This window comes from Pecten maximus, chromosome 9 (assembly GCF_902652985.1).
Source record: "Pecten maximus chromosome 9, xPecMax1.1, whole genome shotgun sequence".
Lineage (NCBI taxonomy): Eukaryota > Metazoa > Mollusca > Bivalvia > Pectinida > Pectinidae > Pecten > Pecten maximus.
Window position 1 is genome coordinate 40137268 of NC_047023.1, and position 144179 is coordinate 40281446.

At 35.6% G+C, this 144179-nt stretch overlaps 2 protein-coding genes across 3 annotated transcripts in view; one reads left to right on the top strand and one right to left on the bottom strand.

Annotated features, from left to right (window-relative positions):
• Positions 1-22603: 22603 nt before the first annotated feature.
• Positions 22604-105898, top strand: LOC117334556 (neuronal acetylcholine receptor subunit alpha-9-like). 2 transcript variants are annotated; one of them, XM_033894239.1, is made up of 7 exons: positions 22604-22890; positions 77132-77270; positions 93877-94040; positions 94784-94828; positions 95955-96064; positions 98366-98901; positions 101291-105898. In XM_033894239.1, exons 2-7 carry the CDS (start codon positions 77201-77203, stop codon positions 101851-101853), a joined length of 1488 nt encoding a protein of 495 aa, XP_033750130.1. In that variant the 5' UTR covers positions 22604-22890; positions 77132-77200; the 3' UTR covers positions 101854-105898. The 2 variants fall into 2 exon arrangements, with proteins under 2 accessions (XP_033750130.1, XP_033750129.1); XM_033894238.1 differs by lacking the exon at positions 22604-22890 and adding an exon at positions 48011-48268.
• Positions 105899-121158: 15260 nt separating this feature from the next.
• LOC117334013 (ficolin-3-like) overlaps positions 121159-144179 on the bottom strand; it is a 175673-nt gene continuing 152652 nt past the window's right edge. The window contains exons 4-5 of the mRNA XM_033893432.1: positions 123481-123645; positions 121159-122377 (exon numbers count right to left, since the gene is read on the bottom strand). Coding sequence (XP_033749323.1) covers positions 122133-122377; positions 123481-123645 — 410 coding nt within the window. The 3' untranslated portion in view covers positions 121159-122132. The remainder of the gene's footprint in view (positions 122378-123480; positions 123646-144179) is intronic.

Here is a 144179-nt window from a genome sequence, read left to right on the forward strand (position 1 = left end):
TAATAACTGATTTTCGTGGTTTTATTCTGATCTTGATTAAGTTGTTTTGCCGATTTTATTAGTTGTAATAAAAGTTATATACACAATACTTTACATTGGTTTGATGTCGGACTTGCATGCCTTAATCGTCCCCACTTGTGGTAGATCAAAGCCATGCTGTTATAAGATGTTCCACTTGTGGCCTACATATCTATAACAACACATTGGTTTGATTATAGTCTTCTGAATCGATGGAATCTTATTTATTATATTATTGTACACGTATTGTGCAGCCCCAGTGTTCTTTTTCACATAAGATCTGTATAACCTGATAAAGATTTAGGTGATACTACTACAAACAGCTGTGGCTTAATCATAAATATATAGATCAAATTATCATGAATCACCATGACAACGAATAATTACATTTCATTGTGTAATAAAACTTCCATCAGATTGTATTGACTACATTATATAGAATATTCATTTTGTTTCTGTTTTTGAGCACAGGTGTCGTATGATCGTTGTTGGTACATAGGTACGAGGATGAGATCCAGGGCTCGTCTTGGTAGTAAATTATTAACAATGTTGTTTTCTTATTTCTTCAAAGGTTTTGTTAACATTTTGTTTTCGCAGTTGCGAATTCTTTATTCTCCTACGAGAGCAGCGGAACCCAAATTGTTCGATCGACGAGTCCTGTTATAGCACAGATTAACAACCTGCTGAAGGCGTTACATTTAAGTTTGATTTCTCAAAGGAATTGGAAGATGATTAACATATTATTGTCACTGCATCCAAAGTTCCGAAATATATCTAAATAGATATCTTCTTACCAGGCGATATTTGAGGTGCAGAAAGTTCAGAAATAGATCAATATCTTATATTCTAAATAAAATGCATCTAAGTAGGTTGGCGAATCAAGTTAGTTTGTTATAAAGAATGTTAATAAAATTTCACGTTCACGTGAGTCATGTAAACGTTGTGATTGTGTTCACTTACTTCATCCTGAGCAGTCATTGAGTTTTACACTCAACAAAAAACATTTCGGTCATCGTGAAAGGCGATGCCTATTTATTTAACGGGTTTTTCGTCCGCTACTACGACCTTGTGGCCTTTCAGCTGACGAGTCGGCGATGCCATAACGTTATTCTTTTTAAATTTGGAACGTGGGGATATTGCATTTTTTGTGACGTCATTCTAAATCAAAGATTCACAATGATAATAAAGCTAAATCATATCTAAGGTGTACTGTGAAACAACAACATACAAATAAATGGAATTTCGTTGCAGTCATATATATATATAAGTCATACATAATGTGCGATTAAGTCCATATTCATGTTCGGATCCGAATAATATTATGATTTTTTTCTTATCAGTTTACTCTTTAAAATATAGTATACGATATCTTGAAATGCGAACCTATGATACAAGCATGAAATATGATAATTTAATGTTATTAGACATGTGCTCGGAATGTTCAGGTCTAAACCGAGTTGATTGTCCAATGCAATTAAATCTAAATGATTCCAAATATGGCCCTAATAATACTCAATCATACAGATAATTGCCTCGTTCGGCAAACTGCTATTATATAGTTATCTTGAATTAAAAACTATTCAGCTAATGATCTTCACTGTTTATGTAGCATTTGTAGTTACGGGGAATTTAGTAGTTATCATACGGAGCAATAAACAGTTCATACAAACCAATAAGCCATCACTTATTGCAGCCAAAATATTGATATAGTTCGGGGATACACATACACAAATACAAAAACGATAATGCTGTTTACTAGAGAGACATGGCGATTCCTTCCTGATGCAATCATTCAATTTGCTGCCGTTTTATATTCTACCATTCCAAAGCGACATAAAACGACAAGTCCGACAAAAAGTACATTTCGCAACTTTATTTTAAACAAAACAACACATATACTGTTTTACTAATTTTGTCTACAGCTATTCTCGACCTTAAATCTCAAGGGCCGCTTGAGGCGTGTTGGCCTATCTCTCCAAATCAACAGACAGCCGTGTAAAAGGACAGGAAAATACGAAAACCAGGCCAGAACTCTAGTCCGGTGAAAACGGACACTCAAACCGTTTGAGCAATCTAGCCGTCGACATTCACGCCAGTTCAGTCCTACTGCAATTGCGTTAGTATAGTTCGACTCTGGTGCCATTTAATGTGGAAGAATTGAACACTGGTTATATATAGAATTATCCCGGTAGGACAGCTGGCTCTGGAATAACGGATGAACTTTAACATTCAAACTGCATCATTTAAAAATAGACTATCTACCATCTAAAAAAAACTTTCATAACGGAATATGCTATACATCAACTGATTAACGGACCGGTGTCTCGCTTTGAAATGTCAAAAGAACATACACATACTTTGTTGTCGCCTCAATAAATATAAGCAGTAATTGCTGAGTCACGTGAAATGACACCCAAATTTCTACTTCTGATACAACTCGAGAAAATACTTCGTCACTTCGGGGTTGGCAAAGTGCCAATGGAAATGTATTAGTATCTCTAAACGAAGTATTGTCCGTGCTCTGAAGCCCACGTGCTGTGTGTGACTGTTGTTTAACATTATGGTATCGTCCATCATTTGGTATCTACCCAGACATGCCGTATAATGGTATATTATGGATCGCAAAAGCATTGTACATTTTAAACAAAATGTAAACATTAAAACGTTAGGGTCAATCTGTGGATTATACCAAACGAAGAGTGATACAGTAATAGATATAGTAAATGGCGAATGAATGATTTAAGATTACACCACACGGCTGTTTCGTCTTTCTGGGGTTCCTTGGATGGGAAGAGAAGTCAAAATAAGCTAACGCAAATGTAAACAGAATTAAAGGGGCGATCCACTAATCCCACACTTCAATCAATTACACACTTTCGTTATTGGTATTGGATAATATGAAAAGAGCGTAAGACACGTGTGTATGCTATCGACGATTGTCACGATTCAAAGGAACAACTTACCTATCGCTTCCTGTGTGCTCAAAACATCCTTGGTTATTAGAATAGCAAAATCACGTTGTTATCTGTGATATATAAAGGCAAAATGGTATCAATACATTTCTAATTTAAAGACTTGATAGAAAGGTTTCTTCGGCGTAAAACGTATCTTGGATATTAATATTCTGATGAAACAAGCTGTAAATTTGATAAATATATCGAATGCATTCATCACCCTAATTCTGACAAATGTATAGTTCTCTTTTTTTAAATAATCAATACAATACATTGTACGTACGTTATAGTTTACATATTGAGCATCAATCAAAGAGAAATTGAACGCAGCGTTACAATTTAGGACGTCAAGATAAAGTTATCAAACAGTCAATTTTAATTACCATTAATGTATGTTACAGTTAGTAAAACAAAATTTCGTTAGTCATTTCTTATCACATGCGATGATGCATGAGGCTATTGATGAAACATGGGTTGTAAAGGAAAATCCAACAAGACAAGGTCTCGAGAGATGCAGTTGATGAACACACAAGGAAGTTCTATGGTCAACACCATGACCTCATTTAGACTTTTCCTTGTCCGATATGAATTATGACGTGTCCAATGCTTTGTTGACAAGTCTAGTCGATCCATTGTCACCACCCGGATTCCTATTTTCAGAATGTAACTTAACGCGGATTTCACCTAGGTTTCCATAGTGGGTGTCTTCGATAAAAGAGAAGACGCTTACCCACCAAAAACGTCTGGTCAAATTATTGTACGTTTCCAAGAGTCTCAATGCAAATATATGTCCATGTTTAGTTTTTATCGATTTTGAGTTCATATATTACGATTTTGTTTTGATGGCCTTATAATCTGTTTCTTTTTACAAGGCTAAAATAGTCCTAACCCAACCAAGTTCGTGTTTCTAGTCAGACTCTACACCATGCCTCGAATCTGCATTTAAAATTAAAGTTTGTTCCTACCGTTATATTATTGCCAACTGATCAATCTTCTTACCTAACTTAAAACATATTCCCTCCCTACAGCTGTCGAACACTCCATTTAACGTAGCCACGTGTAGATGCTATACTTTAGTTACAAATGTACAATGTTCATGTTTTATTTTATCAACATTTTGAAGGTCATTTATGTTTGTTTTAGTTTTCTATTTGACACTTACCCAAATAATCAGTTGTATCTAGCATGTGCATGTATTTTGCAGACCAATGCACACGTTTATTCTCCGTAAAGCAACAGCCGCACACGTGTAAACTGGTATTAACCTCCCCTGAGATACTGTGTAACTAGTTGAATTTAGTTAGTACATGTATCATGTATCAGGGCCTGAATCAAATTAACGTTGTTTAGAAATTATTTCCTATATCAACGCTGTTATGAAATCTTACCGAGAAAGTTTATAATGTTTCTAATAATAGATTAGATAATTTCGTAAAACATTCAAAGTATTTTGAAAAATGCACTTCTACTTATTCATTTGATCAGCATTTGCTTGTTTGACACCAAGTCATAAAGAGGAAACATTTATTTATGACAAAAGGAAGAACATTCTCGACAAAACTAGTTCTAAGTCTAAATCGGAGGAAAATAAATTATATCATATTACATATTGTATTAAAAATTAAATGAAAATGCTAGCATGTATTGATCACCAGAAACTATGGCAGTGTAAAACTATTTGAGTGTTCAGGCAGTTATACAAAACAAACAATTCAAGGAGAGTTGCACATTCAAATTTTGAAACAAAGTTGTAAAGACAAATACTCTACATTAACAAATACTCGATTCACAACCATTGGAGACAAGCACATTTTCACCAGCACATCGTCATTAACAGACTCTCTTGTACTCTCCTCCGTCAGCTTCTCAAGTGATGTTGTACATAACTATAGCGGCCTTTAAAACCAGGAAGTCGCCCTGTTCGTCATAGAGTTAATTCGTTATTGTCAGTTGTGCAGTCTGTTCCATCTCTGTAAATTATTTGTTCAGAAGACATTATAAAATCTCCCTTCAATGCTATTGAGAATAGGTTGAACCTAGAAACTGAAACTACATCATACAGATGTTTCGTCCTTTTGTAACTCATTAAGTAACAAGAATAAGTGTTGACACCTTGGAGGCGACTAGGGTATTCAAAATAGGTGGAAAGAAGGAGGAATAGGCCCGTAGTTTAATATATTTTATTTTAACACAGGATTATTCTTTACCTTGTCACTATTCAAATGCATTAACACGTATAGGTTACTTGAGAAACTGTCTTTTGACTAATGTATTGTACAGACAGGGTTTCCTACCATATTGTATCAAATTGTATTACGAATTAATAATAAAACATTTAGTAAACGGAAATATATATATATATATTGATATATATCTTATAAATAAATATCTATACATGTGTCCATTGGTGAGGTCTGTAGTTTCCATTATCCCAATCAGGTTTTCACAAAACAAAACATCATCTTATTTTAAGGTGAATGGCACCGAAAACAGGCATCTTTAAACAATAACAGGTCGGTGTCGATATTTAATTTCGTTCATATAGCGCACTTTGATCGATTTGAAGTTCTTACCGTGATTTGTTTGTGTATTTTGTTTTGCCGTGTTTCCACATGATGTTCATTTTTATAACGTACATGTACATATATACACATTAATATTGCCACGGGATTATTGCCATGTTAACATGCACTTTAAGCTAGTAGCAGATTCACTGACTGTTTATCATCAAGTCATGCAGTCAAAATATATGTTATCTTATGGGGACAATATGACGTCATTCCATATCAGAAACGAATATCAGGGTAAACTATCACTAGATTAGACTTTATTACCGAAATAATACATCTACCCCATCAAGGAGATGAGGGAAGTTGTTTTACATACATAAATAACATCACTTATCATATCATCCCGGTCGAGTAGGTTAGCAAATGATAACATTTACACATATGTCACTGATGGATAAAGACAGACTTTCTACCTACAGGATTCTTACGGGGTTTATTTTCTGTGGGAGAGGAAGGTTGTCTGAGGTTCGCGGCGGGAGACATTGATGTAGAAACCATTTGCTTTTTTCAGATTGATCGAATGCCTATACACATATGAAACTTGTGATAAGCTTGTCAATAAATTTGTTGTATATATATTATTTGACGGATCATTCTTTCCGAGATGTCATGGAACTATCTATTAACAGTGTTATCTTAATTTGTTGATGTTATTTTCTTATAAAAAGCCACATATCAACATACAAGGATGCATTCGTGATACCTCACATGCGTAGGAATATATCAAATCGAATTGCAAGACATACCTAAGATATCACCAGATAGAATATTGCCAAAACGTGTCAAGCCTAGCATGAACCAAACCATTCCACGTGCTAATCTAATACCACATTCTTATGGAACGTCTTTTCACGGATACCTGTCTGCATGAAGAGGTTTTTTAAATTATTTCTGTGTGGTATTTTGTACTTTAACGAAAAACTAAAAAAGAGTCAGTGCGAGACACCTTAACATTGTTTTTTTTACATAACAAAATGATTGATAAAGAGCGTTGTGAGCATAACCACATAGGTATAGAGTTAGTAATAGTAATACAATGTTAACGTTTTATTTTCGCGAATTTGTATATTTTTATCCCTCAATTAATAATAAAAAACTTTCTATTGTAAAATTTGGTGTAGAAGTAACCTCTGTTATTGAAACCGAGTAACTACGTTCAAACCAAGTCTTGTCACAAATCTGGAATGAAGTTACTTAAGTTGCTGCCAGTGTACGAGGAACAGAATATGCAAATGTCCTCAACTCGTATGGAAGTCCTCAGTCAAAAATGATCATACATTGTACACTGTCATATCTATGGGAGCTTAAAGTATTCATTTTATGTTATCAAATATTTATATTTACGCAACGATTAATTGTTTTTATAACATATGTTACACATTTCTCAGCTTTCAAGAATTATATTTGCTCTGTTTGGTTTCAATTTATGTAAGGTGGGACCGGTAAATGGTGGAATAGTGAGACGGTTATATTGTATTAGTTATACATATCATACATAGACATATTGGTGTTGAAGATATGCTTTCTACCATATGGGATCTTGTCATGTGTAGGTCCCTTCAACAGATACTTTTGTTTGGCTGAGGTGCGAATTGCTCCAACAAACTAATAAATAACCTTTACAGAAGTACATTGCATAACCATACAGACGTCTACCAATACACGTTACTTTGAACCCATACCTTTATCATGGAGAGTATTGGAGAGAGCAAAATAACAATATGGCAGGAGTGACTCCCCTTGATGGACAAATGTAGTTTTGTTTTAATCTGCGTATTTACGTGATCAAGCCTATATATCGCTAAATTTAATCATTTTAGAAAGAATAGTATTTGTGATAATTAAAATCAGATATCGATTTGTCAAAGATCTTTCATTGCAGGTCATACCATGTGTATTCTTCTAGAAGTTTAAATAATATAAATCACAACGAAATCAGTGTCACGTGACTGATATCTTTAGGGACATCTTATCCTTCAGTGCAGACAATCAATATCAGAAGTATGTTAGCTTTGATTGAGGGAGAGACAGAATCTTCACACACAGGACCGGAACATCGACTGGGGATGCAAATACACTAGTTAAGTTCATATGGACGTGCGACACGATCTAGGATGGCTGCAGACTCGAATAAGCTCGGCCAGCCTCGAGGGGTCTGTAACGACTACGCTTTGTATATGATCTTACAGCACTCAGTCGATACAGGAACATGTTTTCTTGTAGGTAGGGTAATGTATTTATGTCATAACGAGAAGCTTTTTTCATAATACCAAAATATCTACCATTTTATCTGACCATGCAATTATGAAAAATTCTACACCTAAATATATACACTAGCATATCACTGCATTGATGTATATTGCAAATGACTTTCAAACGAAGAGACAACTGACAATCAACAAACTCATAGTTTAAGATTGAAATCGAATCCATTACAATATAATTGATCATAGTTGTAGTCGCAATTGGATAACGCCTTCTCATTGGATATACAGAGTACCCCGAACTTCTGTCAAAATAAAAGTGAAATCAAAGACTTCATATGTCTTTGACTTGTTATATTTAAGGTGAGGTTGTAATATGACTTAAACAATAGCAGCAGGTAAAACGCCGTATTAACACAACAGACTTACATGGAGACACTTGGAAAGGTACAAGGACAGTAAGCCCATGCGTTCCTGTAGGAGAAGTGTCGGATATAACAATAGACTTTATAACCTGTCTAGAGATGACCCCAGAAACCACACAGTAGTATGTTGATTAAGGAAAATATTTACAAGATTTGCATATGAAATCTCTCTCAAATGAATACTTTGACATAATTTTAACAGTGGTTTTGGGGAAATGGTGTGAATATTTCTCTTTAATAGCATATCGTGTCTTAATGTCAGTTTCCATCTAACACCATGTAATTTAACCCATCGGTATAGCAATGATTCATTATAACGATGGCGAGTTACGTAATCTCGTTGCTATATTCAGGTGATAATTTGAAAAGTTGATATTGCTTTATCGTCTGAATAATAACCTGTTTTTCATACCTAAAGTATCTTTTATATACATCAAAGTAGACATATAGGAATTAGGAAATATCCCAAATTCAGTTGCGATGTACTTGTTGTTCCCTTTCTCCGTCACACCGGTTGGAGCGTCAGCCAGGAGTGCCCTGGGGTTGGGTTTTGCCCTTCCTACATGTCAACATTTGCAGATTAATTAACTCCAGAATCAATGGTATGATGAAGTGGTTTGGACTCATTGGGGAGGAAGGCGATCGTTAATTGATAGGCGCGAACGAAAGAGACGACAGTACGGAAATGTGAAATAACAAATCGATTGCCAATGATACCAAATGCTTGGGTAAACATTTTTATTTCAAAAATACTATGTATTTGATCATACGAACTATCGATTTCGGTGGTTAGGGCATTGAGTGGATACTCTCTATTTTTTTTAAATGATATTGTCATCACAAATTCACCTACGGGTTTTTCACGGTAGATAGTGATTTGCATATCATTTTCAAGAATAATGCAGTTCTTAGTTTACTGTGAATAATGAGAAAGCTAGTAAATCCCAACGAGATGACAAAAAAATTTAAAACAGCATCGGCCACATCTACTATGAGAATGTAGATACAATTACAATGGAAAAGTGAGAAGAGCAGGTACGTCAGAGCAGTAGAAATGAGCAACAAAAGGTCGTGTGAACGATAGGAACGAGGGTAAAGGGGTACACACCGTGGCAGCTCTAATTCACATTGAAGACATTATATGACATCCTTCAAACTAAAACTAAAAAATTAAATTTACTGACATGGAGCCTGACAAAAGAAGTCAAATTTGAATTCTACCAGGGATCGGGGCATCTTCGCTAGCCAAGGCTTCTGATCACGTTACACTCCACGAACCCTTAGCAGATATAGTCGTGTTCAAACCGTCGCGCCCTGGAATCCCAGGGCATCCCATCATATCGCGTTTTACTTTCAGGCTTGGTTTCGAAGTAAACAAAAATTGCGGCGCCCAGTACAAGGCTACCTTGATGACTATGTCATGACATTTTACCTAAATACAAGATGTACATGTACAATATTTTTGGAAAAAAAATTCGAGTGTTCGATCAATTGATGGAAGTTATTGACCACATATCTTATCAAAATGACACAAACCTCAATGTCTGTTTGATAACATCATTGAAGAAGTACATCGGTAATTCTCGTTTTGATTGGTCATACGTTAAGGGTGGTAATTTTGAATCTCGCTAGAGGGCCAGAACTGACGACTATATTTGCCAAGGGTTCGTGTAGTGTAATGTAATCAGAAGCCTTGGCGAGCTAAGATGGGGACAATAGAACACATACAGTCCCTCTGGAAGGTGGCCCTTTAACAGGACAAATATCGCACAGCACCGCATCATATCGGACAGTAGCATATATGTTGAAGAGAACTAAAGGACAAGAATAAGAGACAAAACCAGACAGGAAAAACTGGTATTTTTGGAGAAGCCAATCGCTCGACCTGAGAAGACACATTCTTCTTAAACCCAACGCTACATAAAGATATGCCACTGTAGAGCTTGCTGTACCATGGGGACCAGAACACAAGAGATCCACGAAAGGCAGACAGCGAAGAATGCAGACATGTGAGAACAGTGCACGGATTAAGAATACAGGACAATAAAAATTGGAGCCAGAGTATCTTCATAGAGGTCGTAATGGAAATTGTTAGGATTCATCGGTATCCAGCGAAGAGTTAGTCACCAGGTAATCAACAACAGGTATCCAGCAGAAGAGTTAGTCACCAGGCAATCAATAACAGGTATCCAGCAGAAGAGTTAGTCACCAGGCAATCAACAACAGGTATCCAGCAGACGAGTTAGTCACCAGGCAATCAATAACAGGTATCCAGCAGAAGAGTTAGTCACCAGGCAATCAACAACAGGTATCCAGCAGACGAGTTAGTCACCAGGCAATCAACAACAGGTATCCAGCAGACGACTTAGTCACCAGGCAATCAACAACAGGTATCCAGCAGAGTTAGTCACCAGGCAATCAACAACAGGTATCCAGCAGAAGAGTTAGTCACCAGGCAATCAACAACAGGTATCCAGCAGAAGAGTTAGTCACCAGGCAATCAACAACAGGTATCCAGCAGAAGAGTTAGTCACCAGGCAATCAACAACAGGTATCCAGCAGAAGAGTTAGTCACCAGGCAATCAATAACAGGTATCCAGCAGAAGAGTTAGTCACCAGGCAATCAACAACAGGTATCCAGCAGACGAGTTAGTCACCAGGCAATCAACAACAGGTATCCAGCAGAAGAGTTAGTCACCAGGCAATCAACAACAGGTATCCAGCAGAAGAGTTAGTCACCAGGCAATCAACAACAGGTATCCAGAGAAGGGTTAGTCACCAGGCAATCAACAACAGGTATCCAGCAGAAGAGTTAGTCACCAGGCAATCAACAACAGGTATCCAGCAGAAGAGTTAGTCACCAGGCAATCAACAACAGGTATCCAGCAGAAGAGTTAGTCACCAGGCAATCAACAACAGGTATCCAGCAGAAGAGTTAGTCACCAGGCAATCAACAACAGGTATCCAGCAGAAGAGAAGGCGTCCTGTCGATTATGGATGAGATGCAACAGCAGTAGCTTGAAGGCAGAGTATTGAGGGCACTGATCAACTCTTGTTGACTCACTATTTCGATGACGTTCCCGGTATAGGGATGAAACATCAATCGACGGATGGACTCTCGGTTGATGTGACCCAGCATTATAACATCACCGCTGTTTGCAGATTACGGGTTTTGTTTTCTTAACATGAGAAGTCGAACAAAAGTGATGACAACGTAACTGTTCTGAATAACAACAAGCATAAATCATGTCAAACTATATCACATAACTTTTAAGGGTATCATGTTGAATATAACTAACTTCTGGCCGATCAGTAAAGATAAGGGCATCGCGCGTGAGTTTTAAGTGTAAATCAGGTTAGTATTGATAAGGGAATCGCGCGTGAGTTTTAAGTGTAAATCAGGTTAGTATTGATATGTGAGATGAATAAAAAAAAAATCAAATACTATATTGATCGTTTCTATATAGACCCCAAAAAATATATCCCTTTCAATTGGGAAAGCAAACAAGTTCCACCCCTTAAACATGTTTTATGGAGAGAACTTTAATATAGGCTTAAGCCTGATGTTCAATCCAATTGATTTCCAATAAAATACGTTGAAATGAAAATGAAATGTACAAGAATAAATAAATAAAAGAGAAACATAGCGTACCATTCATGTGCCTGAATATTATTTCATAATAGCATATTATTACATTAAATACAGATGTATTATTGGATTCCAACAAATCAGAAATATAATGTCATTTTAACGTTTTTGTGTTGACATGTGATTCCTTTGTTACATCAAATACTTCAAGGGCTCATCGTATTCCCATAGATCAAGAGTTATTTGCAGTGTCCCCAGCGAGAAACAGATTTGCATTTCCCATATCTACAACATTTAGGTCAATGTTAGAATGATAGCTTAACGAGTGTACATTATCGACACCTCATCCCCAACATGCCAAGGCCAGAGAGGGTCAGAGTCGCATTTTTCACTGAACATTATTCCATTAGCGGCGTAACACAATTTCTTCTTTTGCATCATTTACCAGATAAATTCATTGACATATTCCATTGATATCGTCACGACAGGACCGAAAAGAGACACGGTTTCTTAGCTAGACGATCATGACATACTTCCTGGTCTGTGAGCTCTAAACCTATAGCAATACACACTATAGCGAAGAACGGAACGGACTGACAGTGCCCTTTATTTAATCAGGAAGTCCTGTAACGAAACGGAAGTTAAATATTTGAGATAAATAATTATCGTGGACCATAGTGACCCAGCAACAATAAGCGAATAATAGTTTTCATTGTTTGTGTTTAACTAATTTTGCAATAACCTTGAGTTCAGAAATGCCAAATTAAATGACAATAATGGAAAATGTATATTATATTATATACCAAAGAGATTACTTATGATTGATCTTATATCATAAATAGAAAACAGGTCGTTCTTGCAGCTGTGCTGTTAACCTATATGAGTGGACCTTGTGAAACATAAATGTCTTCAATCATTGTTACCTTTACACGTGTTATCTCCCTCTATAACTCACCACTAGCTAAACACGTATTTCTTAGAAAAATGTTAATCGCAAAGGCTCATATACTTTTGTGGAGCGTTAATACATTGTGGAGAGTATATTCTAAAGTAGAAGTCAATGAAATAAATGAAATTAATTTGCATAGTCCCCTATGACCTGTATGTCTAAAACAAGTAGTTTTAATTGATCAACCACATGCATGATATTGGTAACAATGGAGTAATGAAGCCCGTTATGGGAATAAGACAAGCTATTGAAACAAGACTGTTGCTGAAAGGGCTCTCTATATTTATTGGCAATGTCTGCAAAATACACAAGCTTGAAGACATATATTTTCTTTAAAAACAAATGTTGTGACAAATGAATACATTAATGTGCAAATTAAGAATAAAACAAATTATCAGCTGTTTGTTTTACTTGAATTTTTCAGTGAAGTAAGCGGCAGAAACTATGTAAGTTGAAACGAAAAATAAAATAAGTGAATAGGGCAATACAAATATGAATACTATGAGAGGGAGATGTAGTTGCCACATAATTGGGTAAATCAATAAATTGAAATTTAATTCAAATAAAGGTGATATCTTCTTTGTTTTTGCAGTTTATCTTTCTGAACCTCTGCAATTAATCGTAAGTATTTAAAGGCAACATTCTTGGGGGAAATCTTGTTGCTTAACTAGCTGCCGAGAAAAAGGAATCCTAGCAGATAGAAATTGCTGCCATTGCTCTTCTTTTTTCCCCTGTGATGCAGTCAAACACAAATACTGTTTAAAAGATAATACAACCTGATTATTTCGTATAACTCACTTTGTTCATCAGTGGTCTTCCGTTTTGTAAGATAATGCTACTACTGTTGTTTTCCTGTCCTTCTTTAATAACAGAGAATGGTTAGTGACAATGCTATTGCAATGGCCGCTTCCATGTTATCATTGAGATATTTGAAAATTAAATAAGAGACCCGACCCCTATGTTAACCTCGCCTTATACTAAAGAAGTACAAGAAAACTACCATGCCCTTATAATTCGCTTTATATTTGTGTCTACAATAGTGAGGTCATTACGACAAGAACCATTGAATCCAGTGCATTCTTTTAGTGTGTGTAGTCTCCGGGGATACATAGCGATTCATGTATTTATCATCATAATTAAACCCAGACCCATGGTACCAAATTTTTGGTAATATCTTCAAACAAAAGAACATGTAGGCACTCTAAGAAAATAAGCGGGTGAAGTTTTTCATCGACTAAGTATGAAATTGTCAGTGGTATTATTAAAACACAAATGCTTTGGCAGCACATGGATAGGAAAACAATACCGTTGTTAAGTCAGTCCTTGTAATAAACCCTTCCAGGAGACAAGTTCTCCCGTTTTTAAATACAGTTACACCAAGTCAATCCAACATCAGATTGTCGGAATAAACAAGTTCAATATTTCATATTGTCTTTTTGCTATATTGCTTTGATTAAATTGCTATTACTTCATATTACATATACAGAAAATTATATATAATCCACCTGATTGCTATAGAATGTCTGTGTTTTCATAAATATAGATGAATACAAGATTAGCATTAAATTTATTCTAAGGAAAAGGATCGCAAAATCATTATGCAGATCAATTTGACATTAAACTGCATATTGTTGAAGCTTTTCCTTTTTTGTCATTTGTACATACAGTAAATATGATATTTGTTAACATTTCATTTCGACTTTTTTCAGTGTTATAAATATATTACAAACAGTTTCTGTTTTGCATTTATTGTAAAAACAATGTTCAGACCATGAGTAATTGTTTGAAAATGTAAAAACAAAATTAAATATAAAACCATAAATGAAGTTTACAATGCACCAATTATTGCTTTCAGAATAGAGTCTGGTTTTAACTCACACTAAGTACCAGGAATGATGCGATTTTAATTGCTATGCACTTTATCTTAAAATTTTTTACCTTTCACCGTTCATCCATAACAAAATAACATTTATTTTAATAAATTGATTGACAACAGATGCAGTATGTGAAGAACTTTGAAACACAGTTTATGTTGCCATCTTCAGAAGTCGCCCTTAGTTGTGTGATCTTCAGAGGTCGCCGTTAATGTTGCCATGCTTCAGAGTTCGAACTTTATGTTGTTGTGTTTTAGATGTCGCCCTTGAAGTTGCCATGCCTCAGATGTCGCCATTAATGTTGCCATGCCTCAGATGTCGCCATTAATGTTGCCATGCCTCAGATGTCGCCATTAATGTTGCCATGCCTCAGATGTCGCCATTAATGTTGCCATGCCTCAGATGTCGCCATTAATGTTGCCATGCCTCAGATGTCGCCATTAATGTTGCCATGCCTCAGATGTCGCCATTAATGTTGCCATGCCTCAGATGTCGCCATTAATGTTGACATGCCTCAGATGTCGCCATTAATGTTGCCATGCCTCAGATGTCGCCATTAATGTTGCCATGCCTCAGATGTCGCCATTAATGTTGCCATGCCTCAGATGTCGCCATTAATGTTGCCATGCCTCAGATGTCGCCATTAATGTTGACATGCCTCAGATGTCGCCATTAATGTTGCCATGCCTCAGATGTCGCCATTAATGTTGCCATGCCTCAGATGTCGCCATTAATGTTGACATGCCTCAGATGTCGCCATTAATGTTGACATGCTTTAGAGGTCGCCCTTTATGTTGCTATATTTCATAGAATAAGACTTATGGTTATGCCTGTATATGTTGTTTAGATATGTCTATATATATATATATCACTGTGGATAAGACTAATGGTTAGACCCGTATATGTTGTTACCCTGCCGCATCCTCTTATGTCCATCAATGAGTTAAAAATACGGTATCATTGAAGGTTTGAGCTTTCCATCTTTCAATGAACTAAATAGAGTATTGCTTTGTTGATATCCGTTGTCTTCAATTTCTCTACTTTTTACGTAGTAGTATGATAGATTGTAGTCTAAAATAAATATCTTCTGATACTGCTATTGAGTTGCAACGTTATCTTTTAATTCGATATGGTCATTATGAAATAACACTTCTCAAATGATGATTTTTTTTCAGTAGCCGGGGGCATATTAGTAACGCTAGAAGATATGTATTGGTTGCTATCAAACCATGCAATATACATTTCATGATGTCTCCATGATGACAAAAAAAAGTTGAAACGTTGATAACTTAACGATACCCTCGGGATAAATATCATCAATATCGTAATAAATAAAGATTGATCTGTAGCTTGTTAATATGTGTGCGAGCTGGAATATATGGGAACTGACGTGAAATCTTTATAGATGTACTTTAATTAAGTCTATGTAAATTTCTGTTCAGAATAGTTTCCAATTAAAATCATCCAAAGAATAACACTGCATGAGAATTATCATCAAAATTATTCATTGTCAGACAATTTTTGTAATTCAAACCTGAATTATCTCTTAGGATAAGTGTACTGTGTGTTCAGTGGAACATCTTAAGTAGCATGACACTTTATACACGCACTTCTAAAGTGCAGGTTAATGCAGTTTGAAAATCGATATTTACAACAATATATACGTGTACATATAGCTCTACTTAATTCTTAATTCGTCATTTTAACAAGAATAGATTAAGTTTTTGGTACAATGGAAAAAATTGAGATGTATTCGAAGCAAGATTTCTTCACCACATACAAATAGTCGGATCAGCAACATTATAAACCGAAATTATTCTAGAAAAAAGCATGTTTTAAGAGATATAAGCGAAACTGTCCTTATATAATAGGTTAACAGCACTGATCGTTCTCTCTACTGAATATATCAACCAGGGCATAAATAGTAGTTGCAGAATATCGCGGTATATAAAAAGGTGGTTGGTAACATAATATTCGGGGATAATACGACCAGGTGTGACGGAGGGGTGAGCTAGCGGCTTCTGCTTTCAACTAAACACCACCTAGGTAGCTCAGGTTACAATATGACGCTCTGTGTTAATTTGAGTTTTTTTCAGATGTTTTCTATAAGCACACTTCGACAATAACGAACTTTTTGACTTTTGGTTTAGATAGCAAAGTCACAATTTTATTTCTAAAAACGATGTTATATTGACATGGTATTGCCATAATTAACAAACACAAAACGTACGATATAACTAGGTAGATTTGTCCATGTTGTTTAACAAATAAAACATCCTTTTACTAAGAACATTTTCTGTGTAATTTACGTATATAAACACTGTAATTGCAACATATAAGGTGTAAAGTATGTACCCGTTATCTGGTGTAAACCGCTGGGGAATCCTGTAGGTAAGTAAAAATCGTTACGTTTACGACTTGCAAACGCAATGATGGTCACACCAACATCTGGCACGTCAAATAGAACAGTACCGAAATGATATATATCATCACTGTATGTTTGACATTTTCAGACTTGGTTGGCTTGTACTAATGCGAGTTGTAGTAGATTATGGGTAGAACGGAGTAGTCCCGCTGGTGTACTCTTGGACGACAGCTAACGTTCAAAGTGCGCGTATAACTAACGGTTCATGAAATAAAAGGCTGTATGTATCTTACGTAACAAAAGCCTTCAGTGATATTCATCTGAGAACAGCTCCGTTTAAATTACTTCTCCGTGATATGAAAAAGTCGTTAACAATGGAAAATGATACCCGCTTTCATTAGCGTTACAGTAATTCCATCACAGCCTGGCAGTTAATGAGAAAAGCTTAAATCTTTTAGACCCGACAAATTTGATATTTATAGTGTAAGCACAAATTTGTCTTCCAAATGCGTTTTCTGTACACCAGTACATAAAGCATAATTTGTTTCAATCACAAAATTTGAATGCATTTGGTATATTGCGTATTTCGTTTCGTTTAATGAAATGCGGGACCGTTTGGGATTTTAGCTCCGTTTTGCACTTAACGACGTACGGTATTCCTATCGCGGGTGTTGTGATATACATGGGGGATGTAACGGTTGTAAAGCGTCAGTAAGATCAGTTTGGTGGAGTAATTATGTTGTTACCTGGTGTAGTATTGTGTTGTTACTTGGTGTATTATTGTGTTGTTACCATGTGTAGTATTGTGTTGTTACCTGGTGTAGTACTGTGTTGTTACCAGCTGGTGTAGTATTGTGTTGTTACCTGGTGTAGTACTGTGTTGTTACCTGGTGTAGTACTGTGTTGTTACCTGGTGTAGTATTGTGTTGTTACCTGGTGTAGTATTGTGTTGTTACCATGTGTAGTACTGTGTTGTTACCTGGTGTAGTATTGTGTTGTTACCTGGGGTAGTACTGTGTTGTTACCTGGTGTAGTATTGTGTTGTTACCTGGTGTAGTACTGTGTTGTTACCTTGTGTGGTACTGTGTTGTTACCTGGTGTGGTACTGTGTTGTTACCTGGTGTAGTATTGTGTTGTTACCTGGTGTAGTATTGTGTTGTTACCTGGTGTAGTATTGTGTTGTTACCTGGTGTAGTATTGTGTTGTTACCTGGTGTAGTACTGTGTTGTTACCTGGTGTAGTACTGCGTTGTTACCTGGTGTAGTATTGTGTTGTTACCTGGTGTAGTATTGTGTTGTTACCTGGTGTAGTACTGTGTTGTTACCTGGTGTAGTATTGTGTTGTTACCTGGTGTAGTATTGTGTTGTTACCTGGTGTAATATTGTGTTGTTACCTGGTGTAGTATTGTGTTGTTACCTGGTGTAGTATTGTGTTGTTACCTGGTGTAGTACTGTGTTGTTACCTGGTGTAGTATTATGTTGTTACATGGTGTAGTATTGTGTTGTTACCTGGTGTAGTATTGTGTTGTTACCTGGTGTAGTATTGTGTTGTTACCTGGTGTAGTATTGTGTTGTTACCTGGTCTAGTACTGTATTGTTACCTGGTGTTGTACTGTGTTGTTACCTGGTGTAGTATTATGTTGTTACCTGGTGTAGTATTGTGCTGTTACCTGGTGTAGTACTGTGTTGTTACCTGGTCTAGTACTGTATTGTTACCTGGTGTATTATTGTGTTGTTACCTTGTGTAGTACTGTGTTGTTACCTGGTGTTATATTGTGTTGTTACCTGGTGTAGTATTGTGTTGTTACCTGCTGTGGTATTGTGTTATTACCTCGTGTGGTACTGTGTTGTTACCTGGTGTGTACTCCTTTGTGGTTACCTGTTGTAACAGCAGTGATCCATTATCTGCATAGAAAGGTTTAACATTTAGGTATATACATAATGATATGATAGCAACACTAGGGAAATATGCCCCTTCATATGCTACAGTGAAAATGTGGATGGCGAAATTCAAGCGCTGCCGACAGAGCCTTGAAGATGACCCCCGTCCTGGAAGGTGTGTCAATATTGCAACCCCAGAAATGTTCAATATAGTTCATGGTATTGCTATGACTGACAGACGTGTCACAGAAAGATACATGTATATAGCAAGTAGAATTGGCATTTCACAGGAAAGAGTACATTTCATTCTGACCGAGGATCTTGCAATGAGACCAGTTGATCAGAAGCAAACCATGCATGCGCCCATTAACGCGTGCTAATCGTTACCCTTTTGGGGAAGTGGGTGACTTTCTGAACGGCCAAGAAAAGCAGTTCCATAAAAGTGGCATTGATGCCCTTAAACACCGCTGGCAAAAGTGTATAGTTACTGAAGTTACAAAGTTCAAATCCTTCAATATGAGGCTCACAACATATCAAACAGCCCTCGTATGTGGTAGTTTATATATGGTCGTGTATGTTAGTATATATATGGTAGTGTATAGTAGTGTATATATGGTAGTTTATGTTAGTGTATGGAAGTGTATGTATGGTAGTATATGGTAGGGTATCGTAGTGTATCCTTGTGTTTAGTAGATAATACGTATAACATTCTGTATTGTTTCTGTGACAATACTGGAACAGGAAATAATTTAATTATTATTATTTATTGGACGTTTTATCGGAAGTTGAATCAACACGATATCAATATAGCCCACGCAAACCAGCGCAATTTTGAGCTCTTGAGAACAGCTTCGCACAAGTTGTACGTGTCTCCAATTGTTATATAGCCTATTCCTCACTCCTTAAAAGCAATTCGCCATTAAGGTGACGACAACATTCTGATGGACAATATATCGGGCCTTGACCGCCAGTAAACGCGAGATGTTACACTACCCGGTTGTTGAAGGCCCTTGGTACCTTACCTTGTCTAGACCTGATCAGCGGCAGCACTTAGACACTCAACCCCAGTAACATCTAGTGTAGCCATCCTGTTACCGTAGTACAGCCAATACTGCTAGTCTCCTGAGGCGTGTGCACTAACGCATTCTTTTTTCAATGACACATGTGTGTCTTTTCCTTTGTGGCCTAAATTTTTAAAATATGTGACAATTACCCCAATTGCACAGGAAACACAGTCAACTAGGCAGCCTTGATTTGTAACACGGCAATAAAGATAAAAGCAGATGTGTTTAACTCCATGGTTGAAGAATTACGGATTTGTCTGATAGTTAACGCAATTTGATTACGTCATGGAGGTCAACGTGATTACTTGAGTCAAGGTTAAACTGAAAACCAGATTCGCTGCCGGCTTCATTGCAAAAAAAATACTAAAAAAATAGACAATTCAAAATATAAAAGAAAAATCTAAAAATATTAGGGTACAAAATTACACAAATGATACATGTTAAAAGTAAAGTGTTAAGCACTGCTAAAAAATGTATAATGCATCACATGATGTTCAAAGGCTTGTGTCTATGTAGGTCAAAGTGATTTTACATAGAATATCATTCACGGTTTATCTCCTAATCCCTAAAACATTGACATAGAGTTAACATTCTCTTTATGGTTTTCTGGTAAAGATGGAACTTTAGATCCCGCTATCTCGAAATGTCTGCTTATTGACTTCCATGAGGCTTACAATACGGAGAACAGCATCAACAGTGATACCAAAAGTGAACACTTATTGTTTATATCTACATGTATCGACACTGGGCCTAGTTTTATTCCCCTGTTATAGGTACCGGGCTGTAGATTTTGTTGTTGTTATAGTTTCACTACCCTGACTAATACAGCACAATGTATCGGATCCACACGGGGCTCAATATTGGTAAAGTTGCTGAGGCTAATTTTACAGTTATCATTTATTGTTAATTATGTCGCAGTCTCAGATAATAATTTGTTACAATGTACAACTATCATATAGAATGATGATGCCATTTTAAAAGAGAAATATCTTAACTATCTAATCTGATTGACGTATAGGGTTTACTTTCCTTGCCTTTCTAATTTGATTGACGTATAAGGATAACTGTCCTTGCCTATCCTATCTGATTGACGTATAGGGTTTAGTTTGCTTGCCTTCATACTATCATACTAAGGTTGGTTTCTACTGGTTTGCAGTCTGGATTTTCAGGCCATTTTCACCTTACATCATTACCGAGTCCCAGAAGACCGAATAAAATTTATGATGTCGTCTGATACATATTTCGGTAATGACCTTCCAAACTAAGGCCACTCAGGGGAGCAGAAAAATGTCTTCTATAGACAGGTTGGTCTTTACAGATTAGCATATAGGTGCAATAAAAAGTTGAATGCTCGGAAACCAGGACATGCGGTCCTGTAGACGGGTTCTGGTTAGACAACAGAGAAACCAGGACACGCGGTCCTGTAGACGGGTTCTGGTTAGACATCAGAGAGAAATCAGAATACGTGGTCCTGTAGACGGGTTCTGGTTAGACAACAGAGAGAAACCAGAAAACGTGGTCCTGTAGACGGGTTCTGGTTAGACAACAGAGAAACCAGGACACGCGGTCCTGTAGACGGGTTCTGGTTAGACAACATAAAAACCAGGACACGCGGTCCTATAGAAGAGGTCTTGGTAGACAGGAGAAGTTTAGGGCACGTTCCACACTATCACCTAATTCATTTTCAAATCTTTTGAGCAGCTCAATGCACCCAAGGTATGCTTTGAATATGTCAATGTGAAAACTATTCCGAAATAAAATTTCTTAAATTAAATAGGAAACCACGATTTCATGTTTATTTCCAGCTCCTTCAGAATGCCCGCATATGCCAAAAAACGTGTTTCATGGATTAAAGTTTGCAGATGGCCCGACCGGCACATCACCCGCGGTTTTTAAGTATATCATGCATTGCAATTGACCTAGTTCACTATATACTATATGTTTATAAACATCAGTGTTACAGAGTGCATCACTGCCTCCGGTAGGGGTCGAACTCTGGACCTCTGGCTTACTTGTCGTATACTCAACCGATAGGGCTAAGGAGAATATCTTTAGTGTAGGCGAGCGGTTTATTTCGGCAAGTATTTACCAGGGCTACGTAAGACTATATACCCCTTTCAACAAATCACTTAATATAACATATATACCTACAGGGCTAACGTAGGTACACTGAGTATTTCGACCTTCCATATTGGATCTGGCTTCATCAACGTTCTTTATCTTAAGAAAATTACTTAATTCTAAGTTGTCAAAAGGAAAGCATTATTTGGTTTAAGAAAATCTTAGTTAAAGTACTGTCCTTGAGTTGTATAATGATTCCCTTTAGAACGTTAAGAGATCACATTGAGTTTAGGGACATTGATACAATCCCTGCATGATTCATGCCACACTAACCCGTACATGTACCGACCTTTATCGTATTCCAAAACTCGTATTGAAATCATTTAACATCACCACTTTACATTTTTCAGATTGTCGAAAGGATGGTGGTATTATGTTTACTTCCCGGCGTCACCCATCACCAGATCACATGCTACAACAACTATATGTACTGGAGTTTTGTCCCTAACGAGATAACTTCAACAACTGTGTATGCTGATCTTTAAGAGAACTAATTGCACACTAGCTATGCTACAGTGGCTGCTAACTAGACATTGTGAGGCGGAATAGTAGCCGCTTTACACGGTTTTCGGTCAGTTATCAATATCACTGCTTGCAGTAGATTTGATCTCAACAACAGTAGTTGTTGTATACAAAACGCCAATACCGTTATGTGCCGGAAGGTCGATTCTAAGTCATGACTCGGATAACTATTCTATAGTCCGAAGTTGTGAATTATCGCACTGAAGCTGCCTTGAAAAGTCGAGATATGCGTTGCTGTTAGTTATATTGTTACGACTGAGTTTGACTGTATTATGCTCAGTTTGTGTTATTTGTTATTTTGATACAGCTGCTTATAGTTGGCTTTTGTTCTGGATATGAACCACGATTGCTGAAGGTAAGTGTTGAACATTTTAAAACATTTCTAAAATAAATAACAATTTCCATCATCAAATCATACTGCAGACAGTACATGTTATCAAAATGATCACTCAACATATATTTGTCTAAAATCATTTCATTTTATATAATCACATAAACATTTATGCTGCTGTAACGTAACATAGAAAACGAACAAACTTTTTTTTAAATGTATCACGTGATCATGTAATTAAATGTGTTATCAAGGTGCTTACATACAACTTCAATAGACATTTTAATGATAAACATCTGATGTTTTACTTTCAATGTCGGTAATCTACTGCTGGCTATGTAAACAAAAGCAGCGCAGATGTAAACAATCTTATTTTCATTTATAATATCTGTAAACATTACAGAGGAACGTGAGGTACTGTATCGGATACCTTTTAAAGAAAATCGTAAAATCAATAACTTAAAACATGCTTTTCCATTTAATTGCATGAAATGTTTTAATTAATTTAACAGATTCACGTGATAGTGATGCTAAATATTTCTCAGCTAATTTCACGTGCATTATCTCCCGCTGTGCAAATGTGAAATCGCATTAAAAACCAATATTTTTATATTGATTTTAAACAATTCAAATTTAAATTCAAGTGGTAACATTGTACATGTAGAAGTCTAACTGACGGAAATTGCTTTCCTGTCACCGTCAATCAATTGAACCATCTACTCGGCTTTGGAGTCAAGGAATCAAGAAAATCGTTCTTAATATTCAAGCTGCTTTATATGTTGTAAATAACGATTACTTCACGCGTTTATACCAAACGATATTATTTCAATATATAGAGCCCTCTTTTGCTTGTAAATATCAAATCTTAAAATCATTCGTAGAAAATGTTTTCCCGTCCTTTTTTGTTATCACACTTTTTTTTTATTATTTCTGTACTCTTGGTATGACTTGACACTTATAGGTAGTATGTAGTATGTGTAGAGATATGGCGTGTAGATAAGTAGTGTAACACGCGAGTCTGGGTTCGAGTTATCCCGGGTTTGTCCATATGTTCTTCGGTGCTGGGGACCTGATAAACAAGAGAACTATGCTATACACGTGTAGATAACAGGTTTGGAATGTTATCATTGTTTTATATACAAACAATTGCCTTAATATAGCTATTGACCCCAAGGTCATGGATTATATTGACGTCAAAACGCTTCATGATATTTTCCCTTGACGGAACTTAAACTCTGGTGTATACATGTTTGATGTATAGTAGTATCTTACATATAATCATATACGAATCCCTATTTTGTGGATAATGTGTTATATCTGTTAATAAACTCTCATTGAGAACGAGGTTTCATTTTGATTTGACCTATATTACATGTTTTGTAGTATTTGGTAGTATGTCTCAAGGAAAGATAGGAATATCAAAGATAAACAAGGAACTGTATTTAAATCAACCCTTTCTTGTGAAAAAATTGTACATCTACCTATGTAATATCATGTCATAATGAATTACTGCATGGGGTTTAAATTGTGATATCACAACTTTGACAATACAATGACGTCATCGTCATGAAGGTGTCCTCGCGAAAAATCCCATGGTAGTCAAAGACGATGCTTTCAGACATTGACAAAACGTCTTTCTTGATATATAAAAGAGACTTTAAATGCACGTCTTTGATTCCTACCAAAGTTGTAATAACTTTTGGAAAAAATACGTTCTGTAAATTATTATTCGAAAATATGTTAATGTATAATTATCTTTTTTCTTTGTGCACATTTGATAGATTTATTATTATTTTTCAAACTGGCATATGAGCATATCTGCACAAAATAATGACTGGCTGGTATAGGCATATCTACATTTGGTAAAGTGCATTCATTCATAATTGATTTCAAGACGGCCAAACCTTGCACTGAGACTATTAGACTGCAATATTAAATCTGGTTTCTAATGTCCTTGAGGTATTGTTCCTTGCTAAATTAGGAAAATCTAAGTGTCCTGGTGACGTGTTAACAGTGGAAGCATTTAAGTTAATTATAGTCATTTAAATATAGTTAACACAACAAGACTAATTAGCATATGGCTAAAAAGGGAAACATTGCATGATCTGGTAGATATCAATTAGCGACTTCTCTGCGTATACATCTTCCCTGAAAATCAATTTGCTCTACGAGATACAACAATGATGAATATGACAGTTCATTCTAACCATTTCCGTGTCTTCTTTTTCTTTGTATATTGATATACAGTTTATACGATGTAATAGCTGGACACATAAAATTTACACAATCCTTAATAAACTGCTCCAAACGTAGCCAGGTATTGACGATTATCATGATATATTATTAATGTTGTAATTTTATTCTTTAAAGCACTAAAAAGATTATATCCTGTCAATAGAATAATTTATATACATTTTGGTAAATGCATGCGAACATATTTCAACATATACCCGAAGGTTTTTTTCTTACAATGTTATTGTTGTCGAAAGTGAACTATTCATAAATAATTTAAAATGACATTTTTCATTTATTTGCGTAATAATAACTTATTAAAGAAAAAAATGCCGCACTTAAAGTCATAAGAAAAATAGAGACTGGTTCCTATTATAAAGCAAGCAAGGGTGCAGTAACCTGTGGATAGCAGAGCTGTTTAGTACATTATAATTTTCTTTAAGCCATGAGACCAGACGTTCAAGGTTGTGACCTTTTCGGATTTTTACCTTAATTCACCAATGTTGCCGTGGTAACTATCCGTTAATCAAGAGACGATACATAGGCAGTAATCTAGCCACGTAGTTTAGTCTTTTTTCGTTAGGGTCAATGATTGTACATTTCTAAGTTCCAAAAGGTTTCTGAGTAAACCGTTTCATTTATTCGTACAATGCTTTCGTGCTGAGATGTGTTTCCAGTCGAAAAGTTCAAACCAAAATACTTCTAAAGATATATGGCCACATTAGCTTTCCTAATGATACATTTGTACGTAAATGTTCAGTTACCTGGGGGGAGTAGAGTTCGTATCTTCTGACCTTGCTGATAGAAAGAGGTAGACATAAGGAGTAGCTGTCGGAACATAAAAATGACAGGTCATCATCACTGAACTGAAAGGCAATCTTTGGGAAAAGGGCCTACTGAAGCAACAAAGAAACCAGGATGTGTGGATAAAAATATCTTACTCAAAACATGCAAAACCAAATAAACACTTTTACCTAGGAAAAATCTGTTAGAAGATATTATAACAGCAGGCATTCTAGAAGGATAAGCGTCTCATCGATAATTTCGAAATGAGAACGCATTTATGACACCGAATTTGTACATTTGTGCATGCATTAATACAACCAGATCTACAAATGTAACCCATAACAAATAAGATATTTACCATACACCAAAAAGTATAGTTTAGTACACTCAAAAACACATGAGACATCATACACTCATTAAACATAAAAAAAGGAACAAACTTGTATTTTAAAACCATTCTGAATATCATCTATAACCGCAAAAGTTCAGATGAATCATGGACACTGGTGGATGTTGTGGCGTGTTAAAAGAAGTCAGGTCGTTTAGTTTCAAGGCAGAAGAGCCTTTCTAGTGTATTCGTATATAGATAATTGCTATAATTAGGTCATGCTGTTAATTAATAATTACCTGTTTTATAGAGAAGTGGGTGGGGCCTGTATCTGGCTAGTAGTATAGCGTGGTGAATGCTTACCACCGTTAAATGAATAGAAGCAACGTTCAAAGTGTTGTTGAAACTAGAACACACACTCAAACTCTATCACAAGTATCATCAAAGTCAGCAACTCGCTAACCTGTTTGTTGAACTGAAACACTAACTAGATAGGGTGATAGATGAACCTGTATATACATGTATGTACAGTGTTATATGTATCCGATTTATACAGGTTTCAGGGTCATTAATTACGTAGTTTGTTATTCTTTTACGTCCTTACGTATGTAATTCCTATTGATATCATATAGTTATATGGATGGACGGGTTCACATTTGCATTTGTATGTGTGTATGTGTTCCGCCTAATCAGAAAATAGAAAAAATAGCCAAAGAGTATAACGCATGTCGTTACTTTCCATATTTGTAATAATTGCGAACCGCACAGTAAAGATGATATAAGTTATTGTGACATTTCCCATTTCAGCTTAAAGGACACCTTAAAGCAAGGACGATATAAAACAGCCTCTGATTTTTAAAAGTTCCATTTAAACCAATCTTCATTATGTATAGCCCTCTTTTATGATAGATAAGATGTATCTCTCTGATTTGAAGGCTGCGCGCTATTGCTTTTTGCTTTATCGGGCCACAAACGCTTTGGACACTCCATTTAACAAAGCGTTTAGGAGAATCACTTGATCTAAAACCTGCTTCCCATATGTCGTTACAAATCAATACTAGAAGCAAGATAGACCCTGTGGGGGAAATGTGGACCTTGGTTTTCACTTTTATTTAACAGACCTACTCGATGGCCTTGCCTTGGCGTCTATGTTAAGTCCAGAAGATTTTTATGTTTATACATGTCGAACCGCTTTATTGCTATTTATACTAGAAATGTTTCAGAAACAAATGAATTGACATATAATTAAATAGATGTAAACCAAACTAAAAACCCCATTTTGCGCGATTTTCATGTTCTAACTACTACGAGTTATGCAAGTTATGTTTTCCAAAAGACTAGATATTTTCATTTTCTGGATTTGTTTGTCGCTGAACTCCATCATATTTGATAAGTGATATCTTCGGAAAGCACACTGCTTCAGATCAATGGTAATGGAATCCAGACCTGGACAAATTTGCAACATGCTATATTTATATACAGTAATATACCTCCTCTATGTTATTGAATTTCAAGAATTGCTGCATGCAGCCTAAACGTCTTCCTAATATGCTTTTATTTGTTTTAACGGGATATTTTTGGACAACAGAAATAGAAATATTACATTTTACAACCGCCTTTTTAAGATATCTATGCGACCTCTGACGGATTTCTGAAATACATCTTCCATTATTAATGATCATACTCTATAATGTTTAATATGTACTTGGAGTCTGTTCAATTTGGCTACTACTAGCAAGATTGACTTAACGTTAGTTTCTTACCTTCAATCTTAGCGTCACTAATGTGCTATAGAAAGACATAACAGATATATAACTACATGTATATAGTTGAAGGCGCTCTTTATGTGTGAGATGTTGTACACTACTGTTGGGGACTAGATTGTCTCCTTTGTCTTCTTTGGTTATTATATTGTCATGCAGATGTATAACTAGTAGGTCGTAGGGAAGGAACATGGTCTAATGTTACAAAAGACACATTCTATCACCCTCTATCAATGAACACATCCCAAATAATGAATATCCTCATCTTTCTTATTTTGGGCCTATATAAATATCACTTTTTGTGATTTGACCAATCAGAACACTGCTTACAAACGACAATGCGGAAAATAAAGATTTGAAGTTATATGACGTTATAATGTAAGATAGAATACATAACGTCACAATTTTGCGTACATTTGGACATTGATTTGACCAATCAGAACACTGCTTACAAACGACAATGCGGAAAATATAGATTTGAAGTTATATGACGTTATAATGTAAGATAGAATACATAACGTCACGATTTTGCGTACAGTTGTGAGCTGTTGACAAGGGACCGCAATTAATTCTGGGAGAGATTGAGCTGCCTCGGTATATTTTGCTATGAAATGTAATAAACAGAATATCTAACAGTATCTACAGTAATACCAAGTATATTTCACTCGTGCTGCTAATATTTTCCAAAAATACCAAAATATTAGCCACACTTTTAGATATCCTTCTCTATACCCAAATCCCCCACCATATCATGGCGGGGGTAAAAATTACCAATTGGAAATAAGACGCTGAATGCCCAATCTGCTGCTGCAGAGGATTCGTTATTGGCAGCTGATTCGTTATTCGTTATTTAAATCCAAACGTCAAAATGTCAATTAAAAGAAATATCATTTGAACATAAAAAAACTGAATCCCCAATCCGCTGCTGGCAGCGGACTCGTTACTGTATTCGAATCCCCAATCCCCTGCTGGCAGCGGACTCGATATTCGAATCCCCAATCACAATTTATAAGAAAATACTTATATGTAACTGAATCCCCAATCCATTGCTGCAGCGGATTCGTTATTCGAATCCCCAATAACGAATAACGAATCCGCTGCTAACTTCAGTCCGATTAAGACTTTTCGGTGATGAAATACTGATAAGATTAACAGCTCGCCGCGAAACGCCAAAGCATATCTTTAAACTTAAATTTGCGATGACATTTCATTTCTGCAGCATTAGCATTCTAGCAGTTGGCTTCTCATTTATCCCAGATCGAGACAGGTGACGTCAAATGAGTAGTTCGTGTCGTTATCACAAACTGATCTCAATCTTTAATATCAGTTTCCTTGTATTTGATTGTTTATGGAGGCACCCTCCAGACATAATGGAGAGTGTCCTATATAGTGCAGTAGATACATGCTGTAATGTTTTGCTTTCGCGAGCTAGTGATACCAGTTTGGTTTGGTTTGTTTTTGTTTAACGTCCTATTAACAGCCATGGTCATTTAAGGACGTGCCAGGTTTTGGAGGTGGAGGAAAGCCGGAGCACCCGGGTCAGTACCTGGCAACTGCCCCACGTAGGTTTCGAACTCGCAACCCAGTGGTGGAGGGCTAGTGTTAAAGTGTCGATATCAGTTGAATAGGAAAATACATATATACCTACAAGCCAACGTCATACACGTGGAACAGATAATTTAGCCTTTTGATTAGCAACATAAAGTTTATCTTATTTTACTTTTTAACTCTCCGCTTTGCCATACTAATTTTATCATTGAGGTATCGTAATTGTTCATGCAGATATGTTGGTTGTTTATTATGATATACGAAATAAAACATACGGTCAATGTTGAAGTAATAACTTAATGTTTTTATGACTTTAACCGTCTGTTCGTCCATTATTCTGAGTTGTTTACCCTCGTCATTGATTCTCCTTGAAGAGTTGTACAAAAGACAAACCATTATTTGGATCCATACCTCTAAGGTTTATGTAATAACTCGATTAGGTCGCATTAAGCCCCACGTTGTGGGCGTTGATCACTACGTTTTCGTCCTATGGTTCATGTTACAACTGTACTTGTGTACAATGATCAACACATTTGGGACCTATTTGTATTCCGATTTTTATTTTTACTTAAGTTTCGATATCGGGTGTATGATAAGCGATAAATGTATGCCTGTATACACCATGTGATTTGGGTTTAATGCGGGTTATCCTTCTATTTCACATGTATACAGTGTAACATATATATCTTAATTTTCGGTCAAAATGACTCAAGCGGAAAAAGACAGCCTAAAATATAAGATTTCAAGATTTGTATTGACTCACTCAGACACACAAGAATGTGTTACGTAAAACCATCTGTGACAAACAAAAGAAATAAGCATGAAAGATGGATACATACAGTGCATAATACAAGTAACTACACGTGTACATATATGTACATGTACTATTTTCAAATTAACAACATCAATTTCCTTCGAAATAACGCTAGACTGTTCATAATTTGGACATTGCTAATATTCAGCAGACGTTCCAATTTAAAATAGTTGCATTATTTCAGAAAGTAGTGAGTCACATATGTTTTCTTATGTCAGTAATTTCTTTATTTTGACATTGCAACAAATAGTGAAATCCGTCCCCGATACCACTAAAACATAAATTACACAGCCTTTCTTCTCTTACAATACCATGCCTTCGTCCAGTTTCAATGGGAAATTTAATGATTCTATTCTGATCTGATAACTTTGTTTAATAACTCTCAACTGTAATCTGCTTTTTAAATTTGGAATAAAACTGACCTTTTGAAGAAAGTTTCAAAATCTGCAAACTATTTTGTATAAAGGTGTCACATAGACGTTGTCTGATTTCATGCTGATAAAAACTTGCATTCATGTATAATTCATTGACAAAATGTATATAATAACATTATATTAAACTGACACTTTGAAAACGTACAGCAGGGAAATATCAGCATGGAGGAAGAATATGAAGTGTTGAAATTTTAAAGGCAATCATGTATTGGTATACATTATACTCATCGGTTTCCTTAAACCTATAAAATAACTAATACATACAAAAGATCAGCCAGCATTACACTACCTATTCCATACTTGATCTCATATTGTTGGTAAAACGGTTATAAAGTTGGGTTATACTAATACATCGCAAAAACAACAAAAATCATATATCATTGGGCATTGCTTAAGCAATGTTATCCTCTCCTGTTTTTTCGTTTTAGGCACTAGTCCGTTTAGCAGACTTTCCCTTGACAGTCATTTTACGCAGCATGCCATCCGCGAAACGACAGTGAGATACAGGCGGTAAATTATTTACGGATTGCTGGTGAACAGATTGATAAGCAGTAAGCAATATATATATATATATATATATATGCATTCCAAATTGTCGACAAGGCGGATCTGCAGAAATATTGACCGGAGTTTCTGGTTCATCTAAATCTGCATGACGCTTGACTTTAATAATAATATATCATACTTATCGACGGTCGTATGATATATACAATGCGCATCTGTGTTATGAAAATGGATGGAGTCGACTCTGACTGCGGCATATCCTGTTAGATCATGCCTGGAGATTTGTATTGCCGTCTCGTAAACGTTTGCAAACATACGAGTCCCTGTAGTTAGTTAAAAGCGTCAACACTGACCAGATGTGCATTTTTATTGTTGCACTCTGCGTATATACGAGCGGTCTTCTTCTGCGGTACACTGACGTTTGTATTTATCATCATTTTATGATTAACATGATTTTCCTATATTATGTTACAACGCAACAATTCCAAAAGCCGAGGGTTAGACTCGCGATGTATACTTATAACCTCTGAACCCCCATTATATATATGTCAGGAGATGTTTTTGGCGGTTTAGTTTAAGAGAAATATAAAACAAAAACAAATTGCTGTGGTGGAATTTGTTTATTTTAAACTACAAATGCACTTCAGCAAGATGAAAGTCAGCTAATGACGCCTTAATTATGATAAAATATCAAAGGTACATGTATGCGTGATAATGTAATTTCTTTCAAATGAGGCGAAAACAGGTCATGACATATTCAATGAGCGTAAAGTTAAAAGAAAAGTTTCAGCAGCATGTTACTGTTCTACTTCTTAATACAGATATTGTCCAGTTTAGCAGGTTTTAACTGACGATCATGCCAAACGATAACCTACGCGAGCTTTCCAGGGAAGGGTTCGAATGACTTCTTCCCTTAAATGGAATACAATTTAGAGAGGAATTCATTGAAGAGTGCATGTACCAGAAAATGGGAATACGAGAACAAGCTGAATGATATTCCCTGTCGGAGTGGATTACATACACTGGGACCATCAATCGTAAAAGTAAAAGCAGCTAAAAGTAAGAAATGAAAACAAAAAGTCTGTATTTCCTGACCCGATGTCAAAACAACACTAAAAGATTTGTATGACAGGTTTGTGATTGTGCCTGCAGATAAGGCCTCTAATCATTTGATTTTTGTCCGTAAACACTTTATTGCTGGTTTGAGTAGTTGTTCAACTAAGCCTTCATCCATACTTCTTACTACCAGTCTTAGTGCAAGGACATTTCGCTCATTATTGAACCTTTCTTCCATCAAAACCTTTGATTTTCTATTCTTTACACTAACATTCCCCATTCCAAACTGCAATGGTCTTGTGATGAGAGATTTCTTTTCTAAGAAAGGCGAACGGTGATAGACTTAATCTATACGCAGATTTCTTAATAAATACACACGAGTAGAGCTAATAGAAAATACATATAGAAAATAAGATGAAATCGTGAGAAAGATCGAAGTCCTGATCGAAAACATGTTTTTCATGTTAGCTGATCAGATCTTCAAACAGACTATTGGTAGACCCATGGTAACAAACTGTGCCTTTCTGTTGGCTAACATGCTTTTATTTCCCGACGATGGTTATATTTAAGACCTTACAAAGTCCTTCATTTTTATAAGTTAGTACATTGACGATACACTCACACTCTGTATGTTACCTTTGAATAAGAAAACATTCTTGACCATGTCGATCAGATATACGCGTCGCTTACCTCGTCTTTACTTATAACTAAGATGTATGGTAAGCATGATGGTTTCAATTTCTCAATTTCTAATTTTCCCATGCAGTTGGTACAATAATCAAGGACTTGTATGCATCATGACGATTTCTGACACCTTTTCGACTACTGACGGAGAAATAAACCATTTTTGAGTGATGTAGGTAGATAAAAGCTAGGGGGAGTTATATGGTCGCCATTGTGATCTCATTTTCCCTACGCGATCTGAGGTTAGACGTGCTTGTTGAAACCCTAACTGTCATTTGACATGATGACTTGTGACCTGGTCTTATTCTTCTTGTACTTTTTCGGGAGTCACCATGCTAATCTATATTTTCGTTAATATTTTGTCCTAGTTTAATCGATTTTGAGTTTGAACTACGATGTCGTTACTATGTCAGTATCCTTTGTTGTTTTATTGTCCGTCTTTGTAATGGATAGCCTTTGGCTGATTTAGAATACCAAAGGGTAGGTTTATGGTCCCTGGATCGCTGTTGTTTACTTTGTTTATCAAACGTCAGGGATTTACATGTCCCATCCCCGTCCATACATTGTATTGTTAACTTTATTTATTTTACAATAATTGCGAAACAGGTTATATCAGCTGATATCAATCACGTTTGTTGGCCCAAATTGAAGCGCATGAAGCGTCTTACTGTATAGGAAACCTGGGAACCCGGGAAAAACCCACGTGGTCGGGCAGTTGACTCCATACCTATCCAATTTGGATCGGGGAATCGAACCAAAGCTGCTTAGGTCAAAGGCAATTGTATCAACGCTGCGTTGAATGGTATTGAATAAACACGTGATATTTTAGGCGATCTATGTGAGGAAAATGAATCATTTTTAATAAATGTTGCTGCATAATTTATCATTGAACAAATATCGTCTTACATTTTATGTATATTAAATCGTTATAGGTAAAATTAAAGAAAAGCACAGCAAATAGAAGGATTTATCGTGTGTATTGTTCTATTTTGGCAATCTTACCTCAATATATCAACCTGTAAACTATACCAAATAAAATCAACAAAATTACATTAAAAGAGAGTTATCTCGGTATTGTTTAATAGTCCCCGTATTTGTTTCTGTCCTACATATATGTAAAAGGTTATGATAATAAAGATCACCGTGATCCCATTAAATCCTCGGGCAGGAACATCATAATACTATTATTTATGTTTTCAAACGTTTTAGGTTACAAACTTGAATTTTATTTACAACGAATTTCCGTTATCAAATTAGATTTGCCTTTATAATATACATAATGTATATATATTCCGCATCACTTGCTAATGTGTGATGGTCGTGTGCCAAATTTGGTAGAATGCATTTCTGTGTTGATAGTGTTTCAGCCAGAAGTGATATGTTTGTTTGTAGTCGGGAAGTTTTAATGATCTGCTCCATTACATCTGGTTATAGATGTGTTAGCGAACAGTGCACCTAAGTACCGTGAAGATATACTCCGCACTTAGGTGTAAACCATATTTTACTCCATTGTCCCTATACCCACGGAGGAACAACTTGAATGTTATCTAATTTATTTATTTTCTTCAGCCATTAATGTTTACAATTCGCCATCTTGGTTGTCTTGAAATGCACTGCCTAAAAGTGTTAAAAGTTATTCGAAACCTCTCGAGAACGCTTGAAAAGAACGATGTTGTTTTATGACTGGCGGTATTATCGATTATATAATTTTTGAAAACTAATTTGAAAATAGCTGCAAAACAAACTACATCTAAGATAAGCTAACATGTATATCATAAAAGACATATCATAAACTTGTTTTTGTATAACCTAAATTTTAACTCACAATCGACCAACCGAGGAAAATAGAAACAAAAACAAATATATGGATGGGGATAATTGAAAACGTGAATAGGACCAGGTGTTTCTAAAGAATAAGCGTCTTCTGATAAATCGCCAACACCCGCATTAGAAATTTAGGTAAAATCCGGAATAAGTCATGTTTGGGTAAAACGGGTGGAGAAAACTATTGGGTGATGAAAACAGAACCATAAGACATCATCTACAGTCAAACACGTCTGATTTACTATCGTGCAGTGAAATAGAATGTTTCCAAAAGAGACCACAGTGTCGACCATAAAACTAGATCATGGTATTCCTGCAATTCTCGAAACAGTGAGCTATTTTGCCATCAGTCGTCGATATCTTTACGAAAATCGCGATCCTTAGATATCGATACAACTGGGACATGTAAACACCTTAGATAGGATAAGCAGGTACATTTTTGTATGTTACTAACTAGGAATGGAACATTAACAAATAGGGAAATTGGAAATCCAGGAAAGTTCGATGCTGAAGAGAGTGTCGTGTCCTTGATTCGAGTTATACAGTTATATCCGATCGACAAGGTCAATGGAGGTTTTGTTAACGATTCGTCTTTATCAATGACGTCCCACGATCTTTAGACACCAATGGTGCCAATAATGTCCCCACAATTTGTCTACTGTACCACATGAAGTGTCCGTTGTGTTTGAACGATTTGTTTTATTCGTGATAGCCACGGATATAGATATAACGAATATTGTTGTATGCAGTATTGTTAAATCATTGCTTTATGAAAGATTGCTCCCAAGAAATAATTCCGAACCATCAAACCAAGAAAGTGCACACGAGTATTTCATCTTTTAGACTATTTGCTCTCTGATGATAACACTTCTACTCACTTCATCCTCTAAACACGTATGAAGTTTAATCACTTTTTCCGAAAGCTCTTTGTTTATATAACTGGGTGTATATTTCCTCAACCAGTCTGCCCCCTGGTGGTAGCAGTGGTCACTTACATGCCCCAGAATGCATTTATCATGTTTCGTATACCGGATACATGCTACCGCTGACACAGAGCGTTGTTTTAACACCATGTTCATCAGCCTGCGCGGTCCGCTTGTGTAGATTAAGAAATATAAACAAGCCAGCCATTTAGTATGATCGCTATTTAACGTGTACAAATAATGAGGCTGAAAGGTCGATGGGATATTACACAGCATATGGAATAGTAACATGTATTCTATTTATCAAATGTAGGCAAAGATCGAGGATGAGTGGTATCATACTTCACAGTCTATAGATAGTGTAACATCTTACTCGTGACCTAGGAAATGAAAATAAAAATCCTTGTCAGCTAAAGCGGTTATAGTAACTACAAAATGTACATTTTGTATGACTCGACCTAGCTGACACAACAGACTGAACTCGTATTTTATCTGACAACAGACTGAACTCGTATTTTATCTGACAACAGACTGAACTCGTATTTTACCTGCCACAACTGACTTGACTTGTACTATATCTGACACAGCATTATGAACGCGTAATAAACATATATGACACAACAGACTAAAGTCATAAAAATTATTTTATCTGACACAACTCGCTGAACTCGTATTTTATCTAACACAACAGACTGAACTCGTATTATAACTGACACAGCATGCTGAACACCTATCTTATCCGACACAACATCTTGAACTCGTATTTTATCTGTCACAACCTTCTGGACTCACATTCTATCTGACACAATAGTCTTAACTGGTATTTATCTCACACAACACTCTGAACACGTGTGTTATCTTACATGTTGAACTGGTCCACAGTCGTATGGTGAGATACCAAATAAAACTACAGTATTACTTTCCCTGTGTGAATCAGATCAGAAACAGAGGAGGGTTAAGTCTTACAAAACTTTAGTAACATGATTGATAGAAAGGGCATTTTTATAGAAATTGTGAAACATTTTATTACCAGGAAATAGTAACATTTGCTGGTGCCACTAGGAAGCCTAGCGTTTTCCGGCGTTTTGTGTTGCTGTTTGTTTGCTTCGGTTGTTTTCGAATTTGATATCATTTTTGTATCATGCGTTGTTAATTCTTGGGTATTGTTTATGCTATATATGGTCCTCGTCACAATGTGTGCTTTAATCTAGATTCTTTTTAACAGTAACGATCGGTACAACCTGGGAATTTCAACACCGAATGGAAGTGGTGATAGATTATATTTGTCATACCTCAGGTGTTTGACTTTGTGTTTACAGTATATGAGTAGGTGAGATAAAACATTTCGGCTGAATAAAAAGAAATTACACAAACTGGATAATGCTGCTGGAATCAAACTTTTTCCTTAGCCAATGGATATTTAAACTGTATATATTTGGAAATCACTAACGGAGATATACGGATAAAACGATCACTTTTCGTATTACCATGCATATCTACTTAGCTGCCGAATAAAGACTGGCACTAGGTGCACAAGAATAGATGACGTGTTTGAATGGTGCACAAGAACACACTTGATTTAAGTATTACTACATGTATGTACGTTATAGCCCCTGACGTGTACACACCTCTCTTCATTCCACACTACATTTTATGATTACTATGTACGTTATAGTCCCCGAGATGTACAAACCTCTCTTCATTCCACACTTGATTTTATTATTACTATGTACGCTATAGACACTGAGATGTACACACCTCTCTTCCAATCGCAACATCTCGGGGAAATTTCCGGCAATACTCGGAAAGATTTCCGAGTGTTGCCGGAAATTTCCCCGAGATGTTGCGATTGACCTGTCTTACTTACTCGACTATCGCTCGGGTTCACTCCGGAGGTCACTAACGTTAAGTACTGATAAGTACAATGTACGTTGATTAAAGTCTAGTTACTTCTTTAACAGACTCTTTGAATACTAAGACAATATTCCGCGACACTTTAAGCATATCAAATGAAAACATTACCTTTTTTATGAAACTATATGATTATTAATATATTACTAAATGGCCATTTTAATCCTGTAATACGAAGCCTAAGTAAGACAAACATTGCAGGAACTATTACAGACATGACTACAGTTGCATGTGTTTCTTGTCGAATCTAGGAGTATATCATCCATCAGTCAGGGGTATTATATTGTCATATAGTCGGTTAACTATTCCAATGAAACTCGTGTATATATGAAAATGTCATCGCTATTACCTACAATCATATTTTAGGATACTGTAGACATGATCGAAGGGAGTTGTTTTATGGTAGAATACATAACAATTTATGTTATATTTCTAACTGGATTTTACGGCTGTTTTTAGACCAACAATGTTTTCCCTACATGAATAGATACGGCTAAAAAGACCGACAACATTAAAACACTGGACTGAAAGGAATTTAAGGGGACGCCTTTATAGTATACATGTATAAAGTAATCTATTGATTTAACGTTCCTACTCTTTCTTGTAAATGTTGTTTAATGTCCACACTTTTGACATCTATAGCCACATTGAAGAATCCTAGAAAACGGAACGGGTGCATGGCTTAGTTTATTTTTTATTTATTTACACAATCTGTATCTATTTAAGCATTAAACTGTCTTTTTATGGATTATATGGTCTATATAGATGCCAGAGCTTTGCAGACAATCTTCATAATGCGCGCTAGCGCATTATGAAATGATTGTCTGCAAAGCTCTGGCATCTATATAGACCATATAATCCATAAAAAGACAGTTTAATGCTTATATTTACGTTTTCTATATTAGTTTCTTTTCGATTTCAACTTTAATTTTCATTATAATTTGAAATCTGACTTTTACCGACGTTTCCATTGTCAGAGGTCAACAAATTGAACAGCCTATTGTGATTCACGTGCTGATTGGCAAAAAAAAATAAAAAAAATAGTGCGTGGAAATAATTAAAAAAATACTGAAAACATCATCAGATATTTTAATAACAATATCAATAATATTGGTAGTCAGTATTTCAGAATATACGGATGGATTATTCAGTTTGTTAACGATTTCGGATTTTTTTTTTTAATTTACCATCCGGAACAATTATGCGGATGGAAATTTCACCCGTCACCACGCGAACGCAACGGCTGACAGCATTGACAGAGTTTAGCTATGAAAGTTGAATGTGCAGTGGGAGAAAGTGGAATTCGCCAAAAAACCAGATGTAAACATGTTCTTTGATTGCATGGAAACCTGATTACAGTTTATAGTAGCTACAACAGCACCGGTGTCAGGGATACGACCAATGAGAGAAGTGACAATGGCCGAGGGAGTTAGACGAGCTTCAGCGACAACGTTGCTTGTGACGGGTACCATGGCTGTTTCAAGTTTAGGATGCGTTAGACACGATAATGCACCACTTGATGCTTTCTTTTGTGAAGAAGAAACTGTTCTATTGTACGACCGGAGAGAAGCCTCGTTCTTATGATTTGACATAAACATGATGTGTCGGGTTTCAAAATTTTTGTCATTCAAACACTGGATGGCGGTGGCGCGCAAACAATGTGGTGTGTAATGATTTTCCACTCTGGCCCCGGAACAAATATCTGTCAACATATGTGTTTATTAAATCTTGTTTTATTTCCATTTTCGTGATTGTTAACCATTCTTACCTTTATTTTCGTTTTACATTTTAAGATTTGTTTTCTGGTCTCGTACTCTATCCGATAGCATGATGAGCAATGATAAGATGCCATTTGTTTACATTGGTTGCAAGTAGTTACGGGGGATCCCGTCCGTACATCCGGTCGCGTATGAATAACACCCGAATGCACGATTTGGGTGTCAGTTATGCATAGAATGGTGTCACGCTTTGGGTGTCAGTTATACTCTCATAGACTGCAAATTTGTTTAGTTTGTTTATATCATGGCTTTGCCATCCAAATGTAAATATACCTTTATAATTTTATTTCATTTGTTACACTCATTTTCATTGGTTGGAAAATTAAGGTTATTTCTTCATAGCCCGAAAATAATTACGTCATTTTTAATGACGTAATACACGTAGAACTACTTTTGACGTCGTCTGCTTGCGACTATCAATGTGTCGTTCAACGTCGGATATTTTCGGATTGGTTATCGAACAGAATATCGATTATAAAGTCATCGGAGATACGAAAGCTCTATCAGAAGCTACAGTCGAGAATGTTCTGCAAACCAAAAACGTGTAATCAGCAACACTTTAGCTTCGATAATCAATCAAAACTGCGGCCATAATCAAAATGGCGTAGGCCCACTTGTGGCCGCGGAAAATACAACTTGCCTCTGATACCGTCCAACTCATATGCCTCCTCGATTAGCAATGTTCTGTCATCGGGGATGTTTTCCAACTCATCTTTCAATAACTGAGTATTTAATTTTCCTTCGCGTCTATGAAAAAGAATGCCCATCCGTTTTCTCAATTTATTTTTGGATAAACCAAAAATAAATTGAGAATAATGCTTAAATAAATAAACTAAGAAAAATGGCGCCTACGTGGTATAATTTTGTCTACAGACACGTTAATTATTTACATATACTTCAGTTTGTGAATGTAACCTATCAGGATATATTTTGTTACTTTGACAATATTTCCATTCTCAAGTAAAGACAAAGCATGGAATATGTATATCATTCCATTCTCATATACAGGCAATACACATGAAATATGTAGCTCATTTCATTCACAAGTATAGACAATACATATGATTCAGACGACGGCCTATCATACGGGGAACAAGAAACTCCGTTTGAAGTTCTCCCTTGCCCATCTTTTTCACTTTGAGTGCTTTTTTTCAGTTTACAAACCAGATATGTCAAATCAGGTACAGTTCATCAAGCAATGACATAAGCATTTTGATATTTGAATGACGGAGAAAGAAAAGCGTGAGACGTAGAAAAAGAGAACGGTATGACCAGAGAGGGGGGCAATGGACTTGTGAGAGTAAGATGATGAAATTATGGAGAAAATTAGAGACACAGAAAGTATAGTTCTAGTGGCAAAGAAAGGGCTTGGAAATAAGTATGACTACCATCTAAAGAGCGTGTATTTTGTGAAACAGTTTGAATGTTTCAACAAATGCAGAACAAAATAAGTCAGCAGTGAGATGTTACCACCTGACCATCTCTCCGGAACACAAGATACCCTCCGGGAACTCGGAGATAAACAACTCATGCTAACACAAGATTCACGTGACCTAAAAACCCGGTCTTATATTCCAATATCCTCGAGTGTCCCTTTACCTTATCACAATACCGTAAAGTGGTCAAATTGATTTCCCTATCTCGTGTCCTTATCAATATCCAATATGTGGCGTTTTCATTAAATAAGACTTGGAGGTCGCCTACTTTGGTTTATTTAGCTATACCAGTCTAGCTCTGCTAAAGCGACCCCCATCCTTTCCCTCCTTTTTTCGTCAAGGAACTGTGACGAAACCGGTGACTCTGGTGAATTTGGTATAAGCTAAAGTTCGTAAAAGTCTTATAAAATAATAAAACCAGGCATGAAGGTATCGACTACACGTGATTCTCTGACAATTGTTCAATTTTATAATACTGCACTGTCTGTTTGTTAGCCAAGAAGGTCTATAAAATATTTCGTGACAAGTACGAAGATTTAGACAAGATGGTTGGTTACAGAATACTTGTACATGTATGTCTACCGTTGGCTGGTTTTAATTATAAAACACTATCCCGTACAAATGGACACGGTACACAAAGATGATATATCAAACACGTAATCTGTTTTGGAAAAAAATTGTAAAGAATTTTAAGATTGAATTAGTTATGGAAAGTTTTGATAACATGAAAATTTCTGAAATAAATCTAATTTCAATGTCTTATAGCTAAATGAGTAGAATATATCTGTCTAGTTAACGAAAATACTATACTATACTAGATCTGTGTTCCCAAGGTCAACGTTTCTCAAACGCTTGAATGTTGGCCTCCGAATTTCCACAGGGAATACACATCCATATAAACAACGGCTTCACCATGTCCCGATTGATGGGCACGTGATATTTCGATGCACCATTTTGATTGAGCAAAACGCCCTATTTTTCTGTAATCTTAATCTAAATGTTCAGAACTATTAAATTTATCACTAGGTCATGTAGTAAATTAAAGATACATGCTTTAGATACAATGTGTACATTTTACACCCGAATAAATTATGTAGGTACTAACAAGCATTTTGGGGAGGGCTTCGTACGATGTGAGGAGTTATACACAATCCCTCTGATGTGATGACAATTAGGCTTGAAAGCAAGATAAAAAGAAGACAGTTTGTTTTCCTTTTGTCGACGTTTTAATGGTCGCCCATCTACAATTTCTTGTTTTGGGTATGTACCATATTTATTTGACCAGAATAAAGGCATGTTAATGAAATCATCTCATAAGTACTTATCGATCAATTAAACAATCGCGGTAAACAATAGATCCAATTAAAAATTGCTTATTGTCATCTCAAAGAGTTGAAAGGCTCATTTTACTTTTTTTTAATTCGTTCATATACCGAAAAAGCACAGTGCACATTATAGATTAGCTGTAATAACAAACGCGATTATAGATGTTTTGGTTTATAACTGAATTTAACAGGAAATCAGTATCTGTATGGATGTGATAACTATTAATGGATTAACAGGAAGTCAATATTTGTATGGATGTGATAACTATTAATGGATTAACAGGAAGTCAGTATTTGTATGGATGTGATTGCTATAACATGAATAACAGGAAAGCAGTATTTGTATGATTGTTAAAACTTTAACTGGGTGAACAGGAAGCCAGCATTTGTATTAATGTAAATACTATAAATGGAATAACAAAAAGACAGTATTTGTATTGATATGATAACCATAACTGGAAAAACCGGAAGTCGGCGTTTGTATGGATGTAAAAACTGTAAATGGATTAACAAGAAGTCAGCATGTGTATGCATGTAAATACTTTAACTTGGTAAACAGGAAGTCTGCATTTGTATGGATGTGATTACTATAACTTGAATAACAGAAAGTCAATATTTGTATGGATGTGATTTAGTTAACAGGAAGCCAGCATTTGTATGGATGTGATAACTGTAACTTGAATAACAGGAAGTCAGCATTTGTACTACGGATGTAAATACTAAAACTGGGTAAACAGGAGGTCGGTATCTGTATGGATGTAAATACTAGTCACAATCACTAATCAGGTAATCTTCAGAGCAGGTAATATGCCATACCTCACTAACTAGTAGTCTTAATTTTGTGATTAGGATCAGGTTGTCACGTGCGTTTTTTCCGAAGGCTAATAATAAACATGATGTTCACTTGTTGCACGATATCGTGAGAATGGCTTTACATTGATGTTTAAATTAGTTTACGGAACATTTTTTTATTAACTATGTAACGATGGATAAATTTTTTGCTTTGTCATGTATCTGTATTTCAATCTTATTTCATAACTGTCTGGTACCGAAAGCGAGATTACGTTATTTTCACATGTCTAAAAATCTTTGTTTTATTAGCAAGTGTCAAGAGACAATAACGTGCTTTATGTACCCACCGGGGAAAGGATTATAAACTTTACCGCAGCCTTATCCTACCCTCGGGTTGACATATCTCGCAGAGTATGTCTTTGTCATCAAATTACGGATGAGTTATCTCGATGCAAACCTAAACCTTCTCCCTGTATTTTATATATTTCAGACTTAAACGAATGTGGCCAACAAGATGTCCGCTCAGCTCATCAAATAATTGGTGAAAATGCGGATTATAAATGAACTCGACCATTCTTAATTTCTTTTCAAAAGGTGTTATTCGACATAGAATCCTAAATCACACTGGCCCCGTAGGATATATATAGGTTTTATGTCCGATAAAGGTCGTACTGATACCGAAAATTCACGTCTTATTAATGTTGAATTATAATTACTAAACAAACTTACGGAGCTATTCTATGCCATTCAACTAGAAGTTTAATACAGTGCTCGCTTCGCTGGATGTTATAGCGACATATATAATAGACTTCTTGGTTCGAAACTGGACGTTATTATCCAGAGCCTCGTTTTCGCTACTCCTACACATGCATAGACAATACATGGTAAACAGAGTAAGGAGTATAATACAAACTCGATGATTGGTGGATGTATGACTATTCTATGGCACAGTTTTGATTATATTAAAATGACCGACAAAGGTAAAAGTTGAAGTCACCTTAAAAATACAAACGTAATTCCAGAACAGAACAGGCACAGATCTTTATCCACCGATAAAGCGCCTCGATATACATGTACGTTCGCCGCGGCTGATATCCACAGTTTACAGTTAAATATGTTTGACGGACAAAACTTTTTTTTTTCATCTATCTTTAGCCGACAACACTTTAAATTGTGATCAAAGACAAACTATATACATGTACAAGGATCGTTAAAGACGTAAAGAGAAATTATTGAATTTAACATATCGAATATACAAGCTATTGAAATGTGTCCTATTTCATATTAAATCTGTATTATTACATCGACAAACTTTACACTCCCTGTTGTTGAGTTTCCAATATCTAAATCGTAAATACCTCCCCAAGGGCGTCTCTGTAGGATATTTATCTTACAAACGCTAATGCTGTAATTTAACTCCATCACGTGTACATAGAATTCAATACAGACATGTTCATAGTCTATCTATACTGCGGGTATAGGAATGTGACGCGCATTATATTTATGTAAACAACATGTTCCTTGGGGGTTTATCATAATTATATGTTGAGGTGAAATTGGCCTTGTAAGAATGCATGTAATTTAATCCCGGGAGAATGTTCCTCCCAGAAGTATTGTAGATAATATGATCGAATAGTTTTGAACTTAAACACTGACTATTAACATCCCTATCCGTGGAAAGTCTTATTTTCAGTTAAAGTAAAAGAAATCCTGTATTTGGTCTTTCTGATAAGATATATTTTTATCCAAATTTAAAAGCAAATAATAATAACAAGAAGTCCCGGTGGGCCCCGTTTTCCAAACCTGGCAAATGATCTATTCCATTATCATATCTCGTGAAAATTTTTGTTTTTTCTTTGCTTTCTTTATACAATTAGTTCGATTTTTGTTAGTTATATACGCAATGCGTGACGCTTTCACCAGTTGTAATACAGTAGTTGAGGCCAGGACTTCTATAAGTTGTTACAATTTCTGCTTAATCAATTTGTTTGTTTCAATAAAATAATGTTAAAATCGTGCTAAATTCAGGGCAAACGACCGCTGCAAGGACGGATTTTTTCATCTCAGGAAGTAAAAAGGATCCGATCCCGTGAGGTTATAAATCGTGACAGTTGGTTTTACGTAATCTCAAGGCTGTTGGAACTCACGTCATCTCCAGCCGAGCGGTTTTGGATTCTATCCATCGTATCACTTTAAGTTTAACAAAACTCATGTGCGTAGTTGATATGATGTACATTATGTACTCTTACGAGTCAAAGATCTGAAATAGAACAGACAATTAATTTACTGTAAAATATATATTGGCAACATCGATATACATTTACGAATGTCGGGGCGATAAGTGTAATTACAGCGTTCAAATATACCCATCAATTAAATAATAATCTGTTGTTTCTTTTGTTGAACAAACAACGAGAAAAAAAACTCCATATCAACAGTTTCAGGTATGAAACATGAAATGGCTAATTCAAACATTGTATCCGTCGGAAAACAATTTTCTCTCAAGTCGCGAGTCTCATTCCAAGTGTTCCCGAGTGATATATAATGCAACTCATGGCAAAAACATGATTCACAGTAGCATGATAAAGGAAGAACAGAAAACATTAATTTCCCTAACTGCTAAAGAATAAATCTTCAGTGGATATTTTTGAAACGAACTAGGTCTTTCTCTTTCGGTTTTGTTTGATGCTGTCCCCTTCAACACCAAATCATAATAATGTATCCATTGAAAATAATACACTTTTACAGGTTTTAAAGTCTGCAGTCGCTAAAGGTGGAAACATCGCGAAAGGAATCGCTTTATATGGAGATGTTGAATTATTGCCATACCTACAAATGTGGTGACGGAGTCGTCCTGATGTCGCTGACAGAATCACCATATTATGTAGTCCTAAAAAGGACCTCTAAACTAAACTAGCCACATTTAAGATTCCCGCTTTATTTTTAAAATCGAACTACATGTATATACAAACGCTGAACCTCTAAAATATTTGGTTGTGGGATTTCTGAGATAATTTCAAAAGGATGAAATACACCATCATGTGTTGTTGGATTATCACGTTTTCTTCCAGGTTCTCCAGTTCAGGTCGGATATGAAGATTCGTAGCTAAAACACGTTTGTTTCAATGAATCAAGGAGTGTCTCAATTTCAACAAGATAACAGTTTTTTTTTGGCCAGGCATATATAGTAAAAGACTAGGCTGTTTTAGTCGAAGTAATAATATATATATATACTTTATAATTTTGCTCAAAATCGTAAAAGAAAACTTAAAAAAACAAACAAACAAACAAAAGAGAAACAATGGTAACAAACAAATTTGAACGATTTTCTTAATAGCTAGGCTTACAAAGAAAATTGATACGCGTTCTGACCTGAAGTACAATTCAGACACTAGAACTCGTTATAATAGAGATTGTAACAGTTTTTAACTTAATCAATGACAATCTGTTACTGTCCACCAATACGTGTGGATCAGGTATCTTTATGTCTCTGTATGGTACGGACTGTTAAATATCTGCCTTTGTGAATGACAGTCAACGTCACTACAGTGTATAAAGGGTGACATCTTGTCCCGCACGTGTATATATACAAATATGTCACAAGGTAAACAGGGCGCGTGTTGTGACGTATACACGTGTGTCATAAAGATACAAGGTCACAGGTGATGTACCCAGGTAACAAGGTCATGACATATCCACGTGCGTCTCTCAGTAAGAATTTCACGTGTGACATTTTTACGTGTGCTGCCAAATAACAGGTCACGAGTGACCTTTCGACGTGCGTCACCAATGCAAGTTATACACTGTTAGGTCATGTGTGACATATACATGTGTGTCAACAATGCAAGTTATACACTGTTAGGTCATGTGTGACATATACACTGTGTGTCAAGCAATGCAAGTTATATACTGTAAGGTCATGCGTGATCAGTCAATGTCGTATTGGAATAATTTCTCTTGCTTTGTTACCATTTTGATATAGCTTGTCTTTGTTGACGATGTGTGGAGTATTTTGGAAGGAAATATAAAGTATACTGTAAGAAATATGTAAATCAGCCTTTATTTTGTTCCTTTATATAACGTCCTTGGTTGTTGTGGCTGCGTTATGCTACACATTTGTACATTAAAAAGCATTTCCTTCACCTCAAGACCCTATCAAGTGGTATATTACATCCATACTGTTGCAAACTTGGACAAAATCGCTGATGTAATTATCCATTACCAAACATAACAGAGGAAAATAAATTAAAAAAAAGAAGAAGCTAAAATCAAATAATAAGACATGGTATACATACATATAACGGTACTTTATAAGGGTAAGTACTATACGAAATTAAAATCTTTTTACCTATACACTACCTGTAATTTGTAAGCTTTATTGTGACTAGACAGAATTGAACTCGCTGTAATTACGAAGTATTTTTCTTAAAGTATACTTTATATTTCCTCCATAATAGATGTTTAACATCAGTAATTGATTTCAGTCTTCGTCTCATTATCCTGACTATAGCCAACACACTCGAGAGCTTTAGATTGAGTAGTCAGTTGTATTGTTACGTAGGCTTGAGAGGCGTGTTAAGTTTGGCGATTGCCAGTTAATTGTAAGGTTGTACGTAAACTAGTTATTCATTTCACGATATGACATATACATGTACCTGTACATACAGACTGCACAGCAATGGTAATTGGATTCCGAACTCTAATCTATAGTATAACTTTACTATAAAGCACCGATTCTTTAAGAAGAAAAAAATTATGTCATGTTCTGAACTTTAAATATCTAGGTTTTATATGGCAAAGTGACATTTCATATAATTATACAAGTATGTAGACAATGTGTTAACAGATTTAACGGGGAACAAGCGTATACACTAGTACTAAAGTATTGTAATGTCTTTTCGACAGCTTGTTAAGCGGCCGAGTGAGTATTGGCAGACCTCGCTGAGTTTACTATAGTACACGTAAATGCCACTCATAGATATGTAGGTATACCAGTACATGTTTATGTGTGTGTCTGTTTGTGTGTGTGGCTAAAACTACTTACACGTGATCACAAGTATCTTAGATCGCTTTAAGTGAACGCCTATTTTCTTTAAAGTACCCGGCTGTGTGTTGAATAGTGGATTTAAGTTTTGAAGTACATACCTGTACCAATTCCGGATTTAATTATTGTCTGTCCTTATTCATTAACGAGGAAGGAGAGTTACAACTTTGTTATTGTTTACGAATCGTGTTTCTTTGGATTTAAAACCCAAAATCAAAGCGTAAGTACATCTTTTTTTTTCACAATTTATTGCAATATTCTACAAATACAATGACACTATTATGCTATATATGGACCTTTAAAGTGAATGTTAGAGTTTGGGTATATTAGGTTATACATGTATAAGCTTTAGGCCGCAGGCTAATGATATTGTGTTATGTCACTGAATTGGAAATGAAGTTTCAAACACTTAAATAGTGTTCTCCTCGGCATTAAGGTTGTCCATACTAAAGAGCTAACTCTTTCGGCAATTTATGACGTCGCAAGCGTGATGAAGCTCAATGTATACGTCACAAGTTAGACCTGTACATGTTATAGCTCAAAGTATAACGTCACAAGTTAGACCCGTACATGTTATAGCTCAATATATAACGTCACAAGTTAGACCTGTACATGTTATAGCTCAAAGTATAACATCACAAGTTAGACCCGTACATGTTATAGCTCAATGTATAACGTCACAAGTTAGAGCTGTACATGTTGTTACTCATAGTATAACGTCACAAGTTAGACCTGTACATGTTGTTACTCAAAGTATAACGTCACAAGTTAGACCCGTACATGTTATAGATCAAAGTATAACGTCACAAGTAAGACCCGTACATGTTATAGATCAATGTATACGTCACAAGTTAGACCTGTACATGTTATAGCTCAAAGTATAAAGTCACAAGTTAGACCTGTACATGTTATAGCTCAAAGTATAAAGTCACAAGTTAGACTCGTACATGTTATAGCTCAAAGTATAACGTCACAAGTTAGACCCGTACGTGTTATAGCTCAAAGTATAACGTCACAAGTTAGACCTGTACATGTTATAGCTCAAAGTATAACGTCACAAGTTAGACCCGTACATGTTATAGCTCAAAGTATAACGTCACAAGTTAGACCCGTACATGTTATAGCTCAAAGTATAACGTCACAAGTTAGACCCGTACATGTTGTAGATCGAAGTATAACGTCACAAGTTAGACCTGTACGTGTTATAGATCAAAGTATAACGTCACAAGTTAGACCCGTACATGTTGTTGCTCATAGTATAACGTCACAAGTTAGACTCGTACATGTTATAGATCGAAGTATAACGTCACAAGTTAGACCCGTACATGTTATAGCTCAAAGTATAAGGTCACAAGTTAGACCTGTACATGTTATAGCTCAAAGTATAACGTCACAAGTTAGACCCGTACATGTTATAGATCAATGTATACGTCACAAGTTAGACCTGTACATGTTATAGCTCAAAGTATAACGTCACAAGTTAGACCTGTACATGTTATAGCTCAAAGTATAAGGTCACAAGTTAGACCCGTACATGTTATAGCTCAAAGTATAACGTCACACGTTAGACCCGTACATGTTGTAGCTCAAAGTATAACATCACAAGTTAGACCTGTACATGTTATAGCTCAAAGTATAACGTCACAAGTTAGACCTGTACATGTTATAGCTCAAAGTATGACGTCACAAGTTAGACCTGTACATGTTATAGCTCAAAGTATAACGTCACAAGTTAGACCCGTACATGTTATAGCTCAAAGTATAACGTTACAAGTTAGACCCGTACATGTTATAGCTCAAAGTATAACGTCACAAGTTAGACCCGTACATGTTATAGCTCAAAGTATAACGTCACACGTTAGACCTGTACATGTTATAGCTCAAAGTATAACGTTACAAGTTAGACCCGTACATGTTATAGCTCAAAGTATAACGTCACAAGTTAGACCCGTACATGTTATAGCTCAAAGTATAACATCACAAGTTAGACCTTTACATGTTATAGCTCAAAGTATAACGTTACAAGTTAGATCCGTACATGTTATAACTCAAAGTATAACATCACAAGTTAGACCTTTACATGTTATAGCTCAAAGTATAACGTTACAAGTTAGACCCGTACATGTTATAACTCAAAGTATAAGGTCACAAGTTAGACCTGTACATGTTATAGCTCAAAGTATAACGTCACAAGTTAGACCAGTGTATGTTGTAGCTCAAAGTATAACGTCACAAGTTAGACTCGTACATGTTATAGCTCAAAGTATAACGTTACAAGTTAGACCCGTACATGTTATAACTCAAAGTATAAGGTCACAAGTTAGACCTGTACATGTTATAGCTCAAAGTATAACGTTACAAGTTAGACCCGTACATGTTGTAGCTCAAAGTATAACGTCACAAGTTAGACCCGTACATGTTATAGCTCAAAGTATAAAGTCACAAATTAGACCTGTACATGTTATAACTCAAAGTATAACGTCACAAGTTAGACCCGTACATGTTATAGCTCAAAGTATAAAGTCACAAGTTAGACCTGTACATGTTGTAGCTCAAAGTATAACGTCACAAGTTAGACCCGTACATGTTATAGCTCAAAGTATAAAGTCACAAATTAGACCTGTACATGTTATAACTCAAAGTATAACGTCACAAGTTAGACCCGTACATGTTATAGCTCAAAGTATAACGTCACAAGTTAGACCCGTACATGTTAGCTCAAAGTATAAAGTCACAAGTTAGACCTGTACATATTATAGCTCAATGTATAACGTCACAAGTTAGACCCGTACATGTTATAGCTCAAAGTATAAAGTCACAAGTTAGACCTGTACATGTTGTAGCTCAAAGTATAACGTCACAAGTTAGACCCGTACATGTTATAGCTCAAAGTATAAAGTCACAAATTAGACCTGTACATGTTATAACTCAAAGTATAACGTCACAAGTTAGACCCGTACATATTATAGCTCAAAGTATAACGTCACAAGTTAGACCCGTACATGTTATAGCTCAAAGTATAACGTTACAAGTTAGACCTGTACATGTTATAGCTCAAAGTATAACGTTACAAGTTAGACCCGTACATGTTATAGCTCAAAGTATCACGTCACAAGTTAGAGCTGAACATGTTATAGATCAAAGTATAACGTCACACGTTAGACCCGTACATGTTATAGCTCAATGTATAACGTCACAAGTTAGACCTGTACATGTTATAGCTCAAAGTATAACGTTACAAGTTAGACCTGTACATGTTATAACTCAAAGTATAAGGTCACAAGTTAGACCTGTACATGTTATAGCTCAAAGTATAACGTCACAAGTTAGACCAGTGTATGTTGTAGCTCAAAGTATAACGTCACAAGTTAGACTCGTACATGTTATAGCTCAAAGTATAACGTTACAAGTTAGACCCGTACATGTTATAACTCAAAGTATAAGGTCACAAGTTAGACCTGTACATGTTATAGCTCAAAGTATAACGTTACAAGTTAGACCCGTACATGTTGTAGCTCAAAGTATAACGTCACAAGTTAGACCCGTACATGTTATAGCTCAAAGTATAAAGTCACAAATTAGACCTGTACATGTTATAACTCAAAGTATAACGTCACAAGTTAGACCCGTACATGTTATAGCTCAAAGTATAAAGTCACAAGTTAGACCTGTACATGTTGTAGCTCAAAGTATAACGTCACAAGTTAGACCCGTACATGTTATAGCTCAAAGTATAAAGTCACAAGTTAGACCTGTACATGTTATAGATCAAAGTATAACGTCACAAGTTAGACCCGTACATGTTATAGCTCAAAGTATAACGTCACAAGTTAGACCCGTACATGTTAGCTCAAAGTATAACGTCACAAGTTAGACCTGTACATGTTAAAGCTCAATGTATAACGTCACAAGTTAGACCCGTACATGTTATAGCTCAAAGTATAAAGTCACAAGTTAGACCTGTACATGTTATAGCTCAAAGTATAACGTCACAAGTTAGACCCGTACATGTTATAGCTCAAAGTATAAAGTCACAAGTTAGACCTGTACATGTTATAGCTCAAAGTATAACGTCACAAGTTAGACCCGTACATGTTATAGCTCAAAGTATAACGTCACAAGTTAGACCCGTACATGTTATAGCTCAAAGTATAACGTCACAAGTTAGACCTGTACATGTTATAGCTCAAAGTATAACGTCACAAGTTAGACCCGTACATGTTATAGCTCAAAGTATCACGTCACAAGTTAGAGCTGAACATGTTATAGATCAAAGTATAACGTCACACGTTAGACCCGTACATGTTATAGCTCAATGTATAACGTCACAAGTTAGACCTGTACATGTTATAGCTCAAAGTATAACGTCACAAGTTAGACCCGTACATGTTATAGTGTTATAGCTCAAAGTATAACGTCACAAGTTAGGCCCGTACATGTTATAGCTCAAAGTATAACGTCACACATTAGACCCGTACATGTTATAGCTCAAAGTATAAAGTCACAAATTAGACCCGTACATGTTATAACTCAAAGTATAACGTCACAAGTTAGACCCGTACATGTTATAGCTCAAAGTATAACGTCACAAGTTAGACCCGTACATGTTATAGCTCAAAGTATAACGTCACAAGTTAGACATGTACGTGTTATAGCTCAAAGTATAACGTCACAAGTTAGACCCGTACATGTCATAGTTCAAAGTATAACGTCACACATTAGACCCGTACATGTTATAGCTCAAAGTATAACGTCACAAGTTAGACCCGTACATGTTATAGCTCAAAGTATAACGTCACAAGTTAGACCTGTACATGTTATAGCTCAAAGTATAACGTCACAAGTTAGACCCGTACATGTTATAGCTCAAAGTATAACGTCACAAGTTAGACCCGTACATGTTATAGCTCAAAGTATAACGTCACAAGTTAGACCCGTACATGTTATAGTGTTATAGCTCAAAGTATAACGTCACAAGTTAGACCCGTACATGTTATAGCTCAAAGTATAACGTCACACATTAGACCCGTACATGTTATAGCTCAAAGTATAACGTCACACATTAGGCCCGTACATGTTATAGCTCAATATATAACGTCACAAGTTAGACCCGTACATATCATAGTTCAAAGTATAACGTCACACATTAGACCCGTACATGTTAGCTCAAAGTATAACGTCACAAGTTAGACCCGTACATGTTATAGATCGAAGTATAACGTCACAAGTTAGACCTGTACATGTTATAGATCGAAGTATAACGTCACAAGTTAGACCCGTACATGTTATAGCTCAAAGTATAACGTCACAAGTTAGACCCGTACATGTTATAGCTCAAAGTATAACGTCACAAGTTAGACCTGTACATGTTATAGATCGAAGTATAACGTCACAAGTTAGACCCGTACATGTTATAGCTCAAAGTATAACGTCACACATTAGACCCGTACATGTTATAGCTCAAAGTATAACGTCACAAGTTAGACCTGTACATGTTATAGCTCAAAGTATAACGTCACAAGTTAGACCCGTACATGTTATAGCTCAAAGTATAACGTCACAAGTTAGACCTGTACATGTTATAGCTCAAAGTATAACGTCACAAGTTAGACCCGTACATGTTATAGCTCAAAGTATAACGTCACAAGTTAGACCCGTACATGTTAGGCCAACGCAAATCGTGTTAGTCTTGTCATGGAATCAATAGCGCTGCGTATAGAATGATGTTTCAAACGGTTTTTTATAGAAATTATATCGTTTTAAACTGATTATGAAACATGAAGTATTACATTATTTTCATCGGTTGATGTCCTTCATCATTTTTTTTTTAATCAAATTAAGTACATTGTATACATTCTGAAATGCTATCGTAATTATTTATGATTAAAGATAATTGTAAACTAGCAGACATTGAGAAAGTACATTTGTGATCTTTTTAATGTAAAATTTGTCTGATGTTAATTCCAAAGGGATCAACTTTTCTTTCATAGTTTATAGACAAATACCATTCTATTCAGATTTCAAAGAGTTACAATGCGTTGTAATTTTTTAAATGACAATTTTTCTAAACTACATGTACATGTAGCCATCAAAGATCAACCATTTCGTTTCGCCTCAAATTTCAAATTTCAAATTTGTAAGCTGTATACAAGCAGAGACATATATACAGATATGTCTCTGATATAAGAGGCTAGATTACGTATGTCCGAAATAAAACTACACACAATACAGTGTGTCATGTCCATTGAATTTTATTACAATTTTGTTTAATATGGTTCAAACACATTTTTCCTCATTGGTCATTGATCACAGGTTTTACTGATCATCTGAGATGTATAAAATCCTCGATCTCTGTAACAAACACAGCCTATCATACGAGATGTGGCATACATATGAAATCACCGACTTCTGTAACAAACATAGTCTATCATAAAATATGTGGCATACATATGAAATCATCGTCTTCTGTAACACAAAGCCTTTAACCATCGACTTATGTAATACAAAGCCTATCTTGGTAGTTGTGGCAGACATAAGCAGCCATCGACTTCTAGTTCACTACGTTTATCTTTGTAGATGTGGCAGCTACATGCACGTTTTTTCTTTTGGCTTTTAGTAGTTTTTTCTCTTGATTAATTTATCATGATCGTACCTCAATTTATAATCGGTGTTTAAAGCTTAAAAGGCATCAAATTACCCATTCAGCAACATGTTGACAAGATATGACACGAATGTTTGTGTCCATTGTATATACCACGTCAAAGTTTATAAATCATCAGTTCTCCCAACTTTATCTTGGTCTCCGGGGCGCTTCAAATGTTACATAGGTCATTGAATAACGAAACACATGTTCGGTACCCCTCGGGACACAATCTACAAATTCTATCATGTTTATCGGGACTATAGAGTATTTGTGGTTATTGGTCCGGAACTCCCACAATCCTGATAAAGAGATATATATGTTTCCTTTAAAGTGTTTAGTCAAAGCATCAATGCAAGTTGTTACTATACTTCAGTCAGAGTGACCAGGTGATTGCCAGAGTCCGGAAACTCAATATATTATAATATGTACTTATAGCAAAACGATTCCTCCTTTCAAATAGTTTGATTATGTATGTGTTTCAATCATTTTTTAATATCTGGTCGGATGACGCAGTTCCTCGCACACTCGTCTTTCACCAAGGCAACCGGTGTTCGATTTTCTGAATGGACATAACAAAAAGGACACGGAGTCAACATAGAGGATTACGCGGGTTTTCTCCGGCACTGATGCAGACTATGGCGAAGTGGCACGGCCGTCACTGTATGTCCTCACTTGTTTATTATATATAACTATTTTGTTTATTTTATTTTGTTTTTGAGATATGAGGTTGGCCATTCTCGATGCTCCTTACCTTGCCTGGTATTTCTGATGTCAGTACCCTTAGCTTGCCTGGTATTTCTGATGTCAGTACCCTAAGGTTGCCTGGTATTTCTGATGTCAGTACCCTTAGCTTGCCTGGTATTTCTGATGTCAGTACCCTTACCTTGCCTGGTATTTCTGATGTCAGTACCCTTACCTTGCCTGGTATTTCTGATGTCAGTACCCTAAGCTTGCCTGGTATTTCTGATGTCAGTACCCTTAGCTTGCCTGGTATTTCTGATGTCAGTACCCTTACCTTGCCTGGTATTTCTGATGTCAGTACCCTTTTTCTCCATATTGAGAACGTCACGTCATTTGGATTAGACTTAGATTAGTAGAAACCATTGTCCCCATTACAATCTTAGGTAAATATTGGGTGCTTGCACGCGTCTTCAGAACCTTTGACATACTTGGTTGTCCTTTGACCTTTTTATGTTGATGGTATCGCATCCATGAAACACTCTATTGGAATGTTTTTTTATTTGCATAATTAAAATAAAGAAATCGCTTTTGGTGCTGTTGGCATGCTGATTTGTTAATATTGATAAGTAAAATTCTAGCAGAAATCAATGTCTTGCAAATCTACATTAACATGAGTTCAGCTCTGACTACAGTACAAAGATCACGTGGTTCTTATGCTGTGTATATAGTGGATCTACGTTAATTTACTGGCAATACAATCATATATCAGATATCGTTAGTGTACAAATAAAGTATGAAGGGTTTACAATCATTCCCTCTAAAAGCATAATTTAAAGAAATATAACGTGGAAACTCTAAATAATACCGTGAGGAACTCGATTTTAAGCAGTGCTGTTCCGAGAGTTGGAGCGGAATGGGTTGATATTGCGATAACCAATTATAAATTTTAGACATTTTTTATATTTTGTCTTGAAATGAACGTTCGAGTTGCCCTGGTGAGCGAGGAATTACATGTGGAGTACTTTTAAATCCTAAATCCATTTTGAATACTGCCTTTATATGCCAACACAACATGCGACATTGACACCGGAAATTCACAGGCATGTGTGGCAGTGGAACTCTCTAGTGTTTTCACCAATCGATTTGTACAGGATAGCTGTGTTAATTACAGGGTCTGACTGTATGGTTATGTAAGTCCGTGAAGACACGACAGAGACACAGACTTAATTACCAAAGTTACACGTCTGTACCTGGTCGTGTTATAAAAACTTACGGTTTTAATTACTTTTATAGTTGCTATACTTGCCAATGGCGGTTTTTGGTATGAGTGGGCATTCGAAGGAATTATTTAATGCAACATTGATGTATTTTCTTATACAGTGTATTATCATTTGAGAGAAAATAATAAAGTAGATTTGATAAAATGACTTTCTGTCGTTTTGAATAATTTCATATTGTTGATGTTAAACTATTGTTTTTAGAGTGATTGATTTTTGTAAATATCGATATCTGTGTCTGGTACCCTTCTTTATAATCATGATTTTTATTGTATATTGGGTAAGCTTAAAAAGAGTGAAAATACGTTCTGGGACAACACAATATTGATAATTTTGCTTTTAAGATTGTGATTGTTAACTACATATCGTCCTTACCAATGCAAACAAGAACAAATTCTATGGCTAATTGGTACGGATCATATCATTAAAGATATTTTGTGTGATTATTAGGTAAAGGAAAGGTAAATTATATTACATATGTGCAAGCAGGAAATGCGTTGACAAACAAACAAATATGTTCATCAAATGAAGTGTTTTGATTTTAAAAGCCGTATTTCAGTCATACTTCATATACTAAAGCACTTTTCCGCAGGTGCTGCAAATTAAAATCCTTGGCGCCGAAACGTACGATAAAGGTACAATGTGCAGCACATCTCAATTTACAGCAACGAGATTGAGGCAATTTGTTTTAATTTAAAACCACTGGATCTTCATACAAACACCGAAATAGAGAGCTCCTCTACAAATTAATTTGATATTGAATAGGAACTTAACGATATGAGAGGAGCGAGAGGCCACGTGGTTTAGGAGTGTTTCGGGGTACTCAATATTTGGCACAAATGTGTTCGTCATCATTGTCGCTAATAGGATTTTAAATCAGATGATATCATCCATAATCTAGATATAACGCTCCGTGTAAATCATAAACTTCTTATAGCTTCCATATTGATATTAGTAATAGAAATCTTAGATTAGGCGATATTACATGTATATATCATCGAAGAAGTTATAAATTTTACCTTGTTTTTTATGACTAGATAAGACAATAGTGCACAGCCCTGTTGGGTCCAGTTCACAAGCATGTCAACTACATCTCCCGAACAGGTGGTCATCTGTGCACTAGCTTTTCAAATACTTTGATAATTTCTCCCAGGATACCATTGGTCCCCTTTACACTCTGGGATGATTTCTCCTATAAATGTTCTGTGCGTTCCCTTTATCGGGTTCGAACCAGATGTTCATGTACCAGGAGGAACCGCTGTACTCGTTAATGAAAAGCGCCGTACCAACAGACCTGAACCGGTTCGCGTGCTTCGTTTTCTGAATTGTACTGCTTGGTTTCAAATTGGCGGAACTGTACATGTGCTACTTCATTCGTTTCGCATATTAACATGTGACCACGATTATGACATTAATCAAATTACACATATAAATAATCAAATATAACTTAAAACTATTCAGGCATTAATTGTTCATGCGTTACGCGATTTAAAAAGCAAAATGATCTACGATTATGCTGAAATCGTATATTTTGTAGTGACGACCGCCATCATGGAAACTCACTTGATATTCGATATCGTCTAATCATATGTATGTTCACTAGTCAAATGTTACATAGTTCGTATTCGACAATGACGACTCGGCACTGAGCACCGTCATTGCTATTTTCGCTGACTGCCGACTTTGTATGTAAAACGCGATTTCACTGGATGTACTGGAAAGCCAGGGATTGGCAGTTCCGACAAGGGTGAATACGATTTTAAGTCAGCCCTGGCTTACGAAGATACATTATATAGCGATGTAACTAGTCGGTCTAAGTACCGACTGGTTGATAAGCACACTGGTTACATGTACTTTATCGTAAGCTTCACGGACTAATGTCTTTCTGCACATGTGTTCCAAGCTACATGTGATTTTACTCTGACCTACCACTGAAAATAAACATTCCACGATATTTAATGAAATTAACAAATCCTCAAGTACAGGTACTTTTATGCTTGGGGCGTTTACACGATTATTAAAACATCAATTTTCATTATTAAAAAAGAGCAACACTTATACCGCGTTATACCAGGGGAGTTAAATGTTAATTGATTTTTGTGTGCGTTGAAAGCCTTTGTAAGGGCTGTGATGACTCGGGTCTCCCCTGTGGTAACCTTTGAGGCTCATAGCATGTCGTCCAGACGGATCGTCTTAAAGAGCTTATGATGCAAGAATAAAACCACTACAGCACAAAGGTATCAGATGATACATGTATGTGATCACAGCTTTCTAAGAAACACACGAAACACAAACCACCCCTACTAATGATCGAACCACACACCACAGATCTACGTCCAATGTCGTGTTAGTGACCCCTAGATGATCCGAGAAAAGGACCGGTAGGTTAGGGAATACTGTAAAACTGGCATGTTAAACTAATACCAACATATTTCAATACAATTTGAGTCCTCCACTGGCATACATTTTTTTTTCTAATTGATACGACCTGAGAATGACTGCTGGTTTTTACTGACATTTAAAATCGACCTAGTGTACCTTTGGTCTGGACAGACTGATTTATTGCTCTGTTTTACAGATCCATTAATACTTATCATGAACTCTGGTAGAATAAAACAACAAAGCGTGATTAGATTGGTATTAAGCTGGAATTAGGGAACAAAACACTACTGCCGCCTGCTAGATAACAACACTTTAAGGCCCTAAATTCATTGTAGACTCCACTGTATCTGACATCCAACTCATTGTAGACTCCACTGTATCTGACATCCAATTCATTGTAGACTCCTCTGTATCTGACATCCAATTCATTGTAGACTCCACTGTATCTGACATCCAACTCATTGTAGACTCCACTGTATCTGACATCTAATCCATTGTAGGCTCCACTGTATCTGACATCCAATTCATTGTAGACTCCACTGTATCTGACATCTAATTCATTGTAGACTCCTCTGTATCTGACATCCAATTCATTGTAGGCTCCACTGTATCTGACATCTAATTCATTGTAGACTCCACAGTATTTGACATCTAATTCATTGTAGACTCCACTGTATCTGACATCCAATTCATTGTAGACTCCACTGTATCTGACATCCAACCATTGTAGGCTCCACTGTATCTGACATCTAATTCATTGTAGACTCCAATGTATCTGACATCCAACCATTGTAGGCTCCACTGTATCTGACATCCAATTCATTGTAGACTCCACTGTATCTGACATCTAATTCATTGTAGACTCCAATGTATCTGACATCCAACCATTGTAGGCTCCACTGTATCTGACATCTAATTCATTGTAGACTCCACTGTATCTGACATCTAATTTATTGTAGGCTCCACTGTATCTGACATCTAATTCATTGTAGGCTCCACTGTATCTGACATCAAATTCATTGTAGGCTCCACTGTATCTAACCCAATTCATTGTAGACTCCACAGTATCTGACATCCAACCATTGTAGACTCCACTGTATCTGACATCCAATTCATTGTAGGCTCCACTGTATCTGACATCTAATTAATTGTAGGCTCCTATGTATCTGACATCCAACCATTGTAGGTTCCACTGTATCTGACATCCAACCATTGTAGGCTCCACTGTATCTGACATCTAATTCATTTTAGACTCCACTGTATCTGACATCCAATTCATTGTAGGCTCCACTGTATCTGACATCTAATTCATTGTAGACTCCACTGTATCTGACATCCAATCCATTGTAGGCTCCACTGTATCTGACATCTAATTCATTGTAGACTCCACTGTATCTGACATCTAATTCATTGTAGACTCCACTGTATCTGACATCTAATTCATTGTAGACTCCACTGTATCTAACATCTAATTCATTGTAGACTCCACTGTATCTGACATCCAACCATTGTAGACTCCTCTGTTTCTGACATCTAATTCATTGTAGGCTCCACTGTATCTAACATCTAATTCATTGTAGGCTCCACTGTATCTGACATCTAATTCATTGTAGGCTCCACTGTATCTGACATCTAATTCATTGTAGGCTCCACTGTATCTGACATCTAATCCATTGTAGGCTCCACTGTATCTGACATCTAATTCATTGTAGGCTCCACTGTATCTGACATCTAATTCATTGTAGACTCCAATGTATCTAACATCTAATTCATTGTAGACTCCACTGTATCTGATATCTAATTCATTGTAGACTCCACTGTATCTGACATCCAATTCATTGTAGACTCCACTATATCTGATATCCAATTCATTGTAGACTCCATTGTATTGACATCTAATTCATTGTAGACTCCACTGTATCTGACATCCAATTCATTGTAGACTCCACTGTATCTGACATCCAATTCATTGTAGACTCCACTGTATCTGACATCCAATTCATTGTAGGTTCCACTGTATCTGACATCTAATTCATTGTAGGCTCCACTGTATCTGACATCTAATTCATTGTAGGCTCCACTGTATCTGACATCTCATTTATTGTAGGCTCCACTGTATCTGACATCCAATTCATTGTAGACTCCACTGTATCTGACATCCAACCATTGTAGACTCCACTGTATCTGACATCTAATTCATTGTAGACTCCACTGTATCTGACATCCAATTCATTGTAGACTCCACTGTATCTGACATCTAATTCATTGTAGACTCCATTGTATTGACATCTAATTCATTGTAGGCTCCACTGTATCTGACATCCAATTCATTGTAGACTCCACTGTATCTTACTTCTAATTCATTGTAGACTTCACTGTATCTGACATCCAATTCATTGTAGACTCCACTGTATCTTACTTCTAATTCATTGTAGGCTCCACTGTATCTGACATCCAATTCATTGTAGACTCCACTGTATCTGACATCTAATTCATTTTAGACTCCACTGTATCTGACATCTAATTCATTGTAGATTCCACTGTATCTGACATCCAACCATTGTAGACTCCACTGTATCTGACATCTAATTCATTGTAGGCTCCACTGTATCTGACATACAATTCATTGTAGGCTCCATTGTATCTGACATCCAACCATTGTAGACTCCACAGTATCTGACATCTAATTCATTGTAGACTCCACTGTATCTGACATCTAATCCATTGTAGGCTCCACTGTATCTGACATCCAATTACTGTAGGCTCCACTGTATCTGACATCTAATTTATTGTAGGCTCCATTGTATCTGACATCCAACCATTGTAGACTCCACTGTATCTGACATACAATTCATTGTAGACTCCACTGTATCTGACATCCAACCATTGTAGACTCCACAGTATCTGACATCCAATTACTGTAGGCTCCACTGTATCTGACATCCAATTACTGTAGGCTCCACTGTATCTGACATACAATTCATTGTAGACTCCATTGTATCTGACATCCAACCATTGTAGACTCCACAGTATCTGACATACAATTCATTGTAGACTCCACTGTATCTGACATCCAACCATTGTAGACTCCACAGTATCTGACATCTAATTCATTGTAGACTCCACTGTATCTGACATCTAATTCATTGTAGGCTCCACTGTATCTGACATCTAATTCATTGTCGGCTCCACTGTATCTGACATCTAATTCATTGTAGGCTCCACTGTATCTGACATCCAATTACTGTAGGCTCCACTGTATCTGACATCTAATTCATTGTAGACTCCACTGTATCTGACATCTAATTCATTGTAGACTCCACTGTATCTGACATCCAATTCATTGTAGACTCCACTATATCTGACATCCAATTCATTGTAGGCTCCATTGTATCTGACATCTAATTCATTGTAGACTCCACTGTATCTGATATCTAATTGATTGTAGACTCCACAGTATCTGACATCTAATTCATTGTAGGCTCCACTGTATCTGATATCTAATCCATTGTAGGCTCCACTGTATCTGACATCTAATCCATTGTAGGCTCCACTGTATCTGACATCTAATTCATTGTAGACTCCACTGTATCTGATATCTAATTCATTGTAGGCTCCACTGTATCTGACATCTAATTCATTGTAGGCTCCACTGTATCTGACATCCAACCATTGTAGACTCCACTGTATCTGACATCCAACCATTGTAGGCTCCACTGTATCTGACATCTAATTCATTGTAGACTCCAATGTATCTGACATCTAATTGATTGTAGACTCCACTGTATCTGACATCTAATTCATTGTAGGCTCCACTGTATCTGACATCTAATTCATTGTAGACTCCACTGTATCTGATATCTAATTCATTGTAGGCTCCACTGTATCTGATATCCAATTCATTGTAGGCTCCACTGTATCTGACATCTAATTGATTGTAGACTCCACTGTATCTGACATCTAATTCATTGTAGGCTCCACTGTATCTGATATCTAATCCATTGTAGGCTCCACTGTATCTGACATCTAATCCATTGTAGGCTCCACTGTATCTGACATCCAATCCATTGTAGACTCCACTGTATCTAACATCTAATTCATTGTAGGCTCCACTGTATCTGATATCTAATTCATTGTAGGCTCCACTGTATCTGACATCTAATTCATTGTAGGCTCCACTGTATCTGACATCTAATTCATTGTAGGCTCCACTGTATCTTACTTCTAATTCATTGTAGACTCCACTGTATCTGACATCTAATTCATTGTAGACTCCACAGTATCTGACATCTAATTCATTGTAGACTCCACTGTATCTGACATCCAACCATTGTAGACTCCACTGTATCTGACATCTAATTCATTGTAGGCTCCATTGTATCTGACATCCAACCATTGTAGACTCCACAGTATCTGACATCTTATTCATTGTAGACTCCACTGTATCTGACATCTAATTCATTGTAGGCTCCACAGTATCTGACATCCAATCCATTGTAGGCTCCACTGTATCTGACATCCAATTCATTGTAGGCTCCACTGTATCTGACATCTAATTCATTGTAGGCTCCACTGTATCTGACATCTAATCCATTGTAGACTCCACTGTATCTGATATCCAATTCATTGTAGACTCCACTGTATCTGATATCCAATTCATTGTAGGCTCCACTGTATCTGATATCCAATCCATTGTAGACTCCACTGTATCTGACATCCAATTCATTGTAGGCTCCACTGTATCTGATATTTAATTCATTGTAGGCTCCACTGTATCTGACATCTAATTCATTGTAGACTCCACTGTATCTGACATCCAATTCATTGTAGACTCCACTGTATCTGACTTCCAACCATTGTAGACTCCACTGTATCTGACATCTAATTCATTGTAGACTCCACTGTATCTGACATCCAACCATTGTAGACACCACAGTAACTGACATCTAATTCATTGTAGACTCCACTGTATCTGACTTCCAACCATTGTAGACTCCACTGTATCTGACATCCAATTCATTGTAGACTCCACTGTATCTGACATCCAACCATTGTAGACACCACAGTAACTGACATCTAATTCATTGTAGACTCCACTGTATCTGACTTCCAACCATTGTAGACTCCACTGTATCTGACATCCAATTCATTGTAGACTCCACTGTATCTGACATCCAACCATTGTAGACTCCACCGTATCTGACATCTAATTCATTGTAGACTCCACTGTATCTGACATCCAATTCATTGTAGACTCCACTGTATCTGACATCTAATTCATTGTAGACTCCACTGTATCTGACTTCCAACCATTGTAGACTCCACCGTATCTGACATCCAATTCATTGTAGACTCCACCGTATCTGACATCTAATTCATTGTAGAAATCCACTGTATCTGACATCTAATTCATTGTAGACTCCACTGTATCTGACATCCAATTCATTGTAGGCTCCACTGTATCTGACATCCAATTCATTGTAGGCTCCACTGTATCTGACATCCAATTCACTGTACAGTAGGTTCCACTGCAACTGGGATCCAGAGGTCCACCAATACACTTAGTAGAACGCACAAGTCTGTCACAGCGTATCTGACATGGGCTTTTTTTTTGAAACAAATATAAAACCTTATTGCTACTATTCTCCTGAAATGTCAAAACATGAAATACTTTTCGCTCATTTGTTTATTTCTCGTTGTTATGGTTTAAAGTGGGAACCACACGTGTGTTACATGTAACAGTCTGTTCCCCTCTATCAAAGATTTTAAATGTCAATATCTGGGACCGTGAAATCCTACACGATATCGACATACAGATGTCTCATTATCACCTATTGTAGGAAAATGATGGTAATACGTTGTACAATAACGACCACAAACTCTCGGATCCAGTTACTACAATATGGTGTATATGTTTAACTTGATCAGATAAGATTTGATGTGATGACAGCGAGTATTACGACGATGATATTGGATCATTCATCGAGTTATCTAACAGATAAAAATCAGTCATTGCGTAAGGTTGAAGTGGTAACATTAGATGACAAAGCTTATTGATTTGTTTAAGTTTGTTTCAATTGCCGACAAAGAACTATGATGTCGTTACGTCTATGTTAATAAGTAACACGTGTTCCATTGATCATAATTGCAGTACAAGTTACATCACACATGCTAATCTAAACCTGAGTCATAGGAATTTATTTTAAAAATGTAACATGCATTCACTTTAATCAGCATTACTTAGAGGCTTACTATTGTGTAGTACGACTTTACGTAGAATTAACTTACAAATTCTACATCACAAACACTTATCGTATACATTCCACACAACTGTAACATTTACTATTTAACAACATCATGCTGATTGAATGGTGAACCTTTGCCTCCGAGGCTTGCCGTAACCTGCATGTCGTTCATTGTACTACGCCTTCCCATCAAGATTTCTAACTTATTTTTGACAAATTTTACCGTCGCCTCCTAAGTATCAATATTAACACATTAAGAACCACTTCCACGTACCAGAAGGATGAGGTATTTGTATTAATGTAGTTTTATACATGTTTGGTCCTACTGTATCTAACTCTTAATTTGTATTGAAAGGTGTTCATATCTTCACAATGCTTTGTTCAGTAGTAAGGACAATAGTATAACAGATGTATAACTGTAACAAAGGAGTTAAATGTATACTGTTGAAGTATAATTGATAATAACAATTAATACAGACATATGCCTGTGTTACATATATTTTTCAGAACAGCTCACTTACTGGATATATTGACACTGGTGTATAACACAAAGCAATACCAACAAAGACTTCATGGTGAAGAACAATAGGCGACTCAGATCGGTAGATAATATGTTAATTTGTGAGGCTGGCAATAGCGTTCTTTTTGGTCTTTATGGAATTGGAAAATAGTGAATCATTTACCACATTTATATTAAAGCTCATGCTAATGATGATTGGGGAAAGTAACGCACAAACACCAAGTATTATATTGTACTAAAATATACTAATGCATGTAGATTACATTTATTTACGATGTCAAGTGATCGTGAAATGGAAACATCACCTTTAGATATGAATTTGATTGTATAAATTCATTGTATGCCAGATAACGATTTAAAGTGTAGAGATCATATCATTACATTATCTCGCTCTTCTTTAACTCTTTTGGCGATGCTAGAGTTCTGAACTGTGGAAATCTAGGAGTGTGGAAATCCGGAAGTGGGGAATGTACAATGTTGAAAAGTCTAAATAGGGCAGAACAAATATAAGAAGTCGGGCTACACAATTACGTAATGGAATGCAAATATAAGGAATTTTGTTTACCTCACGAGACACGGTATTATGATATTGACAATGCGATAGATTTGTTTGGAACATTGTTGACTATGTCGCACAACATAATGTTTTCTTTTCTGTGGCTTCTTGTTGTTTTCTGAACTACAGAGCAATATTAAACAGCATATGTGTGTAAAGGATTTGTTATACTCCCTGCAATGAAGTTGGGAGGGGGACGTATAAAGGCATCAGCGTGCTTTTCTTCCGGTAGACCTTGTACCGCCTATTCCGTCCAGGATTATGTAAAGTACTCCTCCAAGTTAATAGAGTTAACACATTCTTATAAAACTACACACGAATGTTATAACAGAATATGTGAAGATGTGCATGTTTTTGTTCTTGTTGTTGGGTTTTTAAAAGACATTTCGGTTGTCATGGAAACAGGTATCTACTCGCAAAGTTTGTGTATCATTGAATGTTAAGGACTGTGATTACATGTTTTTTTTTTTGTTTTTTTGTTTTTGCTTTTTCTTTTCTTTTCCATTTATTTACATGTGTTGCTATAGTAGCTACGTTGTAGGTCACAGACAGAGGATTTGTGTTATCATCAGTTCAAAGATCTTCTTTTTTTTAAAACTTGAGTAACTTATCCATGCCTATTGCTCAAGACAACAAGTGTTTCCAGAACCTTTACTTTAGAAAAAATACAGGCTTCTGATTGGTTTGAATTGAGATATTTTCTCATTAAGCGGCAAATAGGTATATATTTGTTTTAAGGAATAGCAAATGAAACTTTAGTATTTTCCCAAACAATAAAGATGTCATTTAGTTGCCATAGATGCAAATGAGGAGTAGCGGTGTATTATAGTTAGCTATTGGCTTACAGTTCTAGTTTACGTATTGGAAATTAAAGTATTTAACTAACACATGGAGGCTAATGTCAAGGAAACCAACACAGATACGCTATTCTTGGCGACCGGTAAATGAAGTTACAGAAGTTATTAGCTTGATATCGATCTCTCAGTAGTGTGGTTATTGTTAGTTTGATATCTCACTTTAGAATTGTAGACAAAAAACAAAATTTCCAAATTACCAACAATTTTCCGAAGATATCATTCATTATCTTATTAGGACAGTGCAAAGAAATGTCGGTTAGCAGGACTAATACTCGTTACAATACATTGAAATATAAGAAACCCTCTCATTTATCAAGTGAATATAACTCTTCTTACTTCTTTAATGAAGTTTTGGGTTAATAGAGGAGCAGACCATGATTTCTAAATTGACCATACTGAAGGATAGATCATAACAATTTACACGCATTAAATCAATTTATGAAATTACAGCGGATAACTGAATCAAATGATAAAATGTCTGACCTTGAAGGTCTGGTTAACAATCTTTGACAGATTTCCCAGTCATTTGTTTCCATATACATTAAGAATAGATTAAGGGTTTAATCTGATCTATTTAAAAAATCAATTGGCTTGGAATTGGGCGTTAAAGCACACATAAATCAATTATTTGGTTAAATAGAATGTGATTTTGACAGTTCTATTTCACATTTACCTTGACTCCCGTTGTGCTCTGACGTATTACTACGAATTTTAAACCGCTATCTTTTGAACTACGAATAGGTACATTAGTATATACAGCGAAATTAAGAAATATTGGATTACACTAGATTAAAAGGTATATTTCAATACAAACTATTAGATATCCTAATCCAACAGAGTGTTTTCAGTAGCACAGTAAACTTTCTAACTTTTTATCTTTTAATCAACAATGGCAGTGTACTTGGCAGTGTATTCTCTATCTGTTTGAATTACGTTTATTTCCTTTAGATACTGTACACTGTATGCATATTGTTTTGATAATTGAAACCAAAATAAAGCAATGCATAACAAGTACTCTTATCTGCTCTATATCGGAAGGTGTGGAAAATTTAAATACTTCAGATTTCTACAAGTAGTAGATATTAAACTTGCTAAAAACAAATAATCATATTATCTATTATAGATCTTTAATGGTTCAGTGTATGTTTAATCCTAAATTGACGTGGGCGAAGGTTTTAAATCAACAAATATTAAGGGATTTAAATTTTACATTTTGAAAAGCTTGTTATTACTAACAACTGTGTATTTGGTAAGTTTCAAGTTCTCTCAAATACCGTTTTGTGTCCAATGCAGGGGTTCAATTCAGATATATATGTTTAAAAAAAAGAAAAAAAAAAAAGATTACAAATCATAAAATAATGCTTTATAAGCGTTTGACAAGACTTCTTTGAGTATTGTATGGATACCTATTACTGATGACGTCAATACCTCTTCGGGTTTTACATTTAATGCTTTAATTATACCTTATGTTGCCTTCGGTTGTAAAATCATTTTCTCTAATGGCTGTACGTACAACCAAGTTCGTTTCTACGTAAATTAGAGTTATCAGCCCCTTGCTATCAATATCCTGTGTCTCTCCCATTTGCGTTAAAGCCATTTGTCAATTTACATCCAATAATCGATGTTTTACTGTTTTCTGATTTAATTCATGGTTGTTCACTTCGTTCGTGACATTGCCCTTCCGTTTGGCGTATAAGATGTTTATCTAAGTGTGTATTAAAACGCCCAAATTCCATTAACATATGTTCCGAAAATATGTTTGATCGATACAGGCAATTGTTGAGATGACTTTTCTATCCACATAGTCAGTTTCAACTGATATTTATCCAATTATGTCGTTACGTTAACAAAAACGTCCGACATTGATCAAGAGAAATGTATTAAAGTTGTGTACCAGTGGTATGAGGCATCCCCAGGGACACTTAGTGCCCCAAATCACGGCAGCTTTGTTTTCAATTACAGATGCTGTTGTATACGGTATAAGAAAATAAGCGCATTGTCATTATAATTCCTGTTTTTATACATCAATCATTGTAATTCGTAATCTTAAGTGTAATCTAGTCAAATGGAGTCAGAAAATAGGGCAACAATGTAATGCATTCTCCTATGAGAAGATTTTTTTCTCTGTGAATTATAAAGTAAAACGTTTGCTGATTTCTGATATATGCATAATTGATTCACTTGTTGTTGACTAAGCCTTCCATGTCACTAGATATATGGAAATTATGATAAGTGCAAGGTGTGGTCGGTACGGACGTTATTAATACATGTATATTTTCTTTTGAGAAAATAGTTCCACGGTTTTAAGAAACCAATCAATGTGTTTAAATGGCTATAGGAATGATATTACACTGTACGCTTGCTGATTCAAAAACCTCAACTTACCTCCCCTTAATGGCCGTAGTGCCTGATAATTACGGTGTTCTGAATTAGTGTTATCAAACATCTTTCATACCGTAATTATACCCTTATAGTTTAATGTTTTGATTGATCTTCCTCCACATACTTGATAGTTCTGCCAATTGATATGGTGATGTGTAATCCTACTGATCTTAAGATATTACGATATAATTTAACGAGGATTGCAAGCTACCAGTATATCTCCCAAGATGCGCTGCAAATAACTACCATTCCTTCAAACTTTTAAAGCTATCCAAACCGTCTTGCGGTGATAACTATTCACGTGTAATATTTACCGGATGTTTGTTTTGAAAGTAATAATTTAATATGGCTGCTTTTATTTAGAAAGAGTACCACGAGTGTACATATTTAACTAATGGTATACTCCCAGCTGAAGATGTGCACCAAACAAACATCTTTGAGAATGACTTTCCATCGGGACACGGGAAGGCCAGGGTATTATCATCTTTTGAGTTTCCATTCAACTGCAAATGAAATATCAGACCCCTGTTATATAAGTATTCCTTTAAAAAAATTCCTATCTTAAATTTCTCATGGCAAAACATTGCAGAATTTAAGAAAATATGCATATTTTTTATAAATTCCGTAATGTGTTTCCATATTGTTAACAACATACATAAATAAACGGCCCCTTCATGCTAATGACTAATACTATTCTTTATTAAATAGCTTGAAATTTGGTTGTAGAATGTTTTACTTACATTGACTTATAAAATGTAATTCACTTGTAATCATGGTAACATGTTTATCCTTATATAGCGACACACCTGTAATATGCTGGGTAGGATATATATGGTAGTGGTGGTGTTCTGTCGCGCAAATGTGAAACAAAAACTTAGAAAATTATTATTACACCAAAACTGGAGGCTGCGAGCTTACCAGTCTAAACGCACAGTACAGTAATCGCGAATTAGTATTTCTCCCTTTAAAGCACAATGTTCAGTAACACCGCGTAAATTTCATTCTGTGTAAAAATAATAATGTGTAAACAAGTTAATACACTATATGTTGTTAATTTACTTTTAGATATTAAAATGTTCATTCCAATTGTAAAGCTGTCTCGATCTCTGTGTGACATGACGTTGATACATTTTCAACTATTTCTGTAGTTTAGCAAGTAATTGTTTGGTTAATTGTTTCTCGACTGAAACACAAAACCTCAATAGTTTGGCGAGAATAGTTTCTGACTTCTCTCTGTTACTGCAACGCTTCCTTACTAAGTCGTTTGCAAGTGACAAGATGAATTTAGGTAACGTTCATTTTGGTTTGGCGAGTAAAGTTTCTGATTTCTCTCTGCTGCAGCATCTTTTCCATTCCGGGTCAATTCGAACATCCTTTAACAGATAGCATACAGTTTGGGTACTTAAGGTAACAAAGGTTAGCAGGAGGAAACTATTGTCGTTTCAATGTTTGCAGAATGTAATAAATCTCTTATCTCCAATTTAAAAACATTAGGATGTCAGGAGAGTGATTCATCCTATTTAACTCTTCCTTGATTCAATTTCCATTCTTTGAGTTTTTAGGCAAGCAAACTAACTAAATAGGATCTCAATAGCGTCAATCGATAAGGATATCGTATCCCGATACACCAGGGGCCAACACAGAGCTAGGGTAAAATCAGTTTAAGCATTTATTTCAGCATTTAAACTCACCATCTCAACAATAAAATCTCTACGTAAGGATTTGTTTTGCTAAATTCATTGTATGATCAAATTTGAATACCATTGAATCCCTACATTAGTTATTGTTTAACTGAATACTTATAGTAAATAGATTTTGTTGTTGGCCGTTTTACACGATAAATCAGCTACGTGAGAAGATATACATGTATATCGCAACCCAGGTAAGTATAAAGGCCGGCCCAGGCTGCGTTGGCAATTTCTCTTCACAAACTTTTGGACATATATTTATCTCACTTTTATTACCACAGAGTGATCTTAGAATAGAATATAATGCTTACTATATATACATATATGTCTTAGGATTATAACTTATAACTAATCCTGATCTTAGTGATTATTTGATGATGTTTCAGATGTGTTCATTATAATTTCTGTCCTTTAAGTTAAACTTCCACAACACTAGACCTGTTATAAATACATGTGATATTTACACAAGGTAAACTATTAATAGATTACACTACACACCTTATATCATCCTGATTACCATGATATATACCTTCTACCTGCTGGTTATAAAGACTTTAAATGATGAATCACGAGTATAGTATACATTGTTGTGTAGTTTAAATCAAGGACGGTATCAGTGGATATACAAAGAAATAGATTGGTTTATATGTTCTTAACCTGGGAAATCAACCTTGTCATTTAAACTATACATAATCTTTAAACTTGTCACTATACAATACGTACGGGAACCATTTAAATGCAAGGTGTTTGCTCCATAAATGGTTAAATATCAAAAAGACTAAAAATTTTAGAAATATCAAATTACTTAATATCTTTAATAAACCAAACATATTATTATTTTACTATCATCTGTGAAGTTTAAATGCCTGTATAATTACGGTATTGTTGGGTACTATTAAATCTTTTTTAAGTACATCGTGCAATTTGTCATCTGCATTGATCAATAATGTGACTAATCCGGATTTTAACGACTGGTGCGATTTATACTGATAATGACAATAATTACAGATATGTATTTAGAATGCGGATATGGGCTGTCGGAGGCAATGTGTAAGAAAACACACGGTATTTTGGCGAGGACACAATAAGATCTTTTTCATGATATATCTTTAGTTTTTGCTTACATCTACCTGCTACCTGACGATGTCGATGGAAAAAACTAAAGCATATACACTTCCTAGTAGACTTCGTATAATTACTTTAAATTAGTCAGTAAAATATATTGAAAAGCAAATGAAGTCTGGTAAAAATCTTAAATTATACTAAGAAAAGGGAATATTAATAGTTATTTTCTTCGCAATACATGTAAATAATTGTTTGTGAACTTTCATATTACAAACAATGTCACATAAAATGAGCTGATTTTGCCTGCTGCAATAGTTTATTTCATATATATGAAACATATTGATTTCTGACATCATATTTAGACAGGAGATTTTTTTAATGGTTGATAAATCATTGTATATACCTCAAGGAAAGGCTATAATTGTTAGTTTTTCGATTGGTACGGAATCGCCTGTGTGTCTATCAAGTTACAAATAACGAGGACCTGTTAAATTTCCCCGGACATATTTGGCACTTACTTGGCTTTAATGTAAGCTAGTTTGAACATCCAGAAACCGGAAACGGCCTGTACGTGTCAGATGATATATGTCAGAAACAATCTTCATGGTCTGTTTTAATAGGTAGTCTTTGTTCTGAAAACCTTTGAAGTCTTGGGGGAAGGAACTTAATGATGCTTGGCAGATCAGATGATTCTTCTTTTTCAAACAGTGTTACTACTTTGGCTCATTTCAATTCAATATAGGCAAACTATAGTTCTTGCACTAAAGATAAAATCTATTTCGTCTGGAAAAAAATATTTAAAAAAAAAGCATATTGTATTGTCTTTTTAATTCGGTATCATTTTATGGTAAATTGGGCTTGTCACGTTCAATGACAATGCTGGCATTAGTTGATCCGTTTAATAGAATTGTTTTAAATGTATATTTTGATGCATTCCAATGTCATTTAAATAATTTCCGATCGCTGAAAATTTAAGTGAAAACCGTTAAAATCTCAGTACGCATTTATGGAGATTTAACAAACAAAAAAGAAAAAAAAAGTGTACTTAAATAAACACCGAGGTTGTTTATGATAAGAGCATACTTCGTTTTTGTGCTATAGCCCCATAACATACAATATATCCAAGTAAATCCTTATAATTTAATGTACTCTACACAATCCCTGTGGAAATCTACTTTTATCTTAGAACTCATTACGCCCCTGTAACAGCCAAAAAGCTACTTTACAAACGGCGACGTCATTTTGTACGTGATAGGCTGATAACGTAAACTCTTAACCCAATCACAATGCTTGTTAGAAACAAATATATGTAATAATATCATTATGCAATGCTTGATATATATTGCCTTCTAGTCTAGCTATATATTTACAAATCAATATCCGAATAACACGTTTACAAAATCATTCAATGTTCCCTACGACCTAAAACCAATCCAATATTTCAATGGCCAATCTATTTGCTTGAGTTTAACTCATAAATAAAAAACAATTTACGTTCAGTAATTCAAATTCTAGTTACTTTATTAATTAGATTGTTAGTTCAGATTACTTCTTGTTCTATAACAAACATATTTCCTATCGCAAACATATAAAAAAAAGAATGTCCTCAGATGTATGTACTTTATGGAAGCTTGCTTTGTTTATTGGAAGAGAATATCCCGTTTTGGTTATTGATGTTACATGTAAGTGCATCAAATGCATGATATTGCATAAGCATACATGTATTTATAGCAAACATTAACTGAAATGGACCTGTAAGACGAAACAAATTTGGTGATAAGCATACATGTAGTGCAGTTTTCGTCCATAAATATTGGAATATATAACATTCTCTTCATCAACAAAAATGCCGACGGATCTGAGCAAAATAGTTATATTAATGAAAATGTTCGTATACATTTGTCATTACCAAGAAGGTAATATCTCCTTAGAAGAGGCCACAATTTGAGTAAATGTGTGCTGCTTTTTCATGTAGTTGTTACAAAACAATAACGGACAGTAATGATTATTTATAACAGAGAGTGTATGTCATATACTGAATATAGGCAATAATAAAGGCACGGCTATCAAACATACTTGAATGGAAACAGATTCTGGCTGTTATAAATGGATGCGAGATATAGTTGTTATAAAATTGTTAAAATATGCTGATGATAATAATTTGACTTAAACCAAGTTTGACTTACGCTGTCTGTAAAAAGTAGAGACATGTATAAGATGGCCTCGGGGTTTAATCTATGGTGGGGTATTTCCGTTTGTGTGGCATTTATTAGGGGTAATGGTTCAGGAGCTAATTGTTTATATGTCAGATATCCCAACACACTATTGTTTTGGTAATTCTACCATGTAAGTATGATTGTAGCACTACAGTTGGTTTGTAAGAACTATAAACACGAAAACAAATTAAGTATCACAGCGCAACCAACGATATAGCTGAAATGTACAGGTAACGTTTACGGAATGGAGATCGCTACCTTGGTTCTCAGGATGAACGTCACATTAGACTACTTTGATTTCGTTAACATGGCGGATACCGTCGATGAAGTAGATGTTTGCCCTTCCGAAACATGTGGTCTATTTCTTATTATTTTCAATTGTTTTCATGTCTTTCTTCTTCTTTTTTCATGCGGTCTCAGATCATAAAGTGGTCGATATCCTCCTGATATATCTATGCCCAACATCTATCCCACACATCTATCCCACACATCTACAAACCGAGAAAGGATTGGTGTCAGTGCGGCACTCTCTAAACGATTATCTGAGGGTTAACGACGAAGTGTTATCATGCATTGTATTTATCATTACAGTGTCACATCAATTACCGTGTAATAAACATCATCACAATCTCCGCCGCATATCAAGCAAGAATCGTTCACATTTATCAAGAAAACCATAGATTCATGAACAAACATTGATGAAATCCTCTCAGATCAGTGCAAGAAAAAATTATCGGAATTACACAAAATACATCTGAATGTATTGACACAATTCAATACAAACTAGATATACAAAGTGTTAAATGGTAATAAAGAAATCTGTACATTTTGACGTGTTTTGTTGGGGATGTTTTTCCTGGTGTGTTGTGTGTTGATCTTGTGGTGTATTTTGTCCTTGTGTGTTGATACTGTTGTATGTTTTGTCCTTGTGTGTTGATACTATGGTATTTATGGAAATGTATAATCACGAAATAATTTGAAAGTGCCAAACCAAAAGAGAATGTACACAGGAACATTTCATGTAATAAAATATACTTTGCCCTTGTGGGTAGGCTGCAGTATATCATGTCGTTCCATCCATATACTTGAAACCTTATAAGAAAGACACTTGAATTGTTTTTATCTCCTTGTTGCTATGTCCAAATGAGTTTAAAACGCGGATACTATAATGACACTACAGTGAATTCTCAGTCTATGCTAAAGATTTATGTTCACATCACTATACAAAATCGTTTCTATATAAAAGAAAAAAGTACAGTTGATACCAAAACCTATATATCAGCATGGTTATGTCGAAATTATCTAGAGAAGAAATATGTTATCTCGTTAAAAGTTGTTGTTTTTTCATTGGGAACCTGACTATTACCCCTATTCGGAGGTTTCCTGGGATGATATAGATGGATCGGGTTCTATAATGAGGATTTAAGTAAAACTTCCATGTAGAAATAAACGTGTTCACTAATAGTGGTGTCTCGGACTTAGACGTAAGGTATACTTATGTAAGGATTGTTTAATACCTTGATTTATTCTGTTACGTAACTGATGTACTGATGTAGGATTCAGTCTGTATTAGCACACATACAAATAACACTGGTATCATTAAAACTATCCCTTCCCTCAGCAGCGCCCGTCCAACAAATAAACATTCTCATTCCGCCCAACAGCAAATGGATACATCTTTAACACATAGTTTTATAACGCATATTCTTTCAGCTTAAGGTTTTACTTTAATTCATTGTTGTACACATACATTTGTTTTTATTGATTAACATAGAGAATTGATGTCAAGATGAAAAGGTTATTTGATGAGGCTTTACAAATGTCTCCTGTTACTCATACCATACCAATATACATTTTAAAAATAACATTTTCATAAATATTATATCCAAAACACATTTCAGTGATGGTTCATTTCTAACATGTACGTAATGACGATTGATACATACATTATATCGTACTACTGCATACCACCATATAGACTACTTTTGAAATATAACACTGTCACAAATTTCCTTCCGGACTGAAAATGTATTTATCATCAACAGTCGGAATCTGCTGATGATACCAGTGACTTTACTGAATCTCCATCAAACAAAAGTCATCTAACTAAAATTCCTAAAGAGGAAAACACCAACACCAAAGGGAAACCAGCCTTACGCCAATATCCCCTCCTAGTAATCCATCACACACACTATGATTTACCAATGACTACCATTCCAAAGACCGTTTGACTTGATGAGAGGCCACACTGTATATACACTGTATTTATTGATAACAATCACGGAGTAAATATGTGCCAGACATTTAAACGTGTTTTTCTTTCATGTTGTAACAGAGAGAAAAAGAACGTGAATACTCAGATGTCAATCAAGGGACCAGTGTATAAGAGTGAGGCCTACTGCTAAAACATCATATTAATTATTTTGGAATTGTGCGTAAAACCAAACTTAAAAGTAAATGTTATTGTCTTTGGAAATCAACATGGCACTGTTCTCTTAAACTGCACGGTGTATGCTATTTGGTTGAAGTGGTTATAATAGGTGTGTTAATGTTGTAAACAATGTATTTCAGGCAAAAGAAGCGACATCCGCTGTGAAACTGAGAGAAGAGTGCGTCAATATTCGTTCTGACCTATCGGAGATGCTGTTATACGTAACCTTGGCTCTGATTGGTGTATTTCTATTGTGCGTTCCGCTCAAGGTGACTTCCGGTAAGTCATGTATTTGTCTAACTTGAATGGCAGATTTTTGTCTTTAGCTATCAAAAGTGACTTTATTTTCTTTTAATGGAAATGGAAAGCCTACATCTATATTGAGTATATTTTGAGATCAGAAATGCGTGTAATTCTTCCCTCGGGAAGTGGCTACTCATACACTACGTTTTAAGCAGAATATTGATCTTATACATTAGTAAAGACAACTGTAAGATATTCCATTTAGATAGCCCTTCTGTTGTCTTTGATAGGTAGCAGGGTTAATTTGTTTCTCTTAAAATAAAAATAAAGAAACATTTCTAAATAGGTCAAAGTTCACTATTTCCTTGACATCAAACAATATATACAGTGCACACCAGACGCATTGAAGTATTGTGAAACATTAGCGCAGTGTATCAAGCCTATTTTTAAGAAAATTATTTACACCATTCTCATACCAAATTATTTTTTTCTAAAGAGGATACAAAACGGTCAGGAAATAATAAACTACATGTTTTATGATAATTGGCATCATTCATTTTTGTTATACCAAAATATAAAAATTTGCACTTATTTTGAGAAAGACTATTTTTCTGTAATACTTAAATAATAAATAAATAAAGAATGAAAACTTACCATGAAAATAGAATAATAAAACAAATACCTTTTTTTCATTTATAACATAAGGGGTAGTAACTTCCGCTTGATAACGAAAATTAGTATCCATCTAATATAAATCTATACATAGTTTTCTGTGTTATATGTTCTTATTATTGTTCGCAAATAAGTGTATACCTACCTACCTTCCTACCTACCTACCTACCTACCTACCCACCCACCCACCCACCACCTACCTACCTACATACATACATACATACATACATACATACATACAATGTAGATACATACATACATACATACATACATACATACATACATACATACATACATGTACATTAGCTTAACCAATTTTCTACGAATGACTTAAAAGTACACGGATAAAATGTTTGTCACTAATTACATCAGTTATATAGTGTTTGTTAAGAGAATCTTCATCTCTTACAAATTACATCTATGGAAATATACATTGATAGTACCCTTTTGTAAATCATAGTCATGTTAAATTCGACCTATTATGTAAAAATATATCGTAATTCTTTAACACGATACTACAATGGAGCGCGCGTGACTGAGTAACAACCAATTTATTATTTAATACTCGTAAAATCATTTCTACATCCATCAAAAATACAAATTTAATCGGAGAAATATGGCATTTTTCTCGACGCGGCGGTTCAATGCGGACTTTAATGTGGAAAGTGGAAAGTATGGTTAACTTAGTTATAACTGAAGACAAAAAGTCACTGAGCAGTGTTAGGTTGCTTGGTTAGTTGTTTGGTTGTGTTTTCCCCGTTTTTTTTAAATGCATCTTATTGAAAAACATACATATCCACCACTATACGGAAATGTAATGAATGTTATGTTTATTGTTCGATAAGGAACTTTTGCCTGAACATTAAATATCGGTAGATTTAACCCCTCTAGGAAACATTTTAAAGAAGTTGATAATGCTTTAAAACCTTGATTTGATTCTGCATATTACCGGTCAGTATGACGCATAGATATTATATGGTGGTATCACAAGAGAACGTGGATAGAAACATCATTTTCGAGAGGAAATCAATCTAAACTACTACTTAAAGTATCAATGTTGCACTGGGCGTGTAGACCCTGACAGTCCGGCTACAGATATGTCCATCAAAATGGACCTCATCGACAACCAAATCGCTGAATAAGACATTTGATACAAAGAAAGCAACCGACATTATCTTGATGAAACACAAGTACGTCAGAGAATGTGTGCATTAAAAACAACAACCAAAACAGTTTGTTCTGTAGTCTCCTACTCTACATGGTAAGAGTCTTTAGATGCTTAATCACCGCTGTGACCTGTTCAGCATATAGTAGTCTACTCTTTTCCTTTGGGAGGCGAGTTTCGTATCACCGTCCCGAGGGAGTTATGACGCGGTCAGTACACAATAGATAGTGAAACGAGCCTTGTTTTATGGAAATGCGATCAAAAAGGTCACAGAGTTCCCATCAAGTATTTAGAGGTCATGACCACAAATGGGGCTTGACGTTTGATGGTGTGCACGATCCGTCCCTAGCTTGGGTTTAAAATACATGTTTATCATACCAAAAACGATATAAAAGTTTGATTGCAAACCGCCTTGTAAAGTAACAGATATATACTCCGTCTATTTATATCCCCAGAGGTCATTACCAGATCTAAATTTAAACATCGTCCATTACCCATACTTCACTGTTGCTGCATTGCATCTGGTACATATTTTATGATAATGTTAGAAATTACTAGTCTGGTGCTCCCAGAGATAGTAGCTCTGATTGCTGGACTGGGAATATTCTAGTTCTCTGTATATCAATGATGTTTTCAGGTCTTGCCATTGTTTTACCATCCTTTGTTGAGAATGAGTATGCTCTCCAGTAATTTTTTTTTTTTTTTTTTTTATACATGTATATTTAAACTAAAAAAACCGTCGTTTTGTTAGATTTAAAATGCCGTACGCATCAAACTTTGTGAATTGTATTTAAACAATGGTAATAATCATACATAACATTCGTAACAATATCTAAAATGTAGTACGGTAGAGTTTATGGTCTAGAAATTCACTTTTGCGCAGGATGATACATAGCAAAAAAAAATCAGGGAAATACCAATGTGCTTCCGGGAAACTGCCTTTTTCTGTAAAGAATATGACATTTAATTAAAAACTTTATGGACAATTTCATGTAGGAAAACCTTCCATCGAAAATAAATGTCAGAGACTTCCTTCAGTCTCCATGTGTTAGTAGTAAGTCAAGACGGCAGTGATTATCTTCTGGACATTCGCTATTACGTAGTATATGGTTTTTTTTTTTTTTTTTTTTTGTTGTGGAATTCATAGTTTTTTATTCAGTATTTTTTTTTCTTTTTCTTTTAACTTTTTTTTATTTTTAAATACATTTTTAATATATAAATACGTAAGAACCACACACACAAACACACATCAATTCCATCTTCACTATCATCATTATAACATGTATGTACAATGTATATGTAGATAATCTTATTCAAAGTATGGTTCTTATTCACAAAAACAACAGAGAATACCGACATTTTGAGGAATATTGTAGCATGCAGATGTGTCAAAGTGTGTTTATAGATCTTAGTGAAATAAAATATCGATTATTCTGTTTTTCTTGAAATGATGTATATGTAACGAAATAGCATTTCTTAACTTCCGTCATTTATCAAAATTAACAGACCACCCATCAAATGAATTAGTAAAGAGATATAATCAACCAGAATGGTATATTTTGGAGAGAAAACCAACCACAAAGAAATGTGATGACTAAATCAAGTTAATAATATAGTAACCATATTCAACGACTGTTCCACGGAGTCAATGGGATATACCAAACCTACAACTGTTTCACGAAATCAAATGGATATACCAAGTCTACAGCTGTTCTACGGAATAAATAGGATATACCAAACCTACAGCTGTTCTACGGAATCGATTGGATATACCAAACCTACAACTGTTCTATGGAATCAATCAGATATACCACCCCTACAGCTGTTCTACGGAATCAATTAGATATACCACCCCTACAGCTGTTCTACGGAATCAATTAGATATACCAAACCTACAACTGTTCTATGGAATCAATTAGATATACCAAACCTACATCTGTTCTACGGAATCAATTAGATATACCAAACCTACAACTGTTCTACTAAATCAATTGGATATACCAAACCTACAGCTGTTCTACGGAATCAATTAGATATACCAAACCTACAACTGTTCTATGGAATCAATTAGATATACCAAACCTACAACTGTTCTATGGAATCAATTAGATATACCAAACTTACATCTGTTCTACGGAATCAATTAGATATACCAAACCTACAACTGTTCTATGGAATCAATTAGATATACCAAACCTACAACTGTTCTATGGAATCAATTAGATATACCAAACCTACAACTGTTCTATGGAATCAATTAGATATACCAAACCTACATCTGTTCTACGGAATCAATTAGATATACCAAACCTACAACTGTTCTACGGAATCAATTGGATATACCACCCCTACAGCTGTTCTACGGAATCAATTAGATATACCAAACCTACAACTGTTCTACTAAATCAATTGGATATACCAAACCTACAGCTGTTCTACGGAATCAATTAGATATACCAAACCTACAACTGTTCTACTAAATCAATTAGATATACCAAACCTACAGCTGTTCTACGGAATCAATTAGATATACCAAACCTACAACTGTTCTACTAAATCAACTAGATATACCAAACCTACAGCTGTTTCACGAAATCAAATGGATATACCAAACCTACAGCTGTTCTACGGAATCAATTAGATATACCCAACCTACAGCTGTTCTACTAAATCAATTAGATATACCAAACCTACAACTGTTCTACTAAATCAATAGGATATACCAAACCTACAGCTGTTTCACGAAATCAATTGGATATACCAAACCTACAGCTGTTCTACGGAATCAATTAGATATACCAAACCTACAGCTGTTTCACGAAATCAATTGGATATACCAAACCTACAACTGTTCTACGAAATCAATTGGATATACCAAACCTACATCTGTTCTACGGAATCAATTAGATATACCAAACCTACATCTGTTCTACGGAATCAATTAGATATACCAAACCTACAACTGTTCTACTAAATCAATTGGATATACCAAACCTACAGCTGTTCTACGGAATCAATTAGATATACCAAACCTACAACTGTTCTACTAAATCAATTAGATATACCAAACCTACAGCTGTTCTACGGAATCAATTAGATATACCAAACCTACAACTGTTCTACTAAATCAATTAGATATACCAAACCTACAGCTGTTCTACTAAATCAATTAGATATACCAAACCTACAACTGTTCTACGGAATCAATTGGATATACCAAACCTACAACTGTTTCACGGAATCAATTGGATATACCAAGCCTATCGTTGTTGTTCTACGTAATTAGTTGAATCAAGTAAATGTACCGCCGTTCTACTGAATCAATTAAAGTGTTAATGCATCATTATTATCGTCATCCTTCTCACAACAGGAGATATAGTAGAACATCACTTTGTAAATATATTTTTTACTAAGTATACCAAAACCTCCTCCAAAGCAGAGAAAAAAAAACTAATTTCAAAAACGTTTTCTAAGCAAGATACCAATCATGCCAACTTTTCCATTACTTTGAAAACTGTAGCAGAAGATTCTGAGCTTTTGAATAATTTAGATTTTCAACGGGAACTGACATAGATGGATTGGTCTAAAAACAAGCAATCTGTGTCCGTTTCTGCTCGCTCCTCACATAGCTTATATTATCAGTTTAAACGAACGAATTAGTATCTCTTCCTCTATAATAAAAGAATTGACACGACGTATTCATCTAAAGAGCATAATTCAAATGAAGCCGGAAACAACCTACCTTTTTCGATTTTGCTGAAGCTAGAAAGAATATCCGAAAGACATCTATCAAATCGTTAGATAGATTTAGGAGATACTTAAGTATTCACTCATCCACTCTGGTTTAAGAGAAAATCAGAGTTGCCATTCAGTATACGATTCTCTTGAGGTTATCAGTTTTATTTAGTTCTTACATGTTTTTGGCTTCATGGTAATTGATTTTTTGTTATAACCTCTAACTTACGTTCTTGAATATCCCAAGTACACCCCTGTGTGAATCCGCAGTAGGCCTAGGGCTAAGAGCGGCCAAAACATTGTTACCACGCCATCGAGCTTTTCCAAAGACAAAGGACGACTTATTGCAAATTGTGTAAAATGTTGTTTTTGATTTTTCGCCACACATTATTCTTGCGATAAAAATAGTACTATTATAACACCACACGCACGTGTTTCACTTAAATAAACGTTCTACAATACTATTACATGTTTAATGTACAGTTATTTACATGTTATGTTTCTATCTTACTTCCTGACACTGGAAACACTCAAACTTATGGACTACTTTTTCAAAAAATATGACTCTATCTTACATCTCCACTTTGTCCGCTATCGTGTATGAATCATTCCGTAAAATGTTAGAAAATTGATGTAAATCTTAAAACGTTGAGACATCAAGATGAAAAATTGTGCATTAGAAGCGCTTTTTAAGGTGTATTGAAGCTTAGAAGTCTCCATATCTAGTAGTAAATTTAGAATGATTTCTATCACATTCATCATTTTAAAATGAATTTTATACTGATCCAGATATGCCCCGCAGTCTGCCCTGATTGCAGATAAGTGTACAGATCACATGACCAATGCTGTGGTCTATCATCTTTAGCGAATGGGTGGCTGGAGGAAGAGTGGGTTTTATTTGTTTTGTTTCTCGTTAATATGTCCATCGGTATCTGCGTTTAAAAATGCTTTCATTTCAAAAATTATTTTTGTAAGTGCTTGCTCCAGATAACCAAAATTATCAAACATTAATCACGTGTTCTTATGATCCACTTTAAAGTTATATATATATATATATATATATATACAATAAGGTAAGTAAAGCTAAGTTAAGTTTATTACCGATACACCGGAATCAAATAAACACCATTAATAAGAATTAGATAAATTATTTTGACAACGATTTCTACAGAATTTCTCATTCATTATTATCTCAAACTATAAGGAATCAACAATACAGATACAATGGGCATTGTATATAGATTTAAAGCTTGTCTGGCTGAGGTAATCCCTTGCCTTACTACTAACAATATCTTAACTACCAGAACAACATTTCATGGCGTCACGGGAAAGAGGCATCGGGTCAATTTGTTACCATTCTTATATTCCACATCAGTTTGATAGGATTATGTTGTTTTTGGAATGTTTGAAATAAATATCGTCTTCATAACAACTATAGCATATGATATTAACAAAACTCGTTACGAATCTGGCACTCTAGATTGCTTGAAATATGAATTCAAAACCAACATGAACAAATATACAGCTTTAAAGGGAAACTCGTGGTATCGCGATAGTAGAAAGGACACATTTCATTTTTTTTTTATGCCAAACAACATTTTGTTTGTATTCAAAACATGCCCAAATAAGAAGTGAGGAAAGAGGTAATTTGAATTTGCCCACAGGCATTTTTAAGAGCTTAATCATAAACATTGTAATTGTATATAAAATGATGAGGAGTAATTCTAATCTAGTGCCAATATAGACGGTACAACATGTAGGTACTTCAGCACCAAACATTGTATTGCTGATATATCAACATGTGGTGTTTGTTTTTGTTTGTTTGTTTGTTGTTGTTCTTTTTTTTTTTTATTTTTTTTTTGTATTTTCAACAGTAGTTAAGATAAAGTCTATAAAGATCCTATACAAAGGAAAAAGATTCCTTAAAGTCACAAGAATTCCAAATTAAATTTAAATATAAAAAAAAAATATTATTCGGATTCGCGTGTTTTCGGTCTGAACTTACCTTTGCTAATCTACGATTAATGCTTTTTCTAATGATTATCGAAAATACATAACTATTTTACACCTACCTAATTTATGAGTAACTTAAATTTATTACATAACTAATCCATTCCGTAACGCGGCATTGTCATAAAAAATCTCAATACACATGTGTACGCACTATTGTGACGTCATCAATTATTGATAACGTCACAATAACCATATGACGTTATACAACTCTCTGTAGAGATAAACATACATGTACCTTCGGGATTCGCCTCTCTCATAAAGAAATTGAGCTATGAGGTTTGCTTATATTCTTAAAATAATTAATTATTTGCAATAATAATTTTACACTACTGGCTATTTCTGACATCTACCTCGTTAAATGCCATTCAGGCTCGAGGCATATAATATCATCGAATTGAATTGAATTGAATTGAATTGAATTGAACTCGTTTAATAATTCCACGTGATTCAGACATTCACATAAGATCCCCTGTCTACTAAATATGAGACCTGTAATTATCTTACTGGCGCATATGCCTTGAAGACAGATGTATAGTTTACTTGAGACAGGCATAAACAGTTCTTCAAATCTCTGAAAATGTGGCCTATCGTTCCCTGATAAGTCAAATCGTGCTTTAGCTAAGTCGAGCGTCGACCAGGTCTTTTGTGTATGGGACACGCCAGTTGAGGAATAAGACTCTTATTTCACTATCTACTAATCTGGATAAAACAGGGAATATATTGGGCTCGGAATATTAGACTGTCAGAGAGACTCCTACTTCCGGTTTCGTTTCCACGTAACTGACGCTAATTTCCGGTTTATTGATTCCGGTGGCCGTGATCGCGGTTAGATGTCATGTTGTTTGATACCATTATAGAGAACGATTATTAACGAAGTTACAAGCGCCCATTGGTCAATATACCTCTCCAATAAACGGTTACCATGACACCACAATCGCCCCATGCCTACGTCTGGACGATCTGAACCACATAGCTCCACGACCTGGCTCTGCGCGCTCATAAAGGAAGATTACGGCATGTTTTGTCTACAAATGGAGGGTAAATGGGTGACTATGGAATGTGAACCGTCTGACATTATATAATATGGGTAACTGAGAAGCTTGATTACCTTATAAATTGTTAAATGATCTGCACATACACTCAAGAGTACATGATCAGGTTGAGCTCGATCATCATCCTATACCAAGTGAACGAATGTTGAACAGTCCCTAGTCCTTGTACTTCTTTGTTTTGTTGTTACAAATGTTACACGTAGACCGATGTTTATTGACATCACAGGATGTAAAAGCGAGTCAATCGTTTTGGTGACAGAGCCGTGTGTAATACTGTCAATTCTGTAGTTGGTCTAGGATAAATATAATATCTATTATATAGTTATTACTTTGAAAATTATAAACTTGTTTGTTATTGATTTGAACTGTAATATTTCCAAACATTTACGAAATTATCAATTCGGCATATCAATTAGCGGCTTTTCCACTTTAGATTAGTTCCTTACACCCCAACTGATATTTGTGGAAAGAACACACATTGACACAAAACTAGGTCAATTCATCCACAGAATAGCTTACCTATAGTTGTAGAAACAGGTCACATAAACGTGTAGTTGTTGCATATGGTATTTCTTTCACTGTCGTTGCTTTTAAAAATAACCAGCTCGAGTGAAAGAAATACTACAGTATATACAACAACCACTCGTTGTGTAACCTCTGTATACAACAACCACTCGTTGTGTAACCTCTATATACAACAACCACTCTTTGTGTTACCGCTATATATTTGCAAGCACTGAATAGAGCAGCACTTTATGCTAGCGATATTTTCACTCAATGTCTCTCGCAACTTTGCAATATCATAATGCCATGCAGCCATGAGATCGGAATTGAACCCACAGTCAATGATCCTTTTATCCTATGTTATCAAATGTTCTGCAATGTCATAACGTTCATGATTTTCATTTCACATATTATATTATAGATATGTGATCACTCGTTTATTTTTGAAGTACTTGTTTTTACACACTCAAATTTAAGCGAATATTCTACTCCAAACAAATCAGCGTCGTGAAAACGCTTCACAATCCTTATCATAGCAAATCAAAGTATGCAAACTACAGCTAGCTATTTTGCGAGATATTCCAGGTGTATACGCTATAATAGGTAATCAAGTGCTAAATGTCATAGGAAGTAAATACAAGTACAAAATTTAAAGGCTCCAAACACGGTCTTTAGTTGTATTAGATCTATATATACTCAATGACACGGTATATAGTTGTATTAGATCTATATATTCTCAATGACACGGTATATAGTTGTATTAGATATATATATTCTCAATGACACGGTACAATGTATATAGTTGTATTAGAGCTATATATTTTCAATGGCACGGTATATAGTTGTATTAGATCTATATATTTTCAATGGCACGATATATAGTTCTTTTAGATCTATATATTCTCAATGACACGGTATACAGTTGTAATATACATTGTATCTATATATTCTCAATGACACAGTATATACATGTAGTTCTATTATTTTTATTAGATATACATATTCTCAATGGCACGGTATATAGTTATATTAGATCTATATATTCTCAATAGCACGGTACAGTACATGTATATAGTTGCATTACATCTATATATTCTCCATGGCAGGTTAGCCTTTCGCATTGCATGTAGCACTAAGTAAATAGAGACAAACTATTAAGTTCATCTGTATATAAGAAACAGCAGGCCGATACGGATCAGTGACCCACTGAAGCTGTAGATCAAACAAAACAATGCTCAATACCGGAGGGATATGAAACATTCGTTTTATGGCTTTTTAGGTCAATATCTCCAACCGAAAATTGTAATACTTTTTCATCTAGTTTTTAATGACTTGGTGATGCAATTATATGATGAGAGTTATGTATTAGTGTACCTTATCAGACAATACGACCCTAACTTACAGTTTCAATACAAGGCCTTTGATCCTTCCGACGAAACACTTCTGTACCACAGAACACATATCTTTTGTATCGTGTGTGACTGGGAAGGGGGAGGGGGTTACTTTATCTTTTTATTGATGTAATTATATTTTTGATATCAATACTTTTTTTGTAAAAGTGGGTATCTCAGGATTATTTAGTACTTTACAGCATTTGCAAAGGACATGCTCGTTTATACGGACAACCCGGCTGGTCTATTTTCAAACGAATAAGGGTTCAGGACTAAACCCTTACACATATTGGTGCAGGCCTCAAAAGCAAGAGGTCACAATATCCAGACAATCATATCTTGGTTTTTTATATCATAATTGAGAAAAATAATTTCAAACCAGTTAAAAGTTTAGGCGACGAGAACACCAAAGGGTCTTGCACATGCTTGGGCATTGATCTTAAATAACACACTTATACATGTACGTGCATCCTGCAATCTATCAGGGACAGAGTATTGCAACATTGACGTTACGCTTTGTGGGGGATAAGGTGTTTAGAATCTCTGTGTCATCAGCGACATCGTCATGTAAATCTGGGTAATCGGCGACACCCGTCATGCAAATATAGGTCAACTTTAAACAATGTCAGATCCTGGACCAAAGGTAGGGACAAACAACTGCTCTTCAATATGATACTGCCTAGTGAGATTCTGATGGCAATATATCTATATAATCTCACTAAATCTATATTTTGCGGTACCGTCATTTTGTGTGACGACATAAAATACTGGTCATGTGTATCGTTATTTACAGAAAAAGCCTTTCTATGTCATATCAATTATAAACGTACGGCTGGTGTAGGAAACAGGAATGATACTATCAAGAGACGGAAAATTCACAAGAGGAAAAAATTAAGTTGTTTCTGATACACTGCAGTTTTAGTGTCAACATATAGTAGTAGAGGTTCTTGTACACGGAGCACAACCAATAAAATGTTTGTGTGGAAGATGACTAAGTGGACCAACCACATTCATGAAGCAAAGGTTACTCGGTACACTTCGTGCAAGCTCTGGAAACATAGTTTAATTCCATTCATATGTTCAATAAAACGAAGGATGAATACAATTATTATTGTAATGTTCTGTCTATCTATCGTGTCAGATCTATCTTAACACCCAATTCTCTATCACAGCCGCAATATGACAGTCATCTGTAGCCACATAAATAAAGCTTTACCATAAAAGGTATTGCTAACGGATATGTGTACTTGACACAACCTCTAGAGCCTTCTATGTTCATAGACAGCTGGAACTGAACGACTCCACCAAACCACTTTACCATTAAGGAATCTAAATAGTCTGCTCTGTTACACAACTGTTGTTATGTCACAGAATCAAAAACACGAGCTGCTAGAGTGTCACATCCCAATGGTTTAACACTTTTATTACTGTTCTGAAAATCATTTAAAATGTACGTATGGAAGAATATTTATGCTTGAAGGTTGTTTTAGCTGTCATGGCAATATAACCAAACCAAAAGCACAAGCAATTAATTTTAAATTTCTGCGTTATGTAATATGAATTTATAACACAACTTAAGATCAATATTTCAGCGAGTTTCAAAATTTCTATACAAAGCGTCCATTGTTTTCAAATTAGTTTTTAACTGAATAATCCATCTAATTTCAAAAGTAACTTAAACATTTCCATTTGCTCTGTTGTTATTTTTATACAACCTTATCAAACAAGAGCGCGATCAGATTATATTCTCCAATGATTCCTCCCATTGTAGTAGTGAAGAACAATGTTCGTCAAGTCCTCACCAAATGACGTTGTTTTCTTTTAACGTCACTGCATTATGTGTAGTTTAACGTGCTATAATAAGACCCGATTGATCAATGAAACTCACAAAAAAATATATACTTAATGTTGTAAAAAAGTTGAATACCCTCACGATGGAATGTATTGATAGAAATATTGAAATTGAATTAATGGTTTTATGTTTATTTCAACGGTCGCATGTAGACGTGACGTATCCCATTGACAACGCGATTTTTTTTATTTTTTTATTTTTTTGGAATGCGATTACACCATTACAGGTTGACTATAAGAAATATAGATATTAGGTCTTAATCTGCCTTCTTTTGAAAGTTATTGCGCGTTATTCAATTATCTGAAAACCTTTGAGAATTTTAGAACAATAACTTTCCCAGTTTAACGGTTTGAAGCCTTTATTACTTATTTTTATTGATGTTCCTAACAAGTTACACCTTTTCAGAAAATATTGTTTTTCCGATCATGTTCTCTAGTAAATGTGGTTTTACTTTGATTGTTTTCCCATCAAGTGTATCAATTCCTGGTATATTTTGTCTCCACATGTGCCCGTTAGCTAAGTCCGTTACTAATCTTCTTCACAGCAGGTTATCTTAGATGGAATTATATATCAATTTCATGCTATGTATAAACAACACTGCCAATTTCTTTGGTCCTATTTAAAACTCCGTGTTGAATATGGGACTAATTTTGCTTTAATTGTACCTGTTTAAAAAGTAATCTCCCTCTGCATATAAACCTCCTACGAATGACAGTGTTGAATATTAATTTTACGGTTTATCGATATAAAATGTCCATAATTCCGTCAAGGAAGTAATTTAGATGCCAACTAAAACGACTGCACAGACACAGGAGGGATATCTATCAATATTAACAACAGACCAAGGGAAGACGAGAGTCTTAAATATGGTATCATCTGAAAACCGTACCCTTTCCTCAGTATTTATGAGAAACTTTTAATGCAACATGAATTGATGACGCAGGCCGCCTATACAATCATTGTCACTTCATGATACCAAGTACAGTATATATATCTCTTTGGAGTGAATTTCTTTAAAAATAATATATGATAATTTTTCCATGATTTTTTACCTCAGATATTTTGTTGAAATATTGAATATAAAATCGTGTTGTTTTGGTAATCTCTGGAGGATACTCATTAATCTTGTCGTTAACAACAGATTAGCATAAGAATGATGATCTTTATTTCAATTTAGTGTCGATTTTACCAGGAAAAAGATGTATTTTAGACAGGAATTTACCAATTAATCCAAAAACCTATATATTTTTCTATGATGAGCACATATAGGTCCTGAATCGTGGTTATCTTTTCTTCTTCTCTTCGATGGTCATCTTGTCTATCTGTCTATCCTTCTCCATTCTACCAGGTATCTCTATCACTCTTCCTTCTATTTATCTGTCATTTCATTTACCATTTAATGATTATCGGTCGTGGTAACACAAGCATTTGTAAAACGTTTTGAATGGACGGTAAACTGATCTGTATGTTTTTATCAGCCTGTTCCCATTACATATCCCTAGCTCGAATATGATTGGCTGCAGTTTTGTGTTGTTTCATTCGTGACATCACAACTTTATGCCCTTATAATGACACCGGGAAGTTACAAGCAAGGAAGTAGACAGGAAGTGTTTTCATTAATAATGTTTATTTAAAGTTTATCACACAATCTCTTTGTGATGATTAATTCCATTTCAAAGTAGATCGCTTCAATTGGAACTTATATGATATAATATAAAATCATTGATATCTAACATAAATCATGATATAAAATTATGTGAATTTGAAGACATATTCTCATGCCCATTGTTCGTGAATTTATTTTTATTTACAATATGTGAATGAAGTTCACAACATTGGACTATTATTACCTAATGTTATAAAAACAAATGATTGATATATAATGCCTATAAAGTCCTGTCCACCAGAATATGAACGTGTTACCCGTTAGTAAGCTAACAATTCTATTACTGTGATGGCTCTACAAAAATGCTTCCACTGACATTTTGACGATCTAAACTTTCCCAGTAGCATAATTCTGGCTGGCAACTGGCGCGTGCACGATCAGATTATTCGCTGCGCACATCGCACATGTTGTATTATATGGTGTGTGCGCACCATGAATTATAAAGCTATGGAATCTTCGCGAGATTATTTTTCTTGCTCGTATAAAAAAAATATGGTTTATGACAAACTTTAACATTAACAGCTCTAGATTGAACGTGTCAGCACATTCGTCTGACAATCAGAACTCGTAATCTTTCTAAAAACTAAATATTAATATTAGTGTTACGATGCAAAGGCCATATTCTTCTCATTTGAAATACTCTGATTATTCCGAAGTAACCAAAGCTCGCGTGAATCTCGCCAACGTGTTGTTATACACTATCAGACTATAATCTATCTGACAATTTCGTTTCCGTCGAGGAAATATTGAGAGTCAAAAGTGACCCTATTGCAACACTTCAAACATAGTTTAGTTTTCCCCCTTCATTTAGTAATTACCAAGGGAACCGTATGTGAAAAGTTGATATTTTAATAAAGGGTATTTAAAACATGTTCTTATCTGGCATGCATTTTAGTATACTGCTCCCTAAGGTTTTAGATATATGACTATGCTGCTCCCTGAAGGGTTTATATATTTGACAATGCTGCTCACTGAAGGGCTTATATATTTGACAATGCTGCTCACTGAAGGGTTTATATATGACTATACTGCTGCCTGAAGGGTTTACATATATAACTTTGCTGTCGCTACAAGGTTTAGATATTTGACTATACTGTCCCTACAGGGTTTAGATATTTGATTATGCTTCTCACTGAATGGTTTAGATATTTGACTATGCTGTCCCTACAGGATTTAGATATTTGACTATGCTACCCCTACAGGATTTAGATATTTGACTATGCTACCCCTACAGGGTTTAGATATTTGACTATGCTACCCCTGCACGGTTTAGATATTTGACTATGCTTCTCACTGAAGGGCTTAGATATTTAACTATGCTATCCCTACAGGGTTTAGATATTTGACTATACTGCCCCTACAGGGTTTAGATATTTGACTATACTGCCCCTACAGGGTTTAGATATTTGACTATACTGCCCCTACAGGGTATAGATATTTGACTATACTGCCCCTACAGGGTTTAGATATTTGACTATACTGCCCATACAGGGTTTAGATATTTGACTATACTGTCCCTACAGGGTTTAGATATTTGACTTTACTGCCCCTACAGGGTTTAGATATTTGACTTTACTGCCCCTACAGGGTATAGATATTTGACTATACTGCCCCTACAGGGTTTAGATATTCGACTTTACTGCCCCTACAGGGTTTAGATATTTGACTATACTGCCCCTACAGGGTTTAGATATTTGACTATACTGCCCCTACAGGGTTTAGTTATTTGACTATACTGCCCCTACAGGGTTTAGATATTTGACTATACTGCCCCTACAGGGTTTAGATATTTGACTATACTGCCCCTACGGGGTTTATATATATGACTTTGCTGTTGCTACAAGGGTTTAGATATTTGATTATGCTTCTCACTGACAGGGTTTAGATATTTGACTATACTGTCCCTACAGGGTTTAGATATTTGACTATACTGCCCCTACAGGGTTTAGATATTTGACTATACTGCTTTCTGAAGGGTATAGACATATGACTATTTTGATTCCTGAAGTGTTTCAATATTTGACTATATTACTTTCTGAAGGATTTCTATATTGATCTCTGCTGCTTCCTAAAAAGTAACGTCGATTTCGTTCATGTTTTGCCTAATACGGAAGTAAAACATATGCATCATAGTTTACGCTGTTCTCCTTTTGTTTTCATCGAAGTGTTTTATGTACATGGCAAGATATAGATGATACATTTAATATTCTTTTGAAATTAAAAACACGCAAATTTTGAATAATGCCCAGTAACTAAAACAAATTACCACCTGCGTCATGTTTCTCAGTCAGTTACATTTCAAAGAAAAAGAGAACGAACGAAATGTCGTAAACCGGAGCGAAAACACGAAGTATGTCACAGACGGTCTCAGGCGTAAATGAAACGGTCTGAGGAACTAAAACTATTACTACTGTAACTTCAATATCTTTTTGACATTGCAAATAATAAATCTTTTTATATACACAAACATAAATATCTAGATTAAGCCAATTAGCTGATCGTTGCAATGTTAAGTAATCGATGTTGACATTATTAGTTAGTCAACACACATACGGAATACTTTCTTCTGACATTCGGAACCTCTTGTTTCAGAATACCAGATCTGTATAAACAAGAGCACCCCTGTGATGACAGATGAGCAACGACTTTATACCGTTCTTATGAAAGATTACGACCGGAACACCCGTCCCGTTTTTAACGCCTCTCACCCCGTCAACGTCTCAGTGGGTATCACCCTGACGCAGATTTTTGATGTAGTGAGTATCTCATTTTGTTGAAGTGAATAGCCTTGTTTGAAGGAGCGGGACGCTTAGTTTGATGAAATGAGCAGCTTATTTCAATGTAATAAATAGTTTTTTGTAGTAATTATCTCACGTTTATGTAGTAGCACTTTCGGACTTCATCATCCCTGACAAGTCCTTAACAGTTTAACAGCTGTAGGGTACAGTTTAAGTCATTGGACACTCTTTTCAAGTATTGAGTATATCATTGTGATGAAGCAAATATCCCATTTCGGGCTATCTCATTTTGTTCCTTGTTCACCAACAATATATATAAAACGTTAGGGATTCCGTGATGATCTTTTTAATATATGTATGTAATAAAAGATAACAGGGATATATTACAAAACAGCAAAGTCTTTCGCATGGCCTTTCTGTATTCACAGCTGCTGAAGGCAGGTTGATATTTGTTTATATATAATAATCTATATATACACCAAAAAGGGCTGGAAACGTGTAAATTTGCGGAACCGTTCAATACGTACGTCGGGTAGATGGCAAATTATGTTATGAAGTCATAGGTTTATTGGCGGATTTTATAATTCCAAACTAACAGAGTATCCTTGTGGTAAACATTATACATCAGATTTATAATGCATAATTGGCTTTAATGTGTTCATTTATTTTGTCGAAAGTGTATAAAAAAATTTGAAATATTATCATATAGATTGGTATTTGAATCTTTGTTTTTGAATTTAAATACATTTTTATTTATTCAGGACGAAAAAAATCAGGTAATCACAACAAACATCTGGCTCGATCAGGTAAGTTAAACCAACAGTGTTACTATATCCAACGTAGAAAAGACATGTTTAGGCGGTATGCTTGATTTAATTTGTTCCAATATCGCTGTAGCTTTTACACTTCACATGTAAGTTATTATGAAACATTTTGCGGCAGTCATATATAACTATTTCTACCACAAAGCGGTCTTTTGATTGGTCAGGAATTCGAACTTTGACCCGAGCTGCAATTGTTATTGACGTCATCTCATCTCGGTTTCCTTCCGTCACCTGTACACCTTATTTGCATATGCGAATAAGACTTGGCCACGTTTCTCTTTGATTTAGGACGATATTATTGTGGTAGAAACAGGTCACACGACTCGTGATTTTTGGACAAGCAATTTATTTTTCATAAGTAACAAAAGACACAAAAAACGTACTCGTGTGAAATAAATTCCATATCCAACAACCACTCGTTGTGTAACCTCTATATATCGTATATATATATTGTGAGCAACTCAAGGAATTTACATCACGCTAAAAGTTGTCGATATCAAAATTACACATGGCAATGGTGAAATGGGAATATGAATGTCAATATAGACAGGGCATCCATAACAATCTGCCCAGCAAACATCAGATCGTAAATCAACATTACCGTACATTGTCAGAACAGCATGTAATCATCAAACTATGAAATCATCACCCATACTGTTTAGTTCAGAATCATCCATTTAAATTCTTGCAAAAGCTTATCTGAATCAGGCATATGATCGAGACTACAATTATCAGGTTCAATTTTATTTATATTTTTAATCATCTAGAAACAAGGACAAGTCAAAATGATTGCACGCAAGTGTCATTTTGAGAGTATTTGATCATTCCCAGACGATGATTTAAAGTATGTTTATCACAGCAAAAGAAAAAACAGGCTTGATTATAGTGTCTGAATGGAATCAATACGTCACATGTTGTTGGCGAAGACAGCAAGTGATTATTTTCGTTTTTGTGTCTCTACACCTTCGGCTGTTGTATTTCTAGTCATGTTACTTTTTATTGACGTAAAGTGTAAGTGTAAAAAGGTTTAATGTAGTCGCACTATTTTCCAAATGTGACCTACATGTACAGTACATAGAAGCATTATTGATAGCCCTGTCTGTTTCAGGAATGGAAGGATGAGAAACTTACATGGGACCCTTCCCAATACAATGGCCTCTCGGTCCTCAGAGTCCCATGCAAGAGTCTGTGGCTCCCCGATATTGTCCTCTATAACAGGTGAGTATTTATCTATCTATCTGATAGTCCCGAGTCAAATGCCGAATAGGTAAATATATACACCGTCCTCCTCTATAACAGCTGGATTTACGTATGTCCTTGTAGCTCTATCCTTGTCCTCGCATCTATCTAGTAGTCACGTGACTCGTATACCCGATGTCAATGTCCAAGCCATAAACACAGCAGAACATAATGTGTAAACTAAAATGTATTGTTGTCGTTTGTTTGTTCACTGAGAATCATAGAATTATACCTCTTACACACTGCTGCGAGAGAGGTCCGGAATAAGAACTATATGTTAGGAAGAATGCGATAGGGAAACGACGTTTATAATTTAAATGAAGTATTTCTAGATGGGATAAAACAATATCTATTAATTTGACTTGTCCTGTCGCCTGTGTGTCTGTTATTGTAAATTATCAAGTTAGTACCGTGTTCATAAAGTAAAACTAACCTAGAAATAATAAGTTCTCTCTTGACCATAGCATTATAAGCTGTTCATATTTTATTACCCCTGTGTATAGGGCATTTAGCTACTAGCCATCGTCTATTACCCTTGGGAGAATACAGCCGGAGCTGCCATTCGGCACTATCACATTTTTTTTATTTTCCTTTAATATACTAATTTACAGCTTAGAAACCTGGATTACAACGCAGAATGATGTCTTAAAATTATTTAGTCTATACCGAAAGAAAATGCCGGCTTTTCTAACTCAGAATATATCATTCGTTGACGAAATATGTGAAACTAAAGTCAATGACCAGATGCTACATACAATGATATAATTGTAGACGTCCTCTATTTGATGTAAATGAAATACGAGTAAAAATAAAGCAATTAAAATGTATTTGTATTTGCATGTAAACCTTTTATAAAATTAAAATCGTCAGTCAGTGAAACAAGGTTGAAATGTATGTCTTAAAGGTCTGGACCATGAAAAATAAAGCAAAGAGGGGTCAAATTACACCATTTTGTAACGTAATTCATGTAAATCTGTGCCCGAACATGTTCCCTAGCTTAACAGTTCAAGATAGTGTCGCTATATGAGTAATTGCTATCAGCGGTAACTATGTTAAAATTGCATCAAAATAATCCAACACCATACGATGCTTTTGTAATTGTTTACTCCCAATATTTAATGCTAGCTATTCGGGAGAACTGGTACTGTGACAACTGTGATCAGGACGCGAGTTAATAAGGGAAATCATTATAGCGCTCTATTACTTTGACCGTGTGAGTTATTATTCACTAACGAACATTTTGTGATTCTGAAATCAATTTTCCGTGATCCGAAGGACCCAGAATAATCTCCTAAATCGGCCACCGTGCATAGGAATAAACGTCGCTGTTGTGGACCAAATCATTCATCATTTAGATTTGGATCTGACTCACGAGGGCGCTTGACTAAAGAGCGATACTGATCGAAATGACCTCTATGGCGGCGCTTGTCAGCTGTTTAATGACGCATTGTGGGTACTGTGACACTCTGGCCATAGTGCAATTGATTTGCGCGCGTGCATGTGTCACCTTTGTATATAAAAAAAAATACCTATCATAGCAAGTTTGCCAGGAATGAACCAATAACTATGGCCAGCCCGGCATCGGTAAAAAGCGCCGATGTGACTCAGACAAAAATGTTATGGGTCCCACAAAATGTCGGCCATAGTCATGCCAGTGATCACCATCGCCAGAAATCTGAAAGCATAAAATACAACAGTGATCTCTTTCTGCTGACTTATCATCAGCCAATGTATACATTTTCTCATTTTTTTTCTTTTGGTTATTAATGTTATATATATTGTTATCTTTATCATTTGATTTTATTGCTCTCCCGTTTGTAGACGAAGTCTCTGTTCGTTACTGTAATTGTGATACTAATTTCATTGATTAAGATTGATTGATTCCTTTATCAAGCTAATATACAATTATGTCGGCCACCATGCGATTTTTTTTTTCAATTATACAGAAAACCCAATTATTCCAGAAACAATTATAAAAGAATAACCAAATACGCAGCAACTAGCATCCATCCTTAGGCACTTGTAGAAACTCAGCCATGATTTCTTTCCCCAATACAAATTCTTTATCCTCTGTAAACAATATGCCATACTCTTAAGTTTCCTCATCGTGGTTGTATTTCAATTTTCCCGATTTTTAGTCTTATCCTTGGCAGTGCATTTTACACGACGGTCGTACTGATTTCATGGTTTATCTAACATACAACAATCCACTTCTGACATCTGCAACCTCAAATTAAGTATTATTACGTTTAGTATTTTAAAGTATGTTTGTATTTTCAGTGCCGAGGACTACACACAAGGCTTCATGGAGGCGCTAGCGATGGTTTCACATAATGGAAATGTTTTCTGGCCACCGATCGTCAAGCTCCGAAGCACATGCGCAATAGACATAACATATTTTCCGTTTGATGATCAAATATGCCGAATGAAAGTAGGATCATGGGCGTACGACGGATTTCAAGTCGATGTATTCAACAGATCGAACAGTATAGACTTGTCCAACTTTGTCAGCAATGGAGAATGGGAACTCATTGGTGTTAAGGCCGTTCGCAATGTCGTCAAGTACCAGTGTTGTCCAGAATCTTTTCCTGATGTGACGTTCACTTTACACATCAGTAGGAGGACATTATATTATACGTATAATGTCATTATTCCTTGTGTCATGTTGTCAATACTGACGTTGCTTGGGTTCTGGATGAGACCAGACAGTGGCGAGAAAGTGACTTTGGGTTTAACGGTTTTATTGGCTTTTTCTGTGTTCATGCTGCTGATTGCTGAAAATATGCCTGCCACGTCAAGTTTTGTTCCACTCATTGGTGAGTTGATTTTTTCGTAAATATATTGTCGGTGATTTAATATTTTAAGGGAACTCTAAAAAAGGAAAATGATGATTACGCAAATACAGAAAATATATAGATATATGTATAGGTATATACATGTATATAGGATTAGGATATAACTTTTCCTTCAGGGGATACATTTGTTCATTATTGTGTATGCAGAACGGGGTAGTTAAACTACTCATTGGGTCTGGATGAGGTTCCAGATGTCGTATTCCTAGTTTGTAACCATCTATATTTACCTCTAATTGTGGTGCCGTGACCAGGATTTTCTATTCCTAATAGTAGTACAAAATGTATGAACATATATATCATAAAAATCAAAGACGGTAAACGAGGGAATAATGAAATTAAAGGTTATTTATTTTCTATCTCTCCTTCTCCATATCTATGCAATTACTTCGCCTTACAAAGAAAGTCGTTATCAGTGCATATTGCACAACGTATAAGTCTATCTTCCATTTAGACTAAACATATTCAAATAAATTTCACCAACCGTGGCTACGCATGTGCGTCTAGTGTGTTTATGTTCATTAAGCTCTACTGAAATACAATCTTTATGGATAGATTATCGATATTTTCCCGGCTTTTAAAAGTACAATGTCCAAAATTAAGATAGTGAGATGTAACGAGATTAACGATAAAAAAAGGGGGGGAAAAGAAGATATAGGTCCCTTAATGTTCGCTTCATGTTTGAAGACATTCTAGTGGCATTACCTGTAACCCACGTTATAATGTTTCGCGGTCCGAAATGTCGTGTTAAGTAGAAATAACTTTACATTATAACGAGTCCAAGTGCAAGCTAATTTTTTTGATATTCTTCATAATCCAAATTATATTCTAGAGAAAATATTAGTTCTCCAGTTTCAGTGTAAAATTTTCTATGTGGTGTATATTGTATCCTAATACTATAAAATACTAACAGAACAGTTGTTATTATGCCGGATACGAGTTTACTGTAATATTGAACATTATACAATTTCGTCATTCGTCCTTACTTGTGAATTGGAAATCCTCTGATCTCCCTAGTGTACCTAGCTCTGCGGGTACCTTCTTTATAGTAACGTTAAAGGTTTAGCGACATCCCTATGATGTGTAGACGCGCCTTCACTTTCCTGCCATTAATGCTGAACATGAAAGAATACTGGACATTAAAAAATCAAACAAATCTTTTTTGCCTCACGACTTTGAATTCCCTTAAGGAATTCGTGACTTTAGTCTGCATTAAGACGGTAAACATTGAAAATTGTCTGCCAGTATCAAGGAAATTTTATCACTACACCATGTCGACAAAGCAGCTGAAAAGTCGTTAAACCGTTGTGTGTAGAAGCAGCTCAACCAGTAGGTTATCGAAATGTTCCATCAACAGAATCATCAAAATCAAAAGACCCTGAAGTTGAATTGAATGAAGGGCAAAACCAGCAACAGACAAAAAATCAATCAACATCACGACCATAGTATCATTATCAAAATGAGAAAAACAAAACGATTTCCTTCTGTGGTGACGGTCAAAATGTCAGCCTATACGTTTTCAAACCTGAAAGCAATACAGTACACACTTCTGCTTTTTTATATATCCGTAAATGTCATATTCAAGTTTTATTTGCAATAATGCAGTATAACCTTTGCGTAGGTCGTAAACATGTAAGAAGATCTTTTCAATTTCAAGATAGTTTATTGTTAACACAACAACGATAATATAATAAGCAGTACAAGAAGAGATTTAACAGTACACCTGTACACATAGGGAGTAGACAACAGGCTAAGTATATAATGATTGGGTTAATCTATATGACATGTACTATAAATATATAAAGGAATTGCGTACTAGGGCAATATTGGTACAAGTGATTGAATAATTATAATGAGAAATCACATATTCCCTCTCGAACGCCGGCCACGTATCCTCAGGTGAAGATCAGTGGTGCTTGGTTCGACGCTCCCGAACCCGTGTTGATTTGTGTTTGTGTTGGAAGCTGAGAAACTCTGGATGACATGCGACAAGTCTCACTATGTTGTTCAGTGAGGTAGTCACCAACTACTACAAGGATTTTTCGTCTCAAAATAGCACTGGCTGTTCCCGTAGCGATAAATCTAGCAAAACAAAACAAACACTCATTCTGGTATCTTTTGTTATTGATATGCTTTCTTCGCATAGTATTAGAAACAGAGTAAGCGAATTGGCCATTTATCTCGTAAGGCATACGCGCTACCAAGCTAATTGGCACGCGTAACCTCTCCTATTCAAAAGGTCTACCTACAGTGTATATTGTTTATGATATCAATTAAGTTTTTGGGTTGTGTATGTGAAAATTGATATTGTTTGATACTTTGTATTTGTTTTATGTATTCATTTTACTTTCAGGTATTTACTTGACCACGGTAATGGCGCTTACCTCGATGTCCGTCATTCTAGCAGTTGTGACTTCAAATATCAACCAACGTGGATTCAAAGAGACCGATCTACCATCTTTCTTCAGGGGATTCGTCATATTTCTCAGCAAATCCATGTGCATGAAACTCGCGCATATTAATAATGACAATCTGGACGAAGTCAAATTAGAACAAATTCGAAACGGCATGCGGGATAATTATACACGACATATGAAAACTACGTTTTCGAACGACTCAGGCTGTAATTTAATAGAATATGAGAATGGCGAGCCTCGGGCTTCAGGTAACGCAAATGCAAGAATAAATCAAGGAGATCGAAATTGGGAACTCCAGGAAATTCTTAATCGTCTTCAAATTCTTATTCAAAAGGAAGAAGAGAAGGAGAAATCAGACGCATTGGCAAAGCGTTGGATGGAAGCTTCGGAAGTCATAGACCGGTTTCTGTTTTGGGTGTTTGTTTTAGGAACTGTTATTTCTTCCGTATTTCTGCTGATGATATATCCAACTATCAAAAAAGTGTCATTAGATAGCTGAGACAAACCAATGATGTCACAGGGCAAAATCATACGTCTTCCTTGCGTTTGTTTTACGCGTGTTTGGATTATGTGACACGTGGGTGATTTCATATACGGATTACTCGTCAAATGTCTGTCGATTTTTCAGTGAAGATTTGCGCGACTCGTAAAGAGCCGACATTTTCGACGAGGACTCGTCACAATTTGTCAATTTATGATGGGTATTTATTTGATTCGTTTTCGATTTTCGGTGTGCTTTTGCATAATGTAAGAAAACACATTTTGCAAGACGGATGAATGTGACTTGTCAAAATACATCATCGGAATCCAACTAAGATTAATGTGAATCGTAAATAAATATCGGCAGTTTCTGAGGTGGATTTACCTACATTTTGTAACACCACACTGTAGCCATCATCCAACTTGACGGTCTTATTACATAATTTGAATATGATCGTACGGTAGACTTTATGTTGGTGGTGAAACATATTTATGCATAATATGTATGTTTTTTTTCTAGATACGCACGAATGCACTATTACCAAAAACAAGCGTTGATAAAAACTTTACAGTCTCATATTCATTAGAATCCATATCGTTCCTTTTTATACAATTGCAGCAGTCCCATTTGTTTGTTTGTTTGCCAAAAGTGCAAAATGCCACTTCAATACAATTTTTAGAAATAAAGTATATTCTCGTTTTGTTTTGCAGTTTTCTAATAGTACATATATAATGAATGAACGATTCCTATTGAAGTGGAAGTATCTTTTATATATGATAGACAACGCTTGGTCATCATTTCTTCGGCCTATTGCATCATTGTTTTGTCATGATCAAAAATCGCACTTATCAAGGACAAAATCACGCCGGCATTAACGGGATTTAATAGCCTATAAATATTCGTTCTTCCGCTTCATAATATTCTTCCTTATCGCGAAATAATCGCAATGATGATTTCTTGGTTCTGTCGTTGACTTCAGCCATTTTGGTAAAACAACTATCAACTAACAGATCAATCAGTAGTTGCTTGGTTTCACTTCCGCTGTTGACGTTGATGTAATTTCCGTTTTTGCTTATCTTGTATTCATTACATCGAATTTACATGGTAATGTAATCAAAGCCAGTACAGTTTGTGTCGATAATAATGTTAAAATGAGGAAATACGAAATGCTTAGAAATGATGCAAAACTTAACTAAAGATTTCAGATTATACATTTGTCTTTTCTAGCTTTTTGCGCACCCCTTTTGTTGGTTATCATGACTTTGATAAATTGATTGTATTCAAGACAAAAATGAAATGTGATTCGGTCGTTTGTTTTCTTCTGTATATTGCAATTTGCGATTTGGAAACAACAAGGTTTTATCTCAATAAGAACCGGAAATTATTTCAAGTGGAAAGTATTGTAAATCAAACAATACCCCATATATTTGAAAAAAGAACATTGCAATTACAGAATAGCGATTAGATTTGCGTCCCAGGTTTGGTTTCAATTTCCTGCACTGGTGACGTTTTCCGGAAATCCGTCTTTGCTCTGTTTTTTATTATCCTCAGTTCGAACAGATCAATTAAAAGAATCTAAGTTTTGCATTGAATAATGAGAGTAGTACACTCTGGAGAAAACTACATGGTTAATCAATGGCCAAGTGTAATGCTTGATTAGGAGCTTGAGGGTAACAGATTACAACGCCGTGTGATGATGATATCTCGACTTGTAACTTATGTTCTTGTATTTAATTGTAATATACAAACTAACAATTTATATATTCAATATATCATCTCCATTATTTATTTCAATCACTGTCAATGATAATCAATATATCATTTCTCCATTGTTTATTTTAATTTCAGTTTATTCTATTGATATTCTAAGAACATTTCTTCATCACTATCTCAATGACAATATTGTTTATATATCTATACATGTAGGTGTAGGGTTCATGTTATATAGACGTTTCTTTGTCAGTTAATAACAGAATGCGCCTGACGAAATATGACAAAGTGGACTTACTGCTTAAAATAATTAATTATACCATTCTACCATAAAGTAAAACGTTGTTTACGTACCAAAATAGATGATTAGCTATTATGAATTATTGTCAGGTTTTTATCACACTCAATCATGAAATAGGTAATTATCATCAACACAGCATCTATACGATTAAAGCAGGCGGTATTCTTTGAGAGTTGTTGATCAAATAATAGGAAGTAACTCTGTTTAAGGGGCGTCTAAACAGCGAATCCAGCCAAAACAATGATATTTTACAAGCCTTTAAATTCCTACTATGGTGCAATTTAACAAAAGTAGCAGAATGAACTTCTAGTATGTATCATGGCAAACCGTGTGACTTGCTGTTGACATGTTATTTGTTAAGATGTTTGTAAATTTCAACAAAACATACGAAAAATGCATGTTTCTGGGGGCATAATTAGCTCATTGGTATCGCATGTATTACACAAACTCGCCATATCATTTTGCTTACTATTGTCTAATGCGCAAAATAGGAGCATTGGTGTGACCCGATTTGACTTTATTATATGTATCAATACTGTTGTTTTGACCTTGAAATTCAAATGGTGGTCGTGAATGATTTTACGCAAATGTGGCATATAAGCAGGTATTTCAAACATCAAAAATGCTCGTATTAGACAATATAAAGAATTCTAGAAATTGCAAAAAGACTGCTTTTAGAAAAATATGTGCAACCGTTGAGTTTGGTGTAAAATATGCTTATTTCTGAAAAAGGCCACAAACTCACCAGATTAACAATTAGACTTTAAAAGGCCCTTCTTACTATGATTAGATTCTTAAAAGTATGATATAGGAGCATTTTTATTGATTGAATAAATACATGTTTTACTCACAGTCACCATGTGCATTTCAAGGTCAAAACAAGATAAGCGTTTATACTTACATGAAGTAAACTCCGGTCAAACAAATGCTCCTATCGTGTGCTATAGACACTTGTGAGCATAACACCTTGGCTTTTTCAGGTTTGGTTATTTGCGTGACTTAGACTTATTCAATGCTACATCTCACCATAAAGTTACTCCATAGTAGAAACTGATAGCGTCTACCACAAATTATTGGTGATTGTAAAAAGCTAAATGTCCTAGCAAACATTTTGGTATACAACATGACTATTTTTGAGCAAATCTTTAGATATGTATTCGTGTTTGAAATTAAACATTGTTCTGCTATATAGATGACCCTTAATGTGATTGTGAGAGAGGTTTACTACAGGAGCCCGAGCTACCTGGAAAGACGAGAGTTTATCTCACGATAACGTGATATTACTAAATCAGCGACAACATAACATAAATGGGTTCATTTGTCTCGTGTCTATGTTTATTCTGTATAGTACATATATACTTCATTTCTAATCCCGGGTGTTTTAATCCGGAAAGAAATTGAATTGTATATTTATATTTTGTTTAGACACTGTTCTCTTTGACATAACCCGAGCTATCTGGGGAGACGGACGTTTGTCTCACAATAACGTGAAATTTCTGACTAAATAGGCGACAAAATAATGTACAATGTATATTAGGTTCAGTAGTCTCGTTTCTATGTATATTTATGTCCAGTTCTGATACTGGATGTTTTAATCTGGAAATAAATGAAATTGTTTATCAATATTTTGTTCAGCCACTGTTAATTACATTGCATTATTATTTCTCTTTGGCTTTTTTAGATTTATTTTCACATGGATTTGAATTTGGGGAAGTGCCAATAGCGCATCTCCACGATAATTAGTACATTGTACGATAGATGTTCATTATCATTTCGATAATTAGTACATTGTCCGATAGATGTTCATTATTATTTCGATGTATTTTGCCTTCAAAATTTATCTTTGTTCTTCGTTCATCTGCATATTAAGTACAAAATAAGGCTAAACCACATACTAATTAAATTGATTTTAAGGTAACAGTGCTGATACAATTCCGTGCTACAAGCAGGAATCATTGTCAGTTTACGACGTTGTTTTTAGCTGCAGGGTATTCATCACGTGTTGCCAAACCAGCAAACTGTGTCAATCAGTAAATACATTATGTAAAACTATTTCGTTGGTGTTTTCATTTAATTTTCTACTAATATTGAACATGTAATCAAATTATGTACGCATATATAAACTTTGATTATGATTTCTTTGCGGTCGAACCTCAGTTATATCCAGTTTGAGAGGTTGGCATCCAGGGACGCCAGGAATAGCATGACCAGTTATGTTAAGGAAAAGCGAGTTAAATAAATATGCCCGCGTTATACAAACACGAAATTGCAATGTACTTTTCATTCATTTCCTACAAAACTCATATAATGTCCATGTACTGGTATTTAAGAATACACGGGAAGATAGTTAACCGACGGTTACAGGCAGGAAACAAAATCGATTAGTGGAAGCACAGGCATCGGTGCCTGCTTAGCAATTATAGAATAAAATACAAGCCCCAAGGCATGTCAACATAGGTACACACTGGGACTTCATGGAGCGTTAGTACAATTCAATATTTTCAACTCTCAGTATACACATCAAAACAGACATATATATACTGTGAATTCGCAATGCAAACACAAAAACGCATTCGGAACTCACAAATTTATCAAAAGAAGTTTGTTTCCCGTGACTGTTGTACTGTTCATGAGAGCGAGGTTTGTTTCCGGTAACTGTTGTACTGTCTATGGGAGCGAGGTTTGTTTTCTGTGATTGTTGTACTGTCTATGGGAGCGAGGTTTGTTTTCTGTGACTGTTGTACTGTCTATGGGAGCGAGGTTTGTTTCCTGTGACTGTTGTACTGTCTATGGGAGCGAGGTTTGTTTCCTGTGACTGTTGTACTGTCTATGGGAGCGAGGTTTGTTTTCTGTCATTGGTGTACTGTTTATTGGAGCGATGTTTGTTTTCTGTTATAGTTGTACTGTCTATGGGAGCGAGGTTTGTTTTCTGTTATTGTTATACTGTTTATGGGAGCGAGGTTTGTTTCCTGTGACTGTTGTACTGTCTGTGGGAGCGAGGTTTGTTTCCTGTGACTGTTGTACTGTCTGTGGGAGCGGGGTTTGTTTCCTGTGACTGTTGTACTGTCTATGGGAGCGAGGTTTGTTTCCTGTGACTGTTGTACTGTCTATGGGAGCGAGGTTTGTTTCCTGTGACTGTTGTACTGTCTATAGGAGCGAGGTTTGTTTCCTGTGACTGTTGTACTGTCTATGGGAGCGATGTTTGTTTCCTGTCATTGGTGTACTGTTTATGGGAGCGAGGTTTGTTTCCTGTGACTGTTGTACTGTTTATGGGAGCGAGGTTTGTTTCCTGTGACTGTTGTACTGTCTATAGGAGCGAGGTTTGTTTCCTGTGACTGTTGTACACTTTATGGAAATATTTTCGTTGGTGTTTCATTTAGCATGTTTATATATTGAACATGTAACAAATTATGTACGCCATATAAACTTTTGACTTATGATTCTATGCGGACGAACTTGTTTATCACTTTGATGGTTTGGCATCCAGGTGGTTCCGATAGCTGACCATTACTGTTAAGGAAAGCGAGTTTAATAAACTATGCCGTACGTTTATGCAACCGAAGTTGCATGTACTTTTCATTCATTTCTACAGAACCATTATGTTCGTTATATGTACTTTAGATACGGGAGGATGTTTACGTGACTGTTTGCGTCTTGGAACAATCGAGTTAGTGGCAGCACATGGATCGGTCCTGGCTAGCAATTGTAATAATCATAGTCCCCAAGGCATGTCACATGGTACACTGGCTTATGGGAGCGTAGTAATTCATTTTACTCTCGTATTACTTCTAAAACAGGACAGTTGTTTCTGTGAATTACGTCAATGGCAACAATAACGTTCGGAACAAATTTATCAAAAGAAGTTTGTTTCCCGTGACTGTTGTACTGTTCATGAGAGCGAGGTTTGTTTCCGGTAACTGTTGTACTGTCTATGGGAGCGAGGTTTGTTTTCTGTGATTGTTGTACTGTCTATGGGAGCGAGATTGTTTTCTGTGACTGTTGTACTGTCTATGGGAGCGAGGTTTGTTTTCTGTGATTATTGTACTGTCTATGGGAGCGAGGTTTGTTTTCTGTGATTGTTGTACTGTCTATGGGAGCGATGTTTGTTTTCTGTGACTGTTGTACTGTCTATGGGAGCGAGGTTTGTTTCCTGTGACTGTTGTACTGTATATGGGTGTGAGTTTTTTTTTCTGTGACTGTTGTACTGTCTATGGGAGCGAGGTTTGTTTCCTGTGGCTGTTGTACTGTCTATGGGAGCGATGTTTGTTTTCTGTGACTGTTGTACTGTCTATGGGAGCGAGGTTTGCTTCCTGTGGCTGTTGTACTGTCTATGGAAGCGAGGTTTGTTTTCTGTGACTGTTGTACTGTATATGGGTGTGAGTTTTTTTTCTGTGACTGTTGTACTGTTTATGAGAGCGATGCTTGTTTTCTGTCATTGGTGTACTGTTTATGGGAGCGAGGTTTGTTTTCTGTGACTGTTTTAAATGCTCTGGGGTTGTTTCCTCAGTTCATTTTGTGAAATTACGTCAGTTTGTACATGTTATAAAAGAGGATACTATTTCAAAGGTGCTTCTCGGCGGAGTTATTGTCTCTCGTTCACTTTTATCAAAGGCGATCAAATTCTTATTTAAAAAGACTGAACATCATATCAAAGGCGAAAGAAATAAAAAACAAAACAATTAACATCCTATCAAATGCTTATTTTGATATATTTTGTTTAACGTCCTATCAACAGCCAGGGTCATTTTGTAGGGACGTACCTGGTTTTGGAGGTTGGAGAAAGCCGGAGAAGCCGCAGAAAAACAACCGACCTATGGTCAGCACCAGGCAACTGCGCCACATTGGTTTCGAACTCGCAACCCAGAAGTGGAGGGCTAGTGATAAAGTGTCGTGACACTATAACCACTTTCCACTAGTCCTTTTCTATCAGAGGCGATAAAAAAATCAAATAATATCAAAAAATATTGAACATCCTATCAAAGGCGGTAGAAATAATAAAAAAAAAAAACACTGAACATCCTATCAAAGGCAATAAAAATAATATTAAAAAAATTGAACAACTTATCAAAGGCGAAAGAAATAATATAAAAAAAAAAATTGAACATCCTATGAAAGGCGGTAGAAATAATATATAAAGACTGAACATCCTGTCAAAGGCGAAAGAAATATTATCAAAAAAGACTGAACATCCTATCAAATGCGGTAAAAATAATATAAAAAGACTGAACATCCTATTAAAGGCGATAGAAATAATATCGAAAACGACTGACCATCCTATTAAAGGCGATAAAGATAATATTAAAAAGACCTAAATATTATCGAGATCATGCCTTACATATAGTTTGTCGTCTATGATTTTGATTTACTTTGAGTGAGTTGGCTCTAAATTCTGTATAACTGTGAATTATCTGATAAAAGACCGGGCAATAAAGGAGAAAATTTGAAGTGTGATTTACTTGTGCCTTCTTTTTTAAACACATTAAACTCTTATTCTATTTACTAAGATGCTAGACGTAATGGTATGGCTTTGTACAACTTCATTGTTTCTTCTCGCTTCAGACTGATGCCATCATGGAAAGACGGGGAAAAATAGCGTGTAGGATTCAACTAGTTGGTATTCATCATTTGGAATACCTGTTTCATTTTTATGATTCATTGTCAAAAACGCGCGACAAATTTGATACTGGTTGTCATTTAAAGGTATTCCATCGACAATGAATTGGTCTTTTTTTCAAATTTATTGCATTCTAATTTTCCCGATTATTGTTTGTATCATGAACGTTTATAGCTAAATTTAGGACGAAAACAGTTGGCATATATTGCTGATGACCGTTCAGAAAATTACAAAACAAAATTAAAGGCTTCGTAAATGTATTATCAAAAATCATTATGGAGTAAGAATGATGTTTTTTGGGGTTTGGTATATGTAGCCTTAGATTTCATATCCAGAGAAGCGACTACCCAAGCTAACAATACCTGTACAGCTGAATTATAGGTCTACTTTATTGCAGACTGTCCAGTTCTGACGTGAAAAATACAAAACGCATTTACTCTCCGTGTATTTAGCAAACGGCGAGGACATACCTCTAATAGAGAGTCTATTAAACAGGAAAGAAATAAAGCAAGTCTGTAGAAGTCAAACATTAACCATCCGGGTAATAAGATTTCGAGGAAATCCACGGCCGTCGCCCAGACAGGGCATCGGCCTACAGGTCGCGCTTATTTAATAATGGGAGGACGTAGCAAATGGCTGATAGATTTCCATGAATCCCCCCGGAGAGGGAGATAAACTCCGGAAAATCCAACGGGGAGTGAGGAAGACCAGCCATATGTACTCTTTAGCTACATCACACAGTATTTCAGTAGTTAAATGTACTTTCTGAGGAGCAAGGGCAAGTGAATCACAACATTACCGGTATAACAAAGTAAAGGTCTCTGCAAAGTGGTCCAATGTCATACAGTTCTTATCATACAATATACGACTTTACCATGACACTGATCCATCTAGACGGTTATCGTGTAATGTTACAAATCGGTACTTGTCATGTGACTTTAAATATCGGTACTTGTCATGTGACTGTTACACATCGTTACTTGTCATGTGACTTACAAATCGGTACTTGTCATGTGACTTTAAATATCGGTACTTGTCATGTGAATGCTACATATCGGTACATGTCATGTGACATACATATCGGTATGTGTCATGTGACTGTTACACATCGTAACTTGTCATGTGACTTACATATCGGTACTTGCCATGTGACCTACATATCGGTACCTGTAATGTGACTGTTACAAATAGGTACTTGTCATGTGACTTACATATCGGTACTTGTCAAGTGACTGTTACATATCGGTACTTGTCATGTGACTTACATATCGGTACTTGTCATGTGACTGTTACATATCGGTACTTGTCATGTGAATGTTACATATCGGTACTTGTCATGTGACTGTTACACATCGTAACTTGTCATGTGACTGTTACGTTGCGGTACTTGTCATGTGACTTACATATCGGTACTTGTCATGTGACTTACATATCGGTAACTGTCATGTGACTGTTACAAATAGGTACTTTTCATGTGACTTCTATAAATCGATACTTGTCATGTGACTGTTACATATCGGTACCTGTCATGTGACTGTTACGTTTCGGTACTTGTCATGTGACTTACATATCGGTACTTGTCATGTGACTTACATATCGGTAACTGTCATGTGACTGTTACATATCGCTACTTGTCATGTGACTGTTACATATCGGTGCTTGTCATGTGACTGTTACAAATAGGTACTCGTCATGTGACTGTTACATATCGGTACTTGTCATGTGACTGTTACATATCGGTACTTGTCATGTGACTTACATATCGGTACTTGTCATGTGACTTACATATCGGTACTTGTCATGTGACTGTTACATATCGGTACTTGTCATGTGACTTACATATCGGTACTTGTCATGTGACTGTTACATATCGGTACTTGTCATGTGACTTACATATCGGTACTTGTCATGTGACTGTTACATATCGGTACTTGTCATGTGACTTACATATCGGTATGTGTCATGTGACTGTTACACATCGTAACTTGTCATGTGACTGTTACATATCGGTACTTGTCATGTGACTGTTACAAATAGGTACTTGTCATGTGACTTACATATCGGTACGTGTCATGTGACTTACATATCGGTACTTGTCATGTGACTGTTACACATCGTTACTTGTCATGTGACTGTTATAAATCGGTACTTGTCATGTGACTGTTACATATCAGTATTGGTCATTTGACTGTTACATGCCAGTACTTCTCACGTGACTGTTCGATACCAGTAAATGGCTTTCATGCAAACCTGGCCAGAAGTCAAATGAAAAATATATGCACCTCAAGGTTGCTCTCTTTCTCTCTATGACAAAGAAGACGGCAATTCGATGCTGAGTGTGAAAGATATAAACTTTTTTTTCGGCATAGGCGTATAATATTCTTTTGGCCCCGGATATGACGCGATAGGTGGCGTTACTGGTCAAGATGAAGTATGTGATTGGTCAATGTAGCGGTAAATGCAAAAGGCAGATATGGAGTTAAAAACAAAACAAAGTTAAAATTGAATGCAAGCTGAATAAGTGGGTGTATCTTTTCAAATGACACACTGATAAAATTATATTCCTGATTCATTTGCAGTCTTATTATCACCAAAAATGATTCAAACTGATATAATTTTGTTATCCGTGCTGAAACGCATTAGTTCGTTAATTTATTTCACCAGCAGTTTTACATTTTAACCATCGGCATTAAACTATGCCGTTTATCTTTTTAAAAATATATTTCGTGTGACCTTTGTTTAAGATATATACACTTCTGAAATTATATGATTTACGAGCGCCTCGTATTTCGATTCACATATTTATAGTAATTTCAATCATTAGCAAACTTGTGTTGAAATTCAATTATACTAAAATGAATATATATATTGATATTTTTTGTTAATTGTTTTGCCAAAACGCAGATCCCTAGAACTTCTAAGAAACTATATTAGAAATCCATCAAATGAAACTTAAATAAGTATGCATGCGTGTGTATGTTTATCCGAAAACAAATTCTGCTATTGAAGTGAGGAGGTCGAGAACTTGATGAGACAATGAACACCAAGAGACGTTCAATGTGTGTACACACTATAGGGTAGGTCCAAACAAACCTAATCAAGTTATCAGTCCCTGTGTACATTGTTGTAATACACACTGTATTCTGAATATACCTATACTGTAACAAGTGTCCAGGTCCCTGTGATGTTTTTCTCCGGGTACTCCGGCTTTCCTCCACCTCCAAAACCAGGCAGGCCTTTAAATAAACCCGCCTGTCAATAGGACATTAAACAAAATAAACAAAACGAAAACAATGTGTTATACACACTGTAATGTATATCCTAATATACCTAAACTGGTACAAGTTGCCAGGCCCCTGTGTTATACACACAAGGATGGGTCCCAATATATATAAACTGTAACAAATTGTTTGGTCACTGTGGAATACACTCTAGGATGGGCAAAAATATACCTAAACTGTAACAAGTTGTCACATCCCTGTGCTATGCACACTACATTGTATGTCCTAATACACATTAACTGTAAATTGATGTCAGGTCCCTGTGTTATACACACTATAGAGTGAAGTCAAAATATACCTAAACTGGTACGAGTTGTCAGGTCCCTGTGTTATACACACTATAGAGTGAAGTCAAAATATACCTAAACTGGTACGAGTTGTCAGGTCCCTGTGTTATACACACTATAGAGTGAAGTCAAAATAAACCTAAACTGGTACGAGTTGTCAGGTCCCTGTGTTATACACACTATAGAGTGAAGTCAAAATATACCTAAACTGGTACGAGTTGTCAGGTCCCTGTGTTATACACACTATAGAGTGAAGTCAAAATATACCTAAACTGGTACGAGTTGTCAGGTCCCTGTGCTATACACACTATAGAGTGAAGTCAAAATATACCTAAACTGGTACGAGTTGTCAGGTCCCTGTGTTATACACACTATAGAGTGAAGTCAAAATATACCTAAACTGGTACGAGTTGTCAGGTCCCTGTGTTATACACACTATAGAGTGAAGTCAAAATATGTACCTAAACTGGTATGAGTTCTCAGGTCCCTGTGCTATACTCACTAGGTCCCCGAGAAGATCAGACACACAATATATACCCTACAAGGATTTGAGAAGCCAACAATTCACACGGGAGTTTTTCCATTGAAAGCAAATGTGCAACTTGAAAAGAAAAACGAAGAGTCATTCATATAGACTAAGTCATTTATTAACATGGTAACAACATTTAACTATAAATCAATACTGTTCATGAGAATTTTTTGTACATTATCATTTGTAGGGGTATACAATATCCTTGATATGATAAGTTGAAAAACATCGAAAAAGTAGTTATGTTTTTATAAAAAGAAAAGTTATCTTTCCTGAACGAAAATAGTCATATCGTAGTGGAATGCATGTTTGAATAACAAATACAATTCTGTGTTATGAAGAAAAGGGAATGGAGACTATATTGGAATCAATTAAAGACAAAAGAAAGATTAATAGTAATAAAAAAAACATTAACTTTAAAACTAATGTACCAATATTATAAATGACTAGTATTGCATATATGGAGATGTCGTAATCAGTAAAATAATGATAATCATGCATGACCATGATATTACGGCTAAAAAAATACAAAATAACATGTGAAGTAATAAACGTGAAAATAAAATGCTTTGAAAACAAATATACCAATATTACAAATGACTAGTATTGGATATAATGGAGATATCGTGATCAGAAATGTAATATAATGACAATCTTGATGAAAAAGATAAGGCAAAAATACTCGATAAGAACTTTAATTGCAAACATGTTTTACTGGAAACACCTCGTTAAAAAGAAGGAATGTAATGTTTCTAGTACAGTGTATTTGTTATCGGTTAGTTTAGACTAAAGGGACAGAACGTTATCCATTAATTAAAAACAAATTATTATCTCGCCAAGACTATCAAATTCACGATGTTACCTCAGATACACAACTGGTTTTTGTTTTTATAAAAACACCAGTAAGAATATAAATGGTTAAATGTATATATCAACATACATAACAAACCGTTCACTTTCCCCATGTGTAAACTTTTCTGCCGGCCGATAATATCCGTACGAAGAACGACAACTCGTGTTAAAATAATTAAGTCTAAAGTTCTTAAATAGTCTGTGTGATTTTGAATGTCGAATCTTGAGCACTTTGAATGAAATCAAACAGTCGCTATCTGTTAGAGATGTATTAATATGACTCCAGTCGCTATCTGTTAGAGTTGTATTAATATGACTCCAGTCGCTATCTGTTAGAGATGTATTGATATGACTACAGTCGCTATCTGTTAGAGATGTATTAGTATGACTCCAGTCGCTATCTGTTAGAGATGTATTGATATGACTACAGTCGCTATCTGTTAGAGATGTATTGATATGACTACAGTCGCTATCTGTTAGAGATGTATTGATATGACTACAGTCGCTATCTGTTAGAGATGTATTAATATGACTCCAGTCGCTATCTGTTAGAGATGTATTAATATGACTACAGTCGCTATCTGTTAGAGATGTATTAATATGACTCCAGTCGCTATCTGTTAGAGATGTATTAATATGACTACAGTCGCTATCTGTTAGAGATGTATTAATATGACTCCAGTCGCTATCTGTTAGAGATGTATTGATATGACTACAGTCGCTATCTGTTAGAGATGTATTAGTATGACTACAGTCGCTATCTGTTAGAGATGTATTAATATGACTACAGTCGCTATCTGTTAGAGATGTATTAATATGACTACAGTCGCTATCTGTTAGAGATGTATTAGTATGACTACAGTCGCTATCTGTTAGAGATGTATTAATATGACTACAGTCGCTATCTGTTAGAGATGTATTAATATGACTACAGTCGCTATCTGTTAGAGATGTATTAATATGACTCCAGTCGCTATCTGTTAGAGATGTATTAATATGACTACAGTCGCTATCTGTTAGAGATATATTAGTATGACTACAGTCGCTATCTGTTAGAGATGTATTGATATGACTACAGTCGCTATCTGTTAGAGATGTATTGATATGACTACAGTCGCTATCTGTTAGAGATGTATTGATATGACTACAGTCGCTATCTGTTAGAGATGTATTAGTATGACTCCAGTCGCTATCTGTTAGAGATGTATTGATATGACTACAGTCGCTATCTGTTAGAGATGTATTGATATGACTACAGTCGCTATCTGTTAGAGATGTATTGATATGACTACAGTCGCTATCTGTTAGAGATGTATTGATATGACTACAGTCGCTATCTGTTAGAGATGTATTAATATGACTACAGTCGCTATCTGTTAGAGATGTATTAATATGACTACAGTCGCTATCTGTTAGAGATGTATTAATATGACTACAGTCGCTATCTGTTAGAGATGTATTAATATGACTACAGTCGCTATCTGTTAGAGATGTATTAGTATGACTACAGTCGCTATCTGTTAGAGATGTATTGATATGACTACAGTCGCTATCTGTTAGAGATGTATTAGTATGACTCCAGTCGCTATCTGTTAGAGATGTATTGATATGACTACAGTCGCTATCTGTTAGAGATGTATTGATATGACTACAGTCGCTATCTGTTAGAGATGTATTGATATGACTACAGTCGCTATCTGTTAGAGATGTATTGATATGACTACAGTCGCTATCTGTTAGAGATGTATTAATATGACTACAGTCGCTATCTGTTAGAGATGTATTCATATGACTACAGTCGCTATCTGTTAGAGATGTATTAATATGACTACAGTCGCTATCTGTTAGAGATGTATTGATATGACTACAGTCGCTATCTGTTAGAGATGTATTGATATGACTCCAGTCGCTATCTGTTAGAGATGTATTGATATGACTCCAGTCGCTATCTGTTAGAGATGTATTGATATGACTACAGTCGCTATCTGTTAGAGATGTATTAATATGACTACAGTCGCTATCTGTTAGAGATGTATTAATATGACTACAGTCGCTATCTGTTAGAGATGTATTAGTATGACTACAGTCGCTATCTGTTAGAGATGTATTAATATGACTACAGTCGCTCTCTGTTAGAGATGTATTAATATGACTACAGTCGCTATCTGTTAGAGATGTATTAGTATGACTCCAGTCGCTATCTGTTAGATATGTATTAATATGACTACAGTCGCTATCTGTTAGAGATGTATTAATATGACTACAGTCGCTATCTGTTAGAGATGTATTAATATGACTCCAGTCGCTATCTGTTAGAGATGTATTAATATGACTACAGTCGCTATCTGTTAGAGATGTATTAATATGACTACAGTCGCTATCTGTTAGAGATGTATTAGTATGACTCCAGTCGATATCTGTTAGAGATGTATTGATATGACTACAGTCGCTATCCTTTTCAAACAAACAGGTATTTTAACAGCATTGATGAGTTTATCAACATGCATAAATGACAGAGGGGACTGTTAACAAGTCCGTCGCCGGTAAAATTCAGCTTTCTTTGGAAAGGAAACGAATGTCAATACCTCCAACATTGTTAACTTAGATTTCAGTCGCCAGTGAAATTAAACGGTTAATGTGGAAGTTGATATATGTAAGTTTAAATGACACTGAACCAACTAATTATCGACAGATTTGGCACATTCCACATAAATCAGTGAATGTAGAAATAATTTGTCATAATCCCAAAACAATCTGGAAATGATGCAGAAATAATTTGACCTAATTCCCAACCAATCAGTGAAAAATGCAGAAATAATTTGTTCGATTTCGAAACCAATCTTTAAATAATGAAGAAAATATTTGTCATTATCAAAAGCCAATCTGTAAATAATGCAGAAATGATTTGCCTTACTATTTACCAATCTGTAAATAATGAAGAAAAACAGTTGTCCTAATTCTGTGATAATATAAAAAATAATACAGAATTAATTTGTCCTTATTATATACCGATCTGTAGATAATGAAGAAAAACAATTGTCCTAATTCTATGATAATATAAAAATAATACAGAAATAAGTTGACCTACAATTTTTTTTTTTTTTTTTTTTGTGTGTAATTCTAAACCAATCAGTGAATAATGCAGACATAATTTGTCTTAATTCCCTACGAACTTCAATAGAAATGCATTCGACTATGGGGAGACGCTCCAATAAGATTATCTTTCTTAGTTTATCGTGATGAAAACAATCGATGTTTACTTAATTCTTTCTTTAAGTGCTTTGACAGGTTGGATATTGCTATTTATTTTCTACCCTGTACTCATTAAAGTTTTTAGACTATATCAACTACATTAAGCGAAATAATTCGAGATAGTTCCTGTAAGAATAGATCCTAAACATCTCTGGTTCACATGTGTTGGTTCCTATGTAATTTCGTTGCATGTATGTTGAATACGTAAACAGATTTCATGAATGGAGGATGCAATCACAACACCAAATAGAAGACCAAAAGGCAAATATATAGTTCATGATTTTCATTGTTCTAAAGAGTCTACAGCGCTGGCAGGATGTATACATTGCTTATCACAAACAAATACATATACTACGGCACTCACAGTACGCGTATGACAAAAATATTGAAGGCGGAGCACGATATAATTTCCGGGTTACAATTAATGTATCCGCTATAGATTTAAACCAGAAATCAGCAGCACAAAGTTGAGCGTGGTAATAACGTAACGTATGTACGTTGTAACGTTTGGTATTATATAAAATATACAACAGTCAAATTCTAAACGTTCACCTGATCCTAGCAAATACGGTTTAAGGATATTTTTAATGTGTTAAAGTCAGTAAAAGTTTAGCGTCAAATTGTAAGCTTATGAAAACATTGTAAGCAGCAACCAAATAATCGCACAATGAAATCGAAATTGCAAAATTGCCCGAAATAGACAACTACAACAACCAAAAGTTGTCTGAAGACAAATAGTTCACTAAGTGGGTTGAAATTCATAATTAGTTTATTCAAAAGTCGGTCAAATGTCACGGTCGCAGTCAGCTGTCTGCAAATTTAAAGAATTTATAGAAAGGTTTTGTCAAGAGGAAAACAAATGTCAATTATGAAAACCCTTTCTAATACGGTTAACAAACTGGCCAAGGTTCAATTCAGTGTAGTGCCTATTTAAAGATCTTGTCACAAGGTACACATATGTCAAATACACTGTTTTATAGAATATTTAACTAAGCTGTCTGTTGACGACGTTAGGGTTATATAAATATCTACCCCGTCCCGGTGAGCTAAACACTAAAAATATTGGAAGTATCAGAAGGTAATATATATAAAAATTTTGTTTATGTGGATAAATCATTGTGCATTTGTATATATATATATATGTGTGTGTGTGTGTATCAGTGGGTGGGTATATGTTTTGGGTGTAAGATTGTGTAATTCAAAATTAAGTCAAATATATATATATGAAATGATGACAGTCCCATTAACTGACCCTTGTGGTAACACAGTGGACTTTTTTTGGGTCATGTTTGTTTCTGTGCTGTACATTTTATATATCATATACAAATATTAATGCATGCAATAATGTATGATAAGAGTGCACGTGTGAATGAATGGGTTTGGTTGATTGAATGCATTTGTAAAAAAAGGTGTACATGTATAGACAGAGTTTATGCATAAATGTACCTTGTTGAAATTACACATATGCCACATGTCTGTTTGTTTATATACCTGTTTATTTATTTATTTATTATTATTTTTTTTTTCTTTTTTCTTTTTGTCTTTTCCTTTTCTTTTCTCTTTGTGATGTGTGACGATTTTTTGTTTGTTGTTTTTTTTTGTTTTTTTGTTTTTTTATGTAGTTTCTGGAAATTATACTTTTCGTTTAATTTTAAGATAATATATCAATCAATGTAACTCTTAGCATGACTGTGTGCAAATGTAGCTCCCACATTGCTATGTTGACAAAATATGCATATAAACGGCATTAACGCATATAAATAAATATACTGTAAGAAAGAGTTTGTAGAATGAATGATTTTTCTTTTTTATTATAAAACGAGCAAATGGGCTGAAATGAAAAACGAATGTGTGAAAGATGTGAAAGAGGCCCCCTGTGAGAGGCTTCATGTTGTAAGAGGGGTGAACCCGGGGTCCCAACCCTGGCATCCCTCAATTTTTGCTGGGAAAATAAAATTCAATTTGAAACCTTAAGAAAAAAAAAAAAAAAAAAAAAAATATTGGAAGTTATCACAAATCAGGATAGATACAATCACCTATACAATATACAATTGTACTAGCACATCGCAATGGTGGAGCTTAAAACGGAAAACATATCCAAAGTGGAGACGAAGATACGGGGTTCAAAAAGAATTACTTATTTGACAGTTGCTGTTTAAGAGTTATCTCTCTTCTCATGTAAAAGGGGGCTATGTAATGAATAACTGTCTTCTTTAGAATAAATAATGCCTGTTAATGAAGCTTTACATAGTTTTACGTAACCCAACTAAAACTATCCGGTATTTTGTACATAAAACAGGAGAAAGTTTTGTGATAAAAAAATCCCACTTTGGGGTACATGTATATTGTTCAGGCTTGCTGTGTTGGTGAAATGCTACTTATTACATGTACATCCAAAACGGTTACCGCACTTATAGAAGAAATACTCTTGGCTTGCCCTCTTTGAGAGTGCCATGTTTTGACCTTCAAGTTCGTGTTGTGTTGTCTCTCAGACCAGGATTCGGATAAATCGACAATGTTCAAACTAATCCCTTAAAAGTTTGGATCAGAGCTCATCTGGATAGAAAGTGTCAAACATATGATCACTCGATGTTCATTATAAAGGGACGTTAACCTAGTACCCTAAAACGCCTATATGTCCTCGTCCATGTCCTGTATACCTCTGTTTTATTTCTTATTTCTTTTTTTATGTATTGTTATGATTTTTCTCTGTGACTATAATTTTCTTTTTTGCTTTATTCCTTTCTTCAAATACAGTGTAAAAGTGTTATTTTCGATGGTTCTTATTTTACAAAATTCGTTGCTGATGTGTTTATGGTGTGGGTTTTGCGATTATGTCATCATTACTTAATACATTTAGATGACTTTTGTTGACCTATCACAGACGCGGTGTTTGCGTGAATACCGTCAGTAGCGTATGTGTCCACCCCTGGCATTAGTCGCTGTTCTTACTCTCCTTAGCATTGACCTCATCAAGGTGTATATTGCCCTTTGAGGGATATTCTTCCACTCCTGAATAAGGGCGTGTATAAATTGAGAGACGTTATATGGACGCTAACGCGCTTTCTAACGCTTTTGTCTAGCTCGTACCACAAGTTTACAATTGCGGACACATCTGGACTGTATGTTGACCAATCAAGAACTGGAACGTTTTTTGAGCCTGAAGGTCCCGGCAAACCCTAGCAACATTGAGTCTCGCGTAGTCCTGCTGCAGCGTTATACACCGCTTTTCGTTACGCAAGCATTAGAATATCGCTCCCCACGACGTCGATATTGACAGGTTGACCTTTAAAGCGTAAGTCGAGACTCGTCATAGAACAACACGCTTCTCAAATTGGCCAAACGAAACGGATTATATCCATGTGCAAGCAGCAATTGCATTCCACGTTGACTCTGCGTAACTGGCGGACCAACAAAGATACGTCGTACCCTCCAATGAAACATCTGCAACCGATTTCGAACAACTGTCGGACACACTGGCCGACCTTGAGTGCCGACGATTTGACGTGCCGTCGCCGTCGCGGTCTGAAATCGGTGCGGGAGACGTATGCCTCTATCCTTGACGTCGCGACGTAATGCGCGGGTGTCCGCTATACTGGGACAGGCTCCCAATCTCCCTGTAGCTCTGAGACGACCAACTAAACGGGATAATGTTGTATCATGTATACCATGTTGCTGGGCTTCATGACGTTGCGAATGCCCCTACATTATCAGAGCAAAGGCTCTACTTCTATAGACTCTACTCTATCGCGGCATCTCGCTTTACAATCGCTTCGAAAAGAAATGAGTAATTGATCCGACTATTCCAATGATCGATTTGTAATGATTTACCAGCACATATTGTGCAAGAGTACCCTGCATGCACGATTTCTTAAAAATCTGCTTCAAACATGCAGCATCGAGCGGGGTCCCGGTCGACTCAAGTTAAACTGAAGGACATTTTCATTGTGCACGGAGGTAGCTCAGTGTGAAACGAATTTCAACTACATGTCTAAGTGTTTAAAAGTTATATTAGAAAAACCGAAATTGCCTTTCTCTGCAGCTAGTAATGTAACAAGGAATTCCTGATGCTTCAGTATTTTCACTACTCACAAAAGAGATCTTTCTATCATACACATAAAATAACACCAAAACCGCCAAGGAGACTCAGGTAAACATTTTCCAGGATAATTTTGCAGGAAAAGGCCATGACTTTAATGTGAAAATCCAGATGCCGTTGTCTTTTCAGATTTTTTAACCTGTGAAAAGTGATGTTTCCCTCTGCCTTCTAATTGTATAATTGTTATAACAGTAATATAGTTCTAAGGTAAGGGGTATTCTTATAAAAGTTTTATATTTGTACTTGTATGAAGAATTGTGTTGATATCATTACTTGTATTTCGTAATGCAGTATGCCACAAGTATTGGTTTTCAGTGAACAGGGTCTCCGTTTCCATTAGGGATTTCAAACTATATTCGTGGCATGTTGTATCTACCGAATTATCATCTTGGTCTTCTTCAAAGGAATATGGTATAACTCTGGGAATCCCCTCCAGGTCATTGCTCCAATAGCTTGATTTCCATCGTAAATCGCGTATCGTCCATTCAGATGACTTGTGTAGCAGCTCACGTACCACCAACCACTAAGCCACAGCTTGGCGCAGTTCATATTATTATTATCATTGTCCCTGTCGTACGTAGTGAAGGCGTGTCCGTTATGGACGCCCATGGCATCAACTAGACAGTAATAAAATGCATAGTTAACCACAAATATATACAAATGAATCAAACCTAAATCCAAGAATCTTTGTACAACTTCTTTTAATTAATAAAAGACGATACAAGTACCTGTAGTTATATATTAGATGTATTGACAGACAAGGCGAGTACCTATTGTTATATGTTGGATGTATTGACAGACGAGGCGAGGACCTATGGTTATATATTGGGTGTATTAACAGACATGGCGAGTGTCCCCTGTGGCTATATATTGGGTGTATTGACCGACGAGGCGAGTACCTGTGGTTATATATTGTGTATATTGACAGACGAGGCGAGTACCTGTGGTTATATATTGGGTGTATTGACCGACGAGGCGAGTACCTGTGGTTATATATTGGGTGTATTGACCGACGAGGCGAGTACCTGTGGTTGTAGTTGTTGTTAAAGATGCCACATGTCCCTTTACGTGAGAGATATGGACTGTTGTCGCAGATAGTAGCATCACAAGATTTAGAGAAATGCAGGTAAATAAAGGCCATGGAGAAGTTTATCGTCGATATCAATCTATATTCTATTTCCTTATGCGATATGAACTCAGATGCTTTTTAACATGACTAGTGGCTCCGTCGTCACCATCCCTACTCTCATCTTAGATTGTGGTATAACCTGGAGTTGACCTAGATTTGTAATTCAGATGTTGTCAATGACACAAAAGACGTTTAATCAATCGAAGCACCTGACATTTTTCTCCCTGTGTTTTTTTTCATGGTTCTCTACGCTGATCTATATGTTTGTTTATTTTCTCTTGTTAAATCATTTTTGAATTTCGTCGGTTTATATCGATCTTTTGTGTCTGAGTGAAGCATATCAGCGTACTATATAAAAACCAAATGACGCACATAGTATTAGTTGTTATATGTTTACAAAATACAGTAAACAAATATAAAGAGTAGGTCAATTACTTTCAGTTTGTTTTAACATGTGATGGCACACATATGAATGACAATGTACATATATGATCGGCCGCCTGAGGAGACAACGTAATTTTCATTGATATCAGTACATTTAAGTACCATACCTTTTGAACTAATAATAAAACAACTAAGGTGATAACTTACAGGAAACGTTCCCGGAGAATCCTTGTACAAGAAGTTTGTAGTTCTGATCCTCACCGGCTACCTGGAATGTCGAGTACTGGGCATATCCTCTTGTCCCGTCCCAGGCCTCTAGTTCCACTCGGAGGATCCTCGGGGTGGTAGTCAGCAAATGAAGGTTGTCATTGCCTTTGATGGAAAAAAGAAGAAGATAAAGACAGGACTAGTTACACATCGACCATTCGTAACTATTCATGGATATTTTTATATACAACACTGATATGTATAACCAAAGGATTGCAGACTTCTAGTCATCGATGAAATTACGATTAATTAATAAATATACTTTGGAATATTTTGGTGTCGCCAACATTTTGCGTATTTTGCTCAAAATATGGTGGTTAAATATTGGTGCGTCAGATTTTGGCATTTACCATCATGTGTGTTGAATTTTGGCACTTACCTGTAGTTATGTAATTGATATATTGGTTCATTACGCTACGAAAGACTACAAATTTAGAAGCCATGTCGCGTGGACACGTCCACCCAGGGACGATTCGATCACCTACCTGAAATATAGCCTTTGTTTGAATAGACATTCTCTGAAAACATATCAGTATAAGCCTTTTGTATTTCGTCTCACTTGGTTGCACAGGAAAACATGCTGTCTTTGCTTTGTAAGTTACGCAAGTTAATCGATCGATCGAGACGCGACTTGTCCTTGAACAAAGCTAATATAACAATCAATATGAAAACAACATGAATGAAATTTATGACACATTAGATTAAAACATTCCTTTATTGACGCGATTTTATCAAAAAATATTCCAACAAACATCAATACAGATCGCGGAAGCTAGTAATGGGTACGTAGTAAATGAACGAAAAGACGGTTACTATAATCCGGATATTGTTCCAGTGTTGTTGTTTTTTCGTGAAATTTTGATGTGTTTAAGTTTGGCTCATTCACCCCAGGCGCCAAATAAACCAAAATATAACTACATCCAAAATATCCCAAAGTACGGTTGGTGACATGTAAGAATGGTTTGAGGCACATAAACTTCATCACAGAATATCAATATCTAGAGGAAAAGATCGTGAATAAAGACAGAATTCTGATGGCGCCGGTCTTCGTGGCTGATGCCAGTTAACATAACATCATACATGATATAGAATTGCTACCAGAAAAATATTTTGAAATACATGTAACTGTGTGGTATAATCACAACATATATTTTGTTTTCCTAAAAAGATGAAAATAGTACCCTTCAAGCGTAAACAACCGCCAATAGATCAGAGCGATGTACAGTTACCCAAACAATGTCCTATTTCCTCCCAACATCCTTCATCTTCTGTCTTGTTTATCTCATTTGCATCCTCTGATCTATATTTACATCAAGTCAATCCTTTTTCCCCGTAGGAGAACATTCGTATATTAATGCCTTTCACGCGTCACTAAAATCTACTCCATTCTCTCCAAAATAGGTAAAGATACTTTTGTGGGTAGGGCTACCACGGGCATGTTTAAACAAAGCTGCATTCATTTCATTTTTTATGACAAAATGAATAAATAAATCCATAAATTATCCGTGAAAAGAGACCCAAATCATTAAACCATTGCAAATCGTTAAAGAAAACTGCTGATAAATCACTGCTGTATGCTGAAAATGCCATCGAATATAATAAAAATAAAAATTAGATACTCTTAATTTTCTTAATTTCTAGTAACATCATTTATATATGTCAAAGTACATCCATAAATGTTTGTTTGTTTTTTTATTTCTAGCAGTAATCGGTTGGATTCTTTTCCATGGGATTAGCATAAAAAGTGTACGAGTTATTCTCCTTTGTACTATGTTCAGGGTAGTACTAGATTTCTATACTGTCCTCTAAATAAGTTTAAGGACGGCCTCACATGTGTTCGAGATGTATGCATGTTTGTGTGTGTGGGTGTTGGTGTTTTCTGAGGCTGCAGTTAATATGTTTGTGTCTGTCACCTTATCATGCCGAAGACACCCAGTAGGATACCAACCCGGCCACATTTTACTGACAACGGGTTATGTCACTCCAAAGATGCCAAGCGCGAAGCACGGCTTGCAAATACCATTATTATACACTCTGATATGTATTGGCCTGGGGACAAAACCGAAAGCCTTCCTCACAGGGGCAAATCTCAACTTAAAAGTGAGACAGCGTCAATGGAGACATTAGGAGGGATGAAATTGGTTTAAAGAAGAGAAAAAAATGATATCCCAAATTTAGACGCCTCTAACGATCATGCAATTTAGGCAACAGGTACAATTTTAAAGCCCTACCTGTAAGGCAGTCCGAAGTAGAACAAAACAAAAATAACTCTTCTTTTTTATCCTTTTTATACCTTCCAAAATGCATGTAGTTAATATAATTTAATTTCAAAGCGCAAATGAGGCAGCAGTATGAACAACTTGTAGCAAATTAAATTGCAATTCACCTGATATCTCGTTTAAGTATCTCGCTACTAAATGGTGTACACTCTAAACTTATGTAATGCCGATCTGTGTTGATCTCTACACGATTGGTGGTATTGACCGATTTAATCTGTTTGCAGTCAACACACTTTCACAACGGTTCGACCAGATAGGTCTTCAATGAAATATTAAATATATTAAATTAAATATAATTTAAGTTTTTTAAAATCTATTCATATACATGTATATGTTCTTCAGAAGCTATGTGTGGCCAACCTGTAAAACCACGAAAAGGAATTTTCACTCTTGTCCGATACAGTCTTACCTAGAAATCTAGAAATCCCGATAAGGTCAAATATAAACGGACTTACCAATCCAGAAATTCCCCAGTAGATCCCCGAAACCGTTCTTGTAGTCTGTCCAGTTCTGATAGAAATCGACATCTTCACTTGTTCGTCTCTGTATCACCTGTGTAATTTTTTTATCATTGCTTCACTATTTCAATACAACTATTGTATAGAAGAATATTCAACGCTGTTTTATATATTTGTGTAAATTCCTATAAATTCTTAAGTACAATTTACAACACATAAATTGACGACTTACTGTGCTGATATCAAAGAACACTTGCACTTTTACACATTCAAAAGGTGCATGGTTCAAAATGGACTGGTGATAGGGTGTTCATATTCCGTATACTAGTGAGTTACAGTATAAATAGAAATACGAAGAGGAAATCCTTATTAAATGCCACCATGTGTCGCCTACATAGACTACAGAATATATATGTACATATTGTCATGTATTCAACATAGCAGAACTACGACAGGAAATTCAAACTCAAATCCTTAACCAACAACACATAGTACATATGATACATTGTACTAATAATTAGATACAGTGTATATGTACCGTTATAGTAACACAATGATGAAGGAAACACTTTTATAACCTGTGCCCTGACCGGGCCTCGAACTCACGATCTGCTACGCCTAATTGCCTTGTCATGAATACCCACATCAACATGTAAACAAAAATTGAACCAGAACACACTAAAGGTCATTTTATGTAAATGAAGATATTACAACAGATATTCTACGCACAATACCTGAGGTTAGCACTAAATGTTATCAAGGTTATATATTCATTCACTACATTATAGAGGAGTTTGAAGTATTCATACTTACATACCATGGTCCATCAGCCGTGTCCCTATCACAGAACAAATTGACACGTTTGCCTTCAGTTATGATTTCACGGACACCGGATGAAGATTTGACGTCAGAGCAATCGCCTACCGCTGAAATGTTATATTGTTTGTGAAAATTATTAGTTTAGTGACATCAGAAGTATTCGAATTTAGTCAATTGACTCTTCGTTGTTCAGGAAAGTATTGTCTATGACACGAAATCTCATTTTCAAAGGATTCTTAAGCGTCTTGGCTCTGCGAAATGACACATACCAAACACATGAACTTACCTTACCGCAATTTCGTTTGTTTTTCCCGCTCCGTCAAAAAGAAAATGGTTTCATAATTTAGAATTTGCTAATAGCCCGCTCCGTTGCATCGCCCGCGGGCTATCTATTGCGTTATGAAGTACGTGTTCACTATCAATGAAAACCCTCACTCTGTGTTGAGCTCGTAAAGGTTATTGCATGGCGTTTGAGTAATAAGGGACTTATCAAACCCGAGTGAAGCGGGGGTGTAATAAGTCCCGAGTGATGCAAAATTATGCAATAACTGACTTACTGCATACTTCTCGCCTCAAACAAACAGAAATAGTGGATCAATTCCAATACCGGTACACTTCTCATCTTTATTGTTTAATGTAAAATTTACCTGTTTGAATATTTGTCAATTCCAGGGAATTTTGGCTCAATACTAACAACACAGTCTGAAAGGTGTAGTACATCCTAATGGACACAATGATGTTTTCATATAGAGTGAATTGCTGTCTTTAGTGTTATTAAAACATGAAATATAACGAGATGTTTGGGAACATTGTAATGTATGAAAGTTTACTAATCGTGATCATTTGCCCAGAAACGTAAGGAGTCTTTCAGTCTGTTGAACAATTAGAACAAACTACGGGAAACAACCTGTTCAGAAGCTTTAGAGAGGCAGAAAAAAACTAATTTTTAGTTTATTCTTCAAGATACAAAGGTACATGGTATTCAAATAATTACCATTCGTAACGGAGTTATCAATCCGAAAGGAACTCATGTAGATACGTATCTTACAAAAAATAAGTGTAAATTGGTATAGGGAAACGGCTCCTGAATATTAACTTTTTTTTCGGTAAATATTTATATATATGTGTTTTTTTAACCAAGAAATTACAAATCTATATTATTTTGAAAATTTGAAATATGTCATACAAGTTTATACCTCCATGTTTGTTGCCTTCATCATTACTTAACCTGGTACTTATTATTATTTCTAATTTTCATTTTCATTTTTCTGAAATTTAAATGTGTTAATCACAGATTTATGATATTTATATTTCCACTGGTTTTGCTAATTTTTGATTATCTCCCCTTTCTTACAGCATTTGTTATCACAGTGCGCTGCCCACACACCTTTCATTGTCACCTAAACCTGATTGGCGATAGAAGGGGACTATATTTGCAGTGGTTGTGGTAATAAGTGGTTTATTGCCAACACTTTTCCATTGTGAGAGGTAGGAAGTATGCAGTTGAGACCTGTATTGCCTTAACAAGTGTTAATAAGCGTGTTTCTAGATTTACGTGTGAGCTGTTTTTACTGGATATGTCCACGCACAGGTAAATGTGTGATTCATATTTCGGACATAAACAGTAATGTCGGTACCTGATAATACACAAGGAAAACTAAAAAAAATCAACTTACATTTGACAATTATCGTATAGTTTGTATAGTGTTTTGGGAAACACTTTGTCAGATAGCCCGCGTCATCAGATAGCACGAAGAAGGCATCTTTTATATGTTTTTAATCATATAGCCCGAGGGCAATGCACAAAAACATTTGTATGTTGATGAGCTTATAAAACAGGTAAATAAAAACCTTTCGAACTCCTTCAGGTTCACCTTAAGGTATATTGACGGTGTGCTGTTTTAAAATAGCAAAACTGTTAAGCTGTATTATACGCATGACGACTTCAATTTACCATTTGTGAGTTTTCCGTTTCCATCACTTACCTTTGGTGTGTCAATATTCAAGGGTTCTAGTTATTATGGTTTAACTGACATATGTCGTCTATTGACAGAGACATTAATAGCACAAGAATGGTGAAGGTTTTGAGTAGGTTGATGTGGGTTGATAGGTTGAGGAAGACCATGAGAAAGTGCTATGGTCGACATCATGAACTCAAATATTCTATTCCTTGTGCGATATGAAGTCAGACGTGTATGATACTTGTTACTGTTCGCACTCGTTTGACGCTACCAAACCTAGAGAAACAATTTCGTTAACTAAGTGATCACGAGTTAACAATCAACTCGTGATATATTGACGGTAAGTGCCCAAAAATATAAAACAAACGGTGTGGTTTCCAGCAATGTTAATTTCCAAAAGGCGTCGGCCTAAAGATTGTTTTACACTTAAAGAACCACTCACAAACATTACTTTGTGCCATCAAAGCTGGTCTCGTTTGCTAAACAATTAGTCCAAGTTAATCGATGATGCACTTCCCTAATTAATTAATTACGTAACTAAGTCATTAACCTTAGTACGCAGATTGTCACAAGAGACATAAAATGAACAGTTTATTCTAATGTAAAGGAAACTTTGAACCATAAAGTTAATACCAAAATACTAAGACAGCTAGTATACTGCCGTCATTTTTTTGTGAACATAACAACTTAACAATTTGTGCAAAGTGTTTTTTGGCTATGATTTGTGTAACCCAAATGACTTGTTGAACGATAGAGGGCATAACAGACCACCTGTTGCACTCAAATTCTTAACATATACATGTGCCTTTCCTAATATGAAAACCCCGTATCACACATACAAGTAATCCCGTCATATGGAGGACAAGTCTTCACATGACCATCGCTGTTAATTATAATTCCGATGGATTCTTTCAACATCTATTACAATACCGTCCTCACAATGACAGATAGGCGTGTGGGTACGGGGTGCCTTGGATGTGAGCATCTTACAAGAGGTAATATTCTGGAGCACAACACAGTGCTCTACGAAGCATTTTGGCAAGCAGGCGGCTGTCATAATTGACGGTACATTTAAGCATTACACTGTCTTTTTATGGATTATATGGTCTATATAGATGCCAGAGCTTTGCAGACAATCTTCATAATGCGCGCTAGCGCATTATGAAATGATTGTCTGCAAAGCTCTGGCATCTATATAGACCATATAATCCATAAAAAGACAGTTTAATGCTTATATTTACGTTTTCTATATTAGTTTCTTTTTGATTTCAACTTTAATTTTCATTATAATTTAAAATCTGACTTTTACCGACGTTTCCATTGTCAGAGGTCAACAAATTGAACAGCCTATTGTGATTCACGTGCTGATTGGCAAAAAAAAAAATTAAAAAAATAGTGCGTGGAAATAATTAAAAAAAATACTGAAAACATCATCAGATATTTTAATAACAATATTAATAATAGTGGTAGTCAGTATTTCAGAATATACGGATGAATTATTCAGTTTGTTAACGATTTCGGATTTAAAAAAAAAAATTACCATCCGGAACAATTATGCGGATGGAAATTTCACCCGTCACCACGCGCACGCAACGGCTGACAGCATTGACAGAGTTTAGCTATGAAAGTTGAATGTGCAGTGGGAGAAAGTGGAATTCGCCAAAAAATATCAGGTGTAAACATGTTCTTTGATTGCATGGAAACAGCATTACAGTTTATAGTAGCTACAACAGCACCGGTGTCAGGGATACGACCAATGAGAGAAGTGACAGTGGCCGAGGGAGTTAGACGAGCTTCAGCGACAACGTTGCTTGTGACGGGTACCATGGCTGTTTCAAGTTTAGGATGCGTTAGACACGATGATGCACCACTTGATGCTTTCTTTTGTGAAGAAGAAGCTGTTCTATTGTATGACCGGAGAGAAGCCTCGTTCTTATGATTTGATATAAACATGATGTGTCGGGTTTCAAAATTTTTGTCATTCAAACACTGGGTGGCGGTGGCGCGCAAACAATGTGGTGTGTAATGATTTTCCACTCTGGCCCCGATCAAATATCTTTTATTAAATCTTGTTTTATTCCATTTTCGTGATTGTTAACCATTCTTACCTTTATTTTCGTTTTACATTTTAAGAATTTGTTTTCTGGTCTCTTACTCTATCCGATAGCATGATGAGCAATGATAAGATGTCATTTGTTTATATTGGTTGCAAGTAGTTCCGGGGGATCCGGTCGCGTATGAATAACACCTGAATGCACGATTTGGGTGTCAGTTATGCATAGAATGGTGTCACGCTTTGGGTGTCAGTTATACTCTCATAGACTGCAAATTTGTTTAGTTTGTTTATATCATGGCTTTGCCATCCAAATGTAAATATATATCTTTATTTCTAAGAGGTCTAATCACAAACTCCAGAGGATATCCTACTATGGCCAGAAGAAGCGGAACTGTTTGAAGTTAATGAGCAAAAAAATTGACTTTAAAAATATATATCATATTCGGTTTTCTTATTCTTTTTAATATTTTGGTATTCAGTTTATTGTTCAACGCCCCTATTTCGGTAACCTAAAATAGTTTCTGTTTTGTGACATCTACGTTCTTAGTTTAGTAATTTTGCTACAAAATTAGTTAATAACGCAGGAACATGATCGATTAATCTTTGCAAAATATAAAGCCGAGGAAACAAACTTTGATGGCAAAAAGCAGTGTATCGGTAAGATGTCTTTAATGTTACAAATATTCTTTAGGCCGACCCCTAAAATTATCATTGCTGGACATCTCACCTTTGTATTTAAATAAAGAAGCTACACTAATATTTAAACATGTCTATATATCGCCCGCGATGGATTATACATCAGCTTTGTAGGGTAAATAATGTAAGACGTATACCAATAACCTAACAAATTTGCAGAAACAAGCTTTTTGAATTATTTTATAGTTACCAACCCAAACACCTTCAAGGGCACTTTTTAAATAACTTAATATTTTACCTTTGCGAAATGCGAGAAAGAATTATCCATTAGTTTCAGTTATGAATTACAGTACTACCACAATGTAACACATCTTAACAACGGCAGTCATTTTTCTGTATAAAGCAATGACATATCTAAATTGTAACATTGTTTTTACAAGTGTATGTCGTTGTGCCTTATTCGTTGGATTCTTCATTGTGTATATAGAGACAATTCGTCTATGATGACATTTGATCGAATGTTTATATCATTATGTATTATCATTGGCTTTTAACAATGAATTTATGTACTTGTTAGTTCGTTGTTTTGGGAGGGTCACGTGGAAGGTTATAATATACTAAATATAACTCTCCTTAATTAAAGACTTATTATTACTGTTCATTTGCTGCGCCAGTCAGAAGTCGGTTGTTCAATATGGACAATGACGTGAATCATGAATTGAAAATGGCGCAAAACCATTTCCTTCTTCATGTTTTTACTTCAAAACATGTCCAAAAGTAAGACGTGCAATAACAAAAATGTGTTTTTGATTCTAATGACATTTCACGAAATTTATCTAGCTGTTTTGACTGGAAAACTCAAACCTAGGACCTCTGAAATTTCGATGACATTATTGTTTATATAATGACATCATAATCGATTTCTGACTGGCTATGTTAAACGCTCTGTGGCTTATTAAACAAGTAGCAATTGCAAAACCATCGAACAGATATATAACAAACCGATCGTAGGAGAAATAATGTCCCAGACATCAGTTTGTTAGTATCCGTATTTGTAACAAAAGAAACACTTACTCTTTGAGAAGTACATTTTTGGTGTCGATACGTCAACATCCTCTTCAACAATTAATCGGGAGTAAGTGTCACACGTTTGGTCGGCCGCTGAGTACGAGAAAGAGAGGCACTCCTCACTTTTGCAATTCTTTGCACAAATAGCATGGTTTGGGATTTCAGTATTGGAACTGAGTGTATAAAAACTGTGGTTTACTGGGTCTACACGCAGTACTCTGTTGAACTGGTAACGCTTGGGCTTAACTGTTGCCTCTATTGCTATGACAACTAAAACCAGGCATAAGATTTTCATTTTCACTGCTAACACTGCTGAAACAGAGTACCTGTCATCACATTATATACACCAACACAGCCTGTCAAAGTCGTGTTGGCATTAATAAAATATTCTTATCAGGTTGAAGATGCGATTGGCTATTTACCTCTTAAACATGGTCACAGAGTGTGAACAAGTTGATCGATCATGTTTGGAAGACCGTAACTGGTGCTTGCCGTATTACTTACTACCACATACAGTTGCGTCACCATCCGAAGGTATACAACATATCACTGTGTGTATTGATTGTTATCTGTACTTTATATACCCTAAACCTCAACAAGCCCGACATATACCTTAGATTTAGTCAGTAAGACTTATGTCAACATATTGCGATTTTAATCCTGGTCGCTGACCAGAAAACCTATGAAATAAATAAACGCACATAAACAGCCACACATCACTCACTCCATAATATATTTGCCATACAATGATGCGATGCAGCGAATGATTAGGATAACAATTACAGTATTTCACATATTACTTACCAGGAACATCGAGAGTAAGGTAGTAACTAGACATTGTTCTCGTCGGTACCATGTATCACTCTCGAGGGAATTTTTGAAAGTGAAGTAAGGAGACGTTGGTTATTAGTATTTGGACGAGTGGTCCGTGCTCATACATACATACATACATACATACATACATACATACATACATACATACATACATACATACATACATACATACATCGAACACATGCGAGTGAAAATAGGTAAACGCAAATGCTACGGTAATGCTACGGTGAGTGGACGCAAACGGTACGGAAGTGCTACGGAAATGGTACGGTAATGCTACGGAAGTGCTACGGAAATGATACGGTAATGCTACGGAAGTGCTACGGAAATGGTACGGATATGCTACGGAAATACTACGTAAATGGTACGGAAGTGCTACGGAAACGCTACGCTTAAATCGGAACTGCGAACGTACACGTGTCTGTACATACATACATACATACATCTGTATGTCTAAAACCCGATGTCAAAACCAAACTTGATGACAGGTTTATTGTTATGTTCAGATGAGTCATCTAACAACTCCATTTCTTTTGCAAGACCAGCAAACAAATGTCTTAGTCCCAGAAGACCAAAGAGAATGACACACGACTAAGTCCCAGAGGACCAGAGAGGAAAACTTACGACTATGTCCCTGAGGACAAAAGAGGCAAGTATATGACTAAGTAAATATACTCATTCTCAGGCAGTCAGGCAGGCAAACATAAGAGATCGTTGGCGGCGGTCATATTCCGTAGGAGACTTACACCATTTTTCATTACATCAAGAACATTCGTTGATAAAAGTTCTATATTTGTTCGTGAAGGCTACAAGAAAACAAATGAAATATGAATTTAAATATGGCCTTGCTTCAGATATATCTTGTAGATGCTCGAATTATGTTAGACGATTCAACAAAGGCGCTTGTTGAAAAAAGAATAGTATTAACAGGTGGTATTATTTCGATTTCGAAACTTATTTCGACTCATTTTGATCCTCCCTAGACGCCTCCTGGGTATTGACATTAACAAAAACACGAAACAGCTGTATGATACAGTTTACCTAATGTTGGCTCTACTGTGTTTAAATCTAGGTTTTCATTGAAAGCTTCTTATATCGTATGTATCTTTCACATGAACTTTAGACACTATAAAACCATTATGGGGATGTCGATTCGATTCGTTTAAATGACTCCCAAACAATTTTAAACTATAACATATTAAACGGATTTTTGTGTTCCTAGCAAGAAGTATGCTTATGATAAATAGTAAAATTACGGAGTGTGGGGCTTTCTTCAGAAATATGCATCTTTTATTTCAAATCTTAAAACCAGTCTTTTTGCAATTTTTAGAGTTCTTGACAGTGTCTGACGAGAGCATTTCGATAATTTGCAATTCAAGGCAAATATAGATTCAGTGTTTTTACAGTATATGAAGTCAAATCCGCTTAAACAAATGATTATATTGTGTTACAGACACTTGTGTGCATGAAGTATATGTGAAACACATAAGCTTCAGTTATTGCGAATACTTACAATTGATCGAGTGACGTTTGTTAAATTCAACCATAGAAGTTATTTATATTGCAAAATATCGCTGAAATTGCTACATGTAGCTTATATGATCTTAAATGGTCAGACAACATACCGTGTTTTGGGTAAGGTATAATGTCCTTCCTGAAACATAGAAAGATGTGTCAGTTTCAGTGATTTCATCAATGTATGTAGACATTGCACATAGGTAAACGTGCTAACTAGTGCTTGAGGTAGTCGATGGCGCAGTTGATGTATCGTCAAAGTGACCTAAAGATATACGTTCGATTCTTTCCTTGGCGTCGTAAATCAATTTGATTTTTTAGTGAGCAAGTGATTTTCTGATGGAAGATAATTATCATTTTATTGGCCAAACGTATTCTCCGAAAAGTATGTAATTTTTTTTTTATTTCAAGCCTAATTTATATTTGTCTACCTTTGTCTATCTTAACAACGGCTCTTCATACAACCCGGTGTATTGTCCACTATTGGTATGGGATTTTGAGGTGTTTTTCGGTCGGTAATGGTAAAGTGATCCCCAGAAGCACCATCCTTCTTCATTTGTCAATCAAGTTTGGTTCACTAATACATATCAAGACATGGTCATGGAATAGTCATACTTGAAGAGTTCAGCGTCTAAAATCAGCAATGAAAAGAAGAAGGAAACACTTCATTGTCTGAAGAAAATCTTATTATCAATAACTAGTCATCGAACCAACTACTTTGTTCAGTTCGTTTTTGTTAACTAGTAAAGGTAAGACTTACACGATTTCTTCAAATCCAGAATTACCTGTAAAATCATCATTTGGACAGGTGCATCATTGATCTCATCAGTTTAATTCAAAGTCAAATCTCTAGCCCCGTTTGAGTGCGGAAGACTTTCGGCGGCGGTATGCTCTATTTGTTTTTGCCTCTTCAGTAAAAATGATTGATAACAATTATTGGCTAAAGATTTCATTGTCGGACATTACAGTTTGTCACATATTAATTTTACTCAGAAAGATAGAGTAATTTGACATAATGGCTTTAAGGCAAGATTTCGCTAATTATGCGGAGTAGATATCAGTGATTTATGCGCTGTGTACTGTTTCATTCTGCACAAGTGAGAGGTTGAAGGATACAGTAGTAAAAGGCCAGAGTGACTATGAATTCACCGCTTTTCAAGATAGAAGATGAAATGGCGGAAAGACTTTTTATGAGTAAAAGTGGCAATACAAAAAAAAAAAAATGTCTAGCTTTGGGAATTTTTCGTTTCTTCATATGGACACATGGTTTGTTGGATGTGCAATGATGTAAGGCAGCGAGTATGTCGATTAGAAAACAGATTAGTCATATATATTGTCAATTGCAATTGAAGTGTAAGTCGCTATGTATTTGGGATAAAAAATGTAGCTCCCGTCGCCGTTCCGTTGTTACAGTGTTAAGGAACTGGGCCCAATTTATAGCATGATCATACGACATCCAAAATCGGTCATGTGACCCGGACGTTCTTACAGCAGGACACTGTCCAAGTTTTGGATTGGCCTTCAAAATCTCCCGATTTGGACTCAATGGAACAAATCAGCGGTGTCCTCCCTCAAGCTTACAGAAACTAGCGCGGGAATTGAACGAGGAGTGAAACGGCATCCCGGCTCACACCATATTGATGATATACAGGCTCTATGCGCCGGCGTTGTAATGTTGTGGTCCTAGCCAATGGTGGTCATATACACGTTACTAACACCGTTCTTGGAGACATGACCACCACACAAAATCACCGAACCGGAACGGATTTCGGTCGGCATTTAAGCGTCCTTAGAAGGACATCCTACTTCAACATTTGATCCCTCATTTACTACATTTCACTAAAACCTGACATATCTACCGCCGTTTCAAACATCGATAATATTTCTTTATTTGTTAAGTATATATTCACAACTACTAGTCTGAGGCCGGATTCACCGGAGACGGCAAGGAGAAACCAACAGTGTGTAGAATATTGACAAACTTAAACATGTAAGATGATAGATAAAAAAGCCAACACCAATTCTGTACGATATTCAATATAAATTTATACTTGTTGTGTTGACAATAAAATATTTTGAAATTGAAAATAGATAAAAAAAAAAAAAAAAAAAACATTCTGTTTTTGTGTGTTCTTCGGGTTCCATTGTGACTAGTTTAATATCCGATTTTGTTCATATTTAGTGCTTTTTACATCGTAAAACATAGAACCGTATCCGATTGTCGCAAACACCAGGTATGGGGAATTGCAATATTCACTATAGCGCTTCTGGGCAAATACATAAATCCACGATTTCGTCTTTTGAATAGCTATACTCTTGCATAATGTATCTTCCTATAGGGATTTTTGGGATCAGACTCATTTCCGTTGTCATAACAAACTAAAAAACATGCGCTTACATTTGTTTGTTGTTTTGGGGCGTTTATATCATCGCAACAGCAGGGTCATATAAGAGTGGGTTTCAAAGAAACAACAACAGTCGAGGTCATTTGAGGACGGGTGTCTAGGAGAAATCAACAGTCGTGGATGAACCGGGATATCAATAACATGTTTTATGAATAAATTCTATCATTTGGTGCAACATTTCTTCTACCCAATATGTTAATGATTCCTTTAAGCCTTGCTAATTAATAAATAATAACTACGCTGATGAATTATATGTAGAGCCACATTAAATTCTATTCCAAGGAGTGACAATTGTGTTGAGCCCTACTAAGTAAGTATCTTGTCTATGTTTTTTTTTTACTTCTAATTAACATTACTTAGTCAACTTTCGGAACGATCTAAAATAAATTCCTAAAACCGAAAAACTTAAAAGACTTTCATAACAAAATTCCATGGCAGAGAGTCAAAAGCTTTCTCAAAATCTAGCAAATGCAACATGCCTGGTATGTCTTTTTATTCTGTGTATTGCATAATATCATAAACTAGCCTTGTGTTCTCTCCAATGTATCTTCCTGCAAGAAATCCTGTTTAGTCATGACTAATAAGCTTATCTTACACAATTTTAATTCGATTTGCGATTACCCCAGAAGCTAATGTTTAAAAGGGAAATGGTTCTCTCGTTTTAATGGAATATCTAGGTGTATATCCCTTGATATTCCTAGTTTTAATTCCTTGTCGTTGTACAATATAAATATGACAAGTGACCATTTTAAAAATTAAGTTTATAGACCGAACTACAAACATACCAATTTTCTTCTTTTTTTTATTACTATTATTAATTTTTTCCATCCGGTCGAATCTGAGTGATTAATATAAATCAAAATAAATTTGTTTCGCAATTGTTGTTAACTAAATAATGTTTGCATTTTTCAAATATTCACGAAAGTTATATTTATATAGCGGCATGACGGTTTACCTAAAAATACTCACATTTACACTGCAGCCTAAATCTAATTAAAATTACATTTTTAATTTCTACTCCTCTACAATACACTGCAATACAAGTCCAACTATAAAACTTTACAAAGCTAACTTGAAGTTTACGAGTCCATAGCTTTCAAACCTTTATCATAACGTCATTTTTATTGCGCCGTCATAATTGTGACGTCGGCGATAAGGAAATATGCCTGTGGCTGTTCCGTCTTTGACGATATTTTTTTCATTGATGGTACGAGCAAAATTCCTCGATTAAGCCTTTAAAACTCGTTGTCAAATGCAAATACATATATGAACGTTTACTTGTTTTCAGTTGGAAGTTATGGGCTGATGAATGCTAACTGGACAAAGGCAAATTCAACATGAAGCTCTAGTGCGCTTCATTAACATTGTCTTTGTCCAGTTGGCTTTCATCAGCCCATAACTTCCAACTGTAAGCAGTTGAATGCTTATACATACATGTACCAAACAATACATAATAATACATACCTACGGTTTGGAATGTAGTTGATAACATTTAAAATATCATCATTATATTATTTCCCGGACTTCGTAGCGTTGTTGTTAACCACGTATTAAAAGGGGCGTAACTCTTACAGGAAATTCACGAAACAATAAATGAAGACAGTTGTTCTTTTATTTCTTTCACTAATCTTACTTATGAGTAATACAAGATATGTGATATATATAAAACATCTTGTACGGATATCTAAGACATAATTACAAATGCACAAGAGTTACTTTAAACAGCATGTATCGGTTACGCTTTTTACTTTTTCGACCAATATGATTGAAATTCGAGCCATATAATACACATGATATACATAACAATATTAATATGTGCATGATGATAGATGTGATAGGGTCAGATATACACTGTAGCTGTTATATTGTCGTGGTTTCTGTCATGTCTCTTTATGTGTGTTTACAGGGAGTGTTCTGTTTACCTGTGATGTTTATTTATAATGTCCATGTGCGTCCGGTAGTCATGTACTGTTGCGTCTATATTGATCGTTAACCTGTTTGTCCAGTCGTGTGCGGGTATGTTAGAGTGTGAAGGGATGTAAACCTGGTAAATACTAGCCGCAATATATCGCTCGGCTAGAGAGATCTTCTCTGTGTATTGTTTTTTTGTCATGCACCCAACTTGATCTGAGTCTCCTAAGTTATTCATTTCAAGTCATGTAGAGATGATGAACTGATTTGGTAATGGTGTTTGAAATTGACAGAAGGGAATTTAGACAGATGTACGGCTTTTCACCTCAAAGCGACACCTTTAAAATATTGATACCCAGGTTCCGTGATCTTGGATCCGTCAGGGACTTACATTCTGTGTCATAATTTGTACGTGAAGTATGGCAAATAAACACAAACTCAAGATATATAACGTTCGGGTAGTTTCATTAAGACAACACTGTATAATATATACAGAGACAAAGTATACAACTCTGTCATACACTCAGCACACATACTATATGACAACTTGACAGTAATTTAGTAAACTAGCGGCTACATGGCCCTACCATAAACGATAGTACACACAACTACTGACAGTGAGTGTTACTATAACAGTCTTTTAAAGACTTTCATTCTGACTACGTGAGTCAGGGAGAGCTGATCCAGGCAGTCATATCGAGACTTTCCATCTGACTGACGAACTACGCAGGTGTACCGGCTTATATAGACAACCGGGGCAATCCGCACGTGCAATATTCGTGCCAAATTACGAATTCACCGCTTTTCAAGATAGAAGATGAAATGGCGGAAAGACTTTTTATGAGTACAAGTGGCAATACAAAAAAAAAAAAATTCTAGCTTTGGGAATTTTTCGTTTCTTCATATGGACACATGGTTTGTTGGATGTGCAATGATGTAAGGCAGCGAGTATGTCGATTAGAAAACAGATTAGTCATATATATTGTCAATTGCAATTGAAGTGTAAGTCGCTATGTATTTGGGATAAAAAATGTAGCTCCCGTCGCCGTTCCGTTGTTACAGTGTTAAGGAACTGGGCCCAATTTATAGCATGATCATACGACATCCAAAATCGGTCATGTGACCCGGACGTTCTTACAGCAGGACACTGTCCAAGTTTTGGATTGGCCTTCAAAATCTCCCGATTTGGACTCAATGGAACAAATCAGCGGTGTCCTCCCTCAAGCTTACAGAAACTAGCGCGGGAATTGAACGAGGAGTGAAACGGCATCCCGGCTCACACCATATGATGATATACAGGCTCTATGCGCCGGCCTTGTAATGTTGTGGTCCTAGCCAATGGTGGTCATATACACGTTACTAACACCGTTCTTGGAGACATGACCACCACACAAAATCACCGAACCGGAACGGATTTTGGTCGGCATTTAAGCGTCCTTAGAAGGACATCATACTTCAAGATTTGATCCCTCATTTACTACATTTCACTAAAACCTGACATATCTACCGCCGTTTCAAACATCGATAATATTTCTTTATTTGTTAAGTATATATTCACAACTACTAGTCTGAGGCCGGATTCACCGGAGACGGCAAGGAGAAACCAACAGTGTGTAGAATATTGACAAACTTAAACATGTAAGATGATAGATAAAAAAGCCAACACCAATTCTGTACGATATTCAATGTAAATTTATACTTGTTGTGTTGACAATAAAATATTTTGAAATTGAAAATAGATAAAAAAAAAAGTTTTTGTGTGTTCTTCGGGTTCCATTGTGACTAGTTTAATATCCGATTTTGTTCATATTTAGTGCTTTTTACATCGTAAAACATAGAACCGTATCCGATTGTCGCAAACACCAGGTATGGGGAATTGCAATATTCACTATAGCGCTTCTGGGCAAATACATAAATCCACGATTTCGTCTTTTGAATAGCTATACTCTTGCATAATGTATCTTCCTATGGGGATTTTGGGGATCAGACTCGTTTCCGTTGTCATAACAAACTAAAAAACATGCGCTTACATTTGTTTGTTGTTTTGGGGCGTTTATATCATCGCAACAGCAGGGTCATATAAGAGTGGGTTTCAAAGAAACAACAACAGTCGAGGTCATTTGAGGACGGGTGTCTAGGAGAAATCAACAGTCGTGGATGAACCGGGATATCAATAACATGTTTTATGAATAAATTCTATCATTTGGTGCAACATTTCTTCTACCCAATATGTTAATGATTCCTTTAAGCCTTGCTAATTAATAAATAATAACTACGATGATTAATTATATGTAGAGCCACATTAAATTCTATTCCAAGGAGTGACAATTGTGTTGAGCCCTACTAAGTAAGTATCTTGTCTATGTTTTTTTTTTTACTTCTAATTAACATTACTTAGTCAACTTTCGGAACGATCTAAAATAAATTCCTAAAACCGAAAAACTTAAAAGACTTTCATAACAAAATTCCATGGCAGAGAGTCAAAAGCTTTCTCAAAATCTAGCAAATGCAACATGCCTGGTATGTCTTTTTATTCTGTGTATTGCATAATATCATAAACTAGCCTTGTGTTCTCTCCAATGTATCTTCCTGCAAGAAATCCTGTTTAGTCATGACTAATAAGCTTATCTTACACAATTTTAATTCGATTTGCGATTACCCCAGAAGCTAATGTTTAAAAGGGAAATGGTTCTCTCGTTTTAATGGAATATCTAGGTGTATATCCCTTGATATTCCTAGTTTTAATTCCTTGTCGTTGTACAATATAAATATGACAAGTGACCATTTTAAAAATTAAGTTTATAGACCGAACTACAAACATACCAATTTTCTTCTTTTTTTTATTACTATTATTAATTTTTTCCATCCGGTCGAATCAGAGTGATTAATATAAATCAAAATAAATTTGTTTCGCAATTGTTGTTAACTAAATAATGTTTGCATTTTTCAAATATTCACGAAAGTTATATTTATATAGCGGCATGACGGTTTACCTAAAAATACTCACATTTACACTGAAGCCTAAATCTAATTAAAATTACATTTTAAATTTCTACTCCTCTACAATACACTGCAATACAAGTCCAACTATAAAACTTTACAAAGCTAACTTGAAGTTTACGAGTCCATAGCTTCCAAACCTTTATCATAACGTCATTTTTATTGCGCCGTCATAATTGTGACGTCGGCAATAAGGAAATATGCCTGTGGCTGTTCCGTCTTTGACGATATTTTTTTCATTGATGGTACGAGCAAAATTCCTCGATTAAGCCTTTAAAACTCGTTGTCAAATGCAAATACATATATGAACGTTTACTTGTTTTCAGTTGGAAGTTATGGGCTGATGAATGCTAACTGGACAAAGGCAAATTCAACATGAAGCTCTAGTGCGCTTCATTAACATTGTCTTTGTCCAGTTGGCTTTCATCAGCCCATAACTTCCAACTGTAAGCAGTTGAATGCTTATACATACCTGTACCAAACAATACATAATGATACATACCTACGGTTTGGAATGTAGTTGATAATATTTGAAATATCATCATTATATTATTTCCTGGACTTCGTAGCGTTGTTGTTAACCACGTATTAAAAGGGGCGTAACTCTTACAGGAAATTCACGAAACAATAAATGAAGATAGTTGTTCTTTTATTTCTTTCACTAATCTTACTTATGAGTAATACAATATATGTGATATATATAAAACATCTTGTGCGGATATCTAAGACATAATTACAAATGCACAAGAGTTACTTTAAACAGCATGTATCGGTTACGCTTTTTACTTTTTCGACCAATATGATTGAAATTCGAGCCATATAATACACATGATATACATAACAATATTAATATGTGCATGATGATAGATGTGATAGGGTCAGATATACACTGTAGCTGTTATATTGTCGTGGTTTCAGTCATGTCTCTTTATGTGTGTTATCGTTTACAGGGAGTGTTCTGTTTACCTGTGATGTTTATTTATAATGTCCATGTGCGTCCGGTAGTCATGTACTGTTGCGTCTATATTGATCGTTAACCTGTTTGTCCAGTCGTGTGCGGGTATGTTAGAGTGTGAAGGGATGTAACCCTGGTAAATACTAGCCGCAATATATCGCTCGGCTAGAGAGATCTTCTCTGTGTATTGTTTTTTTGTCATGCACCCAACTTGATCTGAGTCTCCTAAGTTATTCATTTCAAGTCATGTAGAGATGATGAACTGATTTGGTAATGGTGTTTGAAATTGACAGAAGGGAATTTAGACAGATGTACGGCTTTTCACCTCAAAGCGACACCTTTAAAATATTGATACCCAGGTTCCGTGATCTTGGATCCGTCAGGGACTTACATTCTGTGTCATAATTTGTACGTGAAGTATGGCAAATAAACACAAACTCAAGATATATAACGTTCGGGTAGTTTCATTAAGACAACACTGTATAATATATACAGAGACAAAGTATACAACTCTGTCATACACTCAGCACACATACTATATGACAACTTGACAGTAATTTAGTAAACTAGCGCCTACATGGCCCTACCATAAACGATAGTACACACAACTACTGACAGTGAGTGTTACTATAACAGTCTTTTAAAGACTTTCATTCTGACTACGTGAGTCAGGGAGAGCTGATCCAGGCAGTCATATCGAGACTTTCTATCTGACTGACGAACTACGCAGGTGTACCGGCTT

Excerpts from the sequence above, each read along its gene's own strand:
- LOC117334556 (XM_033894239.1), top strand. The coding sequence starts at position 77,201 with ATGCTGTTATACGTAACCTTGGCTCTGATTGGTGTATTTCTATTGTGC. Across the intron at positions 77,271-93,876 it reads TCCGCTCAAGGTGACTTCCG|AATACCAGATCTGTATAAAC; the intron begins GTAAGTCATGTA and ends CTCTTGTTTCAG. Across the intron at positions 94,829-95,954 it reads CAAACATCTGGCTCGATCAG|GAATGGAAGGATGAGAAACT; the intron begins GTAAGTTAAACC and ends TGTCTGTTTCAG.